Source organism: Mus musculus, chromosome 3, assembly GCF_000001635.26.
Source record: "Mus musculus strain C57BL/6J chromosome 3, GRCm38.p6 C57BL/6J".
NCBI lineage: Eukaryota > Metazoa > Chordata > Mammalia > Rodentia > Muridae > Mus > Mus musculus.
The window spans coordinates 138,048,264-138,163,437 of record NC_000069.6 but is presented as its reverse complement, the minus strand read 5'-3'; the positions used below and the strand labels follow the sequence as shown (position 1 = coordinate 138,163,437).

General features: G+C 43.5%; 3 protein-coding genes and 2 long non-coding RNA genes across 20 annotated transcripts; 3 read left to right on the top strand and 2 right to left on the bottom strand.

The window, feature by feature from the left end:
• Positions 1 to 3,616: 3,616 nt before the first annotated feature.
• On the bottom strand, positions 3,617 to 19,990 carry Trmt10a (tRNA methyltransferase 10A). Of its 7 annotated transcripts, none has more exons than NM_001348197.1 (9): positions 19,443 to 19,639; positions 17,045 to 17,151; positions 15,868 to 16,063; positions 14,925 to 15,084; positions 13,913 to 13,984; positions 12,961 to 13,035; positions 11,097 to 11,246; positions 8,640 to 8,745; positions 3,617 to 6,733 (listed from the first exon to the last, which is right to left on the bottom strand). In NM_001348197.1, exons 3-9 carry the CDS (start codon positions 16,056 to 16,058, stop codon positions 6,495 to 6,497), a joined length of 993 nt encoding a protein of 330 aa, NP_001335126.1. In that variant the 5' UTR covers positions 16,059 to 16,063; positions 17,045 to 17,151; positions 19,443 to 19,639; the 3' UTR covers positions 3,617 to 6,494. The 7 variants fall into 7 exon arrangements, with proteins under 7 accessions (NP_001335126.1, NP_780598.2, NP_001335125.1 ...); XM_030252349.1 differs by having other exon boundaries at positions 5,161 to 6,733; positions 19,137 to 19,641; XM_011239983.3 differs by having other exon boundaries at positions 5,161 to 6,733; positions 19,481 to 19,634.
• Positions 19,991 to 20,019: 29 nt separating this feature from the next.
• Positions 20,020 to 73,583, top strand: Mttp (microsomal triglyceride transfer protein). 6 transcript variants are annotated; one of them, NM_001355052.1, is made up of 22 exons: positions 20,020 to 20,266; positions 20,496 to 20,535; positions 24,442 to 24,536; positions 29,303 to 29,438; positions 32,037 to 32,198; positions 38,193 to 38,380; positions 39,562 to 39,705; positions 45,018 to 45,125; positions 46,915 to 47,031; positions 47,297 to 47,436; positions 48,152 to 48,302; positions 49,225 to 49,382; positions 50,810 to 50,978; positions 51,687 to 51,794; positions 54,270 to 54,482; positions 56,128 to 56,336; positions 58,398 to 58,495; positions 58,650 to 58,771; positions 60,124 to 60,351; positions 68,355 to 68,479; positions 70,689 to 70,859; positions 72,209 to 73,583. In NM_001355052.1, the coding sequence occupies exons 5-22, from the start codon at positions 32,138 to 32,140 to the stop codon at positions 72,381 to 72,383; spliced, it is 2,685 nt and encodes an 894-aa protein (NP_001341981.1). In that variant the 5' UTR covers positions 20,020 to 20,266; positions 20,496 to 20,535; positions 24,442 to 24,536; positions 29,303 to 29,438; positions 32,037 to 32,137; the 3' UTR covers positions 72,384 to 73,583. The 6 variants fall into 6 exon arrangements, with proteins under 6 accessions (NP_001341981.1, NP_001341980.1, NP_001156929.1 ...); NM_001355051.1 differs by lacking the exon at positions 20,496 to 20,535 and having other exon boundaries at positions 29,300 to 29,438; XM_006501103.4 differs by lacking the exon at positions 20,496 to 20,535 and having other exon boundaries at positions 20,109 to 20,266; positions 72,209 to 72,676.
• A 3,348-nt stretch (positions 73,584 to 76,931) lies between these two features.
• Positions 76,932 to 88,707, top strand: Gm52617. 4 transcript variants are annotated; one of them, XR_003954569.1, is made up of 4 exons: positions 76,932 to 77,842; positions 85,449 to 85,510; positions 87,377 to 87,479; positions 88,402 to 88,707. It is a non-coding gene; the product is annotated as a predicted gene, 52617 (long non-coding RNA). The 4 variants fall into 4 exon arrangements; XR_003954568.1 differs by lacking the exon at positions 76,932 to 77,842 and having other exon boundaries at positions 85,413 to 85,510; XR_003954571.1 differs by lacking the exon at positions 76,932 to 77,842 and having other exon boundaries at positions 85,432 to 85,510; positions 87,377 to 87,417.
• Positions 81,937 to 101,196, bottom strand: 1110002E22Rik (RIKEN cDNA 1110002E22 gene). Of its 2 annotated transcripts, none has more exons than NM_001370862.1 (3): positions 101,140 to 101,196; positions 92,989 to 98,417; positions 81,937 to 86,274 (listed from the first exon to the last, which is right to left on the bottom strand). In NM_001370862.1, the coding sequence occupies exon 2, from the start codon at positions 98,384 to 98,386 to the stop codon at positions 93,026 to 93,028; it is 5,361 nt and encodes a 1,786-aa protein (NP_001357791.1). In that variant the 5' UTR covers positions 98,387 to 98,417; positions 101,140 to 101,196; the 3' UTR covers positions 81,937 to 86,274; positions 92,989 to 93,025. The 2 variants fall into 2 exon arrangements, with proteins under 2 accessions (NP_001357791.1, XP_030108199.1); XM_030252339.1 differs by lacking the exon at positions 101,140 to 101,196 and adding an exon at positions 99,308 to 99,352.
• Gm5105 (predicted gene 5105) lies at positions 96,050 to 114,677 on the top strand. The gene is made up of 4 exons (NR_037975.1): positions 96,050 to 96,514; positions 109,008 to 109,140; positions 110,861 to 110,991; positions 113,742 to 114,677. It is a non-coding gene; the product is annotated as a predicted gene 5105 (long non-coding RNA).
• Positions 114,678 to 115,174: the final 497 nt, after the last annotated feature.

The following is a 115,174-nucleotide window of genomic DNA, read 5'->3' as shown; positions in this document are numbered from 1 at the left end:
CAGAGAGACAGAGGAGAGACAGAGGAGAGACAGAGAGACAGAGGAGAGGGGAGAGGATCAGAGGGGAGAGAGGGGAAAGGGGAGAGGAGAGAGAGAGGAGAGAGGGGAAAGGGGAGAGAGGGGAGAGGGGAGAGAGGGGAGAGGGGGGAAGGGAGAGGGGAGAGGGGAGAGGAAGAAGAGGGGGAAGGGAGAAGGGGAAGGGAGAAGGGAGAAGGGGAAGGGAGAGGGGGGAAGGGAGAGGGGGGAAGGAAGAGGGGGGAAAGGGGAAAGGGGAGGAAAGGAGAAAAGAGAAGAAGAGAAGAGAAGAGAAGAGAAGAGAAGAGAAGAGAAGAGAAGAGAAAAGAGAAGAGAAGAAAGAGAGAAGAGGAGAGAAGAGAAAGTAGAGGCCAGCCATGATGGCTCCTCCCCACAGTTGCCTGGCAACAGCCAGGCGTGCCTGACTATAAAGGAAGCTGCTTGCTGCCTCCTCTGTCTCTTGCTCTTACTCTTGCTCTGTCCTCTTGCTCCTTACCCTCCCTCCAATCCCTCCCCCTCTCCAAGTGCTCTTGCATGGCTTCTACTCCCCCCCCCCCACACACACACACTTTTCTCCCAACTCCCCTCCCCATGCCCCGAATGAACTCTATTCTATACCATGCCATCATGTGGCTGGTTCCTGGGGTGGGGTGGAAGAGTGTCTCAGCATGGGCCCGCAGACACACCCCCTCCCCCCACACCTTACCACACATCCATCCACCAGATGTATCCTTTCTCTTTCTTTTTATAAAACACAACAGGTAGTGAGGATTTTATCTCAGTAAGTTTTCTTTATGTGTTTGGGACTGTGTGAGCAAACATGTGCATGTGTGTGTACAGCATCTATGTACCTGAGCGTTCATGTGAATGAAGGCACTTTCTGCCACTTGTGTTGGGAAATCCCCGCTATTTGAGATTGCAGTCTACCACGAGTGGACAGCTCCTCTGAGCTCGATGCAAAATGGGGGACTCCATTTCCTAGGGGGCTTCCTCTTACCTGTTTGACCTTATCTGGGGAGTCCAACTCCCACATCCTCTACTTGAGGAATGTCACGCAGTTCTAGGCAAGATTACACATGCAACTTCCTTTCTCCCTGTAAGAACCTGTCCTGTCCATTGGACTTGCAAACTTTATATGCCCCAGTACAGGGGAACGCCAGGGCCAAAAAGGGGAGTGGGTGGGTAGGGGAGTGGGGGTGGGTGGGTATGGGGGACTTTTGGTATAGCATTGGAAATGTAAATGAGCTAAATACCTAATAAAAAATGAAAAAAAAAAACCTGTCCTGTAAGCACCTGGAGTTCCTGGAATGTCTCTCCATGCCAATGAGACATTCCTACTACCTTCAGCTCCAGTCAAAGATACATACCCAACCTGCAAATATCCCTACCCATCTCCCCCAAAACTATATTGCCCTTGTTTACTCTGAATAAAATTGAGCTCCCTCATTGAAGCTGATTCCGGAAGGAAGTTGGTCCCAGAAGTCGGTTATTCCATCGTACTCATGTGGCGTCTGAACCCTGCCTTCGAGTCTGCTCCCTTTGTCCTTGTGGGTCAGTGGCCAACAGCCCCGGGGAGGAAGGGAGGCCCACAGCTGGCACCTGAACAAGGATTCCGGAATGTGCGGAGTGTGTGAGCCTCCCTCTGCCCCCAGAGGGACAGATTGTCCCAACCTGAGGATCAGTTTCCTATTTCAGTCGCTATGCTTTTCAGTCGCTGTGCCTAAGAGAGGGACCAGACACTGTTCATTGACAACTGAAGCCTCTCAGTCAGGTCAACTCCCCAACATTGGCAGAAGGTCCTCCCACCTTCTTTCTGGACCCCAGCATCCCAACTAGGCATGGCAACAACCTTTTGTCTCTCGTGTGCAAAAATCTGGTAACACAGCAACCACGTTAAAGTCTCTAGGATTGTTAAACTGCGCACAGGCTTGTATTTGTTGGGGTGTTTTCACGGGCAGCACTTCTCTTTTCTATTTTGGGGAATTCAGAATTGCCTCAAAACCCATTCCCTTACAGCTTTACTTAAATCAAGGGGGCTTAAAGTCTCTCAAAGGGAAGGTCTAGAATTCTGGAACAAGGTGCTTCAATTTGTGCCATAGGTCCTGTCAGCAAACATCACTGACCCCATGTCTGGACCCAGGTTGCCTACCTGGCTCATAAAAAGTAAGTCCAGAAAGGCTATCTTTTGCCTCTCCTCTTCCTCCCTGTAATAGCTGCCACTAAGCAATGTAGAGGAAAAACTCCAGAGTCCCAAATGACCCATTAGAAACCAAAGCAGGGGAGACAAAGGAGAGGACTCATCTCTTTCTAAGTCATCTGATTATATTTCATTTTTATGCTTGTACCCTGCCTCGTCTAATTTCTAAACCGGCATAAGTGGCCTTGCAAAAATTCACTGCCAGTCAGGTTCTGGAGGACTTCCTTTCCCAGTCAGACTTCCCAGCCCGACCTCCACATCCTCTACCTGAGCAATGTCTTGGTGAGATTACAGGTTCAATTTCCTTTCTCCCAGTAAGAGCTTGCCCAGAAAGCACCTGGAATGCCTCTCCATGCAAAGGAGTAATGACTTTAAGCGCCAGCCAATGAATGATACACACTCACCCTGAGAATCTCTTCCCTCTCCCTCAAAACTGTGTAGCCCTCCGAGCTGCCCCACCGGACCTGATCCTGGAAGTCAGTAATCCCACTGTGCTCCGAGGTCGTCCAAAGCATCCTTCCATCAACTCTGTTCTCTCTAAGCTCCTGGAGAAGGGACAACCACACCTTGGCTATCAGCCCTGTTCTACATTTGTGAGACATGGTCTCTTTGCTGACTTCCTGCTTTAGGTGCCAGGCTAGCTGCCCTGCAAGTTCCTGGGGACTCTGTTTCCATTTCCCATCTCGGAGTAGAAGCATTGGGATTACAGGTGCTCACACTAACAGGTCCTATGTCTTACTTTTCACATGGAGCCTGAGGATCTGAACTGAGGGATTTGAACTTCACACTTACATGACAAGCGCTTCTACCCACCCAGCCATCTCTCCAGCCTCCAAGTTTTGTTTCCATTGTAATGCTTTGTTACAATCCAAGAACCTGCCTTTAGAGTTTAGGTTTTCATTTTCCTTGGCAGTCCAATATAGACACTTTTTAGAAATGTTCCATAGACGATGGAAAAGGAATTCAATTTTGTTTCTATTTTCGACATGTGGATCTTGATCTAGATGGACCTGTTATTAATTAAAGTTTCTACTTGCTGCAGATTTACTTTTTCTGCATTTACAGTCATGGCACAGGGAACATGATTTAAAATTTCTCAAACTGATGTGTTTCTAGTCCTTCCAGTCCTCACAAGGTTGTCTCTCAGTTTGTGCAGTGACTGGAGCAGCTCTGGTCGTGACTGACGACTAGTGTCTGCCCTCTTTACTGCAGCAGCCCTCTTTCCCACGCTTATGTGTGATGCTAGAGTTTCTCAACTGTTAGGTCCTTGTTATTAGCTTGGGATGCCCTTTTCCTTATTTCTAAATTTCATTATTACTATTTTAAAAGTAGACATTAACATTTTATGTAGTCATGAAAATGTAAGCATATTAATATTAATAACATTAACATTAGCTGACAGGATTTGGTCTTTCATGGTTGTGTTTTATTTTAGCATTGTTTTTACTGTTGTAATAAAGCCTTTATGAAATGCTATGCATTTAGTTCTTTGCCCCTGTTCTGGCAGAAAGCAGATTTTTAAAATCTTGTCAAGACTTGTACCCCAAAAGAACAAAAAGTCTGAAGCAGGTTTACTGATATTTTAGAGCTGGCAAGGTCAAGAGAGAAGAGAAACAAGGAGAGGAAGAAAGTCACCAAGTCCCCATTGCCTACCTCACACGCTGCTGACAGGACCAATATGTAACAGTCACATTTAAAATAGGGACACTGAGTTCTAACATACCCAGTGTCACAATACAAGCATAAGAGTACAAGGCTTACGCCTCATCCAATCCCCTGATCTCCCCAGCAACAATCCCGACTCTTGAGGCGACCATCACTGTCTTCTTCACACATATTAAGCTCACGGCGCATGCCCTCGAAATGAGCTAGAAAGAGGGAGAAAGACCTCCATGAGCTAGCTCACTCACTGAGCTCATGGTCTCTGCTGCCATTAATTCAAATCATTGTTACCTATTTTCTCCTTTTCATCTGCTGCTGTACTGGAAAACAAAAAGTTGACAGAAAAAAATACATTAAGGTTAAAAAGAACGTCTTGTGAGCCAGAGGGAGCATGACCCTACCAGGCTTGATTCTGAACTTGCAGCCTCTGACACTGTAGAAAATAAGTTGTGGTTATTTTAGCCCACTAGGTCTGTGGTGTTTTCTTATAGCATGCCCAGGAAATCAACAGAGCTTTTGCAATGAGTGAGCTGAAACCATGTGGCACTTGAAATGATTTCCTTCACTTTTATAGGGTCCTCTCCCATATAAAATGATATGTTTTTGTTAGATACTTTTATGTTACTTCATGACAAAACACCCTGACAAAAGGCCAATAAGGAAGGGAGGGTTATTTTGGTCTAGAGCTCTGAGGAGGTATACAGACCCTCACTGCAGGGGAGGCCTGGCAGTGGGATTGTCAGGTTGGTTTGGATGTCAGGACGTGGTGATCACATTTGCCTGTATAAAGGAAAGAAGACACAAAAAACAGGACTGGCTATAGAGTTGAAAAGCCCACCAGGCAGTGGTGGCTCACACCTTTGATCCCAGCACTTGGGAGGCAGAGGCAGGCGGATCTCTGAGTTCGAGGCCAGCCTGGTCTACAGAGTGAGTTCCAGGACAGCCAGAGATACACAGAGAAACCCTGTCTCAGAAAACCAAAAAAAAAAAAAAAAAAAGAAAGAAAGAAAGAAAGAAAGAAAGAAGGAAAGAAGGAAGGAAGGAAGGAAGGAAGGAAGGAAAGAAAAGAAAGAAAGAGAAAGAAAGAAAGAGAAAGAAAGAAAGAAAGAAAGAAAGAAAGAAAGAAGGAAGAAAGAAAAGCCCACCCTAAGTGACATGCTCCCTCCAGCAAAGCTTCCCCTTTGAAAGGCCCCACAACCTCGAAAACGGCACCATCAGCTGGAGACCAAGTGTCCAAACACACGGGCCCATGGGGTGTACCTCACAAAACCTGAATTTTAGAAAAGTACAGTAACAACATGAACTTTATTCATTTAGAACTATACTGTGACTGTTTACATACTTCATTTATAGACTTTGAAAGAGCTAGCTACAATAGGTAACTAAGAATAAAGCAATAGGCACTGACCACCAACACCAAATGTCATGAGCGTCTGTGTAAGTGAGATGCTAACACAGCGCACACATTGTATCATAAAGAGAAAAGACCAATGAGAGCCCCTGGAGCTCCACTGCACTCGTGCGAAGGGCTTGTGACCTGAATACTACTCTGCAAACTCTCTGCAGAAGCCCAACAGTGCAGTGCCCTCTGCTCTGTCTCCATCGGTTTCCAAACCACTGTTCAATTCCATTTAACGAATTCAAACTAGTGAATTCAACACACCCATTCCGCAAAGAATGCATCAGTCCTGTCATTGTGGATTAAGGCATGAAGGCTAAATGTGATATGGACAGATGTAAACATTATTACATGCTCATTTTCCTACATGCATATGCTATTTACAGAAACATTTATATTAGTTGGAGGCAGATGTATAATATTCACATTAAAAGATAACATTATGGAAATATATGGTATATATATATATGGAAAATATATGAGAAGGATAACTTTTTTGTTTTGTTTTAAACTGAGGTAAAGACAAATTGATCCTTCAAAAAAAGCTTATATAATAATCTAGCCAGCAAAACTTAGCTGTGTAATTGAATAAGTTATTGTCATTACAGGATTTAAGATTATTCTTGTGACTATTTCAGAAGCATAACAAGGTATCACAAGGGAGGCACAGGAATAGACTCCATTGTCCAAAAGGAATGAATTGTAGAGCCCAGCAAACAACTGGTAGTTCTCCTAGAATTAATGTATTTCTTAGACAAAACACCAAAGCTACAGAAAAAAGCATAGCTTCCAAAGTTCAACATTCTAGAAGACACACAGGTCAGTTATGAATATCTGCTCCACCAAATAGACATCGGACTAAAAAGATACAGGTAGGAACTTAAAGAACCAAGCTCAAGGGTCAGAAGACACGTCCTGAAGGATATGCTCCAGTGAGTGACGAACCGAGGCAGACTCGTATTCCACGTCCTCCATGACTGATTTGAGGCTTAAAGCAATTTTGAAATCATATCTTTAAGTCTTCTTACACAAAACCAAACGATCCTTTCTTAGTGTTTAAAGGGTTTTTTTCATTATTATTTAACTCTTAAAACAGATTTAAAATTCCACAACATAGACTAGAGAAAGTTTTCTTGCAGTCTGAGCATTCTGTAAAGCACCGCACTGCCTGGTTTCTCTTAAGCGAGAGGAGGACAGGGGAAGGTTACTGTGGGACGGGGCTCACTGCAGAACCGGGCTGCTCTGCTGGCCCTGCTCGTCTTTCTGTGGTGAGACAGGATTATCCCTGCAACTCTCTCCCTCGCTGGCACTGTCCCATCCTTCTGGCAGGGACTGGTGGTCCTGAGGAGAGCTTTCGCAGGCCTTGTGAGCAGGAACGGCCCCTTTCCGTTGGGGTAAGATTGTAAAGAATGCCTCTTGCCAGTCTCTTGTTTCCAAGAACTCCAGGATAATTTCAAACACTGCAACAAGGGCAAATGCAGACACTTGTTAGTCACAGGCACCACGATGCTGCACACTGGCGTGTAATTCGAGCTGTGCTGTGTGCTCACTTGTCCTAATTACTGCAGTTCTTCCCTCTCTCCTTTTGGCTATCTATCAGGCACAAACAGCCCCATGGCTCTCCAACCCTTGTCCTTTCCAGCTTTTCCTCAGTCAGTTCTCAAGCCCCAGAAACTTCCTAGAGTCAAGTGTGTGTTATAATCAAGAGAGGGCTCCATCATCTTCTTCATCTCTATGTAGTAGCTCATGACTAGGGCGCACACAGCTAACATTCAGTCCGTCTCTTCTATCGTCACTACAAAGAGCCACTGTGAGGAGCTTTTGCCTGCTGTCTGCTCTTGCTTTCATAGTAGTAGAAAGGAAACCAATGCCGTCCCTATGTTCTCCACACTATGGAAGGGCGCTCTAGGTTATTTTCCAGAAAAGGAATTTCCACTAGGTATCAAAGGTTTCAGGAGAAATTTAGTCCTTGAATAATTAATTTCATTTCTTTAACTCCATATAGGATGCTATATAAAAAGTATTTAGGATTACATAAATTATTGTGTACTGTCTAAAATTAATTAATTAAAAGCACCAGAGAGATGGATCAGTGGTTAAGAGGACTGGCTGCTCTTACAGAGGACTGGGGTTCAGTGCCTAATATCCACATGGTTGCTTACAATGCCTGCAACTCCAGTTCCAGGGATATAATTTCCTCTTCTGACCTCCATAGGCACCAGACATGCACCAGGTGCACCTACATACATGCAGGCAAAACACTCATACACAAAACATAAGAATAAATGAATCTCAAAAAACATTAAAGCTCACTGGCTTGGTGGTATATGTCTTTTTTTTTTTTTTCAATAAATGATTATTTCTTTTCTTTGAAGCCTGGATTGGCCTCACACTATTGACCTACTTCCCGAGTCTCCAGAGTGCTGGGGTTAGAAGTATGAGAAAGGCTTGATATAAATTAAGTGGTGGGATAGATCTGTAATCCTAGCGTTTAAGAAGGAGGCAGAGGCAGGTAAGGTTTCTCAGAGTTCAAGAAGTCTAGTCAACACAGTGAAATCCTGTCTCAAAAAATTTTTATCATAATTTAAATAAACAATACTTAAGGCAATCAATTATAACTAACCATACCACAATGTTATTCATGATGGCTGTTAATCTTGAGATTCACCAGAGAAAAACAAATTCTACCATTTGGAGCCAAATTTAAGGCAAGCTTTACTACGTATTAAATACTAAGCAAGAGACGGGCTTTGGTGAGAACCATTCCCTGGAATTTTCCAGCTGAGATTGTTGAATGAAAGACATTTAAGAACACGAGGCTTCATTAAGGAATGAAGACTTTATAAGGACAAACCTATAGGCCACCATACTTTCCCATGAGGCTTTGTTGTTTTCCAAGAACTACAATTCCCAGCATTCCATGATGTTACCTGGTTCCTGGGCAGGTGGAAATTATAGGTTAATTTCGGGCATTAAATAGCAAAAAATAAAATATAATTAAATTTATATTTTATATTATAAAACAAATTAAAATATTCATGGGAGAATGATTATCTCCTTAGAGGGTGGAGTATCACATAGTCACTAAAAATCAATGCCATGGACACTACAATGAAGTGAGAGATAAGTACGCCAGATGAGTAAAGCTGAGAGACTAAAGTCAGAGAAAAAGAGGTGGGAGGGACACACCCTAAAGTGAGTCACAGTTTATAGCTAGCTGTTTTTATCCTTTGTAAATTCTCAAAAATGTCTCAAGTATTCCCTTTTATTTCTAATGAACACATGACTTCTTCCTATTTGTCCAAATCTGAAATGTACCTTCGCAGTGTTCACTTAGGTCCGCTTTAGGGCACCTTAGCAGCTTACCATGGTTAACGGCCAGGACTTTTCGACTGTTCATCTTCACAAAATCTGCAAGAGGGAGCTGTGCATGTTCGATTCCGTAACTGGTTGCTTGTTTAAATGTGAGTCCCTGAAAATAAAGACACTGGGACTTAGGTGTTGTGCAGTCTAGGAAAAAGTAGATCTTTTTCAGAAAGGTCTTCAGTGCAGAAAACATCTCAATAGCCTGTGTTTAAGACGGGTAGGAGCGTTTACAGCCTTTGTTTAAGCACCCCACTGTGAAGGAGTGAAGAGGTAGGAAACTTCTCAGTGGTAGAACAAGGAAATCCCGGTGGGTCTGCTCTCTGATTGTCCCCTTTCTAGTCCCTGCCCCGTTCCTCTCAGTGAAACACTCCATGGGAACTGGAGACGAGCACCACCATCCTTTCTGTCAGGGTAAACTATGTCAGTGTTCTAGGTTATGCAGGATGTGATCCCACACACAGAGGCACCACTACAAGCTGAGTTTCGGCTCCTCAGCGCACGGGAATCCGCCCCTCCAGGACTGGACAACACCAGCTTAGCACAAGTACTTTTTATTTAACATAAAAGGCACTGTTAGCAGGTCAATTTCCAAATACCAGAACCTCTAATACAATCTAGGGGCTGTCTGAAGGAAACCATACCTAAGCAATTCTCAGCCATAGGAGGCTCCCAGACTGTTACGTAAAGGCTCTGAGAGTCCTTCAAATGCACAACCCCGTAAGATCTCAGATACCAATCACTGACTAGTTACAGACGTCACGTCAAAGCCTAGGTGCCACTACTCAGAACCAGGCCACATACGATGGCTCTGCTAAAATCTGCTACAAAAACATTTAAAGGAAATTCAGTTTCAATTATACACTTAGACACAAATATGTCAATGAAATAAAACCCTGAGTGAAGAGTATTTCATTTTTTTTCTTACATTTTATTTTTCCCTTTCTACCAACTTACTGTTAGATAAGGATTTTATATTTTCTCAAACTTGAAATGCTGGAAATCTGTGTCTATCCCAGATAAAAAGACTGTCCAGGAAATGTAAGCTGAATTTCTCAACAAGTACTTTTCCTATGTAGGGGCAAAATATTAGAGGAGCCAGGGGCTTTTTGAATAGGAATAGTTTATTAGAGAAACAGATACAACTTAAACAGAGAATCTGCTTGTATGTATATTATAAATCAGAATTTCCCACTGACAAGAGAAAGGCTAATGACCATTCTGACAAGGCCCCTGGGATATTCTAGATTTGTTTACCCAATGCCTAGCCACACCTGCCAACTTCAAATTTATAATTAAAAAAAAAAAATCCAGTTTCTCAGCCATATTACACCTAGGAGCTCCCCAGCCATGCAGTCACCACTGGACAGGCAGATGTGACCATGTGTGACATGGGAGGAATTCTCCATACACACTGCTGCTGAAGTGTACAATTACTTCATATACTATGCTGATCTTCACTTAGGAAAAATACATTTTCTTTAGAAAACTGAGATGAATTGAGCATGTTGCAAAGTACATAATAATGTACTCTTTAGAAAGTAACTTCTTATCTATATAAAAACATGAGGCGAGAAAAGAAAACTAGGTGAGAAAAAAATGATTTGAGAAATCATATATTTAAAAACTAGTATAGGAGAGATGAATCTGTAGTTAGTAAACTACTCTTCCAGAGGACCCACATGTGTAGGAAGCCATTCCAGACTGTAAACAGGTCAGCTGGATGGAAATCTGTTCCAGGTAGTAAACAAGCCCATGCTTGGTGGATGGCCCGCCCTTAATCCCTGATTGGCTGAGCAAGCCTGCCTGGTGAGGTGATGTGACCTGTGGTGATTGGTGGGGGCGTGGTTGTAGCTGGAGTGAAAAACACTTGTAACTAGAGAGGCTGGGGGATAAGAAGAAAGAAGTTGCCTGAGTAAACTGCTTTAAGAAGAACCTGTGGTTGCGTCTTTCTTGCTGGTCAAGTGGGACGCAACACACATGGTGGCTCACAACTGTCTGTAATTCCAGTTCCAGAGGATCTGACAGTATTTCCTGACCTTCAAGGACATCAGACAAGCACTAGAGCAGACATACATGCAGGCAAAACACTCATACACATCAAAATTAACTATTTTAAAAATTACTATCAACTTCAGTGGCTCAGCAATCCAAGTATCAGAGCTTCCAGCAACACAGCACAGCTTAACCATGCAGACCCTGCAGCTATCTGGTCATTTCTAATAATCCACTTTGCTACCTGTCACCGTTGACTTTAGGTGTAATCTCTTTGTTCCTCAGACCCCGCAACGCTGAAATGTAGACAATAACTGCAGTGACCTCCCTGAGCTGTAGGAGGGTCAGGTAAGTTAAGGTGAACCCTTTGCTTAGCTTAGGTCACCACCACATCACTAGGCACTCAAGAAAGACCGTTCACTCTTAGGATTTTGTCAGGTTCTAGGGAGGAGCAAAGCACAGTACCTTGTGATGGTTGTGGTCCACTAGCCCTCCAATCACGTAGGCCTTTGACTCATCTAAGTCCTTCAGTACATTAGGTGAGTCTGACGTCAGATAAACCAGGTCTTCTTTTTTTATGAGTTCACTATAGTGCTCTGACTTGATGTGAATATCCTTCAACAACAAAAGGTGAGAGAGTGTATCATTAGCAGGGCCCTGAAAGCTGGCTGATGTCCTCTTTCCTCAAAACAAACTTGTCCCAAACACCTGCTATCAAGCTTGAGAGGCTGCTGCTAGAGTAGTAACGCAAAACCCATAACCCGCTCCTTACCTCATATTCTACCAACCTCACTCCCTCGGCTGGGGCCCAGTTCCTAATCTAATCCCGCACACTAATGGCAGGCCGAGTCTCTACAACCTCACTTGGATTCCCTAGCCTTTCCTATAGGGTCAACTCCAACTCCTCAACTCAGGATTGAATACGGTATCAGTCTACCTTTCTGACATAACCTCTATTCTAAATATAAAAATAAAAATGCATTTTCCTGCCTTCTTCATCACACTGTTTTCCAGACAAGAAATGTCTTTTCCAATTATGGATCCCATGTGACCATCAAAAGGAAACTGTGTCAATTTAATTAATAGAATGTGTCTGTTTCTACAAGGAGACACATCTGAAAGCTTCTTTGCCAAAACTGTCAGTTCAGAGACACAGGAGTGAGTAAGAGCTGTAAGATTTTTCAAGTCACACTAACTGCCTGAATGATATGTTTCCAGACTCTGACTCTTATACAATAATCTTCAAGAAAATCAAATAAAGCAGACACTTAGATAATACAATTACTTTTCTGAAAAAGAATATGCTATAAATCTGACTCTTATAATTAATAACGGCCTCGAGAAGGATGTGAGTAGCTCAAAGCCAGTGAGTCTGTATTTCTCTAGAAACCCAAGGATATAAACAAGCTTGGAAAGACACAAACTGCATGGTATGCTTGTCTAACACATTTGTTAGTTCTTAGAAAGAGACCCGAATCTGAAGACTTGCTAAGGATGCTTTGCTTCAAATGTATGCACACAGGCTCTTAATGTATGCAGCGAGTAGATTAGTAGGCACTAGTGGGGAAAGCTGGACACTGTGGGAACTGAACACAAACAGTAAACAACACAGACAGGCATAATACAGCTGTCCACTGAACACGAGTCCTGTGCCAAGCCGGCCACATCTATGTCTAGCTAAGCTGGCCGTATCTGTACATAGCCAAATTGGCCACATCTGCACATAGGCAAGGTGGTCACACTGGCACTGAGCCAAGCTGAGTGCATCTCTACATATACCTAGAACACAGAAATTTTATCTCATAAATACATTTGAAATCTGCTAGAAGCTGCACTAAAAAAGTAAAAATTAAACAAATGACCTTCAGTATCTTTTACCATAATATACCCATGTTATAGCCCCACCCCTTTTAAGTCAGCATATATCTCACATTTACAACCTATGTCAACTCACAATCCAGATTTTCACATCTCAGGAACGTACAACCATGTTCAGCTAGTGGTCACAGAATGGATAGTATGGATTTAGAAGAAACAAATGTACAGAGTTTCAAATTTTAGAGTGAGTTTGAAGCAAAAGGCTTCAAAGACTTATCAAGGCGTTTAGAGACTTCTTTTTTAAACAAGTGGCTTAAGACAGCAGATAAGACTTATGAGAGGAAATACAAATGAACAGACATGCCGGTCTCTTCTTTAGCTTCTATCCTTGTAACTTTAGACATAGTATAGTGATATGCAGAGTTTTGTAGCACACCAAGACCCACCAGAGCTTAGGTCAGAAACAAAGGCCCTTAGAAGCTTAGAAGAATGTGGCCCGTCTGTCTCCTACCTTCCAGTTGACCCATCCTTGGTCGTTCTCATCCATGTTCTTCTTCAGTTGACCTCCATGGCTTGTCAAGTAAAACTGATGAGCAATTGGTAAGCAGAGAAAAAGGAGAAATCTGGTCAGTTAAGTTCACTATTTTATCCCCTCAGCACCAGGGAAACACAAAGAAGTTTTCACTGAGCTAGAAAAGAAGAACTGTGATATACTCTGGGCGCCTGACTCATCGGGAGAAAGGGCCCGTGTTAAGGTGGCTCATCAGGTATGACCTGTCTCTGTCTGCCACTGATGGGCACCCTGCAGACTCCCTGGTTTTCACCAAGCTCTCATCCACCTCCCTGGGAAAGCTGTTTAACTGTCACTATTATTCTTGCTGCTGCTGAGCCTTCCCTGACATCTCCTCTATAGCTCAACCAAGGAAGTTAAGGGCCTCGGTAGAATTTTTAAAAAGATGCAAAGAATGTCACAAAGGTAGGGTATAAAATTATATAAGCGCTCAGTTCCACGTTGCTTCCACTTGGTCAACATCCACGGGAGTTCCTGGCTCTCCACGTCATGAGGTGGCGTTCAGAGCAGCAGTTGGCTAGCGTCTACACTCGATCTCTAAGTTAAACCCTTCCTTCTCAGAAATGTCAGTGGCTCAAAGGAAATGTAAACCAGACACGTCTAAGAGGGCCTGTGGTACAAACAGGCAGTGGCAGCCTACTTCCCCTCTCTCCCCACTTCCCACAGTGGAAGGAGTCAAAGCTGAGAACTGGTGTGAAAATGTGCACATATCCTAAAACAAAGACATGCAACACTGCACAGTGGGGTGTGAGACTGGAGAGGGGGAGTCTGGGAGCACACTCATGTCCAACATAGTCCTGTAGAAAGGTCATCAAACAAGCATGCAGGAGCCTAAGACCGTCAGGGGTGGGCCGCTGGGGCGAAGGGAAAGGAGCCTGCAACCCACACACACCTGCACTGGATGAGAGGCTCGGCGGTTTTCTGCATAACATCGTTGAATCTGTTTATGAAGTTTCTTAATATCCTATAAAATAGCATAATTTTAACAAAAGAGAGTTATCAAAAGCATCTGAGGCCTTCTATGGTATTACAGGAACAGAGTAAGCAGAAGAGATGGTCAGGCAGGCAAAAGTCTTTTTTTTTTTTTAATGTAACGCCGTTGTGATAAGTTTCATTTGATTTTCCTGAACACTAACCAAACGACACATATAAAGACAACACTCCATAATTCACCCGTCCTGTTAAAGTTTTTATTCAAAATGCTAGTTATGCTGGTTTAACAGACAACAACAAAAAAACTTTCTTTAGAATCATGCTATTTCCACATTTACCCGAGTGGCACTGGTAAAATGCCAGATTTAAAACTCTGTGTGTGTGTGTGTGAGTGTGTGTGTGTACCTGGATATACGTATGTACACCATGTTCATGCAGTGCCAGTGGAGGCCAGAAGAGGGGGTCAGATGCCCTGAAACTGGAGTTATAGATGTTTGTGAGTCACTGTGTCACACTGGGGACCAATCCTGAGTCCTCTGCAAGACCAAAAAGTCTTAACTTGAGTTCCATCTCTCCAGCCATGCTACAGACTTTTTTTTAATTTGAGATAGGATCTGACTAAGTAGTGCAGGTTTGCTTTAAATGTACTATATCCTAGGTTGGCCTAAATCTCTGAGATCCCTCTGCCTCAGTCATCTAAGTGGTAGGATTACAGACATATGCCATCGTGCAACTCCGTAATCTTTATAACCAATATGTGATCACTGGGCTCTATTACCTAACTGTGGAGGAAATGTCTATCTACACATATATAAACATATACATGAATATGCTATACATATCAAAGCAGTTCATTTAGGAGTAATAGAGTTTGAAAAATTTACGATGTAGTCTAGTATATAAACACTGTAATATTACTCAAGAAAATAAAAGTGGCTTAACCTAGTTCACACACAGGGACCTCATGATACCTTTAACACCATCAAGTCATCAAAGCTACAGTCGATGACCAGGCGGAGGCTGCTGCGAGCAACATCTCTCCGAACGCGCTTCCTGTCGTTGCCATCTGAGTTGGACTCCAGCTGGCGTCGTTCTAATTTCTTTCTCTTCCGTTTTTCTTTTCGTTTCTCCCTAAAATATCAAATGACATTTTTTTTCATTATCTGTATATTTAGACATTCACAAAACTTCTAATTAAACAAAAAATTACATTTTAAAATAGTCATGGCTGTGACATCTCTCTTCTGTGAGGGAAAAGGGTCAGACCTTAGTAACGTGATTTACTCCATACAATATCTTCACACATGAAGAGAAGGACTTTGCAGAGCTAATAGAGCTTTCTTTAATGTATAACTGCAGTATTCGATAGTTTCATCACTAGTATCATATAGGACTAAGAGATTTATAAAGATGATTTATAAAGAATTTATTCACAACTCATCCACTAAACGATTTTCTAGTTCAATATCATAGGGAATACTAAAAAGAATATTTGACTAAATTTACTAAAGAACAGAAACAAAAGTCCAAGTTTTTCTAATCTCTTATAAATGTTGGCATTAGACAATGGCTATGAGAAATGCTTTCATGAAATCCTGTCTTAGGCACACCCATGTCAGGCCAAAGCTGGCTTTCCTGCGTGGCTGCTTTACTTAGATCTAGGACACCCATACCAGAGCCCATCCTAGCAGGTTTGCGCTCCTCAGGCAGTCTGAGGAGAAAAAAGGGGCGGAGTCTAAGTTCATTAGTATTGCAAAAAGCAAAGTAACAATTCGGAAGGCATATGGTTTTAATTATAGCTAAGAACATGCATATCCTTATTTTTCATGACTTCTGTTTCAGGACAGACAGCTTTTAACAGGACCTGAAGCCCCATTTCTCAGTAAAACAGCAGTGCATGCTCTGTGTACGCACTTGCGCTGTTCACGTTGCTCTTCCCACTGTTTTTGTTTCATCAGCTTCTTCAGTTGCCGTTTAGATATTGGCTCAGCCCCTGCATCCACTCTAGGCTCCTGTCTCTCCTCTTCACCGTCACTCGTACCCAGCTTTTCCTCCACATTAGTAGACTCGATGGATGCTGGCAGCATTTCAGATGACATATTCATTGTCTCTGAAAAATTTGAAAAGCAAAAATTTTTTTACACGAACTGGCAACTTACAAAGTAAAATTACCCAAATGGCCAAATGGCCAATAGAGATCACTACATGCTAAGCACTATCATTGATAAAAATGCACATTAGATAGTTAGATTTCATTTATTGGCAAAGATCTTTAACTCTCACTTGACATGAATTAAATACCATTCATTGACTGTCCTGGAAGGACTGAAGAAATAGAGTGTTTACATATACTATAGACGGTCTTCATGTTCTTTCCAGCGTGCAAATGTTTTGAGAGTTATAAAAGCACCAACACTAGTTAGCTTCCGCTGTCAAGGTGACATCGACCAAGACCAGAGTTATGTGAGAAAGGCTCAATTGGGGATTGGGGGGTGGGTAACAACACTGGCTCTGCCCAGATGGCCTGTGGCCATGTCTGTGAGGAGGAGCTGTCCTTATTAGTGTGGGCAGTGCCATCCCTAGGCTGGTGGTCCTGGTCACTAAGCATGAGCGATGGAGCAAGCGGAAAGGCAGACGCCATGGTCTCTGCTTTGCCCTGACTGCCCTCAGTGATGAACTGTGGTCTAGAAGCATCAGCCAGATACCATTCCTTTAACTTGCTTTTGGCCATGGTGTTTTATCACAGCCTCAGAGAACTGAACTACTGTAGATACTTTCTTACCTAGCAATGGTTTCTTAGAATAAATTCCTGTAAGCGAGTCAGAAATGTACAGTAAAGGCTGCATCATAATTTATTCATCCTAACATTTTTAACTGTAAAAAGTGAGAACTTATTTGAGTGTCAGCATAGAGAGTAAACCAATGGTTCTTCTATAATATAGGTTAGTTACTCATGCTAAGCAGCCAGGAAAAATGGTATTTCCAAAATTACTTACTGATGAGAGGTAACAGTTACATTTTAAATCTGAGAGACAATGCAAATACTAATATTCCTTTTATATTATTTATTAAAGCACATATTCACACATACCTTCCACTTCTGTTCATGGGTATCTGGATTTTCTAACTTGAATGATACAAGTTTTCTTTCTCTCTCTAATAAATGTCACTATATATCTGTAAATGCTTTAGCTATGGCTATAAACAAAATATAAAAATTGATTCTGTAATCAGTCCGCAAAATTCTTAGCATTGACCGAAATCAATCTTCATTTAAATCCAACCACACACATTTTTATCCATAACAGCTAGAACTCAACTTGCTGACTGGGGGAAGGCGAACTACACTGAAATATCTTTTCTCTTTAATATGTTCTTAATAACAAGGCTTACAAGTGTTTGCCTACTTGTCCCTGCCTCAGACAAAGCATAATCTGCTAAATAGCATGTGGCCTTAAGAAACATTCTGAGATTCTTCATTCTTACAGAGCTAGCTAGTTAATCTAAGCAAACAAACGATAATCTAAGCCAAAACAAAAACAAACAACAACACAATTACTCTTCGAGATGTAATAATGAGGACAACACTTTTGCAGAACTTAAACAATAGCTTTACTCTATGCTTCTCGATTTCTTTGAAAGTGCAGTGTCACGTTACTTGAAACTCAGTTGACTTATTCCAAACTGAGAGGATAACTGAGTAGATAAGGGATTTCATAGGAGTCTAAAAGAAAATGAAGAGAGTAATTTCAAAGTTACTAACTCCTCTGGTCTCTAGTACTAAATTCCTATGAAAAAAAGCATCTCAAACAAATCTAGCAGAGAGAATATACTGATTAAAGGGATGAAATTGTGTATTATTACTCAAACCCAGATCCAACACCAAAACTTCCCAGTAACCTAAAACCCTGAGGATGGGGGAATTCTGAAGGGAGAGTGCTACTGCACACTGTTGACAGATGGCTCTAAAGGCATTAAATAAAACTCAAAAATGTATATGCCCAAAGGCATGAATAGTGGAAAAAACAAGACTCAGTAATGCAAACTTAAAAGCAAAATTGAAATTAACAGGAAAACATTTTATGAAACATATTTTCAAGAGAGCACAGCTCTGAAACTTGAAACTCAGTTGACTTATTCCAAACCGAGAGGATAACTTGAGTAGATATGGGATTTCATAGAATTCTAAAAGAAAACGAAGAGAGTAATTTCAAAGTTACTAACTCCTCTGGTCTCTAGTACTAAATTCCTATGAAACAAAGCAATATTTATCCGTGGCAATACTTTTCAGTAGTTTCTCTATGTTCAAAATTTTGAAGTGTTGAGCTGCCTTAACTGTGAGAATTACAAAAGCCGTGTTTTACAGCTCTCTGACACCAGGGGGAGCCTTTGTCTTTCACATCTAAAATGTCTCCAGTTAAATTTAACTTGACCTATCACAGAATAGTAACATCTTTGAGCAGCCTATCGTGAGCTTGTCCTAACATTAATGTGTTTTATCAATTCTTGAAACACTGTACTGGGTGTTTCCTAAGCTTTGATTAAATAAGCCAGACTACTGAACAACACATGAAATATGTTTCATTTTATAAAATACATGAATGCAGATAAAATACTAGCTGGCTGTCTTGTTTTGTCTAGACTTCACCAAGATAGCTTCCGCTCCGACTGTCTACTAAGTAATAGAGTAAGAATTTGATGCATTATGTAAAACACGGCACTTTTGAACACACGGCTTTAGTTTGGGTCACGAGGTGAATCTCTATGGCAGCGAGTCTGAGGCTTCTCCCAGACCAGCAGTGATGCTTAAAGCACATTTTAATCCACTAATCCAAGTCTAACAAGTATTTAAGAACATTTTACAGAAAGATAAAACAACTCTGAGACTTTACTTTAGCATATCTTAAAAAGAAAAAACCTGGATGGTTAATTCTTGGATATAAGTTATCAGACAGGATTACAAAACTCAAAACTGAGTAATACTGACAAAGACTATCTGGTGTGGGGAAGAGCATACGTCACTTAATGCCAAAGACAAAAACCCGGCTGTTATCAAATCGACTAAAACGGCCCTCGTAGTCTTTAAGCTTTCTTTTCGGTAACTCTAAAATCAATACATGCCTACTTCAGGGTATTTTTATGTTATTTTATTTTTTTTTATTTTTAAACGCGTTGGTCTGTACCGCAGTAGCAATAGCCCTTTGTTCAGTTGTCAAAGTCCCTTTGGCTTGAGTTCTGGCTTGGGAGGGAATCTCAGGAGAGCTTTTTTTTTTTTTTTTTTTTAAATGAGTAATTTTACATCTCCGGACACGCAACCACATTTTAAACACAAAATATTTCAGTGGCAACCGGTAACGCGTCCATCTTAACCTCATCCTCAGCTGACCACGAGGCCGAGCCGCCTGGGCAGCAACTGCCCCTCGGCGCCCTTACATGCGACGGCCTGACCCAGGGAAGGAAAAAGAGGAAAAGAAGGGAAAACGGCTCGCCTGCCCTCTAGGCGCAACGCAGCGTTGCGACAAGCTACCCTGAGACTCCACATGGCTCCTTTCTGCCACACTTCCGGTAGGGACTCTCCTAAACAACAGAAACCCGGAGCGCACACCGCGGCGACAACCGGGCGCGCGCACGCCCCGAGCGGGGCCCTGCGCCCGCGAACGAACCGCAGCTGACCAATCACGACTCTGGAAGACGGCACGTGAGTGGCGAGGGGCGTGGAAAACGCACACCTGACGCCACTTCCTCCGCAAACCGGCAACTACTTCCCAGGCCCTCACCCTCTACTCCGGAAGCCTTGGTTGCAGCGGAGGCTAGGGTAGCTCACGCTCCTTTGGCATCCGAAAGGATACCAACGGGCAGGGGCACGACAGCCGCAGTGCCATATTTACCGTGCCGCGGGGCCGGTGGGGAACGCCGGGGTGCGGTTAGAAAGCCTTTCTGAAGTGTTCTCGGCTCCACGCGGTCGTCCTCCTTCAGAAACTTCAACTCCCAGAGGCAGAGGCGGTGGTTGCGCGCCCGGTTACGGCACTTACGGCTTACGTCATCGGACTGCGCTAACTCCAAACCGGAGAAAGAGGAGGAGCCTGTAGGGGGCGGGGTCTGGGCCTGGGTTTTGCGGGAATGGTTAGTGGCTACCGCGAGGCGTTTTTCCCGGTCAAGCGTTGCATTTCTACCCACAGGCCTGTGTAAGCTCGGGTCTCGAGGCGAAGATCGCCCCACTGAAAGAAATTGAAATGCGAAACAGACGAAATGCTCTTATTTTTTTCTGCGTTGAGAGGATGATCTAGTATTGCCCAACGTACTTCTAATTTATGTAAGAAAGTTACCAATGGTCTTTCATAAGTGAAAAAATTGTAAACTGAAATTTTTAATAGAAATTCATCGAACTTAGGAATTTTAAAGTTTTCTTTTTATGTCCTTAGTAAAACATAATACTTTACAGTCCATCCTTTGAGGTTTTGTTTATGCTGTTTTGCAAAACACTAGTGATATTTCATCGTTTGTAAATACTTGACCTTATATAATCTTTTTGCTAAATATAGACCAAGTCAACCGAGGGAAAAAGAAAAACCAAACAGTTGGGTAGGTTGGTCTTTTTGTAGTTGTTTTGTTTTAATTTGGCTTTTCTGATGGATGAATCTGTAGAATTTGCAGATAAAAAACTATTTTTCAAATAAAGACCCATCATTAGATTTTTCTTGTTGCTTGACCTTTTGAACTTGTTACAGGCTCTTAAATGAACTGAATCGTCTCTGAATTTAGTGTGTGGGGGAGATCTTTTTTAAACTCTGTTTTTATTTGGAAAAAGATGTGGATCACATGCTCTGTGTTGTGGATCTCTCAAATCTTAGAGATTTCTGTTAACTGAACATTGGCAGTAAAATGTGAATCCACTTATGAGCTGTTAGTAGGGCATCTTTTTTCGGCTGCCTCCGTATCAGGGCAGAGAGTAGCTGAGGGAGGGTTAGTAACTGGATATGGAGCCCTTCACATGTAGGTCATTAAATTCAGGCTGGCAGAGTGGTGTGCCAGATCTTTCAGCAGCTGTTCTGTTGCCCTTATGGGATCTGTCTTTAAAATAACGGTACAGTTTTAGAGGTAATGCCTAGCATCCTTGATATCTAAAAGAGTTTTTAAGTTAGGAGAAAAATCCTCATTTTTATGATGTGACCAAATTTGACTTGGTTATTTGATCTCATGGTTGCAGAATCAATCCAAAGTATGAAAAAAAAAAAAAAAAAAAGGTACGAGTAAAAACTGCAGTTTAGCCAAAGAAGCATATAAAAGTTTAAGATAAAGTCCTGTGATGTAAGGAAGTCATTGATTTATAAAACTCAGGCTTGTTTAACACAGTTGACAGTTCATTGTCTTTGGCTTAGGATTTTGTACAGCAATGACTAAATGATTGTCTCCATCAAAGAAGTAGAGGATCCAGAAGTGAATACATACTTAAGATGCCTGTAGATAGAAAGGAAGACATGAATGTTTCTTGAGCACATAGTGTCGGAGATTTTGTAATTTTGCTCCATCTTGGAAAGTAAACATTTTTTTAAATGAAGAATTTCAAAGCTGGGGGCAGTGAAAGCAAAGAGCCAAACGTGAAGGTTTTACACATTGATGAGCAGTGGTGGAGTAAGGAAGAAGGGCTCTACCCAGCTTTCTAATGTGAACAGTGGTAGAAATATAATTCTATTAATTGGGTAATTTAGAGAATACTAGAAGAAAACTGGATTTTAAGCAAACATAGCAAGCTTGGATTTGAATATCTGCGGAGTCTGGGGAGTCTGCCTAAGTATGGATGGGCTTAGGAGTCGCTGTGCTGCGAAATGAGTTAGACACAGGTTTGGGTTTAGGGGATAAAGCAGCAGTTATCAGGAAGAAGAGTGAAGTAACGTGTAAGATAAACACACGAGAGAGTAAATGTGTAACCTACGAACCGTATATTATTTTCATACTAATGAAGTAGGTTTTAGATGATTTCATCACAAAGGAAACAGTAGTTGGCTGTCTGTGAGCGATGTGACATGTTAAGTGGCTTCACTATAGTGGGCTTTCTCCTGGTCATGTGTAGCTCACAGTGTCATGTCCTATGCCTTAAATGTATGCAGTAACATTTATAGAAAAATTAAGGTTTATGCAATTTAATCACGAATAAACATTGGACATCCTACACAAATCATATCTGTGTGCCAATTTCATAGAGCTGGCAGCCAGCTCTTTGACTGCAGACTGTACAGTAGGAAGAGGGCTACTGGCAGATCAGAGTTCTAGGACACAGCACATGGTTGTAAGTGCGATTGTGAACATTGCACAGACACTCGAAGTTCCAAGTCAATCTGGTTGATTGTTTTTTTTTTTTAATTAGGTATTGTCCTCGTTTACATTTCCAATGCTATCCCAAAAGTCCCCCATACCCACCCACCCCCAATCCCCTACCCACCCACTCCCCCTTTTTGGCCCTGGCATTCCCCTGTACTGGGGCATATAGTTTGCAAGTCCAAAGGGCCTCTCTTTCCAGTGATGGCCGACTAGGCCATCTTTTGATACATATGCAGCTAGAGACAAGAGCTCCAGGGTACTGGTTAGTTCATATTGTTGTTCCACCTATAGGGTTGCAGTTCCCTTTAGCTCCTTGGGTACTTTCTCTAGCTCCTCCATTGGGGGCCATGTGACCCATCCAATAGCTGACTGTGAGCATCCACTTCTGTGTTTGCTAGGCCCTGGCATAGTCTCACAAGAGACAGCTATATCTGGGTCCTTACAGCAAAATCTTGCTAGTGTATGCAATGGTGTCAGCATTTGGAAGCTGATTATGGGATGGATCCCTGGATATGGCAATTACTAGATGGTCCATCCTTTCGTCACAGCTCCAAACTTTGTCTAGTAACTCCTTCCATGGGTGTTTTGTTCCCATTTCTAGGAAGGGGCAAAGTGTCCACACTTTGGTCTTCGTTCTTCTTGAGTTTCATGCGTTTAGCAAATTGTATCTTATATCTTGTGTATCCTAAGTTTCTGGGCTAATATCCACTTATCAGTGAGTACATATTGTACGAGTTCCTTTGTGATTGGGTTACCTCACTCAGGATGATGCCCTCCAGGTCCATCCATTTGCCTAGGAATTTCATAAATTCATTCTTTTTAATAGCTGAGTAGTACTCCATTGTGTAAATGTACCACATTTTCTGTATCCATTCCTCTGTTGAGGGGCATCTGGGTTCTTTCCAGCTTCTGGCTATTATAAATAAGGCTGCTATGAACATAGTGGAGCATGTGTCCTTCTTACCGGTTGGGACATCTTCTGGATATATGCCCAGGAGAGGTATTGCTGGATCCTCCAGTAGTACTATGTCCAATTTTCTGAGGAACTGCCAGACTGATTTCCAGAGTGGTTGTACAAGCTTGCAATCCCACCAACAATGGAGGAGTGTTCCTCTTTCTCCACATCCTCGCCAGCATCTGCTGTCACCTGAATTTTTGATCTTAGCCAGCTGGCAAAGGTTGCAGCCAGATTTTTTCCTTATCACGACCTCGAGGCTGTCTCACATGCCTTTGCCACTTGGGCCAGCTCTACCGTGCTGCTCGGTTGAGGTGCAGGGCCCCTCTCCCAAGCTGCTGGTGAGGGGCCAGGCCAACTCTGCACAGGCCATGGACATCATGGTCCAGGCAGCAGCCCAGCCCAGAGATGTCTGCATGTCTTTTGGTGGTAATATAAGTCAAGGACATCGACACAGACCACTGATGCTGCATGGCTGTGGACATGACCCTCCATGAGAGCAAAGGCTGGGACTTCATCATGGCCTCCTGTGGCAGGGCAGGCTACTCACATCAGGCTATTCCTCTCTATCCTGGTGAATCCAGTTATGCCCTTCATAATGCTCAAACCACACAAGTTCTCTTCCTTTCCCCTTTCCCCTTTCCCCACTGTATACTTGCACGTAGTAGTGGCTCCTGTAGTGGCCAGCCACTTGACTGGTGCTCTAGGTGTCTTCTGCCCTCCTACAACCACAGTGAATATTTTAAAGAAAACCACACGAGAAGATTATGGTTTAATACAGATTGCCCTTACTTAGGTTTTTATGCTTATCAAGAATAAAAGGAACCAGAAAGCAGTGGAAATACCTGATTCCAGGAATTGAAAACCACACAGGGTGAGCTAGTAACCTAGTAATGAAAAAGATAAAACCCAAATCTAAACACTTCAGTATGGGGTATGTCAAAGGATAAGGACGACAACAACATTGGGAGACCTCATGAGTGGAACTTGGAGTAGGTAGGGATGGGGGTTTGTGGATGTTCTTATGTATGTGTGGGTGTTTGTGATTTCCCATGCACGCAGGCATGTGTGTGTGTGTGTGTGTGTGTGTGCGCGCGCGTGTGTGTGTGTGTGTGTGCATGTGCGTGTGTGTGTGGTGTGTGTGTGTGTGTAGTAGTCAGAGGTCAACATCAGGTGTCTTGCTCAATTGCTCACTACCTTACTTTTTGAGAAAGGGTCTCACTGAATCTGGAGAGGAACTACTGGCTAGACGTGTTGGCCAGCAAGTCCCCAGGACCTCACTGCTTCTTCATATTCATCTGGTTTGCAGGTGAGTAGAGCTGTGCCCCCCTAGTTCCCTGAGTGGACTCTGAATGAGTAAAAAACCAAAAAGCAATTATAGAAAGATTATGGAAAGTAGAATTGGGTTATACGTCAATGTATTAAGTATATGTGAGTAATGATGCATGGAATTAAATCAATGGGCAAGAGAAGAGAGAAACAAATGTCAAAGAATCCACATTAATTCATATTACTACTCTAAGGCTCAGGAGAAATGAAACTCCTTTTAAAGAGGTGGTAGAGCGTTGTACTTCCTTCCAAAGAGTCTAGAGAGAAAAGAAGAAGAAATGAGAGTGAAAAATAAGAATAACTTTATATGGAGAACTCTGACAACACCAATTAGCTGTGCGCGCCCGACTCGCCAGCAAAACAGACGCCACAACAGGATCCTTCTGCACACGTTTATTGGGAGAGCTTGATTGCAGAGGCAAAAAGACCCTGAGCCCCAGAACTGGTGCTGCTTATATAGGCGTGTCCACACCCGATTGGTCATGCTTTCAGTACCTCATTTACATGCCTCATTTACATATCTACACCTGATTGGTCATGCATTCAGCACCTCATTTACATACCTCAGGCCAGGCACTGACTCGTCAAAAACTCTACTGCATATGCGCATATTGGTTGTTTACCCAAACTTATGGGTGGTGGCCAGCGGTAGCCAGCGCCATCCTGCAATGGCGTATGTGGCTTCCCACAATTAGCCAAGGACTCATCATAACCACCATACTGACCAATCAAATTGACCTTCTCAAGCTTCGCGATGAAAGCAAACCTTGAGCTCTGAGGTCTTCTACTGGAATAACCATGGGTGCTATTCTGAAGTTTCCAATTGAAGAACCCTGTACAAAATATACCAGGCAGGATTCCTGTAGATAATAGATGCACAGCCAAAAAAGAACCCAAAGGGACATGGCCATCAAATGTAACATACCCTGGATAAGATACTGGAACAAGGGGAAAGGACTAATTAAAAACATATGTAGTCGAGGGCCTTGGAGAGATGGCTCAGCAGTGAAGAGTGCTTTCTGCTCTCATAGAAGAACTAGTTTTGATTCCCAGGACCCACATGGTAGCTCACAGCTGTCTGTAATTCCAGTTTGTTCTGAAAGCTACTGCACATATGATATTCTCAAGTGTAGACATATACACATGAAATAAATATCTAAAACAACAAATGGAATCTTGAGTAACCGTGGTTTTTAGTTAACAACTTATAAATATGTGTTTATTAGTATTAAATATACCACATGGATATAAAATGTTAGCTAGGTAGAATTGGATAAAGGCTATATGAAAAATCTTTTATTATTGTAATTATATTTTGTGACTATAAACCAAGTAGAGTAGTAGAATAGAATATGCAGACTGTAACATATAAGTAAGGTATAAGAAAGAAGATACAAATTATTATAATAATCAGTAATAATTACTAGTTTTGGTGAATTTTCTTTTAATGCTTTTTTGCTCACATCTATTTCTACATTTAAACAAGAAATTATCTCAAAGTATCTGCACCTACTGTTTAGTAGTCTTTTTTATTTTCTTAATTATATATAAGTACACTGTAGCTGTCACTATAGCTGTCTTCAGATGCACCAGAAGAAGGCATCGGGTCTCATTATGGATGGTTGTGAGCCACCATGTGGTTGCTGGGATTTGAACTCAGGACCTTCAGAACAGCAGTCAGTGCTCTTACTCGCTGAGCCATCTTACCAGCCCATAGAAGTCTACTTCTAAAATACAGTAGATCTATAAATAAACATATTTTCATAGTATTTTAGATGGCTTTATGTTGAATTGATCAGCATTAATTTATTGAACTAATTCTTGCCATTGAATAAACATCTAAATTTTTGCTATACCAAAAAATGATGTGACATCTTTTATGTATGTTTTTTGTATACCTTAAGATCAGTTTAATTACATAAAATATTAACATTTAAAGAGTGAATTTCCTCAAATACCACTTCTTTGTTCTTCATCCTAGTTTGCAACTTTGGGTTAGGGTCACTATTTTTTGCTGGAGTAGATTTCATTTTCTTTTGAGACAGGGTCTCTCAATGAATAGCCTTGGCTGGCCTAGAACTTTCTAGGTAGACAAAGCTAGCCTCTGACTCAAAAAGAATCTCCTGCCTCTGCCTCCAGACAGCAGGGATTAAAGGTGGGTGCCACCACGTCTTTTGTGAAATAGATTATTAAAGACATCTTTAGAAGGATCTTTTAGTTATTTTTTTTTCTGGAAACATATTTACTTCTATTTTAAGATCAAAACATTCACACATTATAGATTGCTACGTTGATAATTGTTGACAGGTATCCACTTACAAATTAATATTATTTACTCAGCACATTGAAAACATCATTTTAAAGCACTGACTCTCAACCTTCCTAATGCTGCGATTATCTAATACAGGTCCTCCCGCTGTGGTGACTCCCAACCATAAACGCATTTTCATTGATACTTCATAACTGTAATTTTGCTACTGCTCTGAATTGTAATGTAAACATCGGATGTGCAAGACCCACAGGTTGAGATAGCTTTGAGATAGCTGTTTTAAGGCCTGATTTTCCTTTGTGATGTTAATAATTATACAGTTGTCTGTTTGTTTCCTTTAAGGTGATCTGTCTTCTTATCTGGCTCACGTGACACCCTTTTCTATTGTTCTATTGTTAGTCTGTAGTTCATGTTGTTCTCTCTCTCTCTCTCTCTCCTCTCTCTCCTCTCTCTCCTCTCTCTCTGTCTCCCTCTGTCCCTCTCCCTCTCTCTCTGTCTCCCTTCCTCTCTCTCACTCTTTCTCCCTTCCTTTCTCAGTCTCCTTTCCTCCCCTCCTCTAAATCTCCCTCCCTCCCTCTTTCCCTTAGTCTCTCTCTCTCCTCTCCCCCCTCAGACTCTCCCTCCTCCCCTCCCTCTCTTTATTCTTTTTTTGCATTTTGCAGAGCCCCTTAAATCTATTTGATGACTATGATCTATGATAGGAAGAAAAAAATAGCTCCGCAAAGGTTGTAGACTTTCTGACTTCCAGGACTGGAGGAGAGAATTCTATTGCTCTAAGCTAATAACTCGTTATGACAGCTGAAAGAGTTAACTCAGTGCTCTTCCACATGTTCTGGAAAATTCTTCAAATATAATCTGAAAATACTGTCTTTTACTTGCCCTCTACCCTCCCTTCTTTGACCAATCTTAAATATTTTGTATCTTTTTTTTATTTTAGTGGTTTCTTAAAACTATTGGCTTCTGATTTGGCCGTAAAATAACTCATGTTTATCCCTATAAATAATTTGAATATAAATATAATTGAGTTATGTTATATACACTTTTTAAAAGAAATTTGTACTTCTACTCTATATTGTATTTTAGGCTTGAAACTTCCATTTTAAGAAGTGCAATAAAATTATTTTATCAAAATTAAATTTTTATTTTCTTTATATTCACTGGTTGAAATCACTTTTGCTAGTTCTCTTCAGTCTGTCAAGCCAGTTCTAAGTGACCAGACAAAATGTTAGAATTCTGTTAGTGGTGCACAATGTTTTTCTGATTATTGATAAGTATGTGTATACATGTTTATATGTGTTTACTGAATTCTGTTTCGAAAAACAATGACTACATTTTATCTTAGATTCCAAATGTGTCAGGCTTAGGCCTTAATTCTACTTCCATTAAAGTTAATAATTTAACATTTCTCTATTTTAACAAAGAAAATCTTTTACAATATTTGTTGGAATATATTCTGCCATGCCGTGAAAGACGTCACCAGTCCATAAAAATGTTCTTGTTCAAATATGTTTCTCAGGATTTTTGTCAAAGTCCCTTAGTAAATTACAAATGCCATGACACTTTAAAACATATGCGCTTCCGAGATGTTTTAAAGTGTTTAAGATCTTCCTCCCTCCCTCCCACCTTCCCTTCCTTCTTTCTTTCCCTCTCTGTTTCCTTCCTTCCTTCCTTCCTTCCTTCCTTCCTTCCTTCCTTCCTTCCTTCCTTCCTTCCTTCCTACATGTCATCATTTCTAAGAACAGAGCAAAATGTTCTGATGACTCTGACAGACCTTACTTCTCAGGACTCTCATACATCCTGACTTGCCACATCGATATGTGATAGGGTAACTCATTTCCTTCCAACCTTCAGTGGGCTAAAGTTCATTTATCTTCTAATCTCAGGAAATAAGTTAACTCCTAACAACCTATGATACTCTCAGAGCACAGCTGTACTTTGGAATCTGTTATCCATCATTAATTTCAGTTTCCTCATTTACCAAGGCAGTGTGGTAGCATTGGGTGGTATTGCCTACCACCAAAGGGCTTTGTGGTAACAGTGTTGTGTTACAATGTATTGTCTGTTTGTGCTGATTAGAATTGATCAGTGTGCCCCTGTATTGTCAGCTTGGAGTACCTGTCCAAAAAAAAAAAAAAAAAAGTGTTCTGTTAGGTGTTTCATATCAAATTGTCATAGTCCTATGAAAGACCTGTCCCAATTAATAACAATTTCATCCCAGGATCAAAAATTCTGTAATCCCAACTTTAATATTTTAAGCAATCTCTCTCTCTCTCTCTCTCTCTCTCTCTCTCTCTCTAGTGTTTCTCTATGTAGCCCTGACTGTCCTGGAACTCACTCTGTAGACCAGGCTGACCTCAAACTCCGAAATCCGCCCGCCTCTGCTTTCCAGGTGCTGGGATTAAAGGCGTGCGCCACCACTGCCTGCCTGGCTTATATCTCTCATTTTAAGGTTCCTTTTTCTTTGTTCCCTCAAGTAGTGTTAACCGATTAACCTGGGTCAAGAGGAAATGACAGTCGTGATGGGGAAATGTCAAGTATCAGATGGACGCCAGCTTTTGTTATTTTATGCCGTGCTGTTACTCTTTCCTACTTTGTGTGCCATGCAAAATAGCGGTAAGTTTGGGAGACACATATATTGTTTGCTTCGTATGCTAGAGCAACACAGGACAATGCTTTGTGCTATCCAGAGTTCTCTGAATGTGGAAGTGTTTGGCATTCTTATTTCGTCTCTGCGAGGAGTCTGTTCTCCAAATTCTTTATAAAAAGAGAAATATCTAAGCCAAATATAATAGGCTAATGCTATGAACAGCAGAGGCAGCCTCTTTGTGTGTCTTGTGACGAAATGACTCCTGACCATAGTGCTTTCTTGTGGAAATCAAATGTTCAAGCGAAACAGCACTCACTTGATTAGGTAATCGTGATATGCCTTTTATTGGTTGGACTCTGATACGAACTCCTGACAACGACTAGAACTTTACCCAAAGAGACACGTATCACATACCACACAGTATAGTGATAGCTGTAAAATATATCCAAGTGTGACTCCGAGTGTGACTCTGAGATGAAAATGCAAGGTAGCTCTTAGACACTGGGGTAAGACACAAAATAGTTCTTTATTGTAATAAATATGTGTGTAAGCCTCGGTGACCATGAGGGCTTTCTTTGTCCACCTATGTAGCATTGTGGGAATCTGTGAAAGTGAAAGCAATGATAGACATTGGGGGAACATGTGTTTAATCCCAGAACTTGGGAGATGAGGCAGGAGGATCACTGTGAGTGAAAGCCATCCTGTTTTGCACCGCGACTTCCAGGTTAGCCAGTGCCATCTCAAAAAATAAACTATAGTAACAACAACAGCAACTAAACCAAAAGCAAGGGACAGGCATTTTCACATTACATTGTATGTGCATTGTATATGGCCACCCGGTATCCACAAAATCATTTCTGTAAAGGTTTGGGTTTTTGGAAGTTTGTTTGTTTGCTTGTTTGTTTGTTTTGTGAGCACGCCCTTTCCTGTCTGGCCCCAGGAAAACTGGTAATAGCAAATGAAGTTCTGCTCTCAAGAGGAGGTTAAGGTAATTTTCACCTTTCAATTTTGCATAGGAAAACACACTTCAAAGGACATTTTTTTTTAACTTTTACTTTTTATTTTGTAGCTCTATTGCTTGCTATCTTTAATCTAAATTGTCTAAAAGACTTAAACTCAAGGTTAGGGGAGTGGCAGATTTTCAGGGGAACCAGGATTGCTTTAAGAATTCATTTTATATGTAAAACAAACATGGCCATAAATATTCTCATAGACCAATATCCCAATAACCCTCACTTCCAAACTTCCTTTTTCTTCTACCCAATCGACTTGACTCCCCCACCCCCCTTAGAAGTGTTTATGTTTCTATCAGGACTTCCAGGGACAAATGTTAGCTGGGTCACTTAGTGTGGCCAGAGCTATACATATGAGGGCATTCTCTTGAAAGACGTATCCTAGATAACATACTGTTGCAAAAGTGGTGAGAACTGGGACTTGTCCTCTGAATCTCTTCTTAGAAATGTAACTCAGGCTGGGCAGTGGTGGCACCCTCCTTTAATCCCAGCACTTGGGAGGCAGAGGCAAGAGGATTTCTGAGTTCGAAGCCAGCTTGGTTTACAGAGTGAGTTCCAGGACAGCCAGGGCTACACAGAGAAACCCTGTCTCGAAAAACCAAAACCAAAAAGAAAGAAAAAAAGAAAGAAAGAAAGAAAGAAAGAAAGGAAGGAAGGAAGGAAGGAAGGAAGGAAGGAAGGGGAAAGAAAGAGAGAAAGAAAGAGAGAAAGAAAGAGAGAAAGAGAGAACTGTAACTCAGAAGGAACAACGGGACTCTGGCTTCCCATTCTAGGAACCTGGGTATGTGGGAAACAGGCATCACTTGTCTTTACAGAGGGCCACTCTAGTATCCTCAGTTGGCCTACTGACACACTAATGCTGTCAAATGCTGACTGCCCCAACCCTGACTTTTCTCTCCCATATAAGGACGACGATCTGTACTTCAGGGATAAAAGGCCTAATCATAGCATTATCCTTATCAATGGTGGTATGACTTAGGATAAATTCTGCAATTGGAAGTCATCTTTGTAATGGTTGGTGATAGTATAAAAATTCAAAAATAATCATAGAAGATGTATTCTGGTTCAGTAGGGTTCAACGAGGTTGGGATTTATTGAACCTCACGTTTCCTTACAAATTATAGGATTCTCCAGGTTTGCTGATGATTGTGTACTTGAGCAGAAAAGTATCACAACTAGGTTTTTTTGTTGTAGTTTGTTTTGTTTTGTTGGCATGACTTCTTAGTACTTCGTCTTTTCTGCATATGTAAGACTGTTCACTGGTTTAGTTTGGAATACAAGATAAAAACTCCCTTGATTTTCCTTCTGGGATGAAACATTTTCTTTTCTTTTTTTTTTTTTTTTTTTTTGAGACAGGGTTTCTCTGTGTAGCCCTGGCTGTCCTGAAACTCACTTTGTAGACCAGGCTGGCCTCACACTCAGAAATCCACCTGCCTCTGCCTCCCAAGTGCTGTGATTAAAGGCGTGCGCCACCACTGCCCTACTGAAACAAATTTCTTAAAAGCGAGAGACTACAAACTATAGCCCACCTGCGTTTAATCATTAATAGTGAGCCCTTCCATGAACTTAGGTCCTGATTTTGGAGTTTGGAATCTGACCTTTCCCCTATAGATAAACACTGTTGTCGCCGGTTCTGAAGAGGGTCACTTCCTTGCTGGCTGCCACCACTGCTCAGTGAGTCCCGGGGACTGGATGTGGCAGAGGGAGCCAGCATGATCCTCTTGGCAGTGCTTTTTCTCTGCTTCTTCTCCTCCTACTCTGCTTCCGTTAAAGGTAAGTTTACGTTGCCTTTCCCTAATCTCTCTCTCTCTCTCTCTCTCTCTCTCTCTGTGTGTGTGTGTGTGTGTGTGTTGAAAGAGTTCCTAACTATACAATTTTTGAAAATATATAAGATTGGAATATCTGGGGGAGGAAGTGACAAGGTGGAAAGGAAGACAGAATTTAATTTCCTGCTCTCTTTTACCAAAGTAGAGATTCCTTTCTCATTTCAGCCCTGCCACCCCCCACCCTCCACCCCAGAGCAGTGTGTCTCTAGCTTCAGTTTCTCACTCTTGGAGAGAGTTATGAGCTAATGTTACCTGCTGATAGACACACAGAAGGCAGCTCCTTCATTTGAATTGTAAAATAACCCAGTCTGGTTGCTTAGCACTGGAAGGACAAGAAGAATCAGACCCAATAAAAGGAAGGCATTTGATGACCAAAGAATTAGGAATGAACTGGTAAAGCCTGTATGGACTCCCATTGCTTTTGAAAGGAAGTAGCATAACCTGAGTCAGGGAGTGAAGGAAAATAAAGCTGCGATGTAATATGGATGTAAGAAAGAAGACGTCCTTTAAAAATAGCGATCCTAGTTAACAATTTTTGTTTTAAGGCAAACGTTACTTTAAAATATGAATTAATGACATCAGGAAAATCCTAGAGGAAAGTGATTTCACAAGGAGTGGTTTGAAAGTGTTGTATGGAATGCTGTGCTGTTGTGAAACCTTCTATAGATCCAGCAGCTTGTAAACTCTATAGATCCAGCAGCTTGTAAACTCTATAGATCCAGCAGCTTATAAAGTCTTTGGGTTTTGCATTGTAACCTTGTATAAAGATGTCACTTTTTTATAGTTTATAAAAAGTTATACTGTTAAGACCAATCGCTCTAAAGGCAATCTGTCATGGTAGGATCAACTTCTAGTACTGTGTCCTCTGAGTGATGGACATAAAATAACCACACGCACACTTTAAATCTGTTTGGGACCAATGTGACTTTTGATCATAAAGCAAACTTTGTCTCAATATTTCTCTCTCTCTCTCTCTTTCTCTCTTCCTCTCTCTCTCTCCCCCTCCACCGTGTGTGTGTGTGTGTGTGTGTGTGTGTGTGTGTGTGTGTGTGTGTGAAATTTCTACATGAAAAGGGACTGTTACTACAAGATATTGAGGGCTACAATTCAATTGTTTACCTGAGCAAATGGGGTCTTAAACTAGAGGGAATATTTTCAGTACTTTTAAAAATCATCAGTGGTTAAGATATAACCCTTCCACGCCAGGCGTGGTGGCGCATGCCTTTAATCCCAGCACTTGGGAGGCAGAGGCAGGCAGATTTCTGAGTTGGAGGCCAGCCTGGTCTACAAAGTGAGTTCCAGGACAGCCAAGGCTACAGAGAAACCCTGTCTCAAAAAACAAAACAAAAAAAAACAAAAAAAAAAGATATAACCCTTCCTCGAGTGAAAAAAATCCTTGTAAGTCTTCTCTGATTTGGGAGTGTTATAAGACAGAGTTTTATTGTTTGTCTAATGTGATGTAAACAGTATAATATAGAACCTAATACCATGATTATTTGAAGGGAAAAAATAATGGAGATATAGCAGTTACTGTGGTTTCATGTTTGATTCCCATTCAGTTAACTTAAAAATAGTAAATTCATATACACGCACATGCACTTATACATGCACACACACATGCACTTATACATGCACACACATGCACACACACACGCACATGCACTTATACATGTACACACACACACACACACACACGAAAGCACACACAAACACACACACACCAGCAGCGTGGAGGCACGCCGCCTGTGCATGGGGAAAATGTGGCTTAGAACATGACAACTTGTTGTGTACAAGCTCAATGACAAATCCAGGTGGTTAGAACCCAAAGCTTGTGCAACTGAGAGGCCGTCTTTGAGAAAACACTACAAAAATAGCCTGTGCTTACAAAGGTTACAGAGGAAAGATAAGGGATAAGGGCAGGTCACTGGGGCCCTCTTCCAGAGGCTTTCAAGGAGCCTGGGTGTGAGGGGCCCAGGGCCTATGCTTCTTTGAGTTTCTTCATTTCCTTAAGACTTCCTTATGCTAAGTATCACAAGCATACGATATAGGACTTAGTTCTCTCCCTCTACCTGGAGTCACCTTTGGTATCAGAGACCATGATTTGGTGGTAGATTCTTTGCCCTCAAAATGATTGAGAGATAATGAGCAAAAGGCTGGAGGGGACTCTCCCTTCTTAGGATGAAGGACAGTGTGGAGGGTAGTGATTTGTTGAGTGGGACCGCCAGAGGCTGAAGTTTTCCCCACTTGCTGTTGGTCAGGCTGCTGAGGGTGAATCTGCTCTCAGTGCTGTCTCTGGTTTGTTAATGAATGGCTCTTACTTTCTGTTTGCTTTGTCCCCATCCAGTCCTCAGTTTTAGTCCATTTCATTAATCACCTGTGCATCCCCTCCCTCCTTTTGCCCCCCATTTCCCTGTCAGATTCTTAGTCTTTATTACCTCTTCGTGTATCTCTACAACCCAACTCCCTAAAGAAGCCTCTCTCCGACTCACCTCTGCTCTGCCTCCTTGATTCAGCCAACTAGCAGCTCCATCACACTGTCTCTACTTTGGGAATACAAAATGCCATTATGAGCCAGGCAGTGGTAGTGTACGCCTTTAATCCCAGCACTTGGGAGGCAGAGGCAGGTGGATTTCTGAGTTCGAGGCCAGCCTGGTCTACAGAGTGAATTCCAGGACAGCCAGGGCTACACAGAGAAACCCTGTCTCAGAAAAACAAAAATAAACACAAACAAACAAATGCCTGGAGAGATGGCTCAGCAGTTAAGAGCACTGACTGCTCTTCCAGAGGTCCTGAGTTCAATTCCCAGCAACCACATGGTGGCTCACAACCATCTGTAATGGGATCTGATGCCCTCTTCTGGTGTGTCTAAAGGCAGCAACAGTGTACTCATATACATAAAATAAATAAATCTTTTTTAAAAATGCCATTATGTCCAGTCTTGTTACTGGTAAAGTAAAAGCAAGAAGATATCGGTGTGATAGCTTAAGAATGACTGTCTCCTACACATTTTCCATCAGAAAGCACTCCACATAGCCCATGAACTCAGATTTCATAAAACCCAAGCTTCAAAGTCTGTGTGGGCTGAACTCGGAGTAGTCTCTGTCAGCTTCCTCTCATTCGGTTTGCCTTTCACAATTGCTGTCAGGATAAGATAAGACATTGCGCCGTACTTTTGTACCCTCTATGGAATTCGATAGATGTCTCTAAGGAAGAAAAGAAAGAAAGGTCTTTCTGGCCAAAACATCCTTCCTGGCCACAAGGCAGTGTTTGAACTGCTGCAGAGCACCGGGTTAGAATTCAAACGAGATAGAGAGAGGCCAGGAGAGTTACAGGCTCCGCCCCCTTCTAGATCTTTGGGACTCCATCTTCCTTCGCATCTCAGGCTTAGTGCTTGACGGACCTGGTGCCCGCACTTCCTTTTGTGCGATGCCAGCTTTCACTCATCTGTCACCTGACCCTTCAGGATGCTCACTGAAACCCTTGCCTTTCTTTTGAACCTTTGTCAGAGCATGAACCCTGGAATTGGGTCAACAAACCCTTTAACCTTCCCATCTCACTGTCTTCTGAGTCTCCCTGATGCCCAGAGACGCCTCTTTCAGCTCATCTTCTGCTGTTTTGTTCACTCAGTTAATTCCATTCTTTGCGCTCTTGTATCTGCATAAGCTCTCTGCAGGACCTTCGGTACTTGCTGCTCTTTGTGAGAATGGGAATGGGAGGAGCAGAGTGTGACTCTTGGGACAGATCTGCTCACCATCAGCCTAAAGCTGACCTTGCCATACAGAGGTGGTGTTTGTTCATATTCAGAGTAGAGATTTTGTCTCCTTGTTCACTGGCATGGCTGTCGACTCTAGAAAGCTGCCTGTGTCCTAGGAGTTTCTCAGAACATCCTGTTGAGAATGAATTCCTGGCTCCTTTCCTAGGGATGAAAGAGAACTCGGTCTTAAATGTAGAGGTGTGTGCTAGATGTAAGAACACGATCCTTAGAGCCAGCGAGACACAGTTCCCATCATGCCAGCATTATTAGTGATTTGAGCACTCTGGGAAATTGTGTTATCTCTGTGTCCTGCACTTTCCTCATCTAATGAAGAATAGTAATGGCCATCTCAGAGCCAGACGTGGTGGTGCAAAATTGCAATCCAGGCACCCAAAGCAAAGGGCAAGAGAAAAAAAGAGGTCCAGACCAGCCTGGGCTACATAGTGAGCCCACAACAGAACAAGGTCGAACTTATTAGATTTTTATGACTCAGCACACATAATCCTAAGGCAACATGTCTTGGTCTCTTTTATTCTGGAGATTAATGGTCGTTGCATAGTGTGGGTGGGCAGTATCTGATGTAGACCAGCATGGCCTCAAACTCACAGAGATCCACCTGCCTCTGCTTCCCAAGAGCTGGGATTAAAGGTGTGTAGCATTCCACTTGGCTATGTGCATACTTCTTAAGGGGAAATTAAGTTATGACTTCTGATAGAGTTAGCTGGCAAAGCAACCCAGTAGCCCTGAGGAAGAACATGCATACTGAATCCTTCTTCACAACACCTAGCAAGTGACTCACAGAACATATATAAAGCCAGTTTATGCGATCACAAGCATTTTGTGTCTGAGAAAAAACTGAACCTTCCCCTTTGCGTGTCTTGGGAATAAGTTAAACTGAATCGGAGACTGCGTGAACTTCTCCTCTGTGGTTTTGTTTGTTTGTTTGTTTGTTTGTTTGTTTATTGTTTGGCTCCCAATACTGTATACTATTGGATCGTATACTATTGGATATTAAATATCAAATTTAATCTCATGTTAAGATTTTATGTAATTAAGTGTCTTGTGGGGACACAGATAATTTAAACTTATTTATAGGTGACTCTGAAATGTTCCAATTTTATTTAAAATATTATTAACAGAATAATATACCTGGGTAAGGATTTTACTTATTTACTTATTTACTTATTTATTTATTTGAGACCTGGTCTCACATTGTAGTCTAGGTTTACATGGAACTCACCATGGAGTTATTATTTATTTATTTATTTATTTATTTATTTATTTATTTATTTGAGACCTGGTCTCACATTGTAGTCTAGGTTTAAATGGAACTCACCATGGAGTCCAGGCTGGCATGGAATTATTATATAGCCCAGGCTACCCTCAAACTCATGGGCATCTTCCTGTCTCAGTCTTCAAAGCACTGAACTTCTAAGTATGAGCCTCCACAACCACCAGAGAAATGACTTGTGGACAAGTTTGCTAAGCAAGCTTTCAGAGAAAGCCACAAAGAGAAAGCATTCTTTAAATGCACCAAGTATGCCAACGAAAGAACTGTCTTTCCGATGACTATTGAAATTAAAAATATATTAATTATGATGCTTTAAAGATAGATCTGTGGTTTGGTTAAAAGCACGTGTTGCTCTTCTAGAGGACCTGGGGTTGGGTACCACGCAGTGGCTTACAACTGAATGTAGCTCCAGTTCCCGGATCCAGTGCCCTCCTCGGACCTCCCTGGGCATCGCATGCATTTAGTGTACATTCATGCAGGCAAAACACCCCTACACATAAAAATTTTTAAAGTGAATTACAAATGATCTTACTTAATTTCTAAAGCAATTCCTGTCAAGACCTCTGCTTGACCTATAGTCACATGACTAAAAGCAACGTGTCAGTTGCTCTAAAAGTGTCTTTAATGTTCAGCCAGAGCAATATAGAGATGACTTGATGATTTATATAAATAATGGTTCCTGAAATGAAAACTTGTCTGCGATTCATCAGTTAACTCAGTTATGTGTGGTTTTTAAGTCTCAGAGAAGCACACCATCTTCGGTTCAGCAGGTGGTCGTTAAGCCCCACCGAGCCTCAGTGAGCAGAAAGAACGCAATGGTGGCAAGACAGTATGTTCTCTGGCCTGACAGGTGCCTGATAATTGAAACTTGATCTGTTGTCCCTCTTTTAATGCAGGTCACACAACTGGCCTCTCATTAAATAATGAGCGGCTATACAAGCTCACGTACTCCACTGAAGTGTTTCTTGATGGGGGCAAAGGAAAACCGCAAGACAGCGTGGGCTACAAAATCTCATCTGATGTGGACGTTGTGTTACTGTGGAGGAATCCTGATGGTGATGATGATCAAGTGATCCAAGTCACGGTGGGTGGGCACTTTCTACCAAAATGAAACACAAGACTTTGCTAAGATTAGGTGTCAGACATACATCACCCAGCAGGCTTGTTTTGGGCTCCTGGTTAGACTTGGCTTCTTCTCTTTTACCAAGACAGGTGAAGCATTCGCAGTTTTGAAATTGTTGCTGACCAGTAGTGAGTGTTCTCCAAATTGTCGGAGAGGGATGTTAGGAGATACGTGCTCCAGGCTGCTGAGTAACTGCAGTCTGATCTCCAGGTCTATTTATCATCTTAATGTGAAAGGGACATGGGATTGGAATCCATTCAAAGTGTCCTGGGATGAAGGGATTTGCAATGCGTATCATGCAAGGAACCATGGGGACTGGAAATGAGAAGCATTAGAGAGACCTCACTTAACAGGTGGGATGACTAACGAACGGAGTGACAGGACCTCTACTAGAAAGAACCAAGTATTCCATAGAATGACAGTGTTTGGTCAGCTATAGTGGTTTAGATTTGTGAAGTTTCCTAACATTGATCTATTGTGGTTCTACTTTCCAGAAACCTAATGGCAATGGATTCCTTTTAAAGTTAGGTGATTCTTCTGCAGGTTAATGTCAAATAGTGCACTGAACCAAAGCTAACCAATAGTTTGGATGTTCGTTATAGTGACTTTGATCGCAGCCCAATCTGTTGCTGGTTTTGTTTTGTTTTGCCTTGTTATGTCTGTAGTGGTTGTTGTATTTTCAAAGTTGGATCAGAACGTTCCTCTGAGTCGTTTCTCACAAGAACAGCAAGCTTCCCTGCAGAAGACGCTGCCCACATTCTTGTCCTGTACCTCGGCTGCCCATCTTCCATTTAAAAACACACAGAGGCAGAATGGGTGGCGTGGTTCAGACACGCTACAGACAGGGAAGCGATGAGGTGGGCGGCGACTGCCCAAAACAAGTCAGAAAGGTGACAGTGACACCCGAGAACCAAATCCAAGCCACTAGTTGAAATATAACACCTTCTCCACTCTTAGAAGTGGGATGACGTGGTGAGCCCTTGGAGCTTGGTTGGATAAGGCTCTTGCCGAGTGGCACAAGGGACAAGTCCCATGAGTCATGGTTTGAAAGATGACAACCTCAATTGGTATCCTTCACCACTTTCATTTTCAAGAGGCAGATGTGGGAGTTTTTCCTAATAGTTTTCTTTCCTTGACCTTAGATAACAGCTGTTAACGTTGAAAATGCGGGTCAACAGAGAGGCGAGAAGAGCATCTTCCAGGGCAAAAGTACACCTAAGATCATAGGGAAGGACAACCTGGAGGCTCTGCAGAGACCCATGCTTCTTCATCTGGTCCGGGGGAAGGTAATGGCCCTGGTGTTTTCTTCCATGGCTTCCTAGGCTGCTCCCTTGCAGCAGGTAGAACTCTGAGGGAATCACACCATTACCATCTTTACAGTGGAATCATCTCAAAGGCTGCTGTTGAAACATTGCCAAAGTAAATCAGATCATGCCCTGAATTCTGTTCCCTACCCAGGCTCTCTCTCTCTCTCTCTCTCTCTCTCTCTCTCTCTCTCTCTCAAAAACAGGAAGATGTATTGGCTTATGGATGAGAAACACTATTCCTAAAGTACACCTTATTAACTATTAAATTAGAACCTAATGTATGGAGCTATTATGGAGCTAGTATAACACAGAAAATCATCACAGCATGAGTTTGGATAAGTTCAGAAAATGGAAGGTTAGAGGGTATGTCAATAATATTAATTTGTGAGGCTCTCTGTCTGGGCAAAGCATAAAAGTGACCTTTTTCCTGTGTCATATTGAAGACATGCAGCTTTCAAAATATGTAGACATCTGTTACAAATACGACTTCAGAAAACATCAAATATAGCTAAATGATGAGTGCATATTATAATGTCCATCTAGAATGCCAGTAAGAAAATTCTGCAAGCTTTCAGAAGTTTTCTGATTTAAAACTGAGTGTCAAGCTCAGTCATGAGGTTGAGAAACAAAGATACAAGAGTTTTGCAGGTTGCTTTGCATGTCTCCAAAGTTCGACTTTCTACACTCAAAATACCGACAACAAGTATTTGAATGTAAAAAACATCAGAAACCGGTGTTGCAAACAGGATGCAATTTTTTTTGTTATGGAGCCCTGAGAGAAGGAGTCCGGGGCAGGCATGTGCCAGCATCACGTAAAATGTGAACCCCGGTCTCTCGGAGCACCTTTGTTTTTCCCCACTACTCAGAATCTTCCTATAGATTCAAACTTTGCTTGCGCATCCTTCCTCCTTTTGGGATGCTCACACCCTCTTAGTCAGCAGGAGGCAAGCATTTGACTCCGCATCACTCTTGGTACCCCGGATCCCTTCCTTGGTTCTTCCCATTTTTCTTTCAGCCATCTATACTATATTCATTGCTAATTTTTAGCTTTCAGCAGGGAAACACCCAATCCTGTTTATAGTTCAGCCACTCCATTCCCTGCCCTATGGCTTTCTTCCCCTTCCCCAAAGTACCTTGTGCAGACTGGTTTGTCCATAAGCTTTCCTCACATCCCCCAAAGCCCACCAGCTTTTGGGAGTATTTCTTTTGATGCGTGTCACAGTGCAGTCTAATTCTCCCATGAGGCAGCAACCAGTTTCTCACGAGCGGCAATTACATCATTCTCTCAGTGCATACAGCAACTAACTGCTTATGGAGAAAATTTAATGAATGGAAAGTGGTGAACACCTAAGTTGATGTGAGACTAAATAAGCCAGTCTTGGCTTGTGATTCGTTAGTGATAAGGAAGGAGACCTCTGTGCTCGCAGTGGGCTCTGCCTGAAGATGCTACCAACATTTTCTCCTGGGCTAGTCAGAGACACAGGAGGCTGCTGCTGTGTTCATTCATCCTCCTGTGACCGAGGAGGACGGAGAGTTCTGAGGAGTTAAGGAAATTTCCAAAGGGCGCAGAAGTGGCAGGTCATGAAGTCAGCACTCGGAGCAAAGTCTACGCCCTCGCTTCTTTCTATGTTACCCCGTCCTCACATTGCAAGCCCCCCTGGGCTGACTTGGAAGTTTCCTTATGTCATTTTTCACTGTATGAATTCACTCACTTGATTTGCATATGGCTCCACTTTATTAACACACCACACAGTCCTTTCCTTCTCGGGACCTCCAAGGTGGCAAGCTTCTTGAGTCCATTAAATATTAATTGCATTTATTATCTTAACCACAACCTATCACTTTACAGTGCCTTTGCCAGAAGCTGAGTACAAAGTCTTGTTTTACACACACACACACACACACACACACACACACACACACACACACACACACACACACAAGAACTGGATGCCCTCAGTGATCAAAGGCTGGAAGAAGCTGCCACATCACTATTTTGGTGACACCAGTGTACCAGGTCAGTGGGAGCTGAGGTCTGTGATGACCTGCTGTAGCCACAGGTTAAAGTACATCATTCTATATCTCTTAGCTGTGCAATAAAGGGCTTGGAAAGGCTCTACCCTGTAGACTAAGAAGGAGCCAAAGGGAAGTTCCAGTCCCATCGCTGTTAGAAAGGTCACTGTCGTTTCAGATTATGAGGAGAGAAACTGAGAAAGCAGAGAAAGTGCTGATGGACAATTTTCTTAGAGGACATTTCTACCCTAAGCCAAAATTAAATTCTACTCAAAATTCTTGGGATTTCAAGAAAATCTTTTTTTTTTCCTTCCAGAGCCCTCCTTTCTCCTCTCCGCATTCAAAGCTCTCATATTTACATCATGAACGAACCTAACAAAGTAACTTAGATACATATTCATTCTATATTTTCTTTTTCTGACAGTCCCTCATTGCTCATACATAAGTGCATGGGCCTGACCTGATTTTCGTCTACATGGAATAAACTAAGCTGGGAGTATGGCAGTTCCCTCTTCCTTTCCTTGACACTGAAGGGTGAACGGTGCCTGTGCTCATAGCACAGATTCACTCTGGGCCTGAAATGCTAATCCAGCCAACCAGATAGCTTTCGGATTCCGCCCTTGGTTTCGCTTGTCTGTACTGATGAAATTAAGTCTGCCTCTTGCTGTGTGCTGTTTCCTGGGGTGGATCTCTGTTTACCTCAGGCTTAGCAGCCCCTTTGCAGGGCCTGAGTGTGGTGGTTGTCCACACCACCTTGGAAGCTTCCGGGTTCTTCCCCTATGTCTATTTACTCTGACAGCACTTCTTAACTGTGCTTTGCCTTAGCTAAATATCACAGATAGGATGGTGACTCCGTTTCTCAGGATCGATTCAATTTATTTCTGTTGTTTAGGCAGTGGATATAAATTTGCCTTCTGTTGTCATATCCATTTAAGAGGGGCAACTTCTTCCTAAGGGTAAATATAGTTCCAAAGAAAAAATGGCCCCCAGCTTGACCACCTGATGCCTGGGGTTTCCTTCCTGGCAGTCTGCCTCGCCTCACGCTGAGTTCCTGTGTGGCAAACTTAGTGTACTGTTCTCTGGAAACTCTAGTGACCGTGGATTCTGATCGGAAGTCTTAGCACCTGGACATTTAGAACTCATTTCAGAACTAAATGAAGTTATCAGCTTTATGGCCCGAACACCATAAAGCATACTCGGTTCCTCTTGTGAGATAGTGAATTTAAGATTACTGCTGTGACAGTCACATGGGTCAAACTTCAAAGTTCCAACTTATTCATGTTATCAATTGTTGATTAATTTCGATGTCTGACAAATATGCATAAGAATGGTATCTTCACTTTGGATGAGATTGGTCTGTTCTGAAGAATGAACAATTTTAGCTTCTGAAATATGGCAGCTGTACAAAGGAAAAAAAAAGAAAAAAGAAAAGGCTAGTTCACTTTACTAGTTCTAGGAAAACAATAGATACCAATAGAAAAAAAATTAATTTTTTTTCTATGAAGGGTTCATGCTTTTTGGATTATTTACTTGGAAAAAAATAACACTGCATCGTCATCTTATCAAGACAGCAAGATGGACGTCGCAGAGGTGACCAATGATAGATGAGCACGCGACCTCATTTGTAGACTGAGTGCAAGGCCGGAGTCTCCTGCAGCACGGCCAGAACTCTAAGAGCTCTTTGTAGGCTAGGGAAATGGGAGCGAATGAAGACAGAGTGTTAGCTTCCCCAGCTAATGGCTTCGGAAGCATTTCAGACTTGGACCAAAATATCACCCTCCATCGACACATACCATGGCCACCGTCCAAGCACGTCCGACTTTCCTGGGTCTGAGAACTCTACTTATAAGCCTTGTGTAGCCATGATGCCCAGAGATATCCAAGCATATGCACTGGAAATCATATGGGAAGGAAATCCCATAGCACGGAGCATCAGAAAGCCAGCTTGCAGCTGAGAGACAGCCAGTGGATTGTATGAGAATATGATCCCGGGATTTTCAGACAGTGAAGTCACTGGCACAGGTCCCCTTTAACCAGCACAGACAACACTATCCTTACCCTTGAGGGTGACGCAGTGGAGTGACTAAAACTGATCACAGATACAGTATCCAGCAAACCTGTCACTAGGCGGAGTATGTCTAGGAAGTAAAAATAGAGATTTGACGCGCTCATGTGGTTAATTCAGACACAATATTGCCTCCTAAGACATGAGGAATGTTTAGGCTGAATTATTCAACATTGATATTAATTAAATTCATTGTACTCCTGAGCTGTTGGAAATTCTCATTTTGTTGTTGTTGTTTATTTGTTTGTTTTTGTTTTGTTTTCTGAGAAGTGGATCGGCGGGGCAGGAATGTTCTGCCACCGCTTTTGTAGGTATTTTCACAGGGAAGACATATCTGTCCTCCATGTCTGAACCATAGGGTGTGTTTGAAGTCAGTAGGTGAAAGTAATGGGCTGCCCTCTAAAAACTTCTCTATGATTTCCGTGCTGTTTCTTATAGATGAACCAACTCATTAAAATGATAAAAGATATAGGGTCAGTAAGTGAGAAGGATATAAAACAGAGCCGAGTCACTTCCTATTCCTGCCAAATCACACTCCTTTCAACCCCCTCCCTATACGTTCTGATGAGAGCCTTCTGCAGTAGCTGGGCTGTGCAGTAGAAGCAGCCTCTCCAGCGCTGCAGCCTCTGCCATTCTGCTACCCGAGGCAGCGTCACTGCTCGGGAATCACGTTGGTGCTCTGCCGCTTGTTCATGGGTATCACAGCTGTTCATGAGCAAACTCCAGCGCCTCGTCATGGCCTACGCCATGACGTCACACCATTTCAGAAATGCAAACTGCCATTTGTGGTGATTCTCGTTCTCTTCTAAGAGCATTTCTTTCACTTTTGTTGTTGTTGTTTTTTTTTTTATTTGTTTATTCAGCTTTTGTTTCTAGCAGGTGAAACGTGTGTGCTGTGAAGGAAAATGATGGCCCAGCTTTGCTCCCCTCCACAGCTCTGGTTTTTACAGAAACCCTGGGCTCTCCCTTTCCACGGTGACCTTCATGCTCAGGACCTTTATTTTCGCCTCCTAAGTTCCATTTCCTGATGATCTCACTTCCTAGAAACTGAAACTGCTTCCTTTTACAAGAAAGAAATCACAGCTTTGCACTAACAGAATAATCTCTCACGTAATCAGTGGGTGTGAGAACCAGGCTTCTCCAGCCTCGCATTTAACTGAATCTGATAAACAAGGTCCAATGACTTCATTTATATTTTTCTTCTTCCCTTTAGGTCAAGGAGTTCTACTCCTATGAAAACGAGCCAGTGGGCATAGAAAATCTCAAGAGAGGCTTGGCTAGCTTATTCCAGATGCAGCTAAGCTCTGGAACTACCAACGAGGTACTTAATGCTAAGAAGTCAGCATTGGGTGAAGGGGAGAGGCAGGCACTCGCTGTAATCTCAGCTACTTGGGGGCTAAGGCCCAGTTTTAAGCAAAGGTCTGCCTGGGTCATAGAGTAACTTTAAGACAGTCTGGTGACTTAATGAAATCCACCATTTTTATAAAAGATGGTTGTGGCTACTACTGTGCCAGTAACCAGTGCAACAGGAAGAGACAAGTAAATTCTGGGAGTTCACAGACCAGCTCTGTTGACCCAGTTGGTGAGCTGCAAGTTCAGCGAGAGAACCTGTCTCAAGGGAATAAGTCAGAAAGTGATGGGGGGAGATAGAAACCTATGTCTCCTCTGGCCTACATGTATGCATATGGATGTGTGCACTCAGTCATATAATGCGCATTTACCACACATGCATAGATAATACACATATATCTCCCAAGCAATAATAAAATAAAATATAAAAGGAGCTAGAGATGTGTGTCAGTAGTTGAGAGCCTGTTGAGCAAGTACAAGGCCCAGTTCAAGCCCCAGTACTACAAATTAAATGAGCAGGTCAATAAATAAGTCAACCAACATCTTATTTGTCAACAGGTATATCAAATCATTTCTAAGCATTTTTGCATACTGAAATTCCACAGAAAATTATAACTGCTTTTAAGATTAAGTATTGTTTTAGAGACGTTGACTTAAGTTGACTTAAGTTGGATAGTCAAATTTCACTTACATATGAAATGATTTATTGCTTAAATACAGAGTTATGGAGTTGGAATCAGTTCTATAAAGGGAACCTTGGATAACTGTAAAATATGCAGAAAACTTTGGGGGATCCAATGGTTGTTAAGTGTCTCTGTCCTGCTGCCTTGTGGCAAGCATATTTTAAAAAACGTATTCCTTAGATTCATCCTAAAGATGCTAAAATCATAGATTCATCCCAAGGATACTAAAATCATAGATTCATCCTAGGGATGCTAAAATCATAGATTTATCCCAAGGATGCTAAAATCATAGAAAAGCAATGACCTGAGTAGCTGTATTTTAATCGTCTCGGGGATTTGGAATGGATCACTGGCTTTCAGAATCAAGTCCCCTAATTCAGAGAGGAAATAGAAGTGAGTTAGAGAATTCAGTGGGTTCCAGCCGTCCGATTAGAGTTGAGCTGGACACCAGTTCTCCTGATCTTAACTCATCCAGCTCATGAGCAGAGGAGAAACTGGGATGGCTGGGCTGGGCCAAGAGAATGTGTCTAGCTTACTAAAATAGCAGCAGGAATGGTGCTGGCAGGGACCCCAAGGGGAAAGCTCACGGGAACTGAACAGAGTCTATTTTGGGATGTTTTTGTCTAAACTCAGATTCTTATTATGAATGACAATGAATTTAGTTAATCTCACAAGTTTCAAGAGTTTTTGACCATATTTCTCTCCTGAAAGATCACACACGCCATCTTGATATAGGCTTTAAAAGCATCCCCCCCGCCCCCACCAGATAATTACCCACATGGCCAGAGAGTTCAGTAGTGGTCAAGCAGTGTATTCAGATCCTGAACTCTGAGAGAAGTAGGATGGCCCATGGTTCCTGGGACAGCTGAGGAGATGTTCTCAGGCCTAACCAAAGACAGTGAAATTTGGCATCCTGTAAAAAGCCTTCGAGGACTTCTGTCTTTCTGTTTTGTCATCCCAGGGTAGGGTGAAGTTCCCAATGGCATATCAGGGTACCCACTATTCAAGCCTCTTCCCATGAGAATGGAGATGGCCCACATGGCATCCCAAGCATTACGCTCTTGCTTTCTGTTCCAGGTAGATATCTCTGGGGATTGTAAAGTGACCTACCAGGCCCAGCAAGACAAAGTGGTCAAAATTAAGGCTCTGGATACATGCAAAATTGAGCGGTCTGGATTTACAACGGCAAACCAGGTACGGCAGCTTCCTCGAAGGCACTCGACAAATGACATTCTGTAGAGATTTAAGATAATAGAGAAGCAACAAAGCAATAAGCCTAGGAAATCTTTGTCCTTACAAGCGCCACATCAACAGATATTTCAGTGTGTTGTGGGTGTTCTAATGATGGGAGATGGTGTAAAAGAGGCACTCTTTTGAAAATTGAAAAACAGTTGCTATTTGATTCAATTAAAATTTAAGGATAATTACTTTCTACTGATTCACTTACTTATTTATGCAGGTGCTGGGTGTCAGTTCAAAAGCCACATCTGTCACTACCTACAAGATAGAGGACAGCTTTGTCACCGCTGTGCTTGCAGAAGAGACCAGGGCTTTTGCCTTGAACTTCCAACAAACCATAGCAGGAAAAATAGTGTCGAAGTAAGACAATAATGCTAAAAGTGTTATTTTCCTTCACATATTGTTATAGTCAACATTTTCTTTTCTATATTATTGTATTTGACTTGTAATAGGTGTGTGTGTGTGTGTGTGTGTGTGTGTGTGTGTGTGTGCGCGCGCGCGCGCACAGAGGGCCTTTTCATTTCGACTGAACTCCTTGCAAAATTTGGGTTCAACCTGTTCATCATTTTTCATACTATCTACAGTAACACATAAGGAAATACTAGTTTCAGTACACCTGCCTGTCTTTTGATGACAGAATAACAAAATTCTAGGAGAGTGTGTCAGAAAAAAATGACCATTGAGACCATTTTTTTTTGTAAAATGAGCTTTGCTGACTGTCTTGGTTAGTAGTTGACTTGTGATTTTCAGAAAGCTAACTGAGGTGAAAGGGCTGATAGACCGCCCGTGCCTTCTTCTGCATCCTGACAAGTCTTCTTTCTTTTGTCCTCTTAGCATGATATTTTGAAAGTCTAGACCTAAAACTTCCAAATCTTTGAATAAAATAGTTAGACCAGAAAAACTAAACAATGTCGTTGGGGTTCAAGGTGTCTCTGGAGATGCCGTAGATTGCACGCGTAAATGGATGGAGTAAGTTAGTTGGTTTTGTGTTCTCTGAAAGAGTTGCAGTTTTAGTATTTGTCCCCTCACACTTGTAAATTCTTACAATGTGCTGTTTCCATTTGGTGTTGCACAGGCAGAAATTGGAGCTGAAGACAACTGAAGCCGGCCCAAGGATGATCCCCGGGAAGCAAGTGGCAGGTGTAATTAAAGCAGTTGATTCCAAATACAAAGCCATTCCCATTGTGGGACAGGTCCTCGAGCGTGTCTGCAAAGGATGCCCTTCTGTAAGTGTGGGCAGGCTAGGGATGATGCCGGCTTGTAATTGCTCTCTCTCTCTCTCTCTCTCCTCTCTCTCTCTCTCTCTCTCTCTCTCCCTTCCTCCCCCCAGCTTTCTGTCTGTTTCTCTGTCTCTCTCTCTCCTCCTTCCTTTCTTTCTGCAGCAGAGGTAATTGCTAGTTCTTTAAAGAAGAAATCAATCATTTTAAAACAGCATGATCATTTACCACGCAGTTAACAGTCACGCTGATAGAATTTTACATTCTATACAATGGGGTAAGGGAAAACGTACTGAAGTGGGGAAGTTATTTGGCTTGTTTCAAACGTGAAAGATGGCATTGATTAGCATTATTACTGCTCTCAAGGTCATTATACGATAACTGTAGCATATGAGGAAATGACCCCTTTTCAACTCTCCCCATTAAGCATAGATACAAACTCTGAACAGTTGAGATCCCAGCAACAGCGCGGCATTGGATTCCACAGAAGCAGTGCCGTAAGAAGAGTAGGGAGCTCAGAAGGTTTGAAACTTTGATTTGCAGTGAGGTCCGAGCAAGTTAGAAAGCAGTGACTCTGGCAGGTCTCACTTTGCCTTTCCCAAACACCAAGTCCCCAGCTGTTAATGAAACTTCCGCACACTTCCCCTAGTGTGCTCAAAGCCTGGCCTCGGGTGTGCTTGTCACAACACAGTCATTGCTGGACCCACACATCCAAACCTCAGATGGCTAATGGTCCAAGGTCGAGCAGCTCTAGCGTGCCCCCCACCCCCTCCCCCTAGAGGAAACAGTCCTACGTATTAGCGGCTGGCTTCACACAGTGTACGAGATGGGTGGCGTGACCGTTGTATCTCCATGGAGAACAGCGCCTTTTGCCTTTCGTAAGCCCGGAGCTCAGAACTAAGGGGCTTGCACCCGGGGCTGTGCTTTGCAGCTGGCGGAGCACTGGAAGTCCATCAGAAAGAACCTGGAGCCTGAAAACCTGTCCAAGGCCGAGGCCGTCCAGAGCTTCCTGGCCTTCATTCAGCACCTCCGGACTTCGAGGAGAGAAGAGATCCTCCAGATTCTGAAGGCAGAGAAGAAAGAAGTGCTGTAAGCCACATTGCTTTTCAGGGCCATCGGCCAGGAAAGGTTTTACACCCCCACTGTCTTTTCATTCATTTATTTATTTTTTTAAAGATACATTTGCATTGTGTGTACGAACACTTTGCTGTGTGTATGTATGTGCACCCTGTGTGCCTGTTGCCCTCGGAGGTCAGTGCAGGGTGTTGGATTCCCTGGAGCTGGAGTCACAGGGGGTTGTGAGCCGCCATGTGTGTGCTGGGGTACAAACTAGATTCTTCTGCTGGAGCAGCAGTGCCCTAAGCCACTGGGCATCTCTGCAACCCTGGTAGTTTTTTTATTAAGTAAGAAGGACCCACTTTCTGTCTTCTGTCCTACTTCCAAACCAGTGATTCTGCTGGCCTGCATTTTCTAACAGCCGTACCACAGGTCAGTAACTTAATGCTCACGCGGCCAGAATCGCACCAGCAGGCTTTCTCGCTGATTCTCACGACTGTTGTTTTGTGTCCACGAGTCCAAATTAGTACAGGCTTGAGTTTATCATGCTCTGAGACGGGGACTGCCTTCCTTCTGTGGAATTGTGTTCTCAAGCCATTAATCAGTTTTGTTTGTTTGATGGATTTTGAGCTGAGGCTTCACTCTGTAGCCCATGCTATCCTAAAACTTATTATGTAGCCCAGGCTAGCCTTGGACCTGGGTTGATCCCCTTGTCTCAGCTTTCTTTGGGCTGGGATTACAGGGATGAGCCACTGTGAGCATGAGCATGTGAGCTCAGTGTGTAATATTTATATCCATGTGTTCATTAGTGTGAAAAATTGATTAGAAATTTTTATCACGCCCAGACTCAAATAACCAAAGATGTTTTCATGATCAATTTTTAACTACAATTTTTTTTATGGAAGACAATGACATATTCGTTGTGAGTAAAATAGAACTATATAATTGTGTCTTTATTTATTTTTAAAGGGCAAAACCTTCCCCCTTATAAATGAATGTAAAATAGTTTTCATTTTCTATCAATAATGAATGGTACTTTAGTTAAATTAGGCATTTGAGAAATGTGTGTTTTAGTAAATCTAATTAGAGAAAATTCAATTTGAGACTTCAGATTGTCTGTATTACACACATAAAACTATCGCTTTTCTGGGTCTGATTTATGATATTTACATAATATTAACTTACAAATCTTCAAGCATATTTTGCTTAGGTTAGTATAGTATAATGGTTTTTATGTTCTGAGACAAGAGAAGGGGAGGAGAAATTTCAGTACAATAAAGCAGTCCTTTGGGACTATATTATTTATAATTTTTGTTCAAAGGGAAAAACGTACTTCCTTAAGAAGTTTAAATTAACAGAAGGCTGTGAGTGGCAGGGTGTGTGTGTGTGTGTGTGTGCGTGTGTGTACCGCTTCCCTAAGGCCTGGAAGCATGATATCTGTGGTAATGCCTGTTTTACAGCCCTCAGCTGGTGGATGCCGTCACCTCTGCTCAGACTCCAGACTCGCTAGAAGCCATCCTGGACTTTTTGGATTTCAAAAGTGACAGCAGTATCATACTCCAGGAAAGGTTCCTCTATGCCTGTGGCTTTGCCACCCACCCTGATGAAGAACTCCTACGAGCCCTCCTTGTAAGTCAGGGACACTGGGGAAATGGTGATCATAGGCTTCTGGGTAAAAAATGATAAGCAAAACTTCTTGAATGGAAGCAGCTATTAAAAGTGGATCCAGTCAAAGTTGAGGCCATAGGAGAGAGTTCTCCTAGCACTCACACTGCTGGCCTCTTTTCTGTTCATTAACCAGCACAGTCAACCTTCTCACTTAGAGGCTCTGAAGGTCTAGTGACCAGCATGACCCACACTTTATGACAACCTGAAGATTACGGCCACCTACTTTATCACGTGGCAAATGAAGAAACATCAGAGTAAATGTTTTATATGATGCTTCAATAAGCAATTAGGATTACTTTGACTTCAAAAATCTTCTTGCTATTTCTGCATACACATTGACATCTCCAGTTCATATACGGAATACTACAGACTTTTGGGGGATCTTAGAACAACTGAACAATCAAATCCCCGAACCCTGAATGGTTCACAGACTGGGGGGGGGGGAGTGGTGGAAGGAGGGGCTAAGATCATTTGGGGCCAGGCAGTCTAGCAATCCTTCATGCAAAACTAGACAACACATTTCTAAGTGTCTCAAAAACAAAATTCTGAGTTTGTTGTCTAGAAACACAAAGTCATTTCCCCAGATGATGGTTACTTTATTAGCTGGGAAGTGTCCCTTTGGAAAGCTGAAGTGTCCTGATGACCTATTTGACCCCTGTTTGGCTACAGAGTAAGTTCAAAGGTTCCTTTGCAAGCAACGACATCAGAGAGTCGGTTATGATCATCATTGGAGCCCTGGTCAGGAAGCTGTGTCAGAATGAAGGCTGCAAGCTCAAGGTAAGTGCTATAGACTGTCCAGTGTAATGCCACAGTCTCGTGTCAACTATGTGCTGCCCAGGGTAATGCCACAGACTTGTGCCCACTGCGTCTAGACTGTCCAGTGTAACGCCAGTCTTATGACCACTATGTTCAGGCCGCCCAGTGTAACGCCACAGTCTCGTCTACTATATCCTGCCCAGTGTAACGCCATGCTGCTGACATCCAGACTGCGCAGTGTAACGTCATAGTCTAGTGCCCACTGCATCCAGACTGTCCAGTGTAACACCAGTCTTATGACCACTATGTTCAGACTGCCCAGTGTAACGCCACAGTCTTGTGTCCACTATGTTCAGGTCGCCCATTATAATGCCACAGTCTCGTGTTTACTATGTCCTGCCCAGTGTAACGCCATGCTGCTGACATCCAGACTGCGTAGTGTAAAGTCATAGTCTAGTGCCCACTGTATCCAGACTGTCCAGTGTAACTCTGCAGTCTCGTGCCCACTGTGTCCAGACTGTCCAGTGTAACGCCACAGACTCATGCCCACTGTGTCTAGACTTCCCAGTGTAATGCCACAGTCTCGTATCCACTATGTCCTGCCCAGTGTAATGCCATGCTGCTGACATCCAGACTGCACAGTGTAATGTCACAGTCTTGTGGTCACTGTGTCCAGACTGCACATGTCCAGTGTAGCAATACTGCCAACCTGGCCACTCCCCAGCTCCCAACTCTGCAATCATTCTGTCTCATAAACTTTACAGTTTAGCTTCTCATTAGCATTCTTGCTTATCTCTGTCTCTCGCTGGAATAGAGCCCCCCCCCCAAGTGATGAATCTTTGTTTTTCAACACCAATTGCTTAAAGGATGCCTATTGCGTACATTGCGATCAATAAATGCTCTCTAGAAATCAAATCACCCATCAATTTTTCTACTAAATACAAATTCATTGAGATTCCTCTATAATTCCTCAGGACTTATTTTTGTTTCTGTTTTTATTTGTCTGTGACAAATTATACATACATATATACATATATGTGTGTGCATGTGAGGTAAAATGTGATGCTTCAAACATTTATGCATTATACAATGATCAAATTGGCTGATTAGCATAGCCATAACCTACAATACACATTATCTCCTTAGAATAAAGATTTAAAATATATTCAATGTCTTTTGAAGTATAACAACAATACAATAGTATTAACTATAGTCATCATGCTATGTGGTCTTCGGCTTCGCTGAAACTGTGTGAAACATAACCACATATGGAAAACCTGAGTGGGTTCATCTAGTAATATCCATTTTAAAAGCCTGTTTTCTACTTCACAAAATGAAAATGCTAAATCCGTGCGGCTCTTCTTCTCCCCATTATTACTATGAGCTACCATTCAGCTCATACTTTTCTTCTGCTCTTTTCTTCAGTTCCCGCTTTCTTCTGCTAGAGAAAAACATTACTGTGTCATCTTTTCTTCTAAATGCCTGTCATTAAAAACAATATGGAGGATCACCACTGAGCCCAAATGATTCCATAGGGAGCAGCCTACAGACAGACTGCATGATAAACAAGCAAGGAAAGTCTATGAAAAACATGGACATTGAAAATGATTTCGGCTATGCTAGAAATTAAATTTAGCATTACATCTCAGACACCTGAGAATGACAAATCCCTACATTTATGATTTCAATAATTGTTAAAGAGCTGATATATTTGCTTAATTTATGTGTTAAATATCATCAGTAAGGATAAAACCCATATATAAAATACTCAGGTATCATTATTTAGTGAATGCTGACTTTATACTAGGTGCAATGCCAATCCTGTAACATAAAGATGCACAGAATATCATACCACCCTCAAAGAATTCCTTGTCTGTTTATCAATACAAAGATATCAATTCAGTGATTCCCTGTACATATGTGGATTCCCCATTTGAGATTTAACCAGCCATGGGTTAAAAATAGTGAGGGAAACAGATGTTGATGGCCATGCATTCAACACAGCACAGCCATTTGCCTGGCAGTCACCTTGTATTGAGGACAATAAATACTCCTGAGATTCCTCAGGTAGGCAGGGTGGTGCATATAGACAAGCAAAGACTGCCTTATTTCATCTAAGGGTCCCAAGGACCATGAATCACGGTATCACCAGGAGGTCCAGAAGCCAATCCCCATAAATGCTATTATTAAACCATAAACAGATGATCTGGGAATCTGGAAACACAGTTGTCTTTTGTTTGGGGTGCTGAGGAAGTTTTCTCCATATAGAACAACTGGGCTTCATCTGGAATCTCCCTGATGCATTTAGAACGTGTCAAAGGCTGCCCATTATTAATTATGCTCTGCTTTTCTAGACCATGTAAGCACACGTCTGAGAAGACTCCATACCTTAACATGTTTCCCATGGCAACCAAAGCAGAGCTCCCTCGAAGCTGATGTTGTTTTCCTGTCTGAGTGTTGTGGGTGGACATTTGTCTGAGGTGTGTGATGTTTTAGGCAGTGGTGGAAGCTAAGAAGCTGATCCTGGGAGGACTTGAAAAACCAGAGAAGAAAGAAGACACCACAATGTACCTGCTGGCCCTGAAGAATGCCTTGCTTCCCGAAGGCATCCCGCTCCTTCTGAAGTATGCTGAGGCTGGAGAAGGGCCCGTCAGCCACCTGGCCACCACTGTTCTCCAGAGATACGATGTCTCCTTCATCACAGATGAGGTAGGCATCTTGACTCTGTGCCACATTAACAGGTGGAAGGAAAAAACCCACTTCTGGTAAACCACATGCTATCCTCAAGTCACTCTGCTTTAGTCTATATTTTATTTTATTTTATTTTATTTTATTTAACTTTTCCCATAACCGAAATAATTCCTCATTTGTATTTAAGGTTAATCTCCATTGGCCTTACATTTTGAACAGTTATGTCCTGTATCCGGAAGCATTCATATGAAAATACATTTTCTTATTTTAAGAAACAAATTCTAGTAGCTGGCCAGGTAGTTCAGCTGGTTAGAATGTGATGCTAAGAAACGAATTCTCTTTAAACCTGTGTTGATTCCTGTGTTGATTCCTCCTGAAGGCAATGCTTCTGTGACCTAATTATGCTCCACAGAACCTCACCTCTCAAGTGCTCAGCCACCTGAACACCGCCACACAGATGACCACATATAAACCTTTGGAGGGACACACTCAAACCACAGAGACTGGTGCAGAAGGCTGGTAGGGGGCTGGGGATATTCATGAGTTGGGGTTGAAGAGATTTGGAAACTTTTTTGACTTTTATGATGAGCATAAAACTGCTACTAGAAACTAGCATGTTAAATTTTCTTTTAAATTAAAGAGGAAAGGAGCCAGGCGTGGTGGTGCACACCTTTAATCCCAGCACTCGGGAGGCAGAGGCAGGCAAATTTCTGAGTTCGAGGACAGCCTGGTCTACAAAGTGAGTTCCAGGATAGCCAGGGCTATACAGAGAAACCCTGTCTCAAAAAACAAAAACAAAAACGAAAAAAATATTAAAGAGGAAAGGAATCTGGGGTACTTTGCTATAAGAAAATACCAGTTCATATTGCTTTCTCCCCTGCCCCGCCCACTCCACCTACCCAAAGCCCAATGCCACAGCAGTAGCCTTCAAAGTTTATTCCAGTAATGCCAAGCACTGCTGCTGTAGCACATGAGCCACAAAACCTTACAGTTGGTCCACAATTTGTTTATACATGATGTGTCTAGAGTGGGCTAGGGGATATGTAGCTATGTGTTTCCAGCAGTCAAGAGAGAGGCAGAAGGCATGCCAGCTTTTAACTGCCTCTGCCTGAGTCATTCACATCATTTCTGTTTTCTTTTCTTTCTCTTTTCTCTCTCTCTCTCTCTCTCTCTCTCTCTCTCTCTCTCTCTCTCTCTCTCTCTCTCTTTCTTTTTTCCTTCTTCTTCTTCTTTTTTTTTTAATTTTTTTTGGTTTTTCAAGACAGGGTTTCTCTGTGTAGCCCTGGCTGTCCTGGAACTCACTCTGTAGACCAGACTGGCCTCGGACTACTCAGAAATCCACCAGCCTCTGCCTCCCAAGTGCTGTGATTAAAGGCATGCTTCACCACCGCCTGGCATTCACATCATTTCTGTTTATGGTCCAGTAGCTGACCTCATCACACAGGGCACACAGACATACACACACATACACACCATGGCATACATGAAGAGTTCAGAGAGCAACCTTTTGTACTCTCTCCTTCCATCACGTGGACCCAGAGGGTGAAACTCATATACATCAAGGTTGGTCACAGTCACCTTTATCTGGTGACCCACCTCACTGTCCCTGCAATAGCAGTTTTAAAACTCCGTGGATGTGCTAAGCTTAAACATCTCCCTACAGGTGAAGAAGACCTTGAACAGGATATACCACCAGAATCGTAAGGTTCATGAGAAGACGGTGCGCACAACTGCCGCTGCTGTCATCTTAAAGAACCCATCCTACATGGATGTGAAGAACATCCTGCTGTCCATTGGGGAACTCCCGAAAGAGATGAACAAATACATGCTCACTGTTGTGCAAGACATCCTGCATTTTGAAATGCCTGCAAGGTACAATGCATTCCACGCACCTCTTCTTATGCAAGCCTATCTGAATATTGACGTGGTGCCACATAGCTAATAATCATGACCTGGTCATTACACTGGGCAATGTTAAATAAACCTAATGAGTGTCAAGTTTCCCCAAAGGAACTCTTTAGTGAGTTGGATAAAACAGCTTTCCTTTCGCTGCTTGCGATTTGGAACTCTGGGTAAGGCGGCTTCTCTGGGTATCCGCTCAGTATGGTAAATATATATATATATATATATATATCACCAAATGTTAGTAAAGTTTTAAAGTCTAATTGCATTTTCAACAGGACTATTTTTATAAGTAGCACAATGAGACAAAGAAAGTTCTTTCATCTTAACTTTTCAGACTTTTATCACAACTCCCCTGAATTTGCAAATCTTAGTCACGGCCCAGTTTAGGAGCCAGGCCCAGTTTAGGAGCCAGGCTATGAAGAGCTGCACCGGCTGACTTCACTGTGCTCAGTCATTCTCCCTAAACACACTTCATCCCATCTCCCAAAAGCTGCCTTCCACATTCACTCTGAATGTCACCCACTCCTTAGGCATCTCCCCTCAAGGGAGGAACCGGACAGTCAGAGCAGAGGTGTCAGGAGCAGGACAGACAGTCAGAGCAGAGGTGTCAGGAGCAGGACAGACAGTCAGAGCAGAGGTGTCAGGAGCAGGACAGACAGTCAGAACAGAGGTGTCAGGAGCAGGACAGACAGTCAGAGCACAGGTGTCAGGAGCAGGACAGACAGTCAGAGCAGAGGTGTCTGTCAGGAGCAGGAAGGAATCCGGGACATGTTGGCCTTGTGAATCGGATTCTTCTGTTTCTCCGTTGTTATTCAGGACTTCTGAGAGGAGGCCTCAGGTGTAGCCAGTGCCTCTGATTCGTGAGCCTAGTCATGTGAGGACAGGAAAGAGGAGGGAGTGGGACAGACAGCAGCCTGGCAAACGGAAAGAAGCCCCTGTAACCACTTATACCAGGTTCTCAGAAACAAAACCCTTACAACAGGAGGGCAAATTAAGGCCCACCCTTGCTTGGTGTGTATCTCTTTCCATGTGGGGCCGTTTTGCTTGTTTGTTTGTCTGTCTTAGTTTTGTTTCCTGGCAAGTGGCACCAGACCCCACTGACTCTCTATGATGACAGGAAGCTCACTGCCACTAAGTGAATCTGTGCCACCATTCAGGACTTCATTATTGTGTTCTGTCCTATTGTACCTTCTCCCTGGCTCTGGGTTTGTATTTGGAACGAAGCAGAATGTGTCTATAATGTTCATCCACGTGAAACCCTCGGATATCTGAGAACATCATCTTTTCTCTTCTAAGCTAAAAATCCAGTGACCTGGTAATATTGATGGGTAGGGAGATTATTAATAAAGAGCCATTTCTTCCTTACAAAATGCTTCTGCCTCAGAGCTAGGCCTGGTTTACTCTAGTTGACTAGTTGGGGGGTTTGAAATGTGGTAGTTGTACCATTACTGACAGATTAGTGTGAGCTCATGAGAAGTGAGAGGATCTCAATGCTAATTCCATAAACGTGACACGGGCATGAAGGAAGAGATAAAGGTTTGGAGGAGACATTTAGTTTGTTCTCTTGTGGGCCCTATTGGGCTTTTTCTGTGGTGGAAAATACATAAATAGCAATCCTAGAAGTTAGTGCTTTTGTGTTGTGTGCCAATGATGATTTTAGAAGGCAAAGAAGAAGAAGAAAAAAATGCAGGCCTCCTGTTTGGCACGGCTTTCTTAAATTTATATACAATTTCACATTACAACCATGATGATTCAAAAAACATGAGTTTTCTGCTCCCTAAGTGTCCACCTGTCAGCTGAAGTCGTCCCTTGGCTGGGCATTCTTATGCTCTATAAATGTCAGCTATTTGAGGAATGAAGGGGTGAGCCCTCACCCTGCCACTGGTGCCCAGCCAGCACGTCCTTGGGTCTCACAGTGGCATGAGGACTTTTTTTTTTTTTTAAACACCGGGGATTTGGTTGCATTCCCGATTTGATCTGGGAAACAGACATTATGGTGAATGAAAAGCCTTCTCTTCTGTGTTGCAGCAAAATGATCCGTCGAGTTCTCAAGGAGATGGCTGTTCACAATTATGACCGTTTCTCCAAGAGTGGATCCTCTTCTGCCTATACTGGCTACGTAGAACGTAGGTGACCCCTGAGGAGCTCCCCCCTGCACCCCCTTTCATCGACATTGCTGGAGCTGTGACTGAGTTCCACCCCCGAGGACCCCTGCTTTCCCGCCCCCGTGTCCTTTCGTCGCTGGGACTGTGACTGAGTTCGTGGTTCTTTTGTCATTAGGTAGCCCCCGTGCAGCGTCCACATACAGCCTTGACATCCTTTACTCTGGCTCTGGCATTCTGAGGAGAAGTAACCTGAACATCTTCCAGTACATCGGGAAGGCAGAGCTTCATGGTAGTCAGGTACCGCACGCCCAAGAGTTACTAATGAAAGAAACCTGTCTGAGTGCAGCATTATAGCATATATTTTATAGCGTACAAATTAGTTTGTAAGTTAATGGTGGTATATATATATATATACATATATATATGTAGATGTAGATAGATAGATAGATAGATAGATAGATAGATACAGCTACAGATACAGGTACAGATATATATTCTGTAGTACACACACACACACACACACACACACACACACACACACACACACACACACACAATTGAAGCTGTACCAGAATCTGCTAGTTAGACTTTCATTCAGGGCTACATCACTTCGATATCCCCAAGTATTTACATTTATGCTGTGTTTGCCCTTTTTTGCTTATCTCTACAGAGACTGATTGCACCGACAAGAAATTTCAATGTACAAAAAAGACAAAAGAATTAGCGTATATTTCTCCAATACCACTAGGAAAGAAAAGAATCAAGTATTATTAGCAGTTGAGAACTGGTTGAATTTTAGTCCTAAACGAAATGACGGTTTATCTTTACTGTCAACCATACCATCACTTTGGTGTTATGAATATCAGATTATAACATTCTAATTGAAGTTATTCAAGCCTCAACATGATCCATTGTTATGGAAACTTGGGTGCTCATCAATATGAACTCATCTTCCCATTCGATAGCACCACGGTCAGAATCCCATACCTGCCATGCCAAGGCATTTCCACCTGCTGTCTCATGTGCCCTCAGAAATGCCAAGCACACAGTGGTTAGAGCCTGGCTATGCAGGATGGAAAATAAGCAAAATTCCTTATGGGCTAGTCATCTGGGCATGAACTTCCTCATAGTGTGGCATCATTTTTGTGGTGAGGGATGAAAGTTTGACATGGAGAGGCGTGAATGTGCTCTCTGAGCACAGCTGACTGGGTGGAGTGCCCATGCCTCTCCATCTCCTGTCAGATGCTCGTGAAGATGGCAGGCCCATTGCTTGAGACAGCGTGGGGAAAGTAACTGAGCACCACCGGTGATGCCCTCCAAGAGAGGCCTGCGGTCTTTGTAGTCGCATAGCAAGGACTCAAAGCCCCACTTCTGCCACATACTAGCTAAGTGAATATTCACCTGTCCTCGCTTCTGTCTACTAAATGAATAAAATCTTCCACACATTCAAGGGTAATTGCGAAGAGTACATGGAGAAAATTCATCTCCATTATGTTAGACATAGAGGTTTAGTTTTCATTCTTGCCTAGTTGCAGAAGTTACTTGAGGTTTTGGTCCTGAAAAAGGTTTATCTGTAGCTCAGAGACCTCTCCATCACCCACGGAGCAGGGGATCTGTGACCATCAACCGTGTGTCCTTTTCTCCCCTAGGTGGTGATTGAAGCCCAAGGGCTGGAAGGCTTAATTGCAGCCACTCCTGATGAAGGAGAGGAGAACCTTGACTCTTATGCTGGCATGTCAGCCATCCTGTTTGATGTTCAGCTTAGGCCTGTCACATTTTTTAATGGATACAGTGATTTGATGTCCAAAATGCTGTCGGCATCCGGCGACCCTGTCAGCGTGGTGAAAGGGCTTATTCTGTTAATAGACCATTCTCAGGTAATTCTCTACCTTTCTCAGCCTGCAAATACTTACTGAGTTCCAGCACACACATTTTGTGTGTGTGTGTGTTTGTGTGCTCACTCGCATGTGTACATGTTGGAGCACAGTAAGCAGCCCTTGCACTGTTATGTTAGAACATGTAGAAGCCAGTGGTCAACCTTGGAAGTCTTCCACAATTGCTTTCCAGCTTATTTTTCGAGACAGTCTCTCAGTGACTCTAGAGCATGCTCAGTTAAGCTATGATGGCTGGACAGCAAGTCCCAGGAATTCTCCCGTCTCTGCCTCCCAGCACTGGGACCACAGCTGTGCACTCGGGTGCCTTGGTTTTATGTGAGTGATGGGGACTGGAATCAGGCCTCCTGCTTGTACAGCAGACGTTTTACCCAGCTTGTAAATTGTAAGCATGTCTAGAAAATACAAGTTAAAGCTTTGCGGCTCCTCGAGCTCATTCCCTACGCCTTTGGTCCTCTTGCTATTGCTGCCCTCTCCCCTTTGCTATAGGTAAGCACCATTTGCCTTCTCTGTTATTAGCTGCTTAGTAAAGAACGCCTGCAATGCAACAGAGCCGAGCTCGTATTACCTGCAAACACAGTTTTCCTGCACTGGGGAGACCGAGGTGTCTTGTCTTTTTTTACCCGGAATGCAGGACATGAGCTACCTGGCATCATTTGTGATGACAATGATTATGAAAACCAGTGTGGCGCATCATGTTGACGATGTCAAACAAGTGAGGGCCTGAATACCCGGTTGACACCAGTCTTTGTGTCATGGCCGTAGGCTCTTAGAGAAGCTTGCTCATTCAGAGAGAACACACAGACTTTCATTTCCTTGACCTTGTTCTTCAGGATTATTTTTCCAGAGCTCCTTGGTGCTAAGTCCTACAATAGTTCTTATGTGGAACGGTTTCTGTGTCTAAGATGCTGTGGGCTGTAGATGACTTGTAAGATGCTGTGGGCTGTAGGTGACTCGTCCAGCTGGATTTTCTGGGAGTCAGAGAGGCTTATTCTGTCTGAAGAGCCCTCGAGATTGAGTGCTTGATACTTAGATTTTTTTCTTTTTTTTTTTTTTTTTAATGTTGCACCTACAGGGTTTCAGATCTCTTTAGCTCCTTGGGTACTTTCTCTAGCTCCTCCATTGGGGGCCCTGTGATCCATCCAATAGTTGACTGTGAGCATCCACTTCTGTGTTTGTTAGGCCCCGGTCTACTCTCAAAAGAGACAGCTCTATCACTGTCCTTGCACCAAATGCTTGCTAGTGTATGCAATGGTGTCATCATTTGGAGGCTAATTATGGGATGGATCCCTGGATATGGCAGTCTCTTGAAGGTCCATCCTTTTGTCTCAGCTCCAAACTTTGTCTCTGTAACTCCTTCCATGGGTGATTGTTTCCAATTCTAAGAAGGGGCAAAGTGTCCACACTTTGGTCTTTGTTCTTCTTCAGTTTCATGTGTTTTGCAAATTGTGCATGTGTCCTTCTTACTGGTTGGGACATCTTCTGGATATATGCCCAGGAGAGGTATTGTGGGATCCTCCGGTAGTACTATGTCCAATTTTCTGAGGAACTGCCAGACTGATTTTCAGAATGGTTGTACAAGCTTGCAATCCCATCAACAATGGAGGAGTGTTCTTCTTTCTCCACATCCTCGCCAGCATCTGCTGTCACCTGAAGTTTTAATCTTAGCCATTCTGAGTAGTGTGCGGTGGAATCTCAGGGTTGTTTTGATTTGCATTTCCCTGATGTTTAAGGATGCTGAACATTTTTTCAGGTGCTCCTCAGCCCTTCAGTATTCCTCAGTATTTCTGGAGTCCACCTTCTTGAGTTCTTTGTATATATTGGATATTAGTCCCCTATCAGATTTAGAATTGGTAAAAATCCTTTCCCACTTTGTTGGTGGCCTTTTTGTCTTATTGACAGTATGTTTTGCCTTACAGAAGCTTTGCAATTTTATGAGGTCCCATTTGTCAATTCTTGATCTTACAGCACAAGCCATTGCTGTTCTGTTTAGGCATTTTCCCTCTGTGCCCATATCTTTGAGGCTTTTCCCCACTTTCTTCTCTATAAATTTCATTGTCTCTGGTTTTATGTGGAGGTCTTTGATCCACTTAGACTTGAGCTTTGTACAAAGAGATAAGAATGGATCTATTTGCATTGCTCTACATGATAACTGTCAGTTGTGCTAGCACCATTCGTTGAAAATGTTGTCTTTTTTTCCACTGGATGGTTTTTGCCCCCTTGTCAAAGATCAAGTGACCATAGGTGTGTGGGTTCATTTCTGGGTCTTCAATTCTATTCCATTGATCTACCTATCTGTCGCTGTACCAGCACCATGCAGTTTTTATCCCAATTGCTCTGTAGTAAAGCTTTAGGTCAAGCATGGTGATTCCACCAGAGGTTCTTTTATCCTTGAGAAGAGTTTTTGCTATCCCCTCTCGATTCTTTGGAGCTGATGTTGCACTCTGCTCATCCATGATCCTGAGGTGATTCTGAGGTCCCGCAGTGTGGAGAGTCCTCTGGGGTTCTTGTCAGCCTCCGCGGGTTCAGGTGGAAGGTGGCGGGGGCTGGCCCTGATTAGAATGGATACCAGTCTCTGGTTCTAGCATGGCTTTTAATCCCAGCATCTACAAGGCAGAGACAGGAGGATCACTGTAGGTCAAAGGCAGCCTGGCCTATATAGTTCTAGAAAAGCCAGTTCTTTATAATGAGATCCCGTCTCAACACACACACACACACACACACACACACACACACACAAACACACACACACACACACACACACAGAGACACACACACACTTAAAGCATAATAGCCCCTTAACCCCTCAAAACAGAACTCTTTTTTTTTCCTTTTTTTTTCCATTTTTATTAAGTATTTAGCTCATTTACATTTCCAATGCTATACTAAAAGTCCCCCATACCCACCCACCCCCACTCCCCTACCCACCCACTCCCCCTTTTTGGCCCTGGCGTGTTCCCCTGTACTGGGGCATATAAAGTTTGCGTGTCCAATGGGCCTCTCTTTCCAGTGATGGCCAACTAGGCCATCTTTTGATACATATGCAGCTAGAGTCAAGAGCTCCGGGGTACTGGTTAGTTCATATTGTTGTTCCACCTATAGGGTTGCAGATCCCTTTAGCTCCTTGGCTACTTTCTCTAGCTCCTCCATTGGGAGCCCTGTGATCCATCCATTAGCTGACTGTGAGCATCCACTTCTGTGTTTGCTAGGCCCCGGCATAGTCTCACAAGAGACAGCTACATCTGGGTCCTTTCGATAAAATCTTGCTAGTATATGCAATGGTGTCAGCGTTTGGATGCTGATTATGGGGTGGATCCCTGGATATGGCAGTCTCTACATGATTTTTTTCTTTATTGTGTTGATGCATGCCCCGCCTTAGCGGGATGATATTAAAAGTGGAATGTTACTGGGTAACGTCTTATGGGGCATTGGTATTACTCTAATTCATATTATTATATTGAAGCACAAAGTAGAGATTTCCTTTAAAATGTATGTTCTGTGAGATTTCCTTTGAAATGTATGTTCACTGGCTTTTTTGGGGCCGAGGTGACACCATACCTGACAGTCTGAGCTCCAGGTTGGCTTTTACAGATTCCTAGGTGTGATCCTGGGAAGAAAGCTACAAAATAGCTTCAAGTCATGGTTTCCTGCTACAAAGTGAGGCAGTTAAAACAGACTCGAATATTTCCTCAGATGTATTGCTCTTCACCAAATTATTTGAAGATTTTGGCTTTTTTTTTTTTAAGGCTCTGGTTACAAAGTCATGGGTTTTAAGAGTTGGGGAAACCTTTGATACTACATTTTGTTAGAACTCACCCCAAAACATCAATGGCTGAAATGAAAGTATATCATGTCCTGATCTTTATTGCTCGTTATATAAGTTCAAGGTAGCCATAGATTGAAAAAAAATGATTTCATAGTTTGGCTCTTATGATGCAATAAGTATTTGGAAGTAAACAGTTCAGTGCTAACGCAGAAATCCTCAGGGACCAGAATCTGTGCACTTTACCTAAGCCTGCCTACGGTGACTGAGATCAAGGTGGCCTCAGACTCACAGAGATCTGCCTGCCTCTGCCCACCAACTGGTAGGATTAAGGGTGTGTGCAACCACGCCCAGTTTTACTATGACTTTAAATCTCACAATTGTCACCTTGTGACTATGTGATGGCAACCACCCTTCTGGCACAGAAAACCCCGCCTCCTCTGCCCCCAAAGAAGGAAAGGGGAAGGATGAAGAGCTGTGTGCCCATCCAGAAGTGCTGATAGAATCCTATTGACCAAAATCCACAATGGCGTCACATAGCTCTCTCTAGCTTCGAGGCCAGTGGTAATTTGCAGCTTTGCACTGGGCACATGTCTTAATTAGAGTTTTATCGCTGTGAAGAGGCACCACGAACATGACAACTCCTACAAAGGAAAGCATTTAATTGGGGCTGGCTTACAGCTTCAGAGGTTTCGTTCATTCTTATCATGGCGAAGCCTGGTGCCGTGCGGGCAGACATGGTCCTGGAGAAGGAGCTGAGAGTTCCGTGTCTTGATCCCCAGGCAGCAGGAAATGACAGTGACACACATCCTCCCACAATGCCACAGCTCTTCATAGCACCACTCCCTCTGAGCCTATGGGGACCATTTTCTTTCAAACCACCACAGCATAGGTGCGCTCTGAAGAAAAGCACGTTTCTCTTCATGTGAACGAAGAGAAGGAGAAAAAAAAACAGAGGTGCATTCTCTCTAACCCCCAAGTCACACAGAAATAAGCACTCGGTGCTGGCAAAACTGCAAATGGCAGGGAGTGGCTATTTCCGCCTTCAAGAGCCAATGCTCTTGATAATCTGTGTAACCCTGTGATTACTGAGTGAAATGGAGAGCCTATAAGCTACAGCTTGTTAATCCCTGATTTAAATTTTTTATATGATTTTTCTGTTCATTAAGATAAGACACCCTGGGCAAGGCGTGGTCAAAGAGAGACTGCCTCTTCAGTTTTAGCCATAACCAGTGTCTCTGTGTGTCAGGCTGACGTATTTGGCAGATTTGAGGTTATTTTACAAATAACCAAGGTCCTGGGCTCTGCAGACCACCCCAGTGATTCCATCTTAGCCTCAGAAGCACACTCCACTCTAGGTCAAGTGCTGACATTGAAGGGAGTCCTGGCAGCTGGCAGCCTGTCACAGCTGCCAGGACAGATAGCATTACTCAGTCTCTCCCTCTCTCTGTCTTTGTCTCTCTCTCTCTGTCTCTCTTTCTGTGTGCATGTATGTGTGTATCTCTCTGTCTCTGTGTCTATATGTGTGTGTCTGTCTGTCTCTTCCCCTTCTCCTCCCTCCTCTCTCTGTGTGTGTATGTATGTGTGTACACACACACATGTCTTTCTCTCTGTCTGACTCTCATTAGAATTGGATTACATTTCAGAGACAGATGTCTGAAAAAGAGGAGCCTCTTTAGCTAGGAAATAATGCATTTTCTTAGAAGCAATAAGAGGAGCTGTCAGATGTCAGTGTCTATTCTACAAGAAAGTTTTCAGGTCAGAGTTAAAGGGCAAAGGAATCAAGCCAATCACAAACACAAAGTTCTGCAGCCTTTTCCCTGAAGTCTGTTGACAAAACATTAGATCAATGTGTATTCTGGGCCAACTGAGGACTTAAGTTTATGCTCTGTCTTCTTTGTACTCTCCTTCAGAATGGACTCACAGTCTATGAGACAAAGAGTTGTGAGTATGTGATAGCTGTGTGACAGCAGCTGAAAAGCCCCGACCTTAGGCACGGTGTGGGCAGTTTTGGCTCTATGTGCACTGGTGAGCCATAGCTCCTATCAGTGAAGAATGCCTCCAATGTAGATTGGCATGTTTAAACGACCTATCACGTGTAAGGCTTCGGCATAGTGGGGCTCGCCTGTTAGTTCCACTTATTCCAGTGCACTGTGTGGTTTAGTCCCTCCACAGAGGCAGGTGGTGGGTGTGGACAGGCGGTCTGTCCTCGTAAGAGGATTCAGTAGAACTCATTGTGACTTCTTCCCTGGTCCCATTGTGGGGAGGAAAGGAACCATTTGAGAAAGACAAAGTGTTTCTCCAAACCACTCGCAGCGAACGGGGTCTTCTCACACAAGGCCCGTTGTCTGATAACTGTGAAATGCTCTGTCTTGTGGCTTGGCTGCTTTGGTATCCAGATGATGTATGGCTTTGGGAAGGTCGAGAGCTACACGTCAGGATCCTCCTGGACTAGATGGATTAACAAGGCTATGTGTTTCAGATCAAGCAAACAAAAGATTATGCAAGAAATAGGAGTCATTCGGAGGCAGGACACATTAGGAATTACGTGGCAACAGACATGGAGGTGGGGTGCAGCTTAGACCTCTGACGTCTCCCCTCTTTTTCATCGGTCTAAGTACACATTTGGGTGTGACTGATGTGGACTTTACAGGAGAGGTTGTGGGTTGGGTTTGTTTGTTTGTTTGTTTATTAGTTATGAAGCATGATATATCCCCTGTATCCAATGGCAACCACGTTTTTTTGTCCTAGAGTAAGTATAACTGTAAGTGGCCTTAGGGGTCTTGAGTCATGTGTCCCAGCCCTGGCACTGAGTGCTCCGTGCTTTTCTGAGGGGTGGCCTTCAGAATGAAAGCGTTTCCATATCAAGGTCAAACTTCCTTAGTCCACTCAGTATAAACCAGTTCTCTGACGTTTCCTGCTGTGTTTGGTTCCCTTGTTTGTTTGAAACTCAGAGAGAAGAGCACGTGATCCTTTCTAAAAAGCACAGTCAGGGCCGGGCGTGGTGGCGCACGCCTTTAATCCCAGCATTTGGGAGGCAGAGGCAGGCGGATTTCTGAGTTCGAGGTCAGCCTGGTCTACAGAGTGAGTTCCAGGACAGCCAGGGCTACATAGAGACACCCTGTCTCAAAAAACAAACAAACAACCCAAAAAAAAAAAAAAAAAAAAAGCACAGTCAGGGCGTTTGTGCCTGGCGAATGCATGGCTGCTTATGGCGGCTACACAAGGAGGTTAGTCACGCTCTTAGCTGCCAGGAACTCTAACATCTTTGGAGGAATGCCAGAATGGAGGGTACAGAGCCGTGCTTCCGGAATCACTGTTACATTCAGCACAACTTCAGACATGACATTTCAGTCTCACACGAAGCCTCTTCAGAAACCCACCCAGGAGGGTCACTGTGCCTGTGGGAAATACAGTGGAGTGTGTGCTTGGCTTGACCACTGTTTGGATGTCGTTTCAAATGTCAAGCAGCTTGTGCTGAGGCTTGGGTAAATTGCCTTCCTTCCGTTTTCCAGCTTGCCCTAGGCAGTCCCAGTTCTACTCCCGAGATTTTCATCCTGCCTTTGTTTGTCTGTTCGTTTGCCAGAAGATGCAGTTGTGTGTGTTTGCCTCAGCATTCAATTAGCAGAGTGCTTCAGGACTCGAACATCACTCTGTCCAATCTTCAGGTTTCCCAAAAAGCCATGGCTAGGTTTCTGATGGAAATACCTTCATCCTCTTGGTCCAGTGGTTCTCAAATTCAGTTGTGTCAGAATCACATGAAGGCATAGTAGAAGCAGATTGCTGGCCCCCACCCGCCCTCAGTGTTTCTAAATCAGAGATTGCATTTTGAAACTGTTCCCAGATAGTGCTGACACACTGCCTAAAGCCACGTATTGAAAATGAATGGCCCCTCCCAAAGAGAGGCACTGATTGCAGGAAAACAGCCTTCTCAATTGATGTTCTGTCCCTCCACTACTTTAACTGACTTATTTAGCATCTCAGCAATGCCTTCACTGGTGACCAAGATCAGGATACTGTATTTCTAAGCCTTCTTCACTGCGGGGTATAGTGTGATGGTAGAACACTAGTTAGTAGGTGAGAGGTCCTGGGCTTGCATGGAAACAAAGGAATTGATGGGCATTGATTTTCAAAGTCCTCCAGCAGAGGACTGTAGATCAGGAAGCCAAGTGTGTCTCTGAAAGATGTGTTAACTAACTGCTTATACTGTACTTTTTGCTTCTAGGATATTCAGCTGCAATCTGGACTAAAGGCCAATATGGAGATCCAGGGTGGTCTAGCTATTGATATTTCTGGTTCAATGGAATTCAGTCTGTGGTATCGAGAGTCTAAAACCCGAGTGAAAAATCGGTAAGCATAATGCAACAGCAAACAACAACAACAACTACAACAACAAAGCAGGAATATGTCTTGGTTGTTGTTTAACCTTCTGACTGTTTCAAATCTGTGCTTTCTGTTTGAAGTGTTTGTAAGCCATGGGATTAGAAACGACTGTAGGAATTCATTACATTAATAGTGTCTTAGAAACAGGTCAGTGTGAGCACTAAGGTGAGCACTGAGCTGAGCACTGAGAGAAGCACTGAGAGGAGCATTGAGGTGAGCACTGAGATGAGCACTGAGAGGAGCACTGAGATGAGCATTGAGAGAAGCACTGAGAGGAGCATTGAGAGGAGCACTGAGATGAGCACTAAGGTGAGCACTGAGGTGAGCACTGAGAGGAGCACTGAGCTGAGCACTGAGAGGAGCACTGAGGTGAGCACTGAAGTGAGCACTGAGATGAGCACTGAGAGGAGCACTAAGGTGAGCACTGACAGGAGCACTGAAGTGAGCACTGAGAGGAGCACTGAGAGGAACACTGAGATAAGCACTAAGGTGAGCACTGAGATGAGCACTAAGGTGAGCACTGAGATGAGCACTGAGGTGAACATTGAGTACTGAGATGAGCACTAAGGTGAGCACTGAGGTAAGCACTGAGGTGAGCACTGAAGTGAGCACTGAGATCAGGGCTGAGATGATCATTGAGGTGAGTAGCACTGAGGTGAGCACTCAGATGAGTACTGAGGTGAGCACTTAGATAAGTACTGAGTTGAACACTGAGATGAGCACTGAGGTAAGAAACACTGAGATAAGGAGCCAATGAACTAACCCACATCAATTGCTAATTTTAAAAATGTCCTACAGGCATGCCTGCAGCCTGATTTTATGGAGGGATTTTCTCCATTGAGAGTCCCTCTTCTCAAAGACACTAACTTGTGTTGACATGGAGCTAGCCAGCCAAGTTGATCTCTTGTCAAACTGATGCATAGACACCTTGCTGGCAAACCATAGCCTTTCCTTTCTTGTTTATCCCCAAGATCTCACATTAAAATTACACCATAAAACATAAAAGTTTAAGCTTATCTCTGTTATTGGCACCAAGCTCTCTTCATTTGCTAATTCTACTGGATAATAATAAAGTGATAATTTCATCTTTAACCAAATTAAAACTTTTCATTTTTGTATACTTGTTGTGCATAAGCACGTTTTCACATAGGTGCACGCTGCTTGCTGAGCTCATTTCCCCTTCGCTCTCCATTCCCCAGCGTGTGTGCTGTAACTCTTCTGTCTTCTAGCTCATTTGCTTGTTTATTCACATAAATAACACTTCTTGAACATTTGCTTGCATATAAGACCGTGGAAGATCTTGTAAAGGACTAAAGGCTACCTGTGCACATGTCAAAGAACGTATGGCCTGTTTGATACTGAGAACAACAGCAGCAAAATTCTTTTATAATTTTCCAGATACAAATTAGCATTCCTCTTTTTAAAATAAAAAAGTATGGACACATAAATCTGATCTCACCATGAACATCATTTCCCACCATTTAGCTGAAGTTTACAGTTGCTTAAAGAAAGCCAAACTTGTACTAGATTTTTGGTTTTTTTTAAAAACTTCTACATTGCCAATCAAGCCATATTCCCTCATCATCCAATCTGTCTGTCTGTTGCTCTAAGTGACCACTGCTAAGCTCACCCTATCTGTGTATTCACATTCCACCACGGGAGTGGCTCTTTGTCACACAGCACTCTTTCCTGTACCTTGGCAACCACATATATGCCTTGAGCAAACCCTGGGAGAAAGTAATGAAATGGAACTGAAATAGCTAACCAAGCCAATAGTTAATAACAAAATTATCATAAATGCCAGATGTCTTCTCGATGTGTTCCTACTTCTTTCTAAGAAAATGTGGATGTTTCTGGGACTGAGAAAGGACTAGGTTCCAGGCCAAGATCCACCTTGGTTTGGGGGGACACATATTCCAAACAGCTTATATGTGATATACACTTAGCTCCCATGTCAAGAATTCGAGGCAAGGGGAGCCCAGGGAAAGAGTGATTCTTCCATGGCTAATCTCTGGCACCACTGTGCCCTGGTTTCCACAAGACTTTATGTGCATTGAGCTGACACCTCCATTCTTAAGTATTTCCTTATGGTGCCATGAATGGAGATTTGCTGAAGTTCTGTTAGTCCTCCTGCTGAGTTCGGTGAGACAATATGAGATGTTTGTTAAAATCGCAGGGTGGCTGTGGTGATAACCAGCGACGTCACAGTGGATGCCTCTTTTGTGAAAGCTGGTGTGGAAAGCAGAGCGGAGACAGAGGCTGGGCTGGAGTTCATCTCCACAGTGCAGTTCTCACAGTACCCGTTCTTGGTCTGCATGCAGATGGACAAGGCTGAAGCCCCACTCAGGTAAGATGAATGCTCGCTTGCTCTCTCGCACAAGTGCCAGAGCCTCTCCTGCCTCACCACGAGCTCGCATCCACTCCTCAGCACTCAGGGTGAGACGTAAAAGGAGACAGTGGAAACCATGGGAGCAGCAAGTTATTCCAAGAAGAGAATGATAGATTAAAACAAAGAAAGCTCGGTTTCTAAGATACCAAGGACCCATTCGTTTGATATGGAATTAAGTCATATTTAATCTAGAATTAAGGAAAATTTTAAGGAAAGAAGGGGTTTCGGTTTACTCTAGGAGTCAACACCTAGTTTCAGAAAAAATAAACCACATGTGCCTTTGCGTCTGGTATCTTTGCAATTGCTTCGTGGACAGAATACATCTGGTCACCCATATCCTATAGCCCAAGGGAATCCACAGTTATTTGTATAGCAGCAACTTGACCTTGTTTAAATTTGAGCTCAGTCTTGAGAATTTGGCATTCTGATTTCTTTTTTTAAAAAAAAGTATGAGAAAGCTGAGGTCCTTAAAAACCTACTACACAATTGTCTACGTATCTACATAGCTCCTCTTCCATTCTGGGTCAAACTCTCATCCTTGGGTCTAGTTGCCATTCTTTTCAGCAGACTTATCCTGTAGAGCAAGCATGATTTGAGTCTAGGTAACACCAAACTCCTCCATAGTGTTTAGGAAGGTTTCCTTGAACCGTATCTAACCATAAGCTGTAATCTGTATTCTTGAATTAGCAAGTCACAATTTACATCACCTTTTGTGATAACCAGGCCAAAGTTGAATACCTTATTCTACTGGGATTTCATGACCCATATTTTAAAAATGCACCAATGATTTAATTACAAATACCAGGGATTTATGTTTTCCTGGAACAATTAATAGCAGCTTATATTCAGAACTTCTGGTGTTCACTGATATTAACTTATGTTTTGTCTGGAATTATTCCCCATAAATACATACAGTGACCACAAACCCCACCACATGGCAAGCTAGACTACTTTACCATTTTTCTCGGATCATTCTCTAGGTATATTTCCTTCTCAACATTCAATCGTGTTGAACTCAGTGCTTCAAAGGGGAGGGCCCTGGAGGTAGGAGGCAGCAAGGTCTGTAAGGCTTGACAGCATCCCCAAGATGTCGGTCCTTCTTTTTAGAACAAAGTGTGGTAGGATCCCCAAACTCCATCCAGTCACAATGTACTTATTGATATCAGAAGAAAGAACAATGAGGATGCTTTAAAGAATAGTTCCTACGACTCCTCTCCCGACAGAGCTTCCCAAGCAGGGCAGAAGCAGGGACCAGCGTGGGTGACTTAACTGTGTGTAACTCCGCCCTTCCTCCTCTTGCAACACAGGCAATTCGAGACAAAGTATGAAAGGCTATCTACAGGCAGGGGATATGTCTCTCGGAGAAGAAAAGAGAGCCTAGTGGCCGGATGTGAACTCCCCCTCCATCAAGAGAACTCTGAGATGTGCAACGTGGTATTCCCACCTCAGCCAGAAAGCGATAACTCCGGTGGATGGTTTTGATTCCCGTGGGTTCCCTTCCACCAGAACGATATGCTTTGACGTGCCTGACCCTTGCTCTCTGAGAGCACAGTGTTTACATATTTACCTGTATTTAAGATGTTTGTAAAGAGCAGTGGAGAACTTCAGTTGATTAAAGTTGAACCTATTCAGGAGAAGACCCACAGTGTCCCTCTGAGTCACCATATGACACTTAGCAACATGCCTACTTCTTGTACTTTGCAAAAGTCCTAACTAGTACAGTGAGTCTAGTTTTGCATTGAGAAACTAGTATTTGTATAAAAACAAAACAAAAACCCACACCATAAAAGCTTAGGTAAATGTGAATTTTATTCAACATCTTTTCAGTGAAAGTGAATCCTTGATAGACCCCTAAGCTCGTTTTCTATGAAGCCCACTGCCTAAGAAGGGCCGGGGTGAAAGGAACCCAAGCAAACCATTTTTCTTTTGTTGTTGTTGTTTTGTTTTGTTTGCTTTTCTTCTCTTTCTTTTACTTTTTTTTCCCCCTTCTGGTGTATATGGGAAGGTTCTAAGAAAGGATACAGATAAGACTTAAAAGAATTTTGTTAGTCAATCTTAAGAATTAATATTTATGTTTTCTGATAGTTTTATAAGCGACAAGGCGAGAGACGGAATTAAAATGTACTGTGACATCTCTCTGCTGGCCCCACAGTGAGACCACTTGGAAGTCATTCACCCTTTTAAAAAACTGGAACTGTCATACAGGGATAAAAATTATTGAGCCTCAGAGCATCCATTAGATTTTTCTCTGGATGTGTCTTTTTGATAGTGTAATGTGGTACATGGTTCTTTGTAGGGGACACCCTTGTAGCTACCACTCTATCTATACCTCAATTGTTGGAAATAATCCATCAATTTGACTGCAATTTATGCAGTCAATAAAAGTTGGGATGATCATTGCTTAAAAAATGATGGATTTGTATTTCAAAACTATGAAATTAAATAAAAACCATGTCTATTTGTGTGAATTAAAAGGCCACACCAAGCATTTAAACATATTTATTAGTAAAGCAGATGTGTTTATTATAGTACCTCACCACCCCCCCCCCCCCAATGCCAGGTACTTGTTAGTCCACTAAACAAATGGGAGTTTAAAATGGAAGTGGAAACACACGAAGTGGACGTTTAGCTGAGGTAGAAAATAAATTGTGATGATGACAAATAAACATTTATAATTTACTGAGCCCCTTTTGTCTTGGGTTACTTTGAATCTATGGTCCTTTGATCCTGCTATTTATGAGCCCGGGGATGTACCGCATTAAACCCAGGAGCCAGCCGAGCACACAGTCTCTACTCAGCTCTCTGAGGGAGATGGACCAATCCTTCAGGACCTGGCAGTCTGCAAACAACACACAACTCAAGTTTTCAACAAAGTGACAAAGATTGGCATGCTTATGTTACCAATATAGATTGAAACGCTTGCGTTACTAACATTGATTAGCACACATGTGTAACTGATATAGACTGGCATGCTTGTCTTATTGAAGAATGGGAAATCAAGTCAAAAATTGAAGGTGGGTGGGAATGTGGAAGGTGGCAGGTTGGCTTTGGGGGAGGCAGTCTTCTGATGGTGGAGGTTGGGCAGGTTGATCTGTGGCACAAGCTGAGGGGACATGGGCTGAGGAACTTCAGTTCTAAGCCTGTGGAATAAGCCACAGCTGCCTCTGTGAAATGTGGCGTAATCATTTCTCTAGAAGGGATGACTGGTATACGGAGCATGAGTGTCCCACTAGCCTAGCTGAACCCAATCACTGGAGACTGGGTAAGATTTAGCATGCTCAAACATGCTCCAAAGAGACAAGGGCCCATAAACCCAAGGCAAGCAATAATTCCTTTTTAGATAAACAAGATAGAAACTTAAGAGAACTGGACTATAAGCCAGGATGAGGAATGAGGTATTTGAGTCAGAAACCTAAGTTTGAACCTGCTTGGAGTCCTCTCTCCAGTCCTGGACACTTTACTGCTGTGCATTTGAGACAGACTTTGTGTTTTGAAGAGATTTGGAAGTTGTGGGCTACTCTTTTTTTTTTTTTTTTTAAATTTTGTTTGGTTTTTCGAAACAGGGTTTCTCTATATAGCCCTAGCTGTCCTGGAACTCACATTGTAGACCAGGCTGGCCTCGAACTCAGAAATCTGCCTGCCTCTGCCTCCCGAGTGCTGGGATTAAAGGCGTGCGCCACCACACCCGGCTTTGAAAGCTGTGGGCTACTCTTAAGGTGGCTTTCCAGGCTCTGCTCAGCCAGCACCTGCCTACATGCTTGGAGGATTCCATGAACTGTGACTACCATTCCCTGTCCTTGGATACAGAATCACTCATGACAAGTTGTTCCCTGCTTCTCAGACTAACATTTCAAGTGCTTGGTAGACGTGCAGGGTTAGTGGCTACTATACTGAGCTGTTAATTTATTGGTGGAGAAAATGAAGCACAGAAGACATTTTCTGACCTAGAGAATGATAGAATTGGGGCTCACTTCTGAGCAAGCTGGTGTCAGGCACCACTGTCCTATATCTGTCTTTTAGTTTCAAATATTTACTGCTAAAAGCATCCAGGTGATAGGTTGGGTCAGGATGCAACAGCAGCTACAAAGCTTTGAGGAAGAGTCCTAAGTTCCTGGAGTCCCTGCGTTCTTCTGTAGATCCTGGTGCATGTATGGCTACTCAGAAGCCCTCTCTCACTCTATGTTGTAGGTTTCTTTCCTTTCCCCTTTTTCTTTTGCCAGAAGTCCCTTCCTCTTTGAAGAGTGTTTAGGTTCAAACGCAAGTTTGAATTCTCAATAACATACAATAATTTTTTGGCACAATCTCTACCGGATAAGAATTTACACACATTGCCTCTTTATAGAAGTCAATATTTTAGTATAATCACAGTGAATCATCATCATAATCATGTTTAGAACATCTGCATCATTTCAAAAAGAAATCTTTCCCCTTTTAGCTATTGCCTCCAATCTTTTCATTCTCTTAACCGTAGGAAATCAATGACCTGTTTGCTCCAAATATCTCGTGCTAATGGAATGAGATATATTTCTTGTTTGAGACTGGCTTCTTTCACTCAGCAATGTGTTCTCCATGTTGTCTGGACAGTAGCATAATCAGGGCTTCATTCTGTTGTATGGCTGAGTAATGTTCCATCACATGGACGTATCTTTTGTCTACCTGTTCATTAATGGGAGGACACAGGACATGATCCTCTACTTCAAGGACCCTTAAAAATAAACAGATAAATTCTGCAATGTGATAAACACGCCCATCAAAGTAAGAGGATACATCATTAACATGATGAAATCAGTAGCTTCTCTATATACCAATAACAAGCTTTCTTAGAAAGAACTTGGGAACAAAATTCTGTTCACAATGCATTAAAAAAAATCCCAGAAATAACCCTAACAAAGAAGGTAACAAGCCTCTGTAATAAAAACAGAAAGACACTGTTAAAAGAAACTGAAAACTATACAAGAAGTTAAAAAGACCTCCCATGCTCATGGATTGGCAGAAATTAGTACTGTGAAATGGCTACATCAAGAAAAGCGATCTACCATGTGCCTCCACTGAATTCCAAGGTCATCCTTCATAGAGGCAGAAAGAAAAAGAACTCAGGAGTTCACAAGGAAGCACAAAAGACCCTGAATAGGAAACACAATCCTAAGCAAAAAGACCCCTGGGGTCTTGGTAGAGGCTGACCTCAAATTATACCACAGAGCCTTTGTAACAGAACCAGCAAGGCACAGACACAAAACAGGTGTGTGGACTCATGGGATAGAATAGAGGATCCAGAAATAAACCCACATAGCAATAGCCACAGAGCCTTTGACAAAGGTATCAGGCACATAGATTAGGAAAAAAAAAAGACAACTGTTCAGTACATTGGTGCTGACACAACAATGAAACTGGAACACGCACACGCAAACACACACACACACACACACACACACACACTTTCAAAATGGGTCAAAGACTTTAGTGTAAAACTTGAGAGTATGAGCATTCTCTTCCCAGCACAGTTGCTTGGTGCTCAGTGGGTCAATTCCACCCTGCTCTGAGAAATCTGTCTCTATGTTTTTATACATTTTCCCCTCACTCTGCTTGAAAATCAGCTCTGTAAGTGCAGTCACAGAGCTCTAGTCTCTGTGAGATGAAGTATTGAGAGACAGAGGGGTGCTTCAAGGCAGAGGTAGTCTCACACTCTTTGATCAGGAAGTTGGGCATTAGTGCAGTATTGACACCTGAGGTGGCGTGATCAATATGGATGGTAGACGGTTTCCAGAAGTTAAGATTTCCCCACGCTAACCAGTCTCCCTTACCTGATCAGGCTAGAGCCATGCATACAGAGTGCAGTATCCCCCATGCAGCAGATGCTGCTCACGGACCACTATGCAGCTCCCTATAGCTTCCATGGTATCGCCATTCCATGGAGATCTGTGATCTGGGTCACTAGGATGTATTTTGAAAGGACAGGTCACAGTTACAGCCACCATAACTGAGCTGTTTATTTTGCTCTCACTGCATGGTGCCCTCATAAGAACAAAAAGAACTAAGAATCAAAAAGTAAAGGTTAGCTCTGCGGATGTAGCTAACCTTTAGAGATTTAGAGATTTAGATTTACGCAATTCAGAGAGCGCCTAGCATACACAGAGGCCTAGATTTGATCCCCAGCACTTTATAAACTGGATGTGATAGCCTGGTATGTAATCCCAACACATAGGAGACTGAGGCAGGAGGATCAGGAGTTCAAGGTTATCCTGTTACACAGCCAGTTTAAGGTCAATCTGGGTTATATAAGACTCTACCTTAAGCAAACAAACAAATACACACTATACACACACAATATACACATATAGTTAACTTTCTGTTTAAAATTAAGGAAAATTAGCATTTCTTAGGCCCACCTTCAAAGAACATCCACACAGATCCTTATCATTTACTGTCTTAAGCTTATGAAGCAATCATGTTGAACAGTGGTGCTGGACAGGAAGTAACTTACACGGACACTGTTGGACCAGCATGGTATTGGATGGCAGACAGAGAGAGCTACAGCAGCCACAGCTTTCTTGCTCCCCTCTTGAAAGGTGACCACCCGCAGTGGCCTGTGCCCAGTGGTCCAGAGCATGCTGTGGAATCACTCACAGGCTCTGTAACAGGCTGCTCCATGCCATCAGCAAGGAGAGAGGGAGTCAGGATTGGTGCTGCACACTGGTGACGGTCCCCAGGTGATGCCCAGGCTGTTGGTGTGGAGGTCAAGTGAGACCTGGTTGAGGGAGCTGTGACCCGGGGAAAATGGAAGACCCTTACACCATAAGGGTCTTTCCTGATGTTTGTACTCCAGGGTGATGGAAGAAAGCGAATGAGAAAGTAAGAGCTCGTGTATTCTGTGGGAGAATGTACCTTCCTGAAAAACATCAGGGGACCTCTTGTCCTCCCAGTCTCAGGGTGATTTGAATGAGGTGAGTGCTACACTACACATTTCTAACTGTGGTATTTATGGAGTGGCTTGTCAAATGGGGTGCCAGTTTTCTTTAAAAAGTGGTAACTTGTTTGTATTGAAAACAGCCAAGAGCTACCTTAAAATCCCCTGTGATTAAAAATAATAATAATGCCTATGCTTTTTATTCAGTAATTCTAATTATAGGATTTTGTGCCATGGAAATTATCAAAGATGCTTGCAAAGAGTCATGCCTAGAGGTACTCATTGTAGCATTAACTGCATGGCCTCAAACTGCAGAAACGACTTTAAAGACACTTTAGTGTGAGATCCGTTAAACATACCCTGATATGGTAGTGTGAAGAAATAAGACATAGCCATTAAAAGTTCCTGGGGGTGGGGGATGGGGATGCTGAGGAAGTGTTCCAGGGAGAGAGAGAGAGAGAAAGAAAGAGAGAGAGAGAGAGAGAGAGAGAGAGAGAGAACTACTGCTGGGCAAGCAGGACCTGAGCTTAAATCCCTAATGCACACATAACACTGGGCTATGGCCACTCCTGCCTATAATCTCAGCATTAGGGGATGGCGGCCAGCAGATTCTGGAACTCACTGCCTAGCTTCAGGGTCAGTGGGAGACTCTGTCTCCAAAAATAAGGTGGAGAGTCTTGTAGGATTAGCGGTCTCCTCTGATCTGCACGTGCACGTGCATGGGAGTATGCACTCTCACACTCACATGCATGCACCGCCTATGTGATTATAACACCAGGAAACTTATGAAACAAAGATGCAGGCTTTCACTAGTATGAAGCAGAAAAATGTAGACTGCAAATTTGCATGTGACGTACCAAATGCACCAAAGAACACTTAAAACTTTCCAAATTCCTTTAGTTGAACTTACATTACGTTTTTAAATAAAAGAAGCCCCACTCCTCCATGGATTGAGCATTTCTGAGCAATCTGTGCAATAGTGGATTTGAACTTTCCAAAGGTAGAAGTGCGGAAGTAGAGAGGCCTGTCATGGTAGTTACTATACTTTTTAAATTTTTATCTAATGTGTGAGCATGTGTGTGTGTGTCTGTCTGTCTATTTGTCTGTACTTCAGTACTATAGCATGCATGTATGTCATACTCTAATGTCCGCAACTATGTTAACTTTACAGCAACAACGTAGACTTAGGATATCAAAGTAATTAACAGGAAAGATAGAAATGAGTTTCAAACCCAGGCACTTTCTGTCTTAAATAAACCTAGTCTTGCTCTTTATCTAGTAGTATTGAAAACCTATAAGCCTCACAGAAACACTGTCTGTCAGGCCATTGTGTTGACCAGACAATAGCTTCAAGGAGCAGGAAAAAAGAATCCGCAATTTTTTTCCACACCACTTCTGAAGGTAATCTCTCCCTTGGAGCACTGATTACATTCCTTGTCTGCAGACTGTTCCTCACTGCCTTTGGTAGCAGCTGCTTCACCTCCAGCCTCTTCAAGGCCCTTATTTTCCTGGTCCCATCCAGACCTAGAGTTCTTCACCCCTGCCAGTCCCCTGCTGTATAGCTGGCATGGCTCTCTTTGGCCGTCTTTGGTGAGTTTCTCTTCTCTCTGCGCCTTTGGTAAGACACAGACTACACAGTTTTATAAGCCTAGCAGGCATTCCCATCATAGGTCAAGACTTCCCGAAAACTGAACATCTCTCATGGACCAGGATGCCTGGCATAGCTAGCTGTCACAGGTGCTCATTTTTTTCCCCCAAAGGAAACTGATTCTCTTCACAGTTGAAGGACAACTGTGATGTCTGCCCTACCTGACTCCAATGTATTGCCCAACACAAACATAGAAGTCTGCCCACTTAGCCCATTTTAAATTGCCCTCATTCTAGATGTGTTTTTTTTTCTAGAATGTCTGGCTAAACTCATCTAAGAGCTGACTTTAAAACTCCTTCCTAAAACACCTCTTTTATAACATTTATTATCACAAACGGTAGCGGTAAGACATGTCACCTAATTCTGTGGCAAACCTCTCAGTTAGAGGTGGTGGCTATGTTCCTGCGGACTGCATCTTTATTTTATTGTTCCCTAGTGCATGGAGATGATAAAAAAAAATGATGCTGTATCATTTCTGAGAGAGGCCTTAAGCAGTTAGAGACATCTGTTCCCTACCTCCTGGCATTCCCATTGATGGAACTCAGCCCATACATTTTGAAGATATCTGAGCAGCAAAGCTCTCAAGAGGAACTGCAGTCATTTTTGCCAGTGGCTCAGCAGAGCTCTCATCTGACAGCAGCAACTTGTCAGGTCTGTGAATGAGCATTGTGAGAGAGTACTCCAGGGTCTCTGTCTGCTGCCCTGAGAGGCAGAGACAAACCTTCCCTGCCAAGCCCTGCTTAACCTGCAACAGTGTCAGTTGACTACACAATTGCTATTTTAATCTACTAGGTTTGGGGGGAGGGGAGTAGGTCACTGCTCTGAAATGCATAAGTAGAACAGTGGACATACTTGGTTTTAAAGCTACAGTTTTCACAATATTGCAGCAGGTCTTTGATAACTGGAGCTCCATTAGGCAGCTAAGTTCTCTACCAAAAAACAAAAACAAAAACAAAAACAAAAACAACAAAAACAAAACAAAAACAAAAACACAAAACAAAACAAGAGATTGGTTGGAAGACAGTGAGCAGGGGAGGAGAGAGAGGAGAGGATCAAGGGGTGGACAGAGCTCTGTTATTACTAAGTGCAGTGGCTGAGCACAAATGAACTCAAAATTGGCAAAAAAAAAAAAAAATTCCTCAGAAGTGGTGTGAAACCATTTATAAACACAGATTATAGTAGTTCGTGTTCAAGGTGTTTGCTTATACAGATGCCAGCCTGTGACAGGCCACCAGATGACCTGCATGACATTAAACTAAACCTGAAGGGAAATCTGGTCACATATATAGTGTGATTCTGGGAATTTTAGGACCAGGTGCTTAGGCTAAAATGGAGACTAGTGTGCTGGTTAGTTGTTTCTTGTCAACTGACTCAAGTTTCACTCATCTGGGAAGAGTAAGTCTCAATTGAGAAAATGTCTCCACAGAATGGCCTGTAAGGCAAGTCCTTGGGGGCAATTTCTTGATTAATGATTGATATGGAAACGCCCGGCCCACTGTGGGTGGTGTTGCCCTACGTAGGTCAGCCTGGGTTGTCTAACAAAGCTGAGCCAGTGAGGGACATTTCTCCTTGATCTCTGCTTCAGTTTCTCCTTGGGTTCCTGCTCTGACTTCTCTTGGTGATGGACTTTAATCTATAAGCTGCAGTAAAGCCTTTCCTCCCCACGGTGTTTTTGGTCAGCGTATTACCACAACAGTAGGAAAGTTCTGAGCAAGACGCAATCACTCGTTTCCACCCTACTTTTCTAGGACAACTAGGGAGGTAGCATAGTGCAGAGAAAAATGGGGTACATCTGAGGTGACAGGAAGAAACCTGAAAATCCCCAAGAAACAAGAGCCAGAAGCCAAAGGTGACTCTTGAAAATGTAACTGAAGTGCTTTTTCTTGCTTGCTCTGAACTGCTTCCTGTTCAAACACAAGGAGTGCTGGAAGTCTACCCTGAGGGTAGGTCCAGATGTCTTGAACATTCGTGTTCACAGTGATCTCAGTTGGCCAGTGCTGTGCTTAGGGACCACGACAGTACTAAGTGTCACTGTATAGTAATTTTCAGATATTAAGGAGAAGAATGGCCTCTGCTTTCTTGGGCTTCCATGTGGGTTCTCAGAGACAATTGTCAAGGAGGCACCGTGGCGTCAGTGAGGCAGCAGCACCTAACCTTGTTAGGAACTCCACAAATGTGACTTCAGGAGGCAGGTGTGCTTAGATAACGCTCAGGTTAGCTGGATGATATTTTCTGGGTACCGAGAAAAATCCATACCAGATTTCTAAACTCCAGAGCTAGAAGATCATAAATGTGCATTGTCTTCAGCTATGGAATCTATAGGTGTTTGTTATTACACCAATAGAAAACAAATGTACCTGGTTGTACAGTATTTACAGACTAAATTTGTTTAAATGCCGAATTCGAACTAGAAGCTAAGAGAAAACAAAACTGTCCAAAGCTTGCTTTTCGAGTTAAAATAAAGACTAACAGTGTATGTTTTCTTTTGTGGTTACTTTTACTGGAAAAACAACAACAACAAACATATTTTCAAAACTGTCAAAATAAAAAAACCAATACACAAGATCACACCTTACAAATGCTGGCACTTAAAGGTAGGCTTGTCACAAGGAATCCCTTCTCAGTAGTTTTCTCCATAGGCAAGAGCACTTGAAAGGCAAATCTTGGCGCTTTTGGCTGGATGCAAAGTTCCTGTAGCCAGCTCACCGCATTGTACCACCACATCAAACCTCAGCCAGGAACTTCTCCACCAAGATGGCTGCATTGATACAGTTTAAATTTTCACATTCTTTCCATATGCCATCTCTCGTAGTCTGGGGTTACAGTTCGTCATTATCCAACATCCTTCTGTATGCATTATACAATATACACTCTCCTAGTCATACGCAACTTCCACAGTCTTCACATTCTCTTCGGCCATCACTATACAAGAATATAATTTCATATATAAATATATAAACACACATCTTCAGAAAGGGTGGGGGTGGGAAGAGACTGTCTGCTAGAAAACAGATCCAGCCATAGTAGGTGACTCAGGGAACCCTGGAAAGAACTTGCTGCCACTAATACTAACTTGAAAAAAAGCAATTCAGAAACTTAAAAAGAAAAACCAAACTAGATGTGTGAATTTTATTCTGCACCATTTTGAGTTAAACAGAAGTAAGTCCAACAGAGCACAACATGAAGTACTGAGGGTGTGGCTAGCTCACGAGTATTGCAATGATCGTTCAGGTCTCCCCAGAGACGTGGGGCACGCACCGGAGTCCATGCTTCAGGGTCCTGCTTCTGGGTCTTTCTTCACACATGTCACAAATGGAGTGCGATTCAGATTAGATTCAAGTTCAAGGCACTTTTGAGAAAATGCTACATGCTTTCTTACTGATTCTATGCACCGGTGAGGCCTCTCTCAGACCCAGAAGTTAAAGAATACATTAGCAGTCTCTTGACAATATATATTACCTATGTATACATCTCCTTAGAGATTATGTAAAAGCCTAAGAGCTTATTGATTTGGTTTTTATGAGCAGTTTTCTCAAACACACTTACACATAATTTTCTCCCATCAACAGTACTGATAAAACACAGGGCACCTTTTTCTTTCAAGTATCTGGGTAAAATAGCACACCCTGAGAATTTAGGGTGCAAATATTACACCTTGTAAACCGTAGAATGAGACTCCTTAAGCACCACATAGGAAAATGTATACTGTGATAATCTTAAATACAAAGAGTACCACTGAATGTGTTTTCGACACACATATACACGCTTATCATGAGACTGTGGTCATCTACTTAGAAGTCAACATTGCACACAATCATTGTGGAAGCATAGCCGTCTACTTAAGAATCAATTCTGTCCTGCAGTCCAAGGTAGCGTTCAGGTAATAGGAACATCTGGCTTGTAGCAAATGGGCTTTTGTCTCTACAGTGGATGGAGAGAGTTAGAATGTACCAAATCTCTTTAAGAAGTGAAGGTGAAAAGGTCAAATCTGAATAAAGAAAAAGGTAGTACGCCACTGGACATTTTCTAATGACACAAGATGAATTTGAATTGCATGCTAATTTTTGAAATTTGTCATGAAGCTGTTAGAGTAGAACTCATTGTTAGCTTAATTACTTTGAGACGAGTCATATTTACCCAGACACTTAATCCTGGGCTTCATTTACTCCTGAAGACAGTCTCAATAAGTGTTCAAAGAAATACATTCTGGGGAACTGAATTATCACACTGGTTACAAAGGTGTTTAGTTTTCAAGAAACAAGTCAAACAGGGGCCTGTTTCAACATGACCCCATTATCCAACAGGGAAAAGACAGTAAATGAGTCAAAATTCCTTCCCAGAGTATAGCATGATCATCCTGAAAACTAAGCCTCACACAGGACCTTGAGAGACAATAGCTAAGGCCAGGTCACATTCTGTTTAGATTTCATCTCATGGCTCTATTTAGGACACTTCTTCATTGATGGTTTTTTTTATAGAAAACATGATAGGTAGCTTAGTGGTTAAAAGATACTGCTGGGAGTTATGGCTTCTTGCACCAGAAGATTGTCTAGATTCTTGGTTCATTCCGCTTTGGTTGAAAGAAGATGGAAAAGCCACTTCATTCACACGTCCGTACAAGTTCAAGAAATGACCAAACAAAGGATTCAGCGTGGGCCTATGAGAATTCTCTTTCTCTGTCACTGAAGGTAGTAGACCTCAGGTGGTGACCCATGTGGGAAAGGACCAATAGCTGTCATGAATGGCATGAGCATCAGTTTATAAGTACACTTTAACCACTTGGACATTTACCACATCCCTGGCAGGCCGAGTGAGGTTTCAGGCTTTCACACAGAAGCAACAAATAAAAAGTTCTTTCCCTACCCCCACCCAAGTTTCTCTCCTACTGTGGGAGAATGGAAGGCTCAGATCTGCTGGTGGAAAATACTGATAGTAGCCCATAATACATTTTCTTCCTACCTTTGTGGGGAGCTGGCTAACAAATCTATGGGGCTGTCCCAGAAGTCTGCTGAAACTTACATGGCCTTCTGGGCACAGCCTCTCTCCACTCAGACCCTGTATACTCTCTCCATTCCATTCAAATCCTTGACATTCCACACCTGCTGCTCTCAGATATACGGGTTTGAGATCTTGGAAAGAAATGGATTCTAGCTTCTTGTTCCAATAGTAAGTGACCCTTATATGCAGTCAGTTTGACTGAAAAAAAAAATGTTCAAATTCTGGGGTAGCAATGGCTTCTTAAATATGGCCCAAAGGCATCTTCTGACCCAGAGACCATGTTTCATATCATATACCTCAGAGACAAGGGTTTATTTCACAGCTCATTGTCCGGTAACCAAGTGGACTGTGGTCAAAGACCACTCACTACTCCTGCTTCAAATCTTGCTCTTTGTCTAAAAGAACTTAATTTTTAGAACTTGTTTCTCCCCCTTAAGAAAGGCCCTGGAAGTGGTATTGAATTTGGTTTTGAGCCTGGATTTAAAAAAAAAACAAACCCAACAGTGACAAAGTATTAAAATGTTAAAAGCTTTAGAAAATTCAGTATTCTGAGAGGCATAAAATCCCTGACTTCAAGAAGCAATTTTAAGTGGAAAGCAAATACTGGTGATTGTCAAAATAAAAAGGGTCATCTAAAGAATTTTCCAGAATACTTTATCTTTAAACAAACAAGAGACTGAACAGAGATTCCTTACAGAAATCTTGAGCGTTAATACTTGCCTTTTAAACGGGGTATTTGGTTAGAAAGTAATTAAGAAATTCTTCAGTGTATCACTTAATTGAGAGACCAATTAGGAAAGTCTGAATGTATCCATTCAGTCAGAATTGGGTTACAACTGGTCAGTAATGCATCTGGTTTTTTGGAATCTTTGCAACTGTTAAAACTTGAAGCAAGAATCGGGCACTGTAATTACAAGATGTGGGGTGGTTGGGGCTGGAGCGAATTACAAACACTGAAACAAAGTTCACAGCCAATTCTGTCTTCTTCTCCAAACAGGCTTCTCTTCGAGCTGCAAACATGGAGATGCAGGGCACAGCTATGAAAGGACTCATTTACGGGTATGTGTGTTGCACACTTACAACAAAGGTTGGATTCTTAAAGGAGAATGGGCAGTTTATGCTTTCTGAAACTAAGAACTTAATTTTCAGTGTAATCACGGGTTCCCCCATACCTCAAAACATTCTGCTTTGTGACAAAAACAGTGTCAGGGCACTGTGCAAATGGGAAAAATTAAAGCACAAATGTCAAAACCGCCATCTGTCATGATTGCACGGGAAGTCATGCCAAACCTGGTCAGGAACCCAGACAACACAACAGCCAGAATGACAGAGTTGGCTATTTATTACTGGAAGCAGACGGTTGTGTTTAAAACCTAAGTAGGAGATGCCATCCTGTCAGCTAGACTTGACATAGCTCAAGAAACTCCAGGGTGACTTCTGATTTTAGTTCTTGATTGGCTGATTTGGTTTGCAATCGAACCAATCAGATGCCACTGCCTGTTTTGAACAAACCATTCAAATACTCTGTGTACTGCGTGCCTGGTCACAAGGGCGGAGGGGAGGCGGTGGCAAGAAAGCTTATGTCCTGTATTAAAGTATAAAAAGAAACACTTCATGGGGGAGAAACGCAACCATTTAGTCATCTTAATAAAACTGAAATAACAAAAGCTACCTTAAGAGAGTTGTTCAGGAAAACATACAAACTTACACACATGGTTCCTAAGAAATAAAAGTGCATAACACAACTGGAAGTTTTCTCAGATGAATTCGGTGTTACAATGAAACTTTCAAATTAACGAACAGTTCTTATTTCTGTCTTGCTCCTGCAAAAGAAAAAACAATGCAAAAAAAAACACGGTCAAAGAAAAGATGACTCATTCCGGAAGAATATTCCCCTTTAAAAGTACAACAAAAATTACATTCCCTGTTGACTATCTGATTATTTGGCTCATTTCTCTAAGTTTGGAACTTAAAAGTTTTAAATGTGCTTAGCAACCATGTGCTGCCGTTATCAGACACTGCTGACTTCCAGAAAGTGCCACCAAGTGGAGCCTGTCTTGAAAACCCGACTCAGATTCAATCAGCTGTTCAAAAATGATTGTAGAGTTAAATATTTAGTTTGTCTGAAATGATTCACCAGGACAAAATGGCATATTGTATGCCTCCCTAAAACTTAGCACACAGAACTGGTATTTAAATTAAATGGCATCATTTGAAATTTACTGTCAGTAATCTAATTAGATTAACGGACCCTTGCCCTGGGGATTCTGGGAACACAAATGACTGCTAAGCAAGTTATGTGGACTTTCTCACAGTGTGCTTTTTTTTTATATAAATTACATTTCCTGCCTATAACATACAACTCAATTAGACCCATATTAAGACAGCACTGCCATTATTCAAAAGTGTATGAAAATTATCCATTTCCTCTCTTTTGAAATTTCTTAATATAATCTGCTAGAACTTTGCTTAAAGAATCTTTTTTTAGTGCCTGGAAGTTGATTTTCAGATACAGTAGTATGAAGACAAAAATAAAATAAACTTCAAGTGCTATTTGTTGAGAAGAAAGATGTCTCTATCATGTGAAATATAACCTTGAGATAGAAGACTCAAATAACATCTCTCTAACTATAAGCAACCAAAGGAGCAAGGCAAGGGATACTTTAGTCCTGTGACCTAGAAAAGAAAGCCTGTTTCAGCTTGTTTATTAAGAATGAAAGATAGAATAATGATATCTTTGCATCTCATGCAAATACACTTCAAATATGTCTTCTTGTTTCATATTTATATTGAGAAAATATATTCGGGCTCAAGGAACTGTATGGAGCATGTAGTGTTATATGGCACACATGGCATCTACTGTTTAGCATTCCCCTGGAACTCACTGATACACAGTTTGTTAAGCTTGATTTTCTATCTCAACAGACACAGAACAAACAGCAAGAGGAAACTGAACACAATCACAGGTGAAGAAGGGGTGACCATGCGACTAAGAAGAATAATTTGAATTACATAAAAGAATGTAACGGTAATTCTGGCTTGCGGTCCTAAGGCAAGGTTTATAAGGACTCTTTGAGCAGAGTGAAAGGGGGCCAATAGGAGGAGGAGGGGAGGAGGAAAAGGGAGGACCAGGGGAGGAGGAGCAGGAAGAGGAGCAGGAGGAGAAGTGTAAGAAACTCCTCTCCAAGATGACAACCAACTAAGAAATGAAGATAAATCTGTTAAACAATATAGTCTAGATATTGCTCTGTGGATATCCATAAGGTATTTATTGTGTTTCTATTAATTTTAGAGAAATTTTGTTTGAAAGTATTGGTTTAATTCTGATGAAGGATAAAATAGTAATAACTACCCAATAAACCCCACCAGAGGCTTCTCAAGTAACTCCTGAGAGTGAAGACGAAGGGTTAGCCATACTGTGTTACCAAGGGGTCTCCCTGGCTGCCTTCCCAGGCCGGAGTTTAGACCTGGAACACTGACCACATTTATCAGGGATTCGGGGCAGACATCTTGCTCCTCCCAGGCCTGTGCCCAGACAGAGAGGAAAATCACCACTCGCAGTTGGTAAGCTGTGCCCGGAGTTGTAGAGCAGGCTGGAAGGCTGTGGGGGATACTAGAATACACTGGCACCCAGCCAATGGCTTGCCCGGAGGCTGGCCAGCTCTGAGGGGACTTGCCCGGAGGCCGGCCAGCTCTGAGGGGACTTTTGAGCTATTGTTACTGTCTCCTGACTGGGAACTTCAGCTATTTTGTGCACAGGCCCCTGATGCCACCCTGGATGTCTGAAACAATAGGGGTGATTTCCTGGTTTGTCCAGGCCCTGTTGAAATTTTGGGTATTTATGGGTTCTAGTTTCCAAGAAACGTTGACACTTTCTATATTCCACGTTTGTTGAGATAATTGACAGTTGCATCTTTACAACGTTTCTTAAAATTATTTTCATTTTACAGGTAAAAGTGTATACAACATTGGCCTACACCAGTAAGTAACAATACCACTCCCAGCTGTCCCTGTGTCATATGTGCTGCTACTCCGGTCAGAGGCACACAACTCTCACCTATCAGCATGCCTGGGGACACGGGGTCCCCGCATATGTTCGTCCCATGTCCTTCCTCCCTTGAGCCCTCTCATCACTGAAGGCATAGCCTTGAGTCTAGAGTCTCTGATATGGCTCAGGTTTCTCTTTATAGCAGAGAATGTTCTGGCTGAACATTTAATCATGTTAATCAAAATAAACATTTTAATCATGAGAAAAACTCAGAGAAGCTTAGTGTATTGGATATGTTCAGACTTCAACTTATTCCCTTCTCCCTGCTTTTCTTAGTCGTTTTCTCAAACTCAGCAATCCACACACACACACACACACACACACACACACATACACACACAACAAACACACACACATCACATATACACACACACCACATACACACATACACACACACACCACATACACACCCTACATAACACCCCATACACACATACACACACACACCACATACACACACATACACACACACCACACATACCACACACACAGCACATATACACCACACACACACATACACACACACCACATATACCACATACACAGCACACATACACTACACACACACACACCACATACCACACACCCCCCCTACACACACATATACACACACATACCACACATACACCACCACCCCCATGCACAATATACCACACACACAGAGGCACACACACACCATATACACACCACACACACACCCTCGCACACACCATACCACACATAAACCACACACACACATCATACACACAACACAACACATACACAGACATACACACATACCCCCTATACATACACACCCCCACCACACACACACCCACACACACCACACATACCGCACACACACACACAAAACACATTCTTTCTCTGTCTCTCTTTCTCTTATGATAATGAAATAGCTGGACGATTCAATTTTCTCTAGGGTAGAATATTTATTTCCCACCTGATTAGAAAAATTAGCATAAGAGCAGCCAGCCTAGTATGTTCTGCTATCCTCCATGAGGACACAAATGTCACATAATTCTTTAGTAGGCTGAGTGGCCAAGAGGCAAAATAAAATGCTGAAAAAGTTCAGAGAAAGTACGCCTGGCACAAAAGGGCTGATAAGGAAAGGGGATAATTCATAGGAAGAAGGGAAAGTAAGGGAAATGGGTGACCAAGGACCTTCTGTAATGATGCAAGCACACAGTTCAAGCAGCCTGGACTTCATTTACTGTTGATTGTAGCAACTTATATCTTCATTTGCCTAACAGGGATTAAGGAAAGTATCTACTTGTTTCAATAATCCAGTGGCATGAGGCTAAGCTATGGTAAGGAAGAAAATATGAAGGTAGACAGAGCACACCTGTAATCACAGTCCTTGGGCAGCAGAGGCAGAAGCATCGGAGATTCAAGCATTGAGGCTAGCCTTGGGTAAGGTCAAGGCCAGTCTTGGCTAATATGTGTGTGCATGAAAGAACTGCAGAGAAGGGTATGAGAGTGAGCTAGAGGGAATCTCAAACCACTGAAAGGGGAGAAGAGGCAATTAGAATCAAAGCACATTAAGAATATTATAGATCAAAGCTGCAGCTATAGTAATATTATACTAACTGGGAGAGGGAACCACAGCCATGTTGGGGGGTGGGGGAGAAATGATCTATTGATTGTAGGATGTAATTATGGGATGAACAGAAAATGAAGCAGGGAGTCATAGCAGCCCAGCCTCTGTCCACCAGGACAGGAGAGGCAGCCACAGTCCTGACCTATCAGGGATGCTCAGTGTTTTGAAGGATGCTGTGCTGAAAGAGTTGCCAAGGCTACCCAGTCCTGCAATTCATTCTGAAATGAAAACAAAACAAAACAAAACCCTCCAAAAAAAATCTAAGGACCTGGAGATAAGTCTAGATGTGTGTGATGGGCCATTGAAGTCACTTGAGCTGGAGCGGATAGGAAATGAGAAGTGACATTGGGACAGCTAGTGCTGCTAAGTAATTAACAGAGAACTCAGAATAACTCCTCAGATAGTAAGAGGAACACTGGGGCAGACAACACTGAAGTGTCCCCAGAGAGAGGGAAAAAGACAAAGGACAGAGACCAAAAAGACACTGAGATCAATGTCCAGGTAGAAAACCGAGCCGTACACAGAGGGACGGTGACCAAGCAAGGGTCGCCTCACCTCTTCTTTAAACAACCCTCGCTTTCCTCCTGCAATTTTGATACAAAAGGATCTGGGTTCGATGGTCTCAGAAGTCCTCTAGGGCCACTCAGAACACACCATGAAAGCAGGGTGTTGAAAACGGCTCTCCCTGAATCCAGCTTTCTCTTTCCTCTTTAGTTGTCATATGAGGACTCCATAAGACTGCTATGCACCCTGCTAGGCTTCCTCCACATCCACAGCTTCACAAACCCCTAGGGATTAGCTGATCCCAACAGCCCTAGGTAAACATCCATCTAACCAAGGGATCCAAAAGCTAACTGTCCGTGCTGGGTCTCCTCTGCAGGCACACTAGAGTTTCCCTGCCTTTCTTCTCTCCCTCTTCACTAGTGGTCACCACACAGTGCAGTGCCCACTGAAGACTCTTGGAGCGGAACCATCCGAACAATCTTTCTCTGTGTTGCAACCAGAATGACGTCTGTGCTTTTACTCGAATCCTAAGCAAAAGTCCCAATAAACGTGATCCTGTGCAGCGTTTTCTTATCTTGGAAGACACTTTGCAGCATGCAAGACCCTTCCTAGCCACTGACATGCCAATAAATATTGGATTAGATAGTAATGCCTTCATGCTGCTAATATAGGTCTGGTTACCTTATTTGATAATGCATACACTTTCTTATCTGATAATGCAGGAATCAGCATCTCTCTCTCTCTCTCTCTCTCTCTCTCTCTCTCTCTCTCTCACACACACACACACACACACACACACACACACACACACACACACACGAGAGGCAGGAATATGTTCCCACTAGAGATAACAGGAATGTTAGAGAGTCTGTCACCCCCAAGATTACAGTATTCTCTTAGCTCAGTTCCCATTTTCTTTTCCATGCAGTGTGGTTTTACCAAGGAGTGAAGAGCCTGTAGGCACATAATCTCAACCCTTCTTACTCTGCCAGGCGGAGAGGCAAGTCTGCACACAGCTCTGACACCCATGTGCTCCTGCCGGAAGGCATCTTCACTCCGTCTTCTGTGTTTGACCTGAGGTGTCCTGGTTCCAACCACTCACTCACATTCATGCCTCCTATCAAGTTCCACGGGCTGTATTTCCAGCAGAAATCCCTGCCTGCGCGCGCAGGTCAGACTCGGTGTCAGAAATAGATTTTCTCTGATTTCCTTTGCAAGTATGGAAGTTGTTCTTTTTCAAAGGGAGAGTAGGTACTTATGGGGATTAGCCTTGGAGCATGATGGGTTCAGCCAGGGTAATACGGCATAAAATGCAACTTGACCCAAGGAGTAACTTGGGCTCCAGAATCTCACCCCCTTCTGAAGGTCAAACTCTGTGTGTGTGTGTGTGTGTGTGTGTGTGTTATATCTAACCACACATAAGAACATACAACATACACAAAAAACCTTAAGGAAAGTATTCTGATCATGTGAAAAGTCAAGAACAAGAACTTTTACAAACTGTGGTCTCTGACTCTTTTGCCTGCTTGTAGGACCCTTCTCCTATTGGGCTGCCTTCTGTCCAGGCTCAGTGTGATTGTCTGTGCCTGGTCTTATGTTGCTTGCTGCTATGCTCGTGTTTGGTTGATGTTCCTGGGAGGCCTGCTCTTTTCTGAGGGGAGGAGGGAGTGGATCTAGGGGAGAGAGAAGGGGGAGGGAGAGATTGGCAGGAGGGGAAGGGAGGAGAAACTGCAATCTGGAAATAATCAATGAGAAGAGAGTAAATTAAGTAAATAAATAAATAAATGAACTACATTAATAAATCAGAATATTGAGTTCTGAGCCCCCCCCCAGGGTAGTTTTTGTTGGTTTTTTTTGGTTCTGTTTTTGTTTGTTTGTTTGTTTTCTTTTTAGAATAAGAAATTCCGTGGGGCAGATGGAAAGAAAGAAGAAGTACTTTTGATGGCTTTGGTAAACATCAATTTGACATTCTCCATGCTTCCAGGGGAGCAAAAAGTGTTAAATGTGTTTCTGGTGAGCTAACATGGTTTGCCTGTTCCACCTGGAGGCCAGGAACAAAGAGAGAGGCTCACTCCAGGAAACCTAGACCAGGGTTTCATTTTTTTCTCCTTCCAGCCTTTACTAAAACAAAGGCCAAGGGACTTGCGGAAGGTGCCTTCCCCCTTTGTTCTCTGGTGAGAGAAACACAGCAGGCAATTTGCCATGGTCAAAGGGGAAAGGCCATCCAGACTGAGGGATGAGGGAATGAAGAGAACACATTAGTTACTTCGCAAATCGGGCAGAGTTTAGTTTTCTGGAACACCCATGTCTACAGATAGCCTCCCTAACTCTCCCACTCCCAGCACAAAGCCACCAGGACATCAGATCATCAGAGTAAAACCCACTCACCAGGAGCTGTTCCATTCTGCTTTTTTTGAGACGCTTGTCATCTGTGTTCCACCACGAAACTCATGGTGGTGCCATCGAAGGAAGGGGGAGCAATGATCCGTGGCCCCAAGGGCTGTGAGGTGATGCTGATGACAGGCTTGCCGTGCAACTGGGCAAAGCCCTTGGCCCCCACGAGCTGGGGTGTGGCTGCCGGGGCTGAGGAGGAAGAGGAGGCAGGGGACTGACTAGAGGCCATGAAGTACGGGGCTTCAGTGAACGCTGCAGCTGTCTCTTTGCTGGGGGGCTCTGTAGCCACAGAGAGCTCACTGCCTCCTGGAGTGTGAGCCATGGGCGTGGGCTGCAGGGCGTTGGGGGGCAGCACTGTGGGCAGAAATCCAGGATAGATCATGTAGGTGGGCCCATAGGCCCCAGGACTCAGGGCCAGAGGAGGTACAGGGAGGGACATGGGTGCCACAGGCTGTTGTTGAGAAGTCATGGGCACATCCACGTATTGCCCTGTCTCGGGGTCAAACAATCTCCGGGTCATGGGTTGAACTGGCGTGTCCACCAGATAATACTGGCCGGTGGTCACATCCAGGAGCATCTTGCGCTGTGTCTGCTGAGGCTGTGGCTGCTGGAAGGGGTCTGTGGGGACAGCAGCTGGGCCTGCAGGGGCTGGGGCTGGCATACCAGGCGGGGAGAAGCAGAGGACCTGAGGCTGGGCACCCTGAAGGGTAAAAGGCAATGCCTGCTGGTGGTAGACAGCAGTGGGAGTGTGCTCAGGGCTCTGTGGCCCTGTCGGGGCAGCAACGACTGTTTCTCGGTGGTTGTCAGGTTTGGTACGCCAAGCTGGTCTGCTGGTTCCACTGACCTGAGATCCTTTGGGGTTACTGGGGACCTGGCTGCGGGCACTCAGTGGAGGTAAACTACAGAGAGTGGCAGCTGAGGAGCTGGGGGGCCCATCTCTGGAAGCCCCAGGTCTGCCAAGCAACTCTGCTGAAGCAGCACTTCCTTTAAGGGGGATAGTCAGGTAATTCTCACAGTCACTGTTGCTCTTCTCCAAACTGACAGCAGTTTTCCTGTTGGAGGCATCCTCAGGAGGGGCTCGGGTGGCTGGGGAGATCTTGAGGGATCTGAGTCCCTGCGCTTTGATGCCCTTGGCTGTTGAAAGGCCCTCGGGAGAAGGCCCTTGTGGGAACTTGCCAGCAACACCTCCAGTTTTTTGAGTGCTGCTAGAACTCACCGTGAACACGTTCCGATTGCCGGGGAGTGGGGGTAGGGGCTGCAAAGGTTGTGTTCTTTCCACATCTTTGTGGACTGGAGGAATATAGAGTGACCGGGGCCTTTCTCTGGCCATGTTCTCAAAGGCAGCCGCCCGGGCAGACACGCTCTCCGTGCTGGGGTTTGAGTTTCTCCTCTGCAGACGTTCTATGGGGGCTGCTCTCAGGACCACGCCACCTTTGTGTCCCGTGTCCCTTTCCTCCACCTGTCCCAGCTGCTTGGCCAGCTTGTCAGGGTCTCCTCCTTCGGGTCCAGCTACCCCTTCCTTCTCCTCACTGGCTATGAGTGACAGGACATGGCTGTCAGCCATCATGGGCAAGGGGTCACTTTTGCGCTTCCATTCATTCCTGTTGAAGCTGTAGAGCTCTTCCATGGATCTCACGGCAGCCGTCAGCTTCTCCAGGGCATTCCGGGCTGGCTTTGGGGCTTTGCCCTCCTCCTTGGCCTCTTCCTCTTTGGGCTTCTCAGGGGTCCTCTGAGCAGACGCTTTGGAGACAATCTTGAGCACAGGAAGGTAAGAGCCTTGCTCAGATTTATTGGGAGCAATGGTGGCCACAGGCAGCCTGCCAGATGCCCTGTGAACCAAGACAGTCCCTTCTGGGGAGGAGTTCAAGAGTCTACCGCCATTGCTCACTTGGCTCACACCTTCCCTGGGCTCTCGATCCACACCTTCTTCTCTCGGATTCGCAACCGCCTGGCACATAATCACCATAGGGGACAAGGACCTAGATCCTCCCGAGGCAGGAGTCAGCTGCCTAGGCTTAGGCCCTGTCAAGCCCTGCTCTGGGGTGACACTGCCCTTGTCACTGCTATCGCCTGACCCTTTGATTAGCTTCCTCACGTCCCTCACCTGGTGGAGAGGTCCCGAGGCCTTGGACTTGTCTCGAACATCCCTCACCTGGAACTGGGGTACTTTTTCCAGATTGTCGCCACCACGGAAGAGTTTCTGCTGGGTTCTGCTGTTATCCTCAATGGTCTTGAAGAGCTTTGAGCTGCTGCCGCTGGCCAGCTTGGGCGTGAGCAACTTGGCAATGTTGAAGTCTGAGCTTGGCTGCTGTACACTTCCCAGCCGGATCTTGATTTCCGGAGCCTTGGGTCTGATCACAGCCACCGAGGTAGCCTGTGCAGCAGCGGCAGGGTACTTGGTGGCCTGCTTCTCTGGCTGTTTGTCCTTGGGTGTCTGCTGGATGTTGGGAACAAAGAGGCGAGACATGATGGTAGACTTGCTGGCAGAGATCTCCCCAAGATCAGCCCTCCAGTCCCCACCTTTGCGGAGCTTCAGCCTCCCAACGGGAGCTTTCTCCTCCAGTTTCTCTGCCTCCTTCTCCTTCCACGTCCGGAAGGCGCTGTTCTGACTCCGAAGGAAGATGCCCTTCACCGTCTCTGAAGCACTCTTTTTAATTTCACATACTTCTGTGTGTCCATCGGAGACATTTTGGCCGGAACCCGTGTGGCTCTCTCGAGGAGTACTGGCTTTGAAAATGGGGGATTTAGAACCTACAACAGACCCTTCTCCACCTGCATCAGACACACTGACCACGGTGTACTCAGAGCTAGCCTCGGAGTGTCGTGAACTCTGCCTCTGCAGACCCCGCTCCCACGGCTTCTCGGCCCCAGGAGGTCCCTCTGTCTCCTTCGTGCTGGGGGGGTTACGGTGAGATGTATCAGTGACTTCTCCTCTCTCCATCTTAAACTCATGCTCTCTCTGCATCTTCTTAGAGATGACGTTTTTGAGCAGGCTGGAAGCGAATTTGGACTTCTTCTGGGGGCCATCACTACGGGAGGCAGGCTTGCTACTCTCAGATGTCTCTGAGCCGTCATCTGTGTACACAGAGCCTGGACCCTTGCTAGAACCTTTGGTGATTCTGCAGGGCCCAGTGGCTGAGCTGGCTTTGCTCTCACTGCGGAGATTGAGCGGCTCCAGGAGTGTGACCACCCGAGAGCCAGTTTGGACCTGCTTCTGGAAGCACAGGGGTGTCTCCACATGTTTGATTTCCCCCTCAACTTTGCTGACCACAAACTCCAAGGCCTTGGTCTGCGACTTCTTGGTCTGGAGGTAGAGCTGGTCTGCAGTGGCTCGGGTGCCACCACCCTTCCTCAGACCTGCAGCCACAGAGGCTGCGCTGCTCCTCAGCAGGCTCTGCTCCACTCTGGCTCCAACACCTCCACATTTTAAGTCCAGGAAGGTTGACCATCGTCCAAAGCCCACTTCAGAGAGCGTGGTAGAGGATTCCCGGGAGCTGATGTTCAGAGCCTCAAAATAAGGGTAAGCAAGGCTCCGGAAGGCCCTGGAGGTTAGGTTCCTCACCTCTTTGTCCGCATCGTCCAGCTCGCTCACTGCACTGGAGGCGCCACTGGCGTAGTCCACCAGCTCCTTTGCCCGGATGGCCCCGCACCTGGTTTGCAGGCGAGCAGGGACAGCAATGAATTTCTTTGCATGGTCCTGAGCCACGGCTGCAGCCGAATTTTGCTTCAGTGAACTTGAATTGTGTTCAGCAGCTGAAGAGACTCGGAGGCTCATGTCGCCTTCATGCTTGGCAGCATAAATAATGTTTTGCTTTGCACGCACGTTGCTAGGCTCATTTATAGCCCGGGAAGTTGGCTTGATTGACAGGAGGATCTGGCTTGCTGCACTCCCACAGCTGCTTGCAGCAGTGGCCGATGCCCCTAAGGCTGCCTCCCGGAGCTCCAGCAAAGGCTCAGGTGGAGTGGCAGTGCCAGGTCCAGTGGGTGGAGGGACAGTGTCACTGTCAGAGGGGCCACTGCCCACTTCCGTGCTGCTGGTGTCACGGCCGCTGCTGCCTGCCCCCGGTCGAGCCAGGTCGCTGCTGATGGGGCTGGGAGTCCGAGTGGTGTTGGTGCTTGGTGTGGTGCTGACGTAACAGCTATTGTCATCATCTTCTTCTGTGGTGATGTCTCCTGGGGTCTCATCACTGCCACCAAAGGAAGCGTAGTCCACGAATGAATAGATCACGTTGTTGTCCTCGAAGTCCCAGCGAGAAGCCAGCCCCACGTCGAAATCCATACCCTGCTCTACCTCAGTCAGCTGGATCTCATGGGTGGTGATGTAGTGTGCATCCTCGTTTCTCAGGGGACCCCTCTTGCTGTGGGACTTAGCAATAATGTCCTTGCAGGACGCTATTCCATCATCGACCCCTCCTCTTTTGTCCTCCCCCGCTCCTGCCCGGTCTCCTGCTTCTTCTCTGTGTTGTCGGCAGCTCGTTTCGGGATCACTCTCAAAGCCTAAGGATGAAGAGGAGGTGGCCAGGACCCCCAGTAACTTGGTGGGATCGTCCATTTTGGAAAGGCCATTGTCTTCTGCACTGTCCACCAGGGAGGAGGAGGAGGAGGAGGAAGACGAGAAGTCGTTCTCACAAGCCTGGGAGGGGAGGCACTGGGAGGAAGCAGGACTCTCCCCCGGAGCTGGAGCCTCAGGGGCATGGCCGCTGGGTTCATCCTGGGCTTTTGTCTTTGGACTCCTGGAGGCCTGCTGTTCTGGTGGCAGTTTCAGGGTCTGGGGACTCTCCCTTCGGAGTCCAGCTGAAGCACACGTCTCCACATACTTGGCTTCAGGCAGGGTAGAGGCTGACGGCTCAGGTAGTGGCCGCAGCTGCTGCCTGGGCTCCGGGCTGTCTTGTGGTCGGCTCACCGGGTCCTCCGCAGGCGTCAGGCTGGTCTGTGAGTTCATGTCAGACGTACCGCCTTCCATTCTGAGCCCTTGTCCAGGTTTCAGAGACAAGATGAGGCAGTGGTGAGCGCTGGGGCTGTCCTGGGTCCCCCTCTGGTCCCGGAGGGGCCACAGAGTGGCCTGAAACAGGTTCCCACGTGCTTGGGCTGGCCCCAAGGCTGTAGGTACCACTGCCACAGTTGCCACCACCGCCCAGTTCTTCAGCCCCTGTGGTGGGGCCTCGGCAAGCCAGAGGGAGGTGGGAGGGCTCCCAAAAGAGGCAGCAGAGGTGGTCTGTAGCCAGGGGGCTGCGGCTCTGGCCGCGATTGTGGCCAGTGTCCTGCTGCTGAGCTGTCCAGTCCAGTTGCTTGTCTGACAGCGTCGGTGGGTGGGGGTCTGAATGCCATTAGCCAGCGACGAAGCAGCATCTGTAGGTCGGACAGGGGTCTGCCAGAAATGAACGGAAAGCATGTGCTGTCCCTTGTACAGCTTTGTCGCTCTCCTGGATGGGGAGATAGAGGGTCACGTCATTCCAGAAATATTTTTAGTGTCCATTCCCTAGTCATATCGAAACTACACTTGAGGGTAAAAAGAAGAGATGCGGAGAGGAGGCGGGGTGGGGGAGGAATGTGGCTTCTGATTCAAATCAGCCAAATGTTCATTGTAATCTGTTTTAGAGGCGTCTAGCAAGCGCACAATTACCCTTCGCTGGCTGCCATCTTTCCCCAGCCTCTGATTAAATGAATTTTCTCTCCTTGTTCAAAATTCAAATTTTTTCACGGTACTTCAAATCCATTAAGGAAACTCCAGAAATATTTCAAGTCCCACTTGTGCATATGGTAATTTTATAGTTGCCTCATTTGCATTGTCTTTCCCTCTTTGGAGAGCAAAATCAGATGAGGGATGGTCATAGAAGCTTTCACAGGACAAGAATATTTCGTCATCCTTCCCTTTGGCCAGACTTATACTCTGTGAAACATAACCTATTTGTTTCAAATTGGGAAAACAAAAAACAAACAAAAAAAACAGAAAACAAACAAACAAAAAAAAAAACCCAACAACAACAACAAAAAAACCAAACCTCTTCTAAAATCCTTGCTGTGTTTACTCAAAGCTTAAAGGGGGAATTTCCCGAGACCTAAAAGCTCCTTAAATAAATTTAAGCTACAGGCATTCTGAAGGAATACAGAAAGACAATATGGACAATACTTCAAATCCCTACAGTGACTACTCAAGCTCAAAACCGTTCCTAAACTTGTAAACGCACTACAAGACAATAAGTCATGTTAAATATAGCCTTAGCTACAGCTCAGCGATTGGGTTCCCCTGGCTGCACGCCAGCTCTGCAGGGCAGAGAGTCAAAACGCAGGAAAGAACAAGGAATATGCTTACCCTCCCTGAGTACAGTGCGGCTTGGAGGGAGGTTCAGAGAGGAAATGTGAGCCTCTGGCATGCCCCTGAAAATACGGCCAAAATCCCAGTTCACCCGCTCTGAGATAGATTCATTCCAAACAAGTCAAGATCTGGACAGGCAGATTTGCCAAGGCAACAGAGGGGTCAGTGCTAGCAACCTTTGGGGCGATTCCCCGGGCATGGTCCATGGAAAACCACGACTAGGTTTTGGTGAGACCTGGCCCTCATCATCTGCCAGGCCCAAGTCCACCTCTATACATAGTCTGTGTGTCACCTATGCCGATTGGATAAAGCCCTATTTTAAACATCCACATTTGTGGAAAGGAAAATAACACCGCCAACCATCCCCTTTTGACATGAATGCCATCCCCACGCTGAAAAGGGTTCCTTCCTCTGAGTAGGCATGTGCGTAAGTGAGAAGTAGTCACCCCTGACAACTGCAGCGTCTACCTTCTCTCCCTGTAGGCATCCCAACCCCACCATTCTCCCTAGGACAAGCCCTCTGCCCTCTCTACTGCCACTAAAACGTGCCCAGAAGAGACTGAAAACATCTGGAATAAAGCAATGGTTATTAAGCCATAACTCAGGGTCATGGGAAAGAAAAAGAAATACCTTCCAAATCTTAGTTTCTTAATTAGTAAGTACAACTAACTAGGAACATTTTTAACATTTACGCACATATTAATGATTGAATTCTGGTAAGAACCACATGAATTAAGTACAATTACTATACTGATTTTATAGACGGGGAACCTGAGACACAGAGGTAGGGCATGATTCAAACCTAGGCAGTCCAGCTGGAGACCTTTACGGTTACGATAGGCAATCAAGGTGGGTCCCCACAGTCAAGGTGGGTCCCCACAAAACCATTCAGAGTTGTTACCCCGTCAACTATCAAATCTGCATGACCACAAATAATCTATGTAACTGGTTGAGGTTTGTTTGTTTGTTTTTATTTCAGATATTCAACCCGAGAACACTTTATGGACTTGGGGGGCTAAGGAACACGATTCTGTTAATAAAATGGATTAAATATAGTCCCCTTCTCTCAGGCAAGCAGACTTTTGAGCTCGCCATTTTTACTTTTCTTTGAGGCTGACCATGCCTTGGGCAGTAAGAAAGCCCTGGAGATAGTCCAAGACAGTGTGAGACACATGTGCTTCCTGGCTAATCAAGAGGCGAGAGTTTCTGTATAGTCCAAGGAAGAATCACTCTAGCGCTGTCATATGGCCCTGTCTGTCATCGCAACACAACAGATTTTTTTTCTTGAGTTTCTTCCTGTGGTTAGCAAAATATAAAACTGAAAGTTCTGACACACAGGGTATATGGTAATGTTCTCTCTCTCTCTCTCCCTCTCTCTCTCTCTCTCTCTCCCTCTTCCCCTTCTTCTTTCTTCCTTTCCTTTCCTTTCCTTTCCTTTTCTTGCTTGCTTTCTCCCTGTCTTCCTTCCTTTCTTCCTTCCTTCCTTCCTTCCTTCCTTTCTCTCTCTCTCTCTCTCTCCCTCTCTCTTCCTTCCTTCCTTCCTTCCTTTCTTTCTTTCTTTCTTTCTTTCTTTCTTTCTTCCTTTCTTTCTGTGTTTTCAAGGCTGGCCTCGAACTCAGATATCCACCTGCCTCGGCCTCCCCCAGTGCTAGGATTAAAGGTCCCAGACTACAACTGGTCACCATAATTTCTTAATACCCAAAGTTCCGCAAAACCTCCTGAGGTCTCCCCTCTCTGAGAACCCAGCCCTGGCCAAGCTCCCCACCTCCCCCCAACCCCCTCCCCCACAATCAGACACAGCCTGGTTCGGTTCTAACGTGGGTTCTTACCTTCAGAATAGGTGTGTGGCTCCTTCAAGGATTTCCAGCTAAACAATGCCAGTGTCGATATGGTGGTAGTGGGGGTTCCTTCATATAAAGTCAATTTCCAAAAGGTTTTTTTTTTTTTAAGTCAAACCAAAAATTCCCTTTGTGGTTTAAAATCAAATAAGCTGAAACACCATAGTAGGGCTGACTATTAAAAGAAAAGAAATGTATAAATAGAAAAACAGCAGCCAACTTTAGGGTAAAGAAGACAATTAAGGACTCCACACGGTTTCCCTTCTGGTGTTTTTCAGAGTTCTGGGTTAGTTTATGGTACCATGAAAAGGGGTGGTCTGAGATCTAGTGGAGTAGCTTGGAGTCATGGGTAGCTACCGTGTCCTTCATTCTTACAGGTGGGTAGCCACCGTGCCTTTTATTCTTACAGATGACTCTGATCACTTTTTTACAGATGAACTCAGTGGTTGCCTGCCTGACCTCAGGTGTTGAGCAATTGATGTGACTAATATTGCCAGTATTAACCCATGGTGAGCAGGCACGCGTGGTTAGACAGGCAAGGTATGCCCTGTTGATAACTTTATATGGGAACTCCAGGAGCAACAAAGGAAGTGACTCAGCGTTGTTACATTTCTCTCTGAGGAGAAAGTCTCTTAGCTTTCCTTGAAGGGTTTCTGAGATAGTTCAGTGTATGTAAAACCTTAACATGACTTAAGAAGTGAAGAACGAAGGCCAGACCACCCACCAGCTGATTAAAGGTCATGCTTATATTTTGGGTCTCCAAATCTGGCATAATAAGATAACTAAGTGTGCTATTCAAGAGAAGAAACCGTTCACAGAAGGCAAACCTTAGACTGGAAACGAAGAGATGTATTAGGTTAAACTTAACCTCAGAGTCAATGCCAAACCCTTGGCCAACCACAAACATTCTTAGTTTGTCTGGGGCACAGCAGGGAAGAGACAGTGGTGCTTTATATTGAGTTGAAGGTCTTTCCATAAAGATGTGTATCGCTCTCAGCACACACTTATGTGAAGAAGGCTTTTCTGGGGACCACTGCCTAAGACCTAGGACGTGGCTAGCACCTTTCCAAGCCTAGGGATGGACATGTGAAAGTTGGCATCTGAAAGAAGGTGCCCTATCATACTATTTAATGTACTAAAAGGTACGTGGTTATTGAAATAAGCCCTCCATAATCATATGACTAAAAAGTAGTTATTGTTTCCACTTTATGGACTGAAAAAAAAAAGCGAGGCTAAGTAAAAGCTTGTGCCTCTGTAGGGCTTTTCACCATTTTTCCCAATAATCAAATGCTGCAGCCCTGGTTAAAATTGGGTGTGAGGTGGACCCAACCAACCTTAAGTAGTTAATTGAGTACAAGTCTATGAGGTGTATGGGGGGGGGGGGTGTCACAGGACCATACCCATCGCAGGCTAATTAAGCTGTCTCATAGCCTTTAGCCAACTGCCCGCCTCCGGGACCAGCTGGTCCAAAGACATGGAGAAGCAGGATTAGGAGCCAGCTATCCCTGTGAAGGGGAAAACAGCATGTACGGTGGGAGGGCGAGCCCGGCATGGTGTCATGGGGCCACACACACTCTAGATGCAACCCCTTAGCTATGCCCTTAAAACTTGGAAGGACAGGAAGGGACAGTTCACCACCAGAAATAAACCCTTAGTAAGCAGCCCTTGAGCCTGCCCACAAGCTCAGATATGGAGTGGAGTGGTTGTTCACTTTGCGGCTTGAGCCAGGAGGCACGCATATCAGGGAACTCATCTTCTCTGGCTGCCGCCCTCCTCTTCTTCTTGTGGTTTGAACTCCTCTTGGGCCTTTTTCAACCCCTTTCTCTTCTGTTATTCCTCCACGTCCCTGATGTTTTATGTCCGGCAGTTGGGGCTGTCTGGCCTTCCTCGTGGGGGAGCTGTGGGGGTGTCAATGTTTTAGATATGACTATATAGAGAAAAATGGCCCTTGAGGACCACCCTCAGGTGGAATCTTTAACACAACTTAAAATAGACTTACTCTAAATCTGGGTCCATCTTATCTGTGGCCTGTCAGTCATCCTATTGTATGTTAAGAGAGAAGGGAGGCGGTGGCATGGGGTTTCCCAGTCTAGGGTAGCAGGACAGGGAAAATGTCTTCCTGGCCTTTCATAGGTTACTGTGGATTGTCCCAGGCCAGTTGGAAGCAGGATATGATTAACCAGCCAAGTCGGCTGCTGTGCAGTCACATAGGTTGCATATTTCTGTAATTTTAGGAAGGTGGTTTTGTGTTTTCTTTCTCTCTCTTAAGTCTTGGTGTTACATTTTAAGCCCCAAACTCTTCAGGTTTTTTGTTTGTTTGTTTGTTTTGATTCTGTCTACTTTGGAAAATGTGTGTTAGCTACAATATTACTTAGAATGACCATGTCATATCTCACCAACATGTATATTACATTATTACCAAAATACCTTATGTCTTAGTCCATTATTACCAAAATACCTTATGTCTTAGTCGCTGTTCTATTACCATAAAGAGACACCATGGTCAAGGCAACTCTTTAAAAGGAGAGCATTTAATCAGGGACTTGCTTAGAGTTACAGAGCCTTAGTTCGTAAGTATCATTATGGCACGTAGTGTGGCTGCAGCCATGTGTCCATGTGTGATTCTGGAGAAGCTGAGAGCTACATCCTGATCCCAAGGAAGAGAGAGAGAAAGAAAGAGAGAGAGAGAGACAGAGAGACAGAGAGACAGAGAGGCTGGGCCTGGTGTGAGCTTTTGAAACCTCAATCTCCACCTCAGTGACACAGTGCCTCCTATAAGGCCACACCTCCTAAACCAAATAGTCCCACTCTCTAGTGACTAAACATTCAACTCTACGAGCCTGTGGGGGCCATTCTTATTCAAGCCACCACACTTTATTTAAAAAATGGAATTGATTTACTGGCCATCTTTCTCATAATAATTTATACTCTCTTCAGGCAGGGTCATGTTTGACTTGTTTATTGTTTTTATTCCAACATTTCAGACAGTAAACGGTTTTACAAAAATAAACCTTTTCATTCTTTCTTCGTTAGGATCCTTCCCCTTCCACTCACGTATCTCTCCCTGCCTCCCAGAGAAGGGTCTGGCACATTTCAGGAACAAAATAAATCTTGTTAACCAGCAAATGACTCGAGAGTAGGGCCTTTGCACCCAGTGGTATGGTGTCAGTGGTTAAGAAGTGTATTTAAAATAAATGGAGGCAAACTGCCAAAATTATTTAAGGAGAATTTTACTAGCTGAAAAGAAAGAATGGTTTATAAATGAGACATTAAATGCTTCTTCGACATGTATGTAGTATTAATGCAGTTTAAAAATCCACATTCAAAGTTCTTAGAAATAAGACTCAAAAGTAACCAAAAAAAAAAAAAAATCACAATTTCCCTTTGCCTGCCTTCTTACTGCCTGAACAACAACAACCAATTGTTTAAGATAAACTAGAACTTTAAGTAGATTGTTATCACCACAAATTCGAAACCATATCCTAAATGTAAGAAAAAAATTAATCAACAGTTGAGTCAATCCAGAATAGATATCTTTAGGTTCTTTCCCTTTATCACACCAGCCTCTGCCTCCAACAAAATCCCATCTCTTGATCAGCCTGAATATCGTGTAGGTGCCTCCAAGTCAAGACATCACCTTTGAAAGGTCAGGGGTCATTAACCAATAAAGACTTTCCTCTGGGCTCGGAGCACTGACTGCTTTCTGCTGGCAGCTGTGGGTGAGGAGAGCTGCCAGGGGGCCTGAGTTTTGCTACTAAGCTTAATGGGATTACAAAGGAAGGAGAAACCAGCCAGCTACATTTCAAGCCAACAGACCCTTCGTATGTTTACAGCATGTTTTCCTAGTAACCGTTTATTTTGCTGAAAACATTTAAATAAAACCCTCCAGAGCCTTTTGAGAAGATGGTTTCATATTCCCTGCTCAAACACCTGCCTGATTTTACTGTGCTATTTTAGTATGTCCTGAAAACACGTGTTCCCTTCTTCTATATGATTCAAGTTGGTTTTGTGTGTTTACTGTTTATACAGCCTCTTGGAATAGAAATAAGTGCAGAAGATTTTCTGGCTATGTAGAGAAACCCAGACAGGAAAGCCATTTTCATCCAAGCTAATACATATCAATTTTCCTATGTGAGAACCAACTTGGGAATATGTTCTCCTAGTTGTGAGTTGCCATATCCTAAGACTTAGTAGACAGATGAACACACTCCGGGCCACACACACTTCTCTCTTGTTCTTATTTCAGAAGAAATACCACTGTATTAACAAGCAGGTCTGGATCAGTACTTGGGTGCTGGGAGACATCTATGTAATGGCTTCTCTTACTCAATGTGCCACAGACTGGACACTGGTCAGGCCTATAGGACCTACCTTAACACAAAAAGCAGGGGAAGCCAAAATTCTCCTTGAAAACCATTTGAATCACCTCTAAGTCCCATTTCAGCATAATGGCTGCACAACCCTACATAGAATGAATGTTCATAGTCATGCACAGTATATGCATAAACATGGTCCCTTGGAAAATAACACATTCGCAAACTAACACCTATCAACACGTGGTATCCCCAGCCCAGTGCTTGACTTTGTACCCATGGAAAACCCTTAGATTCAACAAGAAGCTTGGCTTCAGAGATAGATTTATGCTTTGAACTCTGACTTCAGTCCTCAAGATTTGTTCCCAGGCTGTGCTGGGAACAAGTCCCTTTGGAATCAACTGTGCACCCTGGGCACTGTGTCCAAAGACCCACTTCAGCGTTGATTAGACAACTGGTATCTGGGCCCATCATCATATCTGCAAAGGCTGGTGGTGTTCAGAGCCTGGGCCTTTTCAATTTCCTATTTGCTATTTGCTGTATTTCTTTTCTGAAATGCTCTGTTCATCTGGCTGACTCTGCGGTGGACTCTAGAGGGATCTCTGTGAATGTGCTTTGCATTCCTTACATTGTGGTATAGAATTTAAATCATGGATGTGGCTGAAATGAGCGCCTGGCTGATGAATATATTTGGGCAGGAAGCAGTAGGCTTTGCAGCTTCTGAGAGAACTGTCACCCATCACGGGATGGCCTCCGAGACCCCCACATTTGTCCTTTTGTCGTTGAGCAGCTGTGTCGGCTCAGTTCCCAAGTCACTGGGCTTCACTGCTTTCGACTCCTACAGTGACTGGTCTGAAGGAAAGAATGCTGGTGACTTTGTGTCACTCACTGTAAAGAGAGTAGGAATGACCTCTCCCGAAACTTGTCCTGGACAGTGTACAACCTGTTTGGTGAGACTCCAAGCAGCCCTTTCAAGTGGGTAAATAATAGTGATTGAGGTCTGGATGGGGATTGAAGGAGATTATACTTGTAAACTGCTTTAAAAAGAGTCTGGCATGCAATGCACCTTCCACTGTTGTCCACAGCTACTGTTTGTACTTCTGGTTTTGCGATAATGAGCACCTGGGGAGAATTTAGATCAATACAGTTTTCTTAACTTACTCACCCAAGATATCGCAAAGACTAGAGTTCACCACTCTTCCAAACAGTAGAGTTGTCCTCTAATCCTGGATTTGTGTCTAGAAACAGATTCAGGCAAGCCTTTCTGGTTTTGTAGCCTTCCGGGAGAGGAACTTAGAGTTGTGGATTTTGTTGGAGAGTAGAAATGTGCAGGAAGAATAATCCCTGGATCACTTAGCTCAATCCATCTTCCACAGGCACTGCCGTCAGAAGCCTGTCTGTATTAGCAACACATAGATTCCCCCCCCCCCCATTTGTCAAACTCTACAGGAACAAAAAAGCACAATAAAATAATGTAATCTGATCATCCTTCAGGGAACTGAAATTTAGCTAGTCTGGAAAAATATATATAGATAGTTGATCAGAAACATGGTTGAACATTTTTGTAAAAAGGGTTCAGTAACTGAATAGTTCGTGCTCTTTGATGGAGTGATCAAGAGGAATATTATAAAATACAACTACAGTTAAATCTGTTACTAAAATTAGGCTTCACTGAACTCAATGGCATGTGCATCCTTTATAAGAATAGGTACGACATCCTGTTGTATATAAAGACTGAGGAGGCCAAGAAAGTACCTGTTGTAAAATGTAAAACTAAACATCATTGCTACTGACTCAGTCGTGGATATACTGAGAAAGTTCCAGTGGAGATGCTGACACCACCCTAATTGTACATGAAGAGTTTACCTGGGGGATGGGGTCTGTACAGCGGGGATTACTGCAGCAGTTCTCAGCCTGTGAGTTGGGACCCCCTTGGGCTTTTGGAAAGCATAGGTACTTTCATCACAATTCATAACAGTAGCAAACTTACATTCAAAATTCCTCCATATTTATTCTGAAATGTCCTCTGGAAAGGCAGCCACAATGGCCGCCTCTTCTTCACACAACACTTCTGCTTAGTCACACTCACAAGCTGGCCCTTTCTCCTCTTCCAGGTTATTAGTTAAATAGCACTTTCTCCATGAGGTCCACCGTGACAGATCTGTGTTCAAATCTGCTCCACTCCCAGCTCCACAATTTTCAATGTCCTCTCACTGCTCAGTAGTTTTAAGCAGCAGCTGTTACTTCCCAGTGCACTATTGTTGCTTGCACTCAACTATTATTCTCTGCAACGTGGTTCCCTCTCCGCTCCTCCTGGAGAACTGGCTAGCCCTGGGTAGAGGTTCCAATCTCCTTAACTGACTGCCTTGCCTGCCGGTCCACATCTCCTTGAATGCTGAGCATAGCTTTATAAATGTACTAAGGAATAAGTGATTTGTACATCAAAGCCCTGAGTGATAATGCTGTATGGAAAAGAGACTTCAATGGAGGGCTCGGAGCTGAAGAAGCAGAAAGACAAGTTGGGAGCCTCGTGCTCTATGCTAGGTAAGAGCCAGATGGGATAGGGCCAGTGGGGAGGGTTGACCAGGAGGAAGGAGCCCAGTGCTCCCATTTCTGTTCCAGCCACCTCCATTCATTGTTAGCAATTACTTCTTCCTCACTCCACCCTAGTATGACTCTTAAATCTTACTTATAGCATCTTCTTAAAACCCAGTTTAAACCTTAATACCCACTAGAAACCATAGCTAACTTGTGCCAAATGTTTTGCCACATCTTGTTTTCCTTTACATCATGCCCAGCCTCGTGTCTGAGCATCCCCAACTCAGATCTTTACAGGGTAACACATTGTGAGGCCCTCAAGGCCAGTGAATATATTTTATTGACATTTCCTTTTTGTAATTAAACTGAGATTAATATCTGTTCATGGAAAATAACAAATCACTGACAATTACTTTAGGTCAAGTTCAAGAAATTTCCTTTGGGGAAAAAAAAAAAGGTGTATCTACCAGGGCTGTGGTAGTGCATACTTTTAATCCCAGCAGTCAGGGGCAGAGACAGGCAGATCTCTGAGTTTGAGAGTAGCCTACTACAGAGTGAGTTCCAGGACAGCCAAGGCTATATAGAGAAACTCAGTCTTGAACACCCATCCCATGGGAAAAAAAAAAAGAAATTAAAGAAAGAAAGAAAGAAAGAAAGAAAGAAAGAAAGAAAGAAAGAGAGGGAGAGAGAGAGGGAGAGAGAGAGGGAGAGAGAGAGGAAGAAAGAAAGGAAATGAAGAGAATGAAACAATGGGTATCTTTTTGTCTTAAATGGTCTTAATTTAATCATATGGCAATATCAGCTGCTGAAAAACTCATTCTTGAGCAAGCCAGACAGTTTTTAAATTAAAAAGAAAAAATTTTTTGAAGTACATGTGAAGAAATACCATTTCTGCAATTGTAAAGATTTCATATACATAAAAATCTAAGCATAAAAGCTATTGTGGCTTTTTAAAAACCAGATAAAGATTCAGGATTCCAGGCTGTCACCAATGTCCTGTGTCTCCAGCCTTGAAGATTCGTTCACAGTCTTCACCTCTAGAGAAGATTCAACCAGTTGTACCACAAGTTTGAAGCCCTGGGAAGCTGGCCAGAACTGCCCAAGAATGTCCCCCTTTGTCTCTTCCAGCCTGGATCTGTGGGTGAGTCTGCTCTGCAAACTTGAGTCTTCCATGCAAACTTTCTGACCAGCAAGGCTCTGCTTGGTCTCAGGAATCGACCCTGGAGGTGATTCCCCCGCAGGGGCCTCAGCATTCTCTCTCCTCTGCAGGGCCCTGTTAGGGAGGATCAGATGGCTCTTGGCTGACTCACAGAGCCAGGCTCCATTAGACTTGCCTCTTCTAAATTTAGAGCACTTCAGTAAACAGCACTGTGAATCTGCTGTGTGCTTGCTGGGAAGGGCATGACCACGTCCTCCCAAATCTCACACACGTATTTATAGCCTCTGGGCCTTCTTATCAAATTGTCATCAGCTTCACGTTTTACCTTAAACTTCAACCTTCAATCAGGTTGCGTTCGGTGTGGTCAATAAGTTAATTGGAGGCAAAAGACCCCTGACTCAGAGAAGGATGAATAAAAAAATAATAATAATAATAACATTGAACTGACAATTCAGTCAGGACCCTGACCGTGTCGGGCAAAGTCTGCCAGGCATCTGAGACTGATGTCCCATTGGTTGTCATGTGACACCATCACCCATCAAAGACCTAGTCAAACAAGCAGAGACAGTGTGCTGCCTGCCCAGATTCACCTGAATAGTGTCTGCAGAGCAATGATAAAGAGACAGACCCGATTTTATTGTTTGAAAAGACCCTGGTGATGAAGATGCTGTCTTTATTTTTTTTGGTTTCAGGCTCCCCTCTGGTCCAACAGAAACAGCATCTTCCTTCTCATAGCCAGTGCCTGATCTTCCAGTTTCTCTCCCCCTAAAAAACAAAGATCAGGATAGAAAGCACCGTAGGTGTGCAAAACCCAGCCTGGGTTCAGAATGGAAACCTGTGGGAATCTCGGGGTTGGTGGGGGGGGGGGGGAGGATGTGCTAAGCAGCCCCCAGTAGGTACCACCTGTGCTTTGTGGCTCCTGGTCTGAAATCTAACCCTTCTCCCCCACCGTGGGGTCTGCTGTGACTGAGGAGGATGCACAGGGCTCCATGGCATCCTATCTCCCTCCTCTACTACTTTCAAAATCTGTTAGGTTTGGAGCTTATTTGCCTACTTGCAGCCAAATCCTATTTTATTAGTTTAACATATCAATCAAGCAGATTTATAGTGGCAACTTAATAAAGAGAACCTCTCAGTCTGAAAGCAAGCCGGTCGTCGCGATGGAACGTTATTTAAACATGGAAGAACTGATAAAGCGCAGGACAAAGAGGCAAAGATGAGTGGAAATTCAGCCAGGCTTTGTATTTTGCCCTCTCTCATTTTCTCCTTTGGTCACTACCAGCAGTCTGTGTGTCCTTGGTAAGTTCCATCAGCCCTTCTTTGAAACTGGTAGAGAAATAAGATTCTGTGCATTTACAAATGAGCAGTACGATTGTAGGGGGAAACCTCCCCTGCCGTTTGCTTTAGCTTACAACATATAGATTATGTTTCTTCTTTACAAGAGGAACATGGTAGATCCTCTTGTTAGTTGTGCAAAGTGAAGCTTTTACAAATGGGCATCACCTTGTGGGGAGAACCTGAAGGTCTCATTTAATGTCACCAGTATCGATTAGCTCTGTGACCTTGGCCGCTTAACTCTGTTGAACTTCCTGTGCCTCTGTTTACTAAGACCTGCTTCACAGACTCATCATGGTCACTTGAGATCACTGTGTGTTGCCAGCCTACTCATTTGCCAGTCCAGTGACTGTTCATCGTGTTCCAGGAAGATGGATGTGTTTGGTGCTGATGCTGCAATCCACAGAGCTCATGTACTCTCCATTTCAGCTTTCTCCCGAGACTTCTACTTACCTTTTGTTAAAATGCTACGCAATGCTGGATGCTGTCGGACGTGTGGTAAGGGATATATTTATTTTCCAAACTACCATTGTTGCACATTTTAAGAATCTCATAATGATAGGAATCTTTAAAAAATAAAATTTGGTTTCACAACTTCTTAGAAATACACCTGCTGTCTAACTTGAAGGGCAAGTGGTTAGAAATAAGTTCGGAATCACAAAAAGAGAAAGCACCCGTATGAGTGAAGTGTCTGGGCAAGGCACACTTTGAAGAGGGTGCACTCGGGCAATCGCATAGATGGACAAGAAGTTTACTTAGCTTTAATTCAAACTCCGGTGGTGACTATGTGGTATCCCCATTGCCTGAGGTCCAATCACACAGTCTTATTCCATTTACTAGCTTAAGAGAATTGGTCCACAGGAATAAAGCAAGAAGGGATTAGATAATTTTAATCTGAGAATGTACACTACCTTTATGTAAACAAAGGTTTCACTATGTGGAGGAGAGAAAAGAATTAAAAAAAAAAAAAAGAGTCCTACAAGATGAGGGAGGAACAAAATTTTAATTCCTTGTCATGATTCAAGTTTTATAGTATTTGGTATAAAAAGACTCATATTTAATTTTTTTTACAACATTACCCATATTACTTCATATCTTTCAAATATGTGAGACTTGTGAACAAAGGGACTAATTTAAACAACATGGCATCTTTACTGGACAGGATAAAAGCAATGGCTGTGTATTCTCAGGCTTTCTAAGCAAAATGGAAACAACGTGCCTGGTTCTTTGTGGGTATGGATGCTATCCAGGGGCTCAGTGTGCTGGAGACTCGTCTACATTCCTCTGTAGTCCATCCCTATGCCCTGTGTCCAGTACTTTGGCAGGATATTCCTTCGTGGCTACTCTTTTGGCATTCCTAATCTGTGCCACAGTGCTGAAGGGATGGAGTCTCCTTCTCTGTCAGCTCTGGTACTGAGGACATTCCATGACCTCCTTATGGTGTCTCCAGTTGCTGGGGGTGGGGGTGGGGGCCTTGCTTTCATTTGGACTCATCACCTGGACCTTTTAACACTTGTCTACAACAAGAACTATGTTAGTGTTACATTAGGTCCTGGGGTCTTATATACCTCTCATACCCATCTCAAGATGCTGTGGAGACCGGGAGGTCTTGGAGGTTTCTCTAGTCACAAGGAAAATGATCATCCTTGTACTTGCATAGTTCAGGGGTGCTGCAGACACCGTCTAATCTATTCTCCCAGCACTGTCCTGGAGTCTTTCAGTATATGGTACATGAGGAAAATTAGAAGCTCTGGAATATTCCTTGCAACTAAATCTGAAGCTGGTTGTCTTACACACTTTGCATTCTCTCTCATCCTCTGGCCACTGTAGTCAAGCCGTGCAGGCAGGAGCCATTGTGAAGCTCTACCTAAGTCCAGGCCTGCTTCACGCCTTGGAACATCTCTCCCAGCCTCTATCCAGGCTGTCGCCGCCTTTGCTCAGACTCTTTCATCTCTCCCTGAGTTATGGTGGCAGCCCTCTGTCTTCCCTCCTTGCTCTCAGTCCCCACCCACGCCCTGCCCAATGATTAGCGTTGACGAGCTGACCCGTGTAAATCAAACATGATGCTTTTACTCCTCTGCGTTCAATCCTTTCGTAACTCTCCACTGCTTCAGGACTCTCAATTTAGCAATAAAAAACGCTTACTGGACCCACAAAATATCTAACAGTGGTAGTATTAAGGAAAGACAAATTTACATCCATGACACTACATGCACACCAAGCAGACTGATTGCTAGTGTCAAATTCAGTGAACTACACAGGGTGAAGAGGATACTGAACTGAATCTTAGCCACTGGGCCAACATCAGTTACAAACCATGGGTGTCCATTCACACCCACAAATCATGAGTCGAGTTGCTTCCATTTTGCTTAGAAAGCCTGAGAATACATAGCTATTGCTTTATATTGTCCTGTAAAGATGGCATGTTATTTAAACTAGACCCTTGGTTCACAATTCTCATATATATGAAAGACAGGATGTAATATGGATAATTGTGTAAAAAAAAAACCACTAAATGTGAGCCTTTTCTATCAGATACTGTAAAACTTGATTTTGACAAGAAATTTAAATCTTTTGTTTTTTTAAACCTCCCTCATCTTGTAGGACTTTTGTGCAAACATTTTGGTCTCCCCTATCCTACCCAGCAATTCTGGCCTGCAGCGTGAGATTACCAGAAGACAAAAGAACTCCAGAAGAGGCAGCCACACATCACATAGAAATAAAACATGGGAAACAAAGCAGGGTTAAAAAAGAGTTTGGGGATGAGGAAAGCTGAGTTCTGGTCCTGACATCGTCACCTGGTATTTTATGTTGATGTAAAAGGACTGCACACTGCCGTAGATTCTCACGTTGTGCTTAGCAGGAACCCAGAGCGCCCAGCATTATTGAAAGGCCGCTGCAAGGGGAAAGCGGGTAAATATAGCTCTCTCAATATATGCAGATTATTTTTAGGATCTTTCAATTTAACTATTGTTTTCCATCACTGTTAGTCCTCTGTGTGTGTGTGTGTTTGCTTGTGTATGTTTATGTGTATTTACTTAGCAAAACTTTCTTTCTGCAAAAACCAACCAACCTACAGCAACGCTGAGGAGCTGGGGTTCTTCCAAGAAAGACTACTACTGAAGTGAACCCTGACTGGCCTTGGATTCGTGCAGCTGTCCAGGCTCAATGGGCACCGTAACACAGACAACAGGGTCATTTCCAACTACAACAGGTGTTCCTGATTTTAAGTCTTTCTTAAATTTCAGCAGAGACTGCAGTATGGTCATGGAAAAAAGTTGGAGGAGATGAAGGAAGATGGGGGTGTGGAGTGAGTGGCGTGCCCTGGGCATCTCCAGCTGGTCCGTGTGCTTTCTGTGCCAGGGAGCTCTGCTCGGCAAGGCCAACAGGACAGAGATGGACTGATTCGGCTTTCAACTGTCACCGGTCACCAAATGACTTATCTTGTTTTCCTGGGTAGTGACAGGCCACCAAACACGCTAAACTATTGCTCCCAAAGATAGTTTAACTGTTCACAACAAAATCAGACTTGCCAGGGATCTGAAGAAACAAGACAAGTAAGAGAAATCCATTGGTTGCATAGAAGATGCATTATGTTCATCTATGGATCCTGAGACCCAAGTAGAGATTCTAGGTGTGGAAAACACTTTCATGAAAGACTACTACATTTATGTTATTAGAAGGATCTGTGACTTTAACTTTTAATGGACCTTTAATAGACAAATGAAGAGTTCAATGTCTTCAATTGCATGTCAAGCATGAGCGTGCTAGGTGGCATCTTGTCCGGGAGACAATTCTGCCTGGAAAAACGGACTAAGCCCTTACACCTCTGAAAAGCAAATGTCAACTACATCGTACTGACTTTCTGATCTCAGTCTGCCATCTTTCTCTGTCATGCTAACCGCTGTCTCAGTGCAGATATATACAGCAAATTTTAAAAGTACTCTTAGGTCTGAAGAGATGGCTCAGGAGATATGAACACACAACTGCTCTTGCAGAGGACAAGTTTGATTCCTAGCACCCAGGCTGGGTGGCTCACAAACAGCTGCATGGGATCTGATGCCATCTTCTGGGTCCCCAGAGCATCTGTGTGCACACTCACATACCCTGACCCAGGCACATGTAAATATACAATTAAAAATAAAATGTATTCTTCTCATTCAGCTAAAAAAAAAATCATCCTTTATGGCCTTGGGACTTTATTCCTGTTAGGGCTGTCCAGTAACTTTTGTGTTCTAGTAGTTATGGGTCAATACACATCTGTTAAATATGCATAGATTCATATTTCAGTAAGAGTATTTCTAACTCAGCAGCTTGCTTTATGCATCCTGTTTCAAATGGTCCAAATTCCTTCAGTTTACAGAAGTATAACTGACAAATTGGTATGTATTTAAGATGTACAAAGTAGTATTTTTATACACATTGTGACACCATTAGCACAGTCAGACTAGTTGGCATATCGATGACCTCACACACACATTGTTTAGTACTCAGAATTCAGGATCTACTCTATTCATAAATGTTAAGCTTACAATTCAGTGTTACTAATTGTGGAGACCCTCTCTAGGAGGTTTGGCCTAGTTTCAAGGAAAATGGTTGTACTTGTAGCTCAGTGATGATGCACACAGTCTAATCTATTCTTACGGCACTGTCCTATGGTCTTGCAGTATACAGCTCATCC

Coding starts and splice junctions, on each gene's coding strand:
- Trmt10a (NM_175389.5), bottom strand. CDS start 16,058: ATGAATATGTCATCTGAAATGCTGCCAGCATCCATCGAGTCTACTAAT. Junction 15,085..15,867: donor GAGCAACGTGAACAGCGCAA/GTGCGTACACAG, acceptor TTGATATTTTAG/GGAGAAACGAAAAGAAAAAC. Junction 13,036..13,912: donor GAGCCTCTCATCCAGTGCAG/GTGTGTGTGGGT, acceptor ATTGCTCATCAG/TTTTACTTGACAAGCCATGG.
- 1110002E22Rik (NM_001370862.1), bottom strand. CDS start 98,386: ATGCTTTCCGTTCATTTCTGGCAGACCCCTGTCCGACCTACAGATGCT.
- Mttp (NM_001163457.2), top strand. CDS start 29,333: ATGACAGTCGTGATGGGGAAATGTCAAGTATCAGATGGACGCCAGCTT. Junction 47,032..47,296: donor GATTTACAACGGCAAACCAG/GTACGGCAGCTT, acceptor TTATTTATGCAG/GTGCTGGGTGTCAGTTCAAA. Junction 48,303..49,224: donor TCTGCAAAGGATGCCCTTCT/GTAAGTGTGGGC, acceptor TGTGCTTTGCAG/CTGGCGGAGCACTGGAAGTC.